Raw genomic sequence first — 144,179 nt, 5'->3', positions numbered from 1 at the left:
TGATTGAGCCAAGAGGTAGTAACAAATCTGACAGAAGTGGATGAATGAGAACTGTGAAATAAATGTGGTGTGAGCAGTGCAGTCAGGAAATGATGTTAAAACACAGCAGTGATTAAAGTGGAATCTGTTAACAGGCAGTACTTTACTGTTGGCACCTTTTATCCTGTTGAAAACCTGACAGGAACTTTAGATCAGGGTGAGGGGATTGACGTGGAATTAACTCACGATTATTTTGTCCACGTTTTTTCTTCAGATCTTGCCCTCTCTTCAATTTCTCTTGCTACCTTTCTTTTCCCCAACAAAATGTAGTTCACCTATTACCCCCATTTAGTAAAGACTGAAGCTTTGGTTAGTTAACAGGTTGTATTCTATATATGGTGCTTCAATTTATTAGTCCCAACATTCTTTGCGAGTTATCTAACTCAGGTTGCTGTTAATCTATAAACCCAAGCATGTAAACCTTTTTTTTTTGCAGACACATCTACTTACAGTGACTGCTTTTTTCTTGCACAGACAGCTTGAGCCTGCCAAACATCTCCCCGAAAAGAAAGAAGAGGCTTGCTAGACCGCAGACAGAATTCTGCTTGCTGAAAACACGGCTGTAACTTCTAAACTGGGCCCCGCGCCAGATAAGGGAGAAGGGATAAAGTTATATAAAGTTTCACCTCCTGAAAGGGTTGGCTGTTCTCGGCCGAGAAACAAAAGCTACAGCAGTATAGCATGGTGTGGGGGAGGGGGGGTTGGAATCCGGGCAGGTGGGGGGAGATGCACAATGCTGGGGTGAGCAGGCAGACAAGGCTCAAGATTTGAGCTAGCCTTTGCCATCCCAGAATCCCTTAAGTTTCATCAGCTTTAAGTGGATTTTCAAAAGCCCTTTGATAAGGTATCGCATTGTAAACTCATGACTATGGTCAGAGCATGTGGAGTCAGGGGACAGGAGCAGCATGGATAGCAAACTGACTACAAAAAACAGAAAACAGAGAGTAGGAGTTAGGGTTAGCCACTCAGACTGGCAAATGATGGGAAGTGGTGTTCTACAAGGATCGGTGCTGGGGCCACTGTTGTTCACTATTTATATTAACGGTTTGAACTAGGGAATCAGAAGTACAATTTCAAAACTTGCGGACGACGCCAAATTTGGGGGGTGTAGTTAATACAAAGAAAGAATGCGACAAAATACAAAAAAAGACATTAATAAGCTTGCAGAATGGGCATGTAACTAGCAAATGAATTTCAATATGGATAAGTGTGAGGTGGTGCATTTTGGTAGGAAGAATAGGGAGGCCATATAGTACTTGGATAATATGAGTCTAAATGGGGTAGAGGCACAAAGGGATCCCAGGGTACAGATATACAAATCACTAAAAGTAGCAACACAGGTTAATAAGGCCGTTTAAAAAAAAGCAAACCAAGCACTGGAGTTCATTTCTAGTGAGATAGAATTGAAAAGCAGAGAAGTTATGTTAAACTTGTATAGAACCTTGTTTAGACCACACTTGGAGTACTGTGAACAGTTCTGGTCTCCATATAATAAAAAGGATATAAAGGCATTAGAGAAGGTGCAAAAAAGATTCACAAGGATGATACCAGAACTGAGAGGATATACTTATCAGGAAAGGTTGAACAGGCTGGGGTTTTTTTCTCGAGAAAAGAGAAGGCTGAGGGGTGACCTGATAGAGGTCTTTAAGATAATGAAAGGATTTGATAGGGTAGACGTAGAGAAAATATTTCCACTTGTGGGGAGACCAAAACTCGAGGTCATAAATATAAGAAAGTCACTAATAAATCCAATCGGGAATTCAGGAGAAACTTCTTTACCCAAAGAGTGGTTAGAATGTGGAACTCACTGCCACAAGGAGTAGTTGAGGCAAATAGCATAGATGCGTTTAAGGGGAAGCTGGATAAACACATGAGGGAGAAAGGAATAGAAGGATATAATGATTGGGTTAGATGAAGAGGGATGGGAGGAGACTCCTGTGAAGCATAAACTCTGGCATAGACCAGTTGGGCTGAATGGCCTTTGCTGTGCTGTCGACTTGATGTATGTAACTCGATGTATGTCTGAACAAGTCATATTTACAATGAAATTTCTTTTCACTTACTGAACATCAGTGTATAATCATTACTTAAGATCAGCAGTAAGCATTAATTTGACACAAGTTACATAACTCATGTCACTATGCTTATGTCCAAACACGTCATATTGTCCATTAGGATGAGGAATATTAGCTTCTTACATTGGGCTACATAGAGCCTACAGCATAGAAACAGGCTATTCGGCCCAACTGATCTATGCCGGCATTTATGCTCCGCACAAGCCTCTTTCCACCTTACTTCATCTAACCCTATCAGCACAACCTTCTATTCCTTTCTCCCTCATGTGCTTATATAGCTTACCCTTAAATGCATCTTTGCTATTCACCTCAACCACTCCCTGTGATAGCAAGTTCTACATTCTTACCACTGTCTGAGTAAAGAAGCTTCTCCTACAACAACAAAAAAAGGAAAGCTCCAGTAAACAGTATCCTAATAGTGCAGCGACTCTGACGACAGATGATAAATGTCTGATTGCTGGAAGGTTCTTTACATATAGATCTGAACAACGCACGTCACCTAAGGAAAACGCACATTGTCACATTCATCATTGGTGATGTAAGCTAATATCGGACAGTCATGCTACTCTGACACAAGAGATACTTCCTCTTATTGCTTGCCTCTACCCACCCTTATTTTGATGTGGAGATGCCGGTGATGGACTGGGGTTGACAATTGTAAACAATTTTACAACACCAAGTTATAGTCCAGCAATTTTATTTTAAATTCACAAGCTTTCGGAGGCTACCTCCTTCCTCAGGTGAACGATGTGGAAATGAAATCCTCGAAATGAAGTCGCATTTATAATTCACAGAACAATGCTTGGTGATAACAGACAGTTTTTTCAACTGCCCGTTGCCAAGGCAATCAGTGTGCAGACAGACAGGTGTTACCTGCCAGGTCTCAGAATATACAAATCACCAAAAAAAACAACAAACAAAAAAAAACAGAGATAGAGAGGTAGAAACATAGAAAAGACAGCAACTGACCCGTTATATTAAAAACAGATAACATTTGTTCGCTGGTGGGGTAACGTGTAGCGTGACATGAACCCAAGATCCCGGTTGAGGCCGTCCTCATGGGTGCGGAACTTGGCTATCAATTTCTGCTCGACGATTTTGCGTTGTCGTGTGTCTCGAAGGCCGCCTTGGAGTACGCTTACCCGAAGGTCGGTGGCTGAATGTCCTTGACTGCTGAAGTGTTCCCCGACTGGGAGGGAACCCTCCTGTTTGGCGATTGTTGCGCGGTGTCCGTTCATCCGTTGTCGCAGTGTCTGCATGGTCTCGCCAATGTACCATGCTCTGGGGCATCCTTTCCTGCAACGTATGAGGTAGACAACGTTGGCCGAGTCACAGGAGTATGAACCATGCACCTGGTGGGTGGTGCTCAGATGAGGAGGAACGCGATGGACACCTACAGACGCTGAAAGACGCCCTAGTAAGAACGGGATATGACGCTCGACTCATCGATCGACAGTTCTGACGGGCCACAGCAAAAAATCGCATAGACCTCCTCAGGAGACTAACACGGGACGCAACCAACAGAGTACCCTTTGTCGTCCAGTACTTCCCCGGAGCGGAGAAACTACGCCATGTTCTCCGCAGCCTTCAACATGTCATCAATGACGACGAACACCTCGCTATGGCCATCCCCACACCTCCACTACTCGCCTTTAAACAGCCACCCAACCTCAAACAGACCATCGTTCGCAGCAAATTACCTAGCTTTCAAGAGAACAGCGTCCACGACACCACACAACCCTGCCACGGCAACCTCTGCAAGACATGCCAGATCATCGACACAGATACCACCATCACACGAGAGGACACCACCCACCAGGTGCATGGTTCATACTCCTGTGACTCGGCCAACGTTGTCTACCTCATACGTTGCAGGAAAGGATGCCCCAGAGCATGGTACATTGGCGAGACCATGCAGACACTGCGACAACGGATGAACGGACACCGCGCAACAATCGCCAAACAGGAGGGTTCCCTCCCAGTCGGGGAACACTTCAGCAGTCAAGGACATTCAGCCACCGACCTTCGGGTAAGCGTACTCCAAGGCGGCCTTCGAGACACACGACAACGCAAAATCGTCGAGCAGAAATTGATAGCCAAGTTCCGCACCCATGAGGACGGCCTCAACCGGGATCTTGGGTTTATGTCACGCTACACGTTACCCCACCAGCGAACAAATGTTATCTGTTTTTAATATAACGGGTCAGTTGCTGTCTTTTCTATGTTTCTACCTCTCTATCTCTGTTTTTTTTTGTTTGTTGTTTTTTTTGGTGATTTGTATATTCTGAGACCTGGCAGGTAACACCTGTCTGTCTGCACACTGATTGCCTTGGCAACGGGCAGTTGAAAAAACTGTCTGTTATCACCAAGCATTGTTCTGTGAATTATAAATGCGACTTCATTTCGAGGATTTCATTTCCACATCGTTCACCTGAGGAAGGAGGTAGCCTCCGAAAGCTTGTGAATTTAAAATAAAATTGCTGGACTATAACTTGGTGTTGTAAAATTGTTTACAATTGTCACCCTTATTTTGGTGGTGCTTATGGCTGATGTTTACCCAGCTCAGTTTCTGGGTGACAGAGGGGCTGCTTGCTGTAACTGCTGATTCAACCTATTGGCTGGCATGTACTAGGCTTGTATCTGTGATTTCTACTGAACCTTCCCAGTGCACCTTCGGATCATAACAATGTACCTTCATTTGTTGTGAAGAGACGTTAAATTCTCTGAGCAAGCCAACTGGAACAGAATTGAACATGTATTCTATATGTTTATAGTTTGGTTAAGTTATGCCAACTTTTGTGCCATTGTTTCCTGTTAATTAAAAAAAAAATGTGCATGTAGCTTTTCATTACAGTCAGACAGTGATGAGACCCAATTAGATTTAATAATCGCGAATGCTGTGCTTTTGCCAAAAGAAATTTAGTAGAGACTGAGAATTGAGAAGACCGCTTGGTCACTAAGCAAGAAAGAACTTGCATTTCTATAGCGCCTTTCATGACCTCAGGATGTCACAAAACACTTTACAGCCAATTGAAATGTAGGAAGCGCGGCAGCCAATTTGCACGCAGCAAGCTCTCACAAACAGCAATGTGATAATGACCAGATAATCTGTTTTTTGGTGGCGTTGGTTGAGGCATAAATGTTGGCCAGGACATCAGGGAGAACTCCCCTGCCCGCCTTCGAAATAGTGCCATGGGACCTTTTACGCCACGAGTGGGCAGATGGGGCCTCAGTTTAACATCTCATCTGAAAGACAGCACCTCCAACAGTGCAGCACTCCCTCAGTACTGCACTGGAGTGTCAGCCTGGATTATGTACTCAAGTCTCTGGAGTGGGGCTTGAACCTACAACCTTCTGATTCAGTAGAACAAGAGAGCTATCACTGAGCTACAGCTGACACCTAAGCAGACACTGGTATTCAGGGAGAGAAGCACATGACAAAATGTACAGGGAGTGAAACAATACATTGGGGGCTCAGGTGCGGCTGAATCAGGCTGGAGCACCATGCTAGCTTGTTGCAGCCCAGTTTAACCAAAGGAACAAACTCATCGCCCCAGAAAAAAAACTGGGAGTGGTAAAGAACTGTACTAAATATCGTTCAAGAGGCAAGGGGACATTGTGAGCTTCTGTTCCTTTCCATGGTCTTATTGAGCCCCAAAACACTACAGACGCAGTCAATGCAGTCCTTTTTATATTAAACTCTTTATAGCTTTTTTGAAGATTTACGTACAGAAAAAAATGCAAAATGAACAACCACAAACATCTGGTTAACAAGCAAATGCAACATCTAAAATCTTAAAAGGGTAAACACACGGTATGATTTACAGACTAAGGTTACGTCAGCATCCTCTCAATCGAGCAAAGTCATCAGACGGAGAAGAGGACCACCACAGCATCATGGCCTGTGATTGAGGAGACCTCTGAGTACAAGGCCATGTAGGTATTAGATATGCAGCCTATACCGTGGAAGAAATCTACCACATCAGGGTGCACCTTACCTATAAATGGTAGAATAAAACATGAGTATAAGAGAGAAATGAGAATGAAGAAAAAATTTAGTTCATGAAAGAAAAAGAAGATTTTACGTTCAGGCTTATGTAAGTGAGTTTGCGCTGAAACCTGGGTGTAACTTCGCCTCGGTATAACTGACGCAATGTCCAACGCAATCTGGGTGCATTTTCCCAATTGTGCCCCTAGTGGAAACTCCAGGCCATGCACGCTAATGATCAACCAGAGACCAGATTTAGTGACCGTAAGAGAACGGAAGATGAAAACAGTTGTGCTTGGCCTTCAAGAGGAAGTCAGACACAATCTTTTTTGGTCCACGCAAACACAGCTGAAACACAGTGTGGGCACAGCGCCACCTGAACGCACTGCAGTTACAAAGCACTAACAAAGCCACGGGCACAATAATTCCAAAATGGGAACCAAAGCTTTATAAACTTACCCAGAGATGGCCTAAGAGGATACATGATTCTCTCGGAAAGGGTTATTTTCCACAACATCCCTGTTCCGGTAAATCAGGAAGGTGTGCCTCCTGCCAGATTGTTGGGAAATGGTGACCTGCTGCAAAGAAAGGTCAGTGAAATGGCCCACACTGGTATCTAGGAGAACTTCAACAGACAGCCCCAAAGTACAGTGAAGTAGCTTAACTTCAAGAATAATACTGATTATGGACTTGACCTCCTTCAAAATCAGAACCCAGAAAACCCAAACTTTAGGACAGATTCATAGAATTTGTAAGTAGATGCTGACTCCACCACATCCCCTTTAACACACTTCTGAGATCTCATTCTTCCCTTAACCACCAGGATAAACAGATTAACGGCCCATTCATCTTATTGCTGTTTACGTGCCCTTGATTTGCACAGACTGGCTGTTGCACTCACTCACCTACATAGTAATGATGACTGCACTTTAACGCAATTCATTGTGCATGAAAAGCTTTGGGACATGCCGACAGAAGGACCTGTCAATCATTTCTTGGTAGTGTCGGTTGAGGGAAGAATGATGGCCAGGACACCAGAAGAACTCTCTGCTCTTCTTTCAAATAGTGTCATGGGATCATTTACATCCACCTAAACAGGTGGACAGAGCCTTGGTTTAATGTCAATATCGGCATTGATTATGTGCTCAGGTCCTGATGCGAGCCCTAAATCCACAACCTTCTGCCTGTTGGAGGTGCCGTCTTTCGGTTAAACCAAGGCCCCGTCTGCCCTCTCAGGCAAATGTAAAAGATCCCTTGGCACTATTTTGAAGAAGAGCAGGTGAGTTCTCCCCGGTGTACTGGCCAATATTTATGCCTCAACCAATATCACTAACGACCAATCTGGTCATTATCTCATTGCTGTTTGTGGGACCTTGCTGTGCGCAAATTGGCTGCCGCGTTTCCTACATTACAACAGTGACTACACTTCAAATGTATTTCATTGGCTGAGGTTGTGAAAGGCGCTATTTAAATGCAAGGTGTTTCTTTCTTTTTCTTTTTAGCTGCAAGACTACTAACACTGAGCTAAACTGATGCTCTGGTCATTTTGGCTTGGGCCATGGTACTTCCCTAGGGAATTAACATATTCTGTGTAAAAACTAAACAGAAGTTTATTGTTAGCCAGGTGAAACGGCTGCAAGTGGGGCCCTCGCATATAGACTTATTTTCTCCTGTTGAAAACAATGGCAGTTGTGAGTGGGCATGCACAATTCATCGTGCCTGGGGCAAAATGTAGATTTCCTGTCCCTTTACTCTCTGATTGTTTGTCAATGATACTGCATATACAAAACCAGATCTTGCCTGAGGCAGGATGACTTTTACATGCACACTACAGTTTCTCCTGTTTTTCAGCAGGAAAAGAAAGTCCTGTACCACAAAAATCACTAACAGAAAAAATGAAGTTACTATCATAAATGCATCTTAAGTGAAGAAAAATATATCAAATATTTAATTGAATATGAGAATATATACAGGCCTTTGTATCCCGCTTAAACAGTATTATTTTCAGTAAGAGGTTCTTGACCTGTTGGGTATCAATATTAACTGTGTCGTGAAGCTCTCTCCCAGTTACTTGACGTTAAAAAAACAACTTCCACTATGTCATCAAAGAGGATTTCTTCCTGCAATATGTCGCTGATGACAACTAATGCAAAAGCTTTTCCAAAAGATCTTTCCCCATTAACCTGCACAACTATGAAAGGCAACCATATTTCAACACTTGTCTACATATTATAAATAATTTTAAAATGTATAGTCAGCGGTGTGTCTCAAGCTGAAACAGAATATTGAGTTTGGATTGCGGCAGCCAGACATCTTGAGTACATTACAGCTTGATTCTTTATCTTCCACCATCCATAAACTTGAGCTCATCCAAAACTCTGCTGCCCATATCCTAACTCACACCAAGCCCAGTTCACCCATCACTCCTGTGCTCGCTGACTTACATCTTTATAGAAGATTGGGAAACATCACCATTCTGTTCTGGTATGGTCTGTGGGAATACTGCCACAGATCACCCTCTGATCCTGGCTCCATGCTCACTCCCAGTTTCAAATGGAAATGATGAGTCCTTGGAAAGGGTTTCAAACTGAGGAACTCATTGTTCAATCGCCAATGATTTTGCTACTGGCCATGAGTGGTTGCTATATAAATGCAAGTTGTTGATGTGTGGATGGCAAATTCATTTCTTTGCTCAGTTGTGGCAGTGTTTCTGTTACAATTGGATCAGAATGGGCTGTGATGCCCTTGACAGTTGACTATCCTGCCAACACTCACTGTCTAGGCTCACACGTGAGGCGAGGTACAATAGGAGGATTGCTGCCCTTTGGAGGAGTCCACAGGAGGAGGGAGAAATGAAAATAGACACAGCCCATTTACAATCCTATCCATCCAACTCATTTATTATTCTCAGGGAAGCTTCTTCAAAGTCGTTTCCTAGTCCCTCTAACAGTGAATCCAGAGAAACTCTAGAACTTAGATTGTATATTTTACACCTAGATCAGTTACCTTCTTTGGCATGACATTTCCAAGATCCCAGCTATTCGGGAAACATTAAGTTCCACACAGCATCATATTATCTCTATCTGTGCCTATCATTAATTCCATTCATGATCAGATTTCCACCCATCTCTTTCTTTTAATTGACCCAGTAGTTATCAAATATCTACAAGTCAATGGGAAAAACAATTCCTTCTTGTCTAAGTGCTGCTTAAGGCTTGTTCAGTTTATAGTCATGGCCTCTTGTCTGACCTTCTGTTTCTGCTACTTGGTCTGTACAAAATTTTTCTGATTTGTCAAGCTAAACTTGTTTTGAACTAATAGTTTCAAGAACAACTTGCCTGAAGAACTGCTTGTAGGAGGTAGCACATCTGTGATTTTCCGACACGTGCTCTATACAGGCAAAGTTCCTTGCTGCCAGTGTGTACTTAGAACATTTAGGCTGCTCCTATGCGTAAATAGGGAGTTAAAAAATAGACTTTTTTTTTAAACTTGCATTTATGTAACGCTTTATCATGTCACTCAATAAATTAATTTTAAGTGTAGCAAATGTTTTAAATAGAGACACAGCAAGATCCCACAAAAGCAATGAAAGGATGACCAGTTAATCTGCATTTTGTTTTCATGGGGTAATAAAATAAAGGAGCTTTACGTAAACACTACCAGAGGAAATTAATCCTTGAGCGGGATTATCATTATACATTAATGATACGGAGAGCACTAGACATCTCAGACTACACTGTCAGCAGAATCAATGAGCAACAAACTCCTCCAGCCCTACAACCCTCTGAGAACTTTTAACTCTGGCCTCTTGTCCAATCCCCTTTCCTTCACACCAATATTGGCGGCCGTGCCTTCAGCTGCCTAGGCGCTAAGCTCTGGAATTCCCTCCCTAAACCTCTCCGCCTCTCCACCTCTCTCTCCTCCTTTAAGACTCTCCTTAAAACTACCTCTTTGACCAAGCTTTTGGTCACTTGTCCTAATATCTCCTTCTTTGGATTGGTGTCAATTTTGTTTGAGAACGTTCCTGTGAAGTGCCTTGGGACGTCTTACTACGACATCAAAGCAAGTTGTTGTTGTTCACTTGAACTACAATAAATATCCAGCAAGACAATTATAGTGTTCTTCCAAACCGGGATTGAGTCTGGAGAAAGCATTGCCCACCTATTTAATACTAGTAGCAAGTACAGGTAGTTACAGGTCTGCCAATGGTAGGTGTAGTGATGGGAGCATACTGAAATGATTAATAAACAGTGTCAAACAAGGTGTGTATTGCACAATGCTAAAGCGTATTAGTTAAGTGCAATTTTTTCCACATCACGTTGGTACAAATACTCTAAATAAACCCAGTAAAATACTGGATAAGCAGTGAAATTTCAAGGTTGTAACTTCATCTCAAGGCTCAATTGACAATTCTAAACCACACTCACAGTTTCTGATGTCATTCAAACCCCATAGTCAGAGTTTGCTATTTAATCACAGCTAGGTTCCATTCCTCTCTATGGACAAATTAATCATTTCATTTGACATTTTTCTACATTTTAACATGTTTTACACATTTGATGAAGCCAAACTACACACATAGAATGGTGAAGTAACACATCCAAGCTATAGGGACCATACTTCAATCACTGATGTGGCAGCAACCCAGATTTATGTGTACTATTGTTCCGATTAGTTTGTTCAGTAGTTAGAGAGCTAGACAAGGCCAAGCTTCACACCACTTAGTAGTAAGAAAGGTCCTTTCATATCACCAGAACAGCCAGGTAGCTAAGGTTGCACACATTCAGAATTACAAGGGTAGATTTATATGCCTTGCTTATACTCAGGGTTGCAACCGGAATGTGACTGTGAACATTGGAAGCACGAACTCTGATTGGTGAAACCACTTTGCTTTCTAAAAGGAATTCTGGGTAAATATTTGTGGTCATATTTGAAGGGTGTTATCACTGAGAAGTGGAACATTTTCCCATTTTGAACATTCAGTGTTGACATCAAGCACTCACAGGTAAAGATAAAACACAGCTAGATGCAGAGTAAAGCTCCCTCTACTTTGTCAAATAATGTGCCTCAGATATAAATCTCAGAAATGCACACTCTAATGCACTAGTGTGACATTATTTTCCAGTTCCTCACACTGGCTATTCTATGGCTGAAATGTTATGTTGTGACTTAATATCCACAAGGAATAGGGAGGGGTGGGGGTGCATTGAGATTGTGTAAACTCATTTTATGTGGGACCTTTAGAACCACCAGAGATGTATTCATATCATCAGTCTGGGTTGAATTCAAAACCCAAGTCCCAGAGGCAAACAGCCAGTGTATTAACCAATTGTGCTAATCATTTCCCCTTGAAAGTGCCCTGTTTATAGTGCAGACTTGTTCAAACAACAGGAGAGAAAAAAATATGCCTGTCATCGACAAGTCTGGCTCTGTTCCTTCCATTTAGTGGTTTTAAACATTTCTAGCTCAAGTTCTCCTTTTTATCTAGCTATTTTAAAATAAAAATCTGTGCAAGCACCAACACAATGCCAATTTAAAGTGGGAGTCCTGTGTTTGTTCTTTGTCTCCCATCCTCTGCCGGTACCTTACTAATGGAATGGAGAATTGGACAGGGTTTATAACCAGCGGCCGATGCACTACAACCCATTTTGTGTTCCCACCAAAGTTGACTTTTATCCCTCCATTCATCACGTGTGAGATTAGACAGTGGGTGTCAGCGAGCTAATCAACTGTTGGGGGCATCATAACTGACCCCAACCTATTTTCACTTGATGTCCACCCACGGACATCTATTAGCAGAGTACATTCGGTAACATTTTGCCATGGTAATCCTCTCTGACCCCTCCTTAAATCAAGGCACTGAAGTCAATGGCAGCAGCCCTATCACTTTCCTGGCTGAGATCAGCTAACTCAGCTCAGACAAGGGATTGAACCTGGCAACTTCTGGAGGTAAATTTTAACTTCCAGCCCAGAAAGGAGCGGGGGATAAGTTTTCCGGGTGCAAAGCCCGGAAGTTTAGTGGGCGACCTTAATGAGGCCCATCAATTGCACTTCTAGGTTTCGTGCCCGGCAGCCAGGCTGATTGACAGACTGGCTGGCTGTCAGCCAGGAAGGCCTGCTGCAACAGGCCGCAGTCGGGGATCAGAGGGAGGGAGGGAGGGAGGGATCGTAGGCCGGGGAGAAGATAGGTGGGGGGGGGGCCAGGGAGAGGATCGGGTGGGGGGGTTGGGGAGAGGATTGAGTCGGGGGCGGGAAGAGGATCGGGGTGGGGGGACAATGAGAAGATCGGTGGAGGGGCTGGGGATAGGATCGGGTGGGGGGGGGGGGAGGGGAGAGGATCGAAGGGGGCAGTGAGAAGATCAGGTGGGGGGGCGGGGAAGAGGTTCAGGGTGGGGGGGGGGGGGTCCGGGGAGAGGAAGAGATCGGGGGACTGAGACGAAGATCCAAGGTTGCTGGAGGTCAGGTAAAGATTTGGAGGTACGTGGAGTCCACCATTTGGCCGGGGGAGGGGGGGTGGTGTGTGGTGGTGGTCGGCCAGTCGCAGGGTTCCTTTCGGTCAGGTGAGCTTGGGCCTGGATGAAGCACTCCTGCTCCTCCGGATCCACAAGCAGTGTAATAAAGGCCCTCACTCACCTCATGGATCCGGCCCTTCCCGCCTGCTTTCACCAGATGTAAATCAGAAGCAATGGGAAACCCGAACAGAAATTTATTTTATTATTCCAATACACAAAATATTAAGAACCTCAAATATCTTAATGAGGTACATTGCCTTTTTAAGTATCGGCCTGCTGGCTTTAATTGGGGGCGGGACTTCCTGGTGTCTGCTGTCCGCACACAGACAAACCTGCCTGGGTTAAACCTCGAAGCAGGTGTGTTGGAGCCGGGATGCGGTCCCACTCTGAAAATGGAGTATTTTTACTTCCCACCTGCCCCCAACCCACCCGATCTTGGGGGTTAAAATTTATCCCCTGGTCTGTGCAGCTTAGTTACAATCGAGCTATCGGGGAAGCTAAAGTAGCAGCAGTTGAAAGAACCGGGGGGAAGAACAGGATAGTTGCCCCAGGGCTGGCAATGGCCGCCATTTATTTGGCTGTTCCAAGTTTGGTAGGTGGGACCACCAGTCTCTTTACTGTTAGAAACTCCTTAATATAGAATAGACTGAACTCGCCAAAAAGATGAACTTTATTCATTCAACCGAATCCACTGTCACAAATGGTTGTTTGACAAGTTAGCTCCAATTTGTGGCCATAAGCAATTATTAATTCCAGGACAAAATGGGTTAAAGCCTATGTGGAGTTATAAATCACTTTGGTTTCACTTTTTCAGTTTTATAATATCATCAGAACCTCTAAATTAGGTTACAACTTCATAACTCACTCCCAGGTATCTATTATTCTATAAATTATTGTATGGTGTTTTGAGCCCTTGGGCAGATAGTGGCAGAACCTCAGTATACTCACTCCTAATATTTGCAATTCCAGGACAGGAAATAACATATTAGCACTCATCCCAACTGTGACAGAATACTTTTCTACTTTATTAAAGTCTACATGCTGAATATTACATTTAACCCTTTACTGTCACAATATGCAGTGTTCAGTGTGTTCCTGCAATAGTAAGCCAGTACTTGACTTTCACTTTAATTTGCTACTTTATTTTATTATTTATAATAAAATCCTTCTTGAAGTTCGTCCATTTTTATATCTACTTCATTTGCAAAATGACACACAGATGAAATTGCAAAACTACAAAGCTTGCAATGCAAACCAAATTATACTTTAATGCTTCCCTGAGGCATTTTATTTGTACCTAAATACAGTCTGTGATGATAAAGGAGATACATTTGACAGTAAATTGTGTTTGTGCTGTCATTTTACATCTATGTAAGGAATCTTACAACACCAGGTTATAGTCCAACTGTTTTATTTAAAAATCACAAGCTTTCGGAGGCTTTCTCCTTCATCAGGTGAGCGAGTGTAGGATTCCATGGAAGGTTACCGCATTTATATTCAGAGAACAATACCTGGTGATTACAGATAATCTTTCCAACTGCCCGTTGTCAAGGCAATCAAAGTGTTCAGACAGAGAGGTGTTACCGACAGGACCACCGAATATACAAACGGCCAGAACACAAAACAGAGAGAGGGAGAAACATCCGAAAGGAAGAGAAAGACAGAAAATGACCCGTTGTATTAAAAACAGATAACTTTTATTCGCTGGTGGGGTTACGTGTAGCGTGACATGAACCCAAGATCCCGGTTGAGGCCGTCCTCATGGGTGCGGAACTTGGCTATCAATTTCTGCTCGACGATTTTGCATTGTCGTGTGTCTCGAAGGCCGCCTTGGAGAACGCTTACCCGAAGATCGGTGGCTGAACGTCCTTGACTGCTGAAGTGTTCCCCGACTGGGAGGGAACCCTCCTGCCTGGCGATTGTTGCGCGGTGTCCGTTCATCCGTTGTCGCAGTGTCTGCATGGTCTCGCCAATGTACCATGCTCCGGGGCATCCTTTCCTGCAACGTATGAGGTAGACAACGTTGGCCCAGTCACAGGAGTATGAACCATGCACCTGGTGGGTGGTGTCCTCTCGTGTGATGGTGGTATCTGTGTCGATGATCTGGCATGTCTTGCAGAGGTTGCCGTGGCAGGGTTATGTGGTGTCGTGGACGCTGTTCTCCTGAAAGCTGGGTAATTTGCTGCGAACGATGGTCTGTTTGAGGTTGGGTGGCTGTTTGAAGGCGAGTAGTGGAGGTGTGGGGATGGCCTTAGTGAGGTGTTCGTCGTCATCGATGACATGTTGAAGGCTGCGGAGAACTGAATATAAATGCGGTAACCTTCCATGGAATCCCACACTCGCTCACCTGATGAAGGAGAAAGCCTCCGAAAGCTTGTGATTTTTAAATAAAACAGTTGGACTATAACCTGGTGTTGTAAGATTCCTTACATTTGTCAACCCCAGTCCATCACCGGCATCTCCACATCATTTTACATCTAGATAGTGCTGTGTGTATTGCTTAAAGTACTGCTAGATACAGACAATAGGCTATCTGAGATCACCAGCCAAAGTGATCCAACGTTTGCCATTTAAATTTAGTTCACAAATGCCTAAATTTTGCCCTGTTCAAACAATTCTTGGATATGCATTACCCTACGTCAGAGGAAGGCAGCTCATTTACCTCACTAAATGTTTCAGTGCACTACTTGTACCAGTCAACTACCAGACTAGTGTGAGTTGTCAAGACCTCCCCTCTTCCCTAAAATGTTCTATGAACATAAGAACAGGAGTAGGCCATTCAGCCCCTCAAGCCTGTTCCACCATTCAATTACATCCAGTTACATCGAGTCTTCAGCACAGAAACAGGTCATTTGGCCCAACTGGTCTATGCCGCAGTTTATGCTACACATGAGCCTTCTACTTCATCAAACCCTATCAGCCTGCCCTTCTATTCCTTTCTCCATCATGTGTTTATCTAGCTTCCCCTTAAATGCATCAACTCCTCCTTGTGATAGCACATTCCATATTCCTACCACTCATTGGGTAAAGAGGTTTCTCCTGAATTCTTTATTGGATTTATTAGTGACTATTTTATATATATGACCTCTAGTTTTGGAAGCCCCCAGCGGTGGAAAAATTTTCTCCACGTCTACCCTATCGAACCCTTACATTATCTTAAAGACCTTTATCAGGTCACCCCTCAGGCCTTCTATTTTCTAGAGAAAAGAACCCCAGCCTGTTCAGCCTTACCTGATAAGTATATCCTCTCAGTTCTGGCATCATCCTCGCAAATGTTTTTGCACCTTCTCCAATGCCTCTATACCCTTTTTATAATATGGAGACCAGAACTGTTCACAGTACTCCAAGTGTGGTCTAACCAAGATTCGATACAAGTTTAACATAACTTCTCTGCTTTTCAATTCCATCCCTCTAGAAATGAACCCCAGTGCTTGGTTTGCCTTTTTTATGGCCTTATTAACCTACATCGCTACTTTGAGTGATTTGTGCATCTGCACCCCGAGATCCCTTTGCTCCTCTATCCCGTTTAGACTCTTATTATCCAAGCAGTATGTGGCCTCCTTATTCTGCCTACCAAAATACGCCACCTCACACTTATCTATATTGAAAGTCATTTGCCAATTTCACGACCATTCTGCAAGTTTATTACTGTCTTCTTGCATTTTGACACATTTTTCCTTTGTAGTAACTATACCCCCCAATTTGGTGTCGTCCGCAAATTTTGAAATTGTACTTCCAATTAGATCGTAGCTGATCTGTACCTTAACTCCATCTACCCACCTTGGTTCCGTAACCCTTATTAACCTTGTCTAACAGACATGATGTGGAGATGCCGGTGATGGACTGGGGTTGACAATTGTAAACAATTTTACAACACCAAGTTATAGTCCAGCAATTTTATTTTAAATTCACAAGCTTTCGGAGGCTTCCCCCTTCCTCAGGTGAACGATGTGAAAATTTTCACATCGTTCACCTGAGGAAGGGGGAAGCCTCCGAAAGCTTGTGAATTTAAAATAAAATTGCTGGACTATAACTTGGTGTTGTAAAATTGTTTACAATTGTCTAACAGAGAGAGTGTGCCCCAGGGCATGTGAACAGGGCAGACAGTGTTGTTATAATTTCTTTGCTTGTTTGCAAGGCCAGGCTTCACGTAATTTTTTGAAAGCTGGCATGTGGCGCCAAGTTGTGCGGGTTTCTATTCATCAAGCCAGCCTCCGATGAAATTTGTGGCAGCTGTCATGCAGGGAAAAAAATGTCTGTATAGCCATTGAAAAACTAGTGAGGCAAGGGAAATGGCAGTATGCATTTGACGGAGAGAATTTTGTTCATAGATATATTTCCATTTTTTTTTTAAAGGAACAGACTCACGTTGAGGAGAAAGAGTCTAACAATTTTTTTTATGTGTGACCCTGGACGGTGGGGTAGATTTTCGTCTGTAACACTTGGGTGTAAAGTATCTCCTGGGTGGAGTGCAAAAAGGTAGATCAGGCGGGGAGCATTAGACTGAGTAGCGTGTCCTGCCCAGTTTTCTTTCCATTTTAAATGAATGAATTGCATGGTGTTCAATCCTTCCTGCCTGATTTTCCTCTGTGCTCCACTCAAGTACCCCCAGGTGGTAGAGAGGACAATCTACCCCGGTGACTGTAAGTAGGCTGCTCGATCATGTGGGGTATGAGAGCTGCGCCTGAATCTGCCCACACCAGAGGTCCATATACCTGCATTTCCAACGGGCACCAGTGGGCATTGATTGAGTGGGAACCCTGCCCAAATTTTTCCACTCTTGCTCTCCGTTCTAAATCTCTCACATTTAATCTTGTATTTATGGCACCTCATTCTGACCCCTCCACTACTGAAAATAGTCTGCTTCTGTCTATCCTGTCGCATCCTTTCATGATTTCAAACGCTTCTACCATATCGCCCCGTAATCTGCGTTGCTCTAATGAAAACAGCTCCAATTTTCAAGTCTTTCTTCTTATTTTTATTTCCTCATACCAGGCAGCAGCCTAGTGAATCTGTGCATTGTACCCTCTCTAAAGCCTTAATACCCTTCCTGTAGTGTGGAGTCTAAAACTGCACACAGTATTCCAACTGAGGTCTTATTCTTATTGTGATTTGCCATATTAATGGGAGAAGCCGGATTTTGTTTAAAAAATTAACAAGAAATTACTTTTCCCTGTTATCTTTTAGTATGTGGGATGGTTGTTTGGAATGCAAGCCTCCTGCAATGACATTAGGAACCGTATCCTTTAATTGTTAGTATTTGAAGAAGTTTTCCTACACATCAACAGTGACTGGACTTCAAAAGCAACCTATTGATTCTAAGGCACTTTGGAGGACATCCTGAGGACATGATTACGTGATATATAAATGCAAGTTCTTTCCTTCTCTTGCTTTGGAAAGATTAAAGATCTCTCACAGTCTTGTAAATAAAGAGAATTCCTGCTTTTCATACAATTCTGGCAATAAGATCAAGTTTGCTTCTCAATCCATCCAATTTATAAGAGAACTACTGAATACTATTCAACAATTCTTCCATACCAACTCTCCATCATGTAGTTGATCGATCCAGATTTAGATTTAGCAGAAAAATTGAATAAAGATGCAAATAGTCTTCTGTCTCTTATTAAATATTAACCATAAATGGCATTGAAAATCACTGCACTTTTTTGAACTCAGCAAAGCTGTTCTGCACTAAAAATGCCCATCGACGATCTTTCTTTCAGATGGTATAGAGTATCTAAAGTATTTTGGTAATTACAGTTAGACAGGGATTAAACCAGGAAGTAGGGATTTATTTCTGACAGCTGTGAATGTACTGGACAGTTGAAGGATACTTCTTATGATAGAGATAATCCTAAAGCTCCCTCAAGCTTCAGTTGGTAAACAAAAAAGGCTGAACCACACGGTCCAGAGGCTTCAGGTGCAATTCCTACTCTATTCTGGGTTAGCTGATCCCAGCAATTGAGCCCACAGTTGAGCCTCTACATTTCATCTTGGCGCCTTGGGATAGGGAAGGAAAATAAGGCAAGGGATCCTGCTCCCGATCACCATGCACGGTAACTCCTTCTAGAAAGGACCTGTATGGGCATTGGGTGAGGACTGGATTGGTCTCAGCTGTGATGCTACCCATGGTTGAATAGCCTGTGACACTTAAGAGGGTAGATTTCACAAATTAGGATGTAAATTCCCGTGTAGCACACAGGCTCTATGCCCAATTCTCAGTATTCACTTCTGGTGAGCGAAACTCTGTTACCGGGAATGCAAATTCATAAAATCTACCCGTAGTGTCTGGCCTAACATATGAAGAATGGTCACTTGGGCCTGCTAGAGGAGATGAGAGCCATCTGTGGAAACACACGGCTGCAACAATCAGTGGCTACAAGATAGAAGGAGGGGAGAAAAGGGGTCAATAGAGAAAGAGAACGTCAAGGGGCTTGCAACACTATCTGAAAACAAATGGAATTTGGAGTTAACACTATCTAGAAACAAATCACATACGTAGTTGAGGGGTGTCCAAACTATACCCATGGACCATATTCTAATCCACAAAGCCCTTGCAACTCAGTTCTGTTTACTTAGAACATAAAAACATAAGAAATAGGAGCAGGCATAGGCCAATCAGGCCCTCGAGCCTGCTCCGCCATTCAATAAGATCATGGCTGATCTGATCCTAACCTCAAATTTAAATTCATGTCCAATTTCCTGCCCGCTCCCCGTAACCCCTAATTCCCTTTACTTCTAGGAAACTGTCTATTTCTGTTTTAAATTTATTTAATGATGTAGCTTCCACAGCTTCCTGGGGCAGCAAATTCCACAGACCTACCACCCTCTGAGTGAAGAAGTTTCTCCTCATCTCAGTTTTGAAAGAGCAGCCCCTTATTCTAAGATTATGCCCCCTAGTTCTAGTTTCACCCATCCTTGGGAACATCCTTACCGCATCCACCCAATCAAGCCCCTTCACAATCTTATATGTTTCAATAAGATCGCCTCTCATTCTTCTGAACTCCAATGAGTAGAGTCCCAATCCACTCAACCTCTCCTCATATGTCCACCCCCTCATCCCCGGGATTAACCGAGTGAACCTTCTTTGTACTGCCTCGAGAGCAAGTATGTCTTTTCTTAAGTATGGACACCAAAACTGTATGCAGTATTCCAGGTGCAGTCTCACCAATACCTTATATAACTGCAGCAATACCTCCCTGTTTTTATATTCTATCTCCCGAGCAATAAAAGCCAACATTCCGTTGGCCTTCTTGATCACCTGCTGCACCGGCAATAAGGATATTTATCATGGTCCCTATGGGCAGCTGTGCATAAGAAAGTGTGGGTCAGAGAATCATTGCTATAATGCTGAAGCCCTATCTCCCACTTGTACTCCCTTTGAGCTCTGCTCCCTGTTGGAAGTATGGTAATAGTGAATTTACCGATACATCTTGCTCACTGATTTGCCCTGTTTGAGGATTGCAAAGGGCTATTCTTAGAGTTCATGCCTCATTGATGGATAAACCCAGGATTAGAACACCAAGAATCTGCTCGTATCAGCAGCTTGAGATGTGCGCAAAATAATGGGAATAGTTGTTTAAACTTTAGAATGTGTGACTCAAAAAGCTTCGTGGTATGCATCTATCTGCCCCATGATGACCCAAAACTTTGGACATTCTTGAAATATAGACAGACAGACAGATGCTTCCCAAATATAGATCAAACTTCAGGCAAACTTAAGACTTTCCACCATGTAGCCCCTTCCCCTGAAGCAATCTGTCTCACATTACCACCCAGAGTATCAAAACCAATTTACAAAATAGATGGCCTAGCTCCTACAATGTCTTAGTGAGTAAATGCACCCTCTGGTGCGGTACTGAGCTATTGATCCCAGACCCGGCCCCTGGACCCACTTACCCGAGGCCCGCTGCAACACCAGCAGTGTCCCGATATTGCACAACTCTTTGCCGGTGTGCACTGATGTCAGGCTGGCTCCGTTATAATAAGGCCCGAGGCCCAATATCTGGGGAGCCTCAGGCGTCACCATTCAGGTGCAGGGAATGAACCCTGTGCCCTCCGCCCACCCAAAAATGAGGCCACCCAAATTTCTGGGGCAAGTACTTTATAAGAGTACACGGTAAGTAATAGGTACCTTGTAAATGAGGACAAAAGTAAACATTTACTGTGGCCTGTACATATTCCACATGGTTTGCCTAATGGGAACATTTGAACGAAGGACATTTTTTCTCTGTCACAAGAGTGTTCTAATTAAGACACATCTGCTGATTATTTATATATTTTACTTCTGTTTCCACAAATATTTCTCATATATTTCAATTCTCTCTCTCTCTATCTCTCTCTCTCTCTCTCTCTCTCTATCTATCTATCTCTCTCTATCTCTCTCTCTCTATCTATCTATCTCTCTCTATCTATCTATCTCTCTCTCTATCTATCTCTCTCTATCTATCTATCTCTCTCTCTATCTATCTCTCTCTCTATCTATCTCTCTCTCTATCTATCTCTCTCTCTATCTATCTCTCTCTCTATCTATCTCTCTCTCTATCTATCTCTCTCTCTATCTATCTCTCTCTCTATCTATCTCTCTCTCTATCTATCTCTCTCTCTATCTATCTCTCTCTCTATCTATCTCTCTCTCTATCTATCTCTCTCTATCTATCTCATTTGTAAACAATTTTACAACACCAAGTTATAGTCCAACGATTTTATTTTTAATCCCACAAGCTTTCGGGGGCTTTCCCCTTCCACACCGCCTGAGGAAGGGGAAAGCCCCCGAAAGCTTGTGAGATTAAAAATAAAATCGTTGGACTATAACTTGGTGTTGTAAAATTGTTTACAATTGTTAACCCCAGTCCATCACCGGCATCTCCACATCATATCTCTATCATGACAGTGACTGTACTTCAAAAATAATTAATTGTGTGCAGCACTTCAAGATCTTTTGATGTGACAATACAATGTAAAATTCAAGCATTTTTATCCATCAATCTATCTCTCATCTGTACATTTATCTAACTGCTTACCTACTCAGCTCTCTTTTATACTTTGGTTTACATTTATGGATTTAACGTTTTATGATATGAATGAAAGGAATACAAAATGGCAACATTTACAAGCACCTCATCAACAAATGTGTCCAGAAAAATTGCTTGGGGCAATCTGTGGTATAAGGAGGATGACTTATGCAAGTGACTATCATAAAAGCCTTTATGGTATGAGGGGTGGGGCTGATGTAAGGAGAAACAGCAGCTATTTGGCATCTGTTGTGACATTGATGGATCTAGGGTGGTGATCTCCTTAGCAGGGCAATTGTAAATCCATTTGTATCAGATGGCCCAACCTGGTTTTATTGTGTCAATGTTGGCAGCTCTCTGTTAAAGACGAGCCCTCTGGCTTCCAAATCATCAGGTGGCATGTCTAAATCTGGAAGGGTTCCAACACCTGTGAGAGCATGTCTGAGATTGAAAAGTATATTTTACACATCAGCAGATGCTTGCTTTGTAAATAATACCCTGCACTGCTCTGAAAGTGAGATTACATGTCTTTAGAGCACAACCAAACACAATGATTGTGACTCACGACTCAATATAGCCTAGCATGCACTTCATGGGAAAGTTTTTAGTATGACTTTCTGTACATCAAATTAATGGGTTTCATTTGTTCTGTGATTGTGAATAGTGGCTTATAAGGTTCAGAAAAAGAATGGGACACAAGATGTAAATTAGGAAGAAAATAGGACCTCAGGGTCTCCGCTCAAAGTGTAATAAAGGGCAAGGGTAGTTGAGGAGTGTGTAGTACACAATCCCAAATGGCAGATATTGTTAACCATCTTTGTAAAGATAGGTGATTTCACAAGGCAAAATTACAAACTGCATGTGGTCTTAAAACATGGACTTTGGAATCAGATCTAAAATGAGACTGTCCACAAGCTTCACTTTACAAAATCTCAATAACTAAATAAATGTTCACACTTGCCATTTTACAGATAATTGTTTCATAAGGTGTTTTCAAACAGCACAGAATTGTGTGTGAATTTCTCTCTTCTCTCTCTCCTACTTCATAAATGACTGTTCCCTCCACCAAGAAATGAAGTATGGGATAAGGGGTAACTTTTTGTCTTCAACACTTACACACAGAGCTTCACAAACCATCGGGATATCGGGAATTCATGCACTTGCCGCCCATGATTAGCCATGCATGATTTTAATGGACAGAAATTCATGCAAACATGAATCAAATAAAGAAAGACTTGCATTTATATAGCACCTTTCACAATCTCTGACTGTCCCAAAGCACTTTACAGCCAATTAAGTATTTTTCTTTTAAGTGTAGTCACTGTTGTAATGTGCAAAATGCAGCAGCCAATTTGCACACAGCAAGGTCCCAGAAACAGCAATGTGATAATGACCAGATAATCTGATTCTTTAGTAGTGTTGGTTGAGGGATAAATATTCACCAGGACAGTGGGGAGAAATCCCCTTCTCTTCTTTGAATAGTGTCATAGGATCTTTTATATCCACCTGAGAGGGCAGACAGGGCCTCAGGTTATCGTCTCATCCAAAGAGTGTAGCATTCCCTCAGTACTGCACTGAAGTATCAGCCTAGATTTTGTGCTCAAGTTTCTGGAGTGGGGCTTAAACCCACAGCCTTTTGACTCTAGAGGCAAGAGTGCTACCAACTGAGCCACAGCTGACAGAACGTGCACTCTTGGCATACAAAGCTCCCTCTCCCTTCTTTGAATCTAACATGGCGATTGTCACGCCTGATGGAATGCCACAGTTAACAATTGTAAACAATTTTACAACACCAAGTTATAGTCCAGCAATTTTATTTTAAATTCACAAGCTTTCGGAGGCTTCCTCCTTCCTCAGGTGAACGAAATGAAATTGTTCACCTGAGGAAGGAGGAAGTCTCCGAAAGCTTGTGAATTTAAAATAAAATTGCTGGACTATAACTTGGTGTTGTAAAATTGTTTACAATTGTCAACCCCAGTCCATCACCGGCATCTCCACATCACAGTTAACAATGTTTGTGGCTACGCAGGTGAATTGGTAGCAGCAGGAATGCTGCTGTGGAAAGGTGTGCACCAAAAAAGCGCTGAATTAAACCAGCAGAAAAACAATACTGGCCTTGAAACACTACAAGGGTTCGCCCCAGTCTCCTGCTGTAACTTTATGTATATCGTTTCTCCTTAGGGTTCTGCCAATGTCCTGCCAAAGTCACAGTGGGAAATCGGGAGAACTACTGCAGAATTTCAGGGCCGCTGGCTCTCATGCCCAGTAAACCCCGTTAAAAACAGCAGTCAGAATGCAACTCTCACTAAAGCGGTAACCTCGTTTTAAATGATGGAATTCTTCAACAAACAGTTTTACAGGCCTGACAGTGCCTATTTTACATAGGCACACAGCAAATCAAGAGCTGTACTGAAAAGAAAGAGCACGGAAATCCGGATAGGGACTAACTTACATTCATTTACATAATGTGGTAGCGTGAAATGAGGCCAGTGACCTGAAAATCGCTGTCTCCAGAACTTCCAAAAAACTTTTTCTTCCGCAGAAGCGAGATTTCAGCCCCAAGTTATACAAAAGCCTACCTTCCCAATTCTGGAGCCCGGCATGATGTGTGAGAGGGAGTACATCTCAAACCACTCTTATGCTTAGTAGTAAATCATAGCCTAGAAACTATTGTTGATGATGCAGGTGTACAAAAGCCAAATGGGTTTGTATGGGAATCCATTATTTTAACAGAAGCATTAGTCCATTTCTTTTAAATGGGTTAATGCCTCCATTAAAACCACAGAGAACAGCAGTGCAGTATGCCTGGCAGCAGCTGGTAGCCTGGGTCAACACTGTGTTCAGTACCTGCTGGTAAATGGAAGAAGATGGCACACTTTAAGGAAACTGCCCACACAGTACTCCGCATTCAGGTAGATGATCCACAACATGCTGCCATTCAACTTTCTATATAGCCATGACAAAACCTGACAACCCTAAAGCTCTTTAATTTTTACAATGCATACCCATTCTCCAACAGGGTACACATTAAGATGTAACTTTCAACTGAAATCAATGGCACATCGATCTCCTCAAAGAGCTTCATACAGCAAATCATTCCAATTCAATCTAGCTGCACGATGCATGGTCAGCTCCTGACACAGGATGGGCTGTAGGCTGAGCACATCTGTTCCTGCACATGCTGTCCAATTTACGACATCTTCAGACTATTTCTCTGCTTGCAGGGATGAGAGATTACATTTATGAAGAGAAACTTGAGAAGTAAAAAAGATTCTTAACACCAAAAGATGGTTAGGTTGTGGCTTCTCTACCAGAAATCGTTGAAGCAGAACCTATAATGCCTTTTCAAGAGAATGAAATAGTTGATTAGAAAAGAGGAGCATTAAAGGAGAGTGGTCTTAGACTGGGCCGCTCATGTGGAGAAAACCATCAGCACAGACTTGATGGGACAAATGGCCTATATCTGTGCTGTAACATTCTATGATTGCAAGACCAAGATTGCACTCAATAAAATAGAACTGACCAAACTCAAGATGGTCTCAAAAATTATGAACCTGAAACTCCTTTAGAGGAGCCCTCCTGGTTATCCTTGCTTATAATAACACAGTGAGAGTCAGGGATGGTGAAGTCAGAGGTCTCTCCCAAGCTCAGGGCTAGTACCAAACGGTTCTTGTTATGTCTTGTCTCCCTTCTCACTCACTCCCACACAGAAGTACACGTAACCACAAAAACATCATACTGCTTTCCAATGTTTGAATATCTCTCTTGTAGCCAGCATTTACATTCCTCTTCTGTCATTATAGTCCTGGACTTTCAGCACTGGATTTGATCAGAGACAAGACAAGGCTTCATAGCACATTGTAACCCTCTCACTAATGCTTGCAAGCCCTGGCACAATTACACACACCCTGGAGGATGCAATTAGTGAACTTGAGGAGGTTGATCTGGATGAGTCACAACCTACAGGCGAGGAACAGCAAGTGATTGAGCCAGGGGAGGAGAAGAAACCTGCTGCCTGGATGGCCACATGGATGCCGTCAATGACTTCTATATTTTAATAAAATGTACACAGTGTAGTGAAAATCAGCAGTCATGTCATACCCCTGTCACTATTCAGTGGGAATGAGGCTGAAAATGCTTGCTTTCCTCAATAATAGTGGTTATTTCTCTGATACATCTGTGGCATCAAATTAGCTGTTACTGCAAATTAATTCAATCTTAGCTTGGAAGGAGGCACAGAGAGAAAGGTTGAGGGAGGAGGTAACCTTGTCATCTCTATGGCAGAGGTTGACTGCTGGTCACCTTGCAGCAGATGGCACAGCCTGCAGAGCTTTCCTCAGTCACGACCAGGAAGGTGTGCCAGGGAGCTCGAATTTCTAGGCCATTGTCTCCTAAGTGAAGCACCTTGGGATCTTTATTGCGTTAAAGGCACCTATAAATGCAAGATGTTATTGTACAGTAAAAGATATAATCACAGTATTGGAAATCATCACATCTTTCACCAAAATTCAATACAGCACAATATATTGTTTGACTATCTCACTGTACTGTGAACAGTTCTGTCAATACTCGGTTTAACTCATCCCGCTTTGCAATTCTGGTGTACTGCAAAATGTTTCTGAGTTGGAGCAGTCATACAGGCTCAACTGGTTGGGATTCTAGCCAGAGGAATGCTTTCTCCAATGCCAAACAGCTTTGTTTTTTTTGTTGACTTCTCCTTCTCAAGCTCAATTTCAGATTCCTCTTGGTTCATCATCAGTTGTGTGTCAGAACCACCGAACCCGAGGCCACAATTTTATTTTCTGCCGTCGTTTTGGAGATCAGACAATTGTCATCAGAACGTATCAGGGCATGCATGCCCTTTTGTGAGACAGTTTATTAGGGCAGCAACCCCTAAGCGATACCATCAGTCCCTAGTTCAGCATCAGATGTACTGTCCACAACTCCATGTGCTGGCCCTTGTCCTTCATCCAGTATTTACCCGTTGAAGCAATTCCTACCCTTTTACAATAGATTACAGTCTTGTAAGCCATTTCCTTTTTGTTCAGATTTTGCATAATAAATGTGGTATTCTTAGCCACTACACTAGCAACTAACTCATCTGCTTTGAGAGGCAATATACCCTGCTCTATTGACTATAGAAACAATGTGGTGTTTTTTTGATGGGAACATTACCAGCAGCAATGACTCAGCAGCAACAGAGCATTCCATTTTATTCTCTTCCTTTGCTGGACCTGTTGTACTTCTTGGACAAATATGTGACCAAACCATGATTAAAAAATGTTGCAGACCATGTGTGCATTCCTACTGTTTATACTGCACTGGTAGTGTCATTTCATTTTTCAGATGAGACGTTAAACCGAGGCCCCATTCTGCCCTCTCAGGTGGACGTATAAGATTCCATGGCACTATTTCGAAGAGGAGCAGGGGAATTCTCCCTGGTGTCCTGGTCAATATTTATCTCTCAACCAACGTCACTAAAACAGATTATCTGGCCATTATCACATTGCTGTTTGTGGGACCTTGCTGTGCACAAATTGGCTGCCGCGTTTCCTACATTACAGCAATTACTGCACTTCAAAAAGTACTTCATTGTCTGTAAAGCACTTTGGAACGTCCTATTGTAATGGAAGCCACTATATAAATGCAAGTCTTTCTTTCATTATTGACTTGGTGAGAACAGTGAGCTTACCTTGATTTCTCAGTGAAAAAGTGACAACTTTTATGTGAGCTATCAACATTACGTCAGGAATGCAGCCTCAGTCTGTCCTTGCTTTGCTCGCAACCTCCAGTATGTATGTCATTCTGTGCAGTCAGGCTTTTTTTGTTGAACAGAGATTTCTAAAATTAGCTTACTTAATCACAATTGTAGGTTTGTTACTCTGAATTGCAGCTTTCTGCGATGACCTGTCACAACTTGGCCGGATAAATCTTTTCATGGCCGGAAAATAAACTCTTCAGTGCAGCAGGAAGACACTGTGGAGGTGCAGGCCATCTGGCTACTGATTCCGACAGCTGCCAGCAGGCCAAGAAGAGAAAAAACCTGCCAGGAATTTGTGCTTCATCAGGCCATTTAAATGAGATGAAGCCTGGGAGCACAGCCAGCTCAGCTGAGGTCAAGTCGGGTGCTTGCGAAAAATGGACCAGCCGACTTACGCTGGGGTGCGGGAAGGGGGGATGAATAACGGGACTGAGGATTTTAGATGATGAGGACAATTTGCGAGACAGATCTGTTACGTGTGACCTCCCCCCCTTCACTGACTCTTACAGCTATGGTTACAAATAATTGTAGATAGTAGTAAATTAATTCAGATCTTGAGCCAAACTGACAGTTCACAAGTTTCTAAGGGGGATAGCAAGATATAATGCTCCCGTGAAGCGCCTTGGGATGTTTTACTACGTTAAAGGTGCTATATAAATGCAAGTTATTGTTATTGTAAGGAGTCGTACAACACCAGGTTATAGTCCAACAGCTTTATTTGTAATCACAAGCTTTCGGAGCTTGTGACCTGGTGTTGTACGACTCCTTACATTTGTCCACCCCAGTCCATCACCGGCATCTCCACATCATTGTTATTGCAGGTTGATCATGAATTAAAGATGGCCTCTATTAATGACCGTGTTAAATAAATGACATTAAAGGAAATTAGGCAGGAAAATAAGACCATTTTACAACCCACATTGTTGACAGGGAGCTCTGTCTGCTGAGAGCGCAAATCGGAAATGCTGGGTGGATGGGAGGGGGCCCTGCCCAAGATTTTCCAACAATTCAAATGAATGGCTGGAAAATCGTGGGCAGTGCCCAGCAGAATTTCTGAAATGTGCTGCCGATGGACTAGGCACCTCATGCCAGCATAAAGTTGCCGACCATATGTTCAAAAACGAGACTGTCTAATCAGGAAGCTACAAAACAAAATGTAAGTTGCAAGGGAAATAACAAGAGACCTGTTCTGACGAAGGGTCATCGACCCGAAACGTTAACTCTGTTTTATTCTCCACAGATGCTGCCTGACTTGCTGAGTATTTCCAGCATTTTCTGTTTTCATTTCAGATTTCCAGCATCCGCAGTATTTTGCTTTTAACAAGAGGTTTGTTGATTGGGGAATCCCATTGTTATCCCATTGAGTACAGATAAAGGGCAGAGCAGAGGTGAGAAATTCAGTAAGGCATTTATGTGTTTGCTTGAGGCTAGAGTTAAGGATATTAATAATAGAATGAAGGGGAGAGCAAAGGAACTTCAGTTGTGTTGCATGTGGGCGTTATGATATTATGGACCGGAAGTTTGGAATCCTAAGGAAATAATATTGGGTTGTAATACATACATTTAAGGTAGAGGGAGCGAGGGTGCTTTCTTTAGGATTGCTAGCAGTCATCAATGGTTCCTCTGAAAAATAATAGAATTATTGCAAAAGTAGAAAAAAAAGAAAATCTTGTTTATAGATAATGTGGGGAGGGGGACATTTATGGGGAAGGGAAACTTATTTCTGAGAGATGGGTTACTTTTAAATAAGGTAGGGGTTAAGAGATTGGCACAGAAGATTGGAGTTGCAATTATGATGTATTTAAATTTAATGGTGGATTTGCTGGCTCCACTTCACGCCTCGGATCCAACTGAGGACAGCACCTATTGGGAATGTAAAGAGGGGAGAGCACCTCTGAAAGATTGGTATGGCTGTCCCAAAATTGAAACTGCAAAGTAAAAGCACCTACAAGATTAGGCATCAGCTCACAGGCTCTTGCTATGAGAATGTAGAACTGCACTGAAAACGATATCCAGTGCCCAAATAACATCAACATAACAGAAAAGTTAGCACCTTTTTATCCACTTCCTCACCACACCTGCAATATTAACACCTTTCTTTCAACGTGTCTAGCTGCCCAATCAACAATGCTTAACACCACATCACTGCAGACTCTTAAGCAATTGTAAACAATTTTACAACACCAAGTTATAGTCCAGCAATTTTATTTTAAATTCACAAGCTTTCGGAGATTTTCTCCTTCCTCAGGCAAATGTTTCAAGATCTCCTTGAAGCCTACGCATTTATACATATTGAACAATAATAAATGGTGTTTACAGACTGCCCCTGCAACTGCCCGTTGCCAAGGCAATCACCGTGTTCAGACAGAGAGGTGTTACCTGCAGAACCTCCGAATACACATTCAATAAAAAAACAAACAGGGAAAAAAAAACAGAGAAAAAAAAAACACAGAGAGAGGCAGAAACATCCGGAAGGCAGAGAGAGCCAGCAAATGACCCATTATATTAAAAACAGATAACATTTGTTCGCTGGTGGGGTAACGTGTAGCGTGACATGAACCCAAGATCCCGGTTGAGGCCGTCCTCATGGGTGCGGAACTTGGCTATCAATTTCTGCTCGACGATTTTGCGTTGTCGTGTGTCTCGAAGGCCGCCTTGGAGTACGCTTACCCGAAGGTCGGTGGATGAATGTCCATGACTGCTGAAGTGTTCCCCGACTGGGAGGGAACCCTCCTGTTTGGCGATTGTTGCGCGGTGTCCGTTCATCCGTTGTCGCAGCGTCTGCATGGTCTCGCCAATGTACCATGCTCTGGGGCATCCTTTCCTGCAACGTATGAGGTAGACAACGTTGGCTGAGTCACAGGAGTATGAACCATGCACCTGGTGGGTGGTGTCATCTCGTGTGATGGTGGTATCTGTGTCGATGATCTGGCATGTCTTGCAGAGGTTACCGTGGCAGGGTTGTGTGGCGTCGTGGACGCTGTTCTCTTGAAAGCTAGGTAGTTTGCTGCGAACGATGGTCTGTTTGAGGTTGGGTGGCTGTTTAAAGGCAAGTAGTGGAGGTGTGGGGATGGCCATAGCGAGGTGTTTGTCCTCATTGATGACATGTTGAAGGCTGCGGAGAACATGGCGTAGTTTCTCCGCTCCGGGGAAGTACTGGACGACAAAGGGTACTCTGTTGGTTGCGTCCCGTGTTAGTCTCCTGAGGAGGTCTATGCGATTTTTTGCTGTGGCCCGTCGGAACTGTCGATCGATGAGTCGAGCGTCATATCCCGTTCTTACTAGGGCGTCTTTCAGCGTCTGTAGGTGTCCATCGCGTTCCTCCTCGTCTGAGCAGACCCTGTGTATTCGCAGGGCCTGTCCATAGGGGATGGCCTCTTTGACGTGGTTAGGGTGGAAGCTGGAAAAGTGGAGCATCGTGAGGTTGTCCGTGGGCTTGCGGTAGAGTGAGGTGCTGAGGTGCCCGTCTTTGATGGAGATTCGTGTGTCCAAGAAAGAAACTGATTCTGAGGAGTAGTCCATGGTGAGCTTGATGGTGGGATGGAACTTGTTGATGTTATCGTGTAGTCTCTTTAGTGATTCCTTGCCGTGGGTCCATAGAAAGAAAATGTCGTCGATGTATCTGGTGTATAGTGTTGGTTGGAGGTCTTGTGCAGTGAAGAAGTCCTGCTCGAACTTGTGCATGAAAATGTTGGCGTATTGGGGTGCGAATTTGGTCCCCATGGCTGTTCCGTGTGTTTGGGTAAAGAACTGGTTATCGAAGGTGAAGACATTGTGATCCAGGATGAAGCGGATGAGTTGTAGGATGGCTTCCGGAGATTGGCTGTTGTTGGTGTTGAGTATTGATGCTGTCGCAGCGATGCCGTCATCGTGGGGGATACTGGTGTATAGTGCCGAGACGTCCATCGTGGTGAGAAGTGTTCCTGGTTCAACTGGTCCGTGGGTACTGAGTTTTTGTAGGAAGTCTGTAGTGTCACGACAGAAGCTGGGGGTTCCCTGTACGATGGGTTTCAGGATGTCCTCGATGTATCCAGAGAGGTTCTCACACAGGGTTCCGTTGCCTGATACGATGGGACGTCCGGGTGTGTTGGCTTTGTGTATCTTTGGGAGGCAGTAGAAGTCTCCCACGCGGGGATTACGTGGGATGAGAATGCGTAGGATGCTTTGAAGGTCTGGATCGAAGGTCTTGATCAGTTTGTTGAGCTGGTGGGTGTGTTCTTTGGTCGGATCTGCGGGTAACCGTCTGTAGTGTTCCTGGTTGTCCAGTTGTCGGTATGCTTCTTTGCAATAGTCTGTTCTGTTCTGTATGACTATGGCTCCTCCTTTGTCCGCTGGTTTGATGACGATGTTGCGGTTGGTCTTGAGAGCGTTGATGGCGTTGCGTTGTGCTCGGGTGACATTCTGGACTGTCTTCTGAGTGCGGCTGATGAATCTGGCATTGACGCATTTCCTGACAGCTTGAGCATACATGTCCAGCTGAGGGCAGCGACCCTCCGGAGGAGTCCAGTTTGACTCTTTCCTCTTCGGTTGCTGTACCGCGGATCCCTCTGTCTGCTGTTCCGGATCGTCGATTGTCTCATTGGGTTCGCTGCTGAAATCTTGGGGTTTGTGGTAGAATTCCCGGAGCCTCATTCTCCTGATGAATTCCTCTGTGTCCGCCGCGAGACTAGTGGGGTCCATTTTGGTAGTGGGGCAGAAATTGAGCCCTCGGCTGAGAACTTCGATTTCGTCTGGTTGAAGGGTGTGGTCGGATAAATTGACAATAGACTTCCCTGTGGTTGCAACCGTGGTACCAGGGGAAGCTTGGTCGTTGCTGGTGGTGATGCCGAGTTTCTCAAGCTTCCTGCTCTTGGTTTTCATGTAGGCAGCGTAGTTCCGTTGCCTCGTCTGTTTGGCGGTATAACGTAGCTGGTCTGCTGTGTCCTGAGTACAGGTTGAGAGTATGGACTCTATCTTGGTTTCGAGGTTGTGGCGTCTGCTGTAGAGTTGGTGTATGAGATGGTTGCGGAGTGTGCGAGAGGTACGGCGGCAGAGTCTCTCAGCGTAATCCGAGTTGTATGTGGACTTGAGTGGGTTCGTGATCTGGAGTCCTTTCGGGATCTTGTCTGCTTTCTTGCAGCTCTGTAAAAACTTGATGTCTGTGTCTAAATGCGCGATCTTCTTGGATATCCTTTCCACTGTGAGCCGGCAGTTTGTGGTGTCGATGGTAGTCATGATGTGGAGATGCCGGTGATGGACTGGGGTTGACAATTGTAAACAATTTTACAACACCAAGTTATAGTCCAGCAATTTTATTTTAAATTCACAAGCTTTCGGAGATTTTCTCCTTCCTCAGGCAAATGTTTCAAGATCTCCTTGAAGCCTACGCATTTATACATATTGAACAATAATAAATGGTGTTTACAGACTGCCCCTGCAACTGCCCGTTGCCAAGGCAATCACCGTGTTCAGACAGAGAGGTGTTACCTGCAGAACCTCCGAATACACATTCAATAAAAAAACAAACAGGGAAAAAAAAACAGAGAAAAAAAAAACACAGAGAGAGGCAGAAACATCCGGAAGGCAGAGAGAGCCAGCAAATGACCCATTATATTAAAAACAGATAACATTTGTTCGCTGGTGGGGTAACGTGTAGCGTGACATGAACCCAAGTCTGTAAACACCATTTATTATTGTTCAATATGTATAAATGCGTAGGCTTCAAGGAGATCTTGAAACATTTGCCTGAGGAAGGAGAAAATCTCCGAAAGCTTGTGAATTTAAAATAAAATTGCTGGACTATAACTTGGTGTTGTAAAATTGTTTACAATTGTCAACCCCAGTCCATCACCGGCATCTCCACATCATGACTCTTAAGCAAGCGAACCATTGCAACCATCACTCTTGCATTGAAAACACCGGGAACTCAGGCATACATGAATATGTAGCCTTATAAGTAGAAACACATTATTCCAAGGTACATTATAACCAGGGACATTGACAAATGGTGACTGTACATGACAGATTCTACATTTATTACATGGGATTCTGAGAATTTTGCAGTTTTGTGTAGGATTGAATTTCACAATCCCATCCATTTTTACATGAAAATTATAAATCAGTTGTGTCGAATATAACAAGGCTGTACTGTAGTATTTTTGCTCAGTTAATTCCTTGAGACAATTCATTCCAAAAATAATACAAGTTTAGCATTTTCGAAAAAAGTAAATGGATGATCTACAGATTGTCGTCGATTATAAATCATTCTTTTTTACGAGGAATATGTGGATTCAGAAGTGAAAACAAAACACAAATAGAAACTTTGCAGTACTGAAAGGTTGAATTCTGAGGGTATCCTAAATCACTAAAAGGCACATATTCTGACATAGAATATGTGATGGAGGTGACTCAGTATTAATGACTGGCCCTAAAAGAACATTACAGTAGACAGTATAGTGTTATTTTAATACTGTTTTACAATCCCCCTCTAATTCTAAGCACACATACCCAAAATTAATTTGTTGAAACAGTTGAAAAATTTCCTACCATAAAGACAGGCTCTAATCGCTGACAATCCTAACTGGAGTTACTGTGTTACTCATAAATATAAATATAGATAGATCCTTGTTTTTATTTAACTATTTCCTCATTTTCCTCTGTTGTGTTCCTTTCCATTTCAGATTTACTTATTTCCATGAAAGATATGATAATTTCACAATACAGTTTATTTGCCAGTAATGTGCTGTTATTTATATACATTTTTTAATACAAGTCATGTGTCGTCGGTGCCTTCAGGTCCTATGTCATTACAATCTTTATTCAATCATGCTTTCACTTAAGTCATACCTCTTCCGCTGTATTTTTTAAATTCATTCATGGGATGTGGGCGTCGCTGGCGAGGCCGGCATTTATTGCCCATCCCTAATTGCCCTTGAGAAAGTGGTGGTGAGCCGCCTTCTTGAACCGCTGCAGTCCGTGTGGTGAAACAATGTTTTTGAGGAGGAGGGGGAGAACCCGGGAGGGGCTGGAGGGGGGTGGGGTGATATGTGATGCTGTTGCTGTTACAAGACGGGTGCACTGAATACACTGTGGCTGCAGTGTGTACCATCCACAGGATGCACTGCAGCAACTCGCCAAGGCTTCTTCGACAGCACCTCCCAAACCCGCGACCTCTACCACCTAGAAGGACAAGGGCAGCAGGCACATGGGAACAACACCACCTGCACGTTCCCCTCCAAGTCACACACCATTCCGCCTTGGAAATATATCGCCGTTCCTTCATCGTCGCTGGGTCAAAATCCTGGAACTCCCTTCCTAACAGCACTGTGGGAGAACCTTCATCACACGGACTGCAGCGGTTCAAGAAGGCGGCCTTGAGCCTGCGCCGCCATTCAATAAGATCATGGCTGATCTTCTACCTCAACTCCACTTTCTCGTCCTATCCCCATATCCCTTGATACCCTTAGTGTCCAAATATCAATTGATCTTAGTCTTGAAGATACTCAATGACTGAGCATCCACAACCCTCTGGGGTACAGAATTCCAAGGATTCACAAGCCTTTGAATGAAGAAATGTTTTCTCATCTCGGTCCTAAATGGCCGACCCCTTACCTTCAGACTATGATCTCAAGCTTAGATTTGTTCTGACTGAAAATGGGCAGAAAAGCAGCAAATGGAATTCAATCTGGAGAAGTGTGAGGTAATGCATTTGGGGAGGGCAATCAAGGTAAGGGAATATGCAATAAATGGGAGGATACTGAAAGGAGTAGGGGAAGTGAGGGATCTCGGAGTGCATGTCCACAGATCCCTGAAGGTAGCAGGACAGGTAGATAAGGTGGTTAAGAAGGCATATGGAATACTTTCCTTTATTAGACAAGGCATAGAATATAAGAGCAGGAAGGTCATGCTGGAACTGTATAAAACACTGGTTAGGCCACAGCTTGAGTACTGTGTACAGTTCTGGTCACCACATTACAGGAAGGATGTAATTGCACTAGAGAGGGTGCAGAGGAGATTTACGAGGATGTTGCCAGGACTGGAGAATTTTAGCTATGAGGAAAGACTGGGGTTGTTCTCTTTGGAACAGAGGAGGCTCAGCGGAGATTTAATTGAGGTGTACAAAATTATGAGGCGCCTAGATAGAGTGGATAGAAAGGACCTATTTCCTTTAGCAGAGAGTCAATAACCAGGGGGCATAGACTTAAAGTGATTGGTAGAAGGATTAGAGGGGAGCTGAGGAAAAAAAATTTCACCCTGAGAGTGGTGGGGGTCTGGAACTCACTGCCTGGAAGGGTGGTAGAGGCAGAAACCCTCAACTCATTTAAAAAGTACTTGGATGTGCACCTGAAGTGCCGTGGCCTACAAGGCTACGGACCAAGTGCTGGAAAATGGGATTAGGCTGGGTGGCTCATTTTCAGCTGGCATGGACACGATGGGATGAATGGCCTCATTCTGTGCTGTAAGTTTTCTATGATTCTATGAAACCTTAGTTAATGTGGGCACACCTGTCAATCTAAAGAGTGCTGTTCACTGAGGAATACATATAAACTGAAAACTGAAATAACAAGAGCGATTACCAAAATAAAACTTGATCTGAATTTTAACCAAATAGGAACTACATGACTGGCAATTGGAAAATGTCCAGGATAGCTGTTCACTAATGCAAGTTCGTCATTATTTTGAAAAGGTCACCGCTGTTCATTTCTATTTTCAAAAATCACTGGCATTATTAGTTCATACGCAAAAACTAAGAACTTGGCTTGTTTGACGCCTAATCACATTCAGGTAACGAGTAAGCAGAAGTCCATGCTGTATTCTGCAATTACTTTTGATCTAATGCCTCAATCCACTCCATCCCTGGGGTAGGAGGGGTCGGGGTGGGGGAGATCGGAAGGACCAATTGTCTGAATGCATGAACCCAGTGTGGAACCTGAGCCGCTGGGAGTGTGCGTTCAGAAAATCGGCCTTCATCCCGAGATGCCTGAGGATCATTTAGGTCAGATCCTACAATCTATGTCATTAAACCTCTTGTGTTTAATGCACATTCATCACAATTGAGACGTCATGCTTCAGATGTCACATTTCAACCGGGGCTAATTTTAACCTAACCTGCCCGGCAGGAAGCTGAGGGGCCACCCATGTTGCACCCCGCCCAATTTTCCATTGACTTCAATGGAAAGCAAAATCGGGTGGAGGGTAAAATGGACAGTCGATCCGATCCCCTCAGTTTCCCGTTGAGCAGCATAGGTTAAAATTAGTCCCAAATGTCAAAAATACAGAAAAAAAAGAGAGAAAAAGGCAGTCAACGTTTGCAGTTTTTTCTGACTTTGAATGGGAAGGACTCAGGGATTTACAAGCAACTGCCAAGCTGCAGAAACTTCCCTAGACAGTTAGCCTCTACTTGGCCTCATTATGTTACTGGTTAGACCTCTTCCCCACAGGCAGTTGCTGAGAAGTGGTCTTAAAGTGATAGGCAAGATCAACCACAGCTCCATCTTGGCAGCTAAACATCACCACTGTACTCCAGACCCCAGGCTACCTATGAGCAATGCCACAAGAGATCAGCTGGTACAGTTTAAACCAGCTTGGCACACAGGCCCACTCAGGATCCGAATCTGTGTGCCAGTTGATTGATAACTTGCAGCTTGGGGCTGTGCTCAGGTTTCCAACTTTTGTTTGTTCTCTTGGTGCCCACTGCTTACATCCAAGCATGTAATCGCTTCACGCTTCAGTGGGAAAGCACAATTTTCTAATGTCTACTGCTGTTACCTCCATGCACTCTACGAGGGAGGCACCTCTTGTGCTTTGAGAACTCTTAGCCTAGAGAAACTGGTTTAGGATACAGAAACAACAGACTTGCAGTGTCAATTGTTGGGAGACTTGAGGTTGAAATCATAATGAATCTGACCTGGCAGCTGTATGATAATGTCATTTTGCCCTGTAGCACAGACCTGCTTCTTCCTGGATAGAATCTGCAATGTTGCAATATTCTATCTGATTAATTAAAACATTCATAGTAAATTCCTTCTAGACAAGAGCGGTGAATCACTACAGATTAAGTTGCGTGCTTTTGTCAGTTACAAGGACATAGCTTAATTTGACAAAACTAAAGGAACACTGAAACATATATGTAATTTTCATGTAGGACGTGCCCAGGATGTCTCAAAGCACTTCACAGCCAAAGAAGTACTATTGAAGTGCAGCCACTGTTCTAATGTAGGCAAACAGGATAGCCAATTTGTGCACAGCAAAGTCTCACAAACAGTAATAAAATAAACGACCAGATAATCTGTTTTTAATGATATTGGTTGAGGGACAAATGTTGGCCAGGACACCAGGAGAATTCCCCTGCTCTTTGAATAGTGCCATGGGGTATATTACATCCACCTGAGGGGGAAAACAGGGTCTCAGTTTAAATGTCTCATCCAAAACACAGCACATCTGATATTGCAGCACTCCCTCAGTGCTGCACAGGAGTGTCAGTCTAGATTACATGCTCAAGTGATGCCTAGATGAGTGCAGTTCCAACAACACTCAAGAAGCTCGACACCATCCAGGACAAAGTAGCCCGCTTGATTGGCACCCCATCTACCACCCTAAACATTCACTCCCTTCACCACAGGATAGTACACACTGTGGCTGCAGTGTGTACTATCCACAGGATGCACTGCAGCAACTCGCCAAGGCTTCTTCGACAGCACCTCCCAAACCCACGACCTCTACCACCTAGAAGGACAAGGGCAGCAGGCACATGGGGACAACACCATCTGCACATTCCCCTCCAAGTCACACACCATCCCGACTTGGAAATATATCGCCGTTCCTTCATCGTCGCTGGGTCAAAATCCTGGAACTCCCTTCCTGACAGCACTGTGGGAGAACCTTCACCACACGGACTGCAGCAGTTCAAGGAGGCGGCTCACCACCACCTTCTCAAGGGAAATTAGGGATGGGCAATAAATGCTGGACCTGCCAGCGACGCCCACATCCCATGAACAACTAAAAAAAAAAGTCTCTAGAGTGGGGCTTGAACCCACAACCTTATTCATACAGCTCTGGTAATCTTTTTGCTTAAACTGATAATTTAGTTTTCATCATGAAATTCTGGGCTAAAATAAGTGAAACATTGAAAGAGCTGTTTAACATTATGAATGGACTTTTTAGGCTGTTCTAAGCTATCTCTCCCTTCCCATTTCGATTAGCAAAATGAACCTTTACACAACCGAGACACTCAGACTAGCACCGTAATAGTGCACGCAGACTAGCACCGTAATAGTGCACGCAGACTAGCACCGTAATAGTGCACTCAGACTAGCACTGTAATAGTGCACGCAGACTTCACATCCTCACGAGTCTCATCTTCATATAATCACATGGTTACATCTGGTCGTTGTCCACATTTGTGTTTTTTTCTCTCTCGCTAGATCTCTTTGTCTGAGAGAAACAAATGTTTTCCTCATGTGCACTCAACTGGCAGAATAAGGCTTTCTGATGAAATACAAAACATTAGGGATATGGAGCCAAGTCATAGAAGTCACTTGGGAAATTACTTTACCACATTGCTATAAATTCAATGCTGGCAAACGTTTGAATTTCTGTATAGACATGTCTCCAGACTGTCTTACTTGGTTTCATGTCAGGCATATGCTCTCCAAAGTCTCCACAGTCCAGCTCTGCCTCATCTGGTTTTGACTCTTTTCAGCTTTTGAAACTACTTCTAACGGTGAAAACAGCTGTTGGCACAGTTCCGTAAACTGTACATGGAAAAAATTACCCAAGTATTTCAGCAAGGATGCTGCTCTATTCTCAATAGAAATCACCCTAAATGGGTTTTGCAATGCAGTAAAATTGGTCGGGCGCCAAAAGGTTTTCCGGGCAGGCCTGTGAACAGGTTTTCCAGGCCTGTGGAAAACAAAACAGCTGGTGTTTTATTTTCTTTGGGTCTGCAGTTAGAAAAAAAAATATTTATGGTAATATACATTTGCACACCACTACAAGAGTTACATTTTATTTGAATCTAGATATTTTCAACTGTTACAGAAATGCGATTATGCTACTGGACTAATATTCCAGAGAATGTGAGTTCAAATCCCACCATGGCTGGGGTTGCCAACCCTCCAAGATCGCACTGGAGTCTCCAGGAATTGAAGATTAACCTCCAGGACACTACTGCGGGAGAAACTTCACAGGGGCATAAAAGAAATTACGTTCGTTTTCAAATTCTTTGAACACTTTCATTTATTAGTCATAAAAATATTGGTGATGGGGAAAAAAGGTTGTTTTACTAGATGGGGCACTTGGAGGCAGGGGGTCATGTGATAGAACCTCCAGGAATATGTCCAACCAGAGTTGGTAACCCTAACCATGGCAGTTTGAGAATTTGAATTCAGTCTAAAATTTCTGGAAATAAAAAGCTGGTATCAGTAAAAGTGACCATGAAGCTGTCGGATTGTCTTTGAAAACCCAACTGGTTCACTAATGTCCGGTAGGGAAGAAAACCTGCTGTCCTTATCCGGTCTGGCCTATATGTGACTCCAGTCCCACACTGACCTCTGAAGTGGCCGAACAAGCCACTCAGTTATATCAAATTGATACACTACAGCGGTTCAAGACGAAGACCCACCACCATCTTCTCAGGTCCCCAAGAGAGGGACAATAAATGCCGGCCTTACCAATGGTGCCCACATCCTGGGATTGAATTTGAAAAAAATATATATTTATATCAAACTACTCTTTGATGTCTATTGACTTGAAAATTATTTCACAACTAAGCCATACAAACTAGGAAAATCTCTGGGCCAATTCCTGATCAATGCTGAGTTACCCCTCGGGGTAGTCTAGTGGTGCTACAATAGACCACAGTGCCCCTGGCCAAGAGAAGGGAAAAACCTCTAAACTCAGGGGTCTTAAAATTCACAATAAAAGCAGAAGGTCAGCACAAATTCACAATAAAAGCAGAGGGGCAGCCTGGGTGAGTGCAGCTCCAACAATACCCAAGAAGTTCGACACCAACCAGGACAAAGCAGCCCATTTAATTGGCACCCCATCCACCACCTTAAACATTCACTCCCACTACCACCGGCACACTGTGGCTGCAGTGTGTACCATTTACAAGATATATTGCAGCAATTTGCCAAGGCTTATTTGACAGCACCTCCCAAACCCGCGACCACTACCACCTAGAAGGACAAGGGCAGCAAGCGTATGGGAATGCCACCAGCTGCACATTCCCCTTCAAGTCACACACCATCCTGACTTGGAAATATATCGCTGCTCTTTCATCGTCGCTGGGTCAAAATCCTGGAACTCCCTACCTGACAGCACTGTGGGAGAACCTTCACCACATGGACTGCAGCGGTTCAAGAAGGCGGCTCACCACCACCTTCTCAAGGAAAATTAGGGTTGGGCAATAAATGCTGGCCTTGCCAGCGACGCCCACATCCCATGAATGAATAGAAAAAATCCAATATGTATACCATCAAATACATTATATACGATATTCCCTGCAAATAGCACCTATCCTAAATTGTGAGGCAATTATTCCTCGCACACATAATATCATTAAAGATTGTCATTAACAGGGGAGACAAATGTTACATTTTCATTTTGTTATTGGTCCCAAGAAGACAGACAACCACCAACAGTCCTCAATTACAAGCATTAATTGTTGTCACTAACCAAGGAGCTGGCTTGCCCTTGGAACAGTTTCCCAAAGGCAAATGCACGACTTCATTGTCAGATAACATCCAGAAATTGGTGGAATACGTCACATATGATTTGTTTTGAAAGCGGAATGGAAGAAAATTGAGTAAGTTTAGAAATAATAGCAAGGGGATTCTGCAAAGATGACGAACTCTCCTCCCCCAAACCTTCTGATCGGCCAACAGATATTTTGCAGAAAGAAATATCCTCAAAGCAAGTGCTCCTATTCACCAAGATATGAATATCCCTGTTCTAACCCAAGTGTCCAAGAATCTCTCAGAAAAGGTTCAACAGTATTGAACACTGTTGCCCATGTGCGGCGATGCCTTGGCTTCACCTGGGCTAATGCCTGAAAATTGAATTTAGAGAAGACACATGCAACTGAAAGAGATAATAACTGATGTGTAGAATCAAGGTCATGTGTTATTTTCTTCATTTCAAAGGTCATACCTCAAATTCAATGGGATTTTTAAAAATTCATTCGTAGGATGTGGGCGTCGCTGGCAAGGCAAGCACTTATTGCCCATCCCTATTTGCCCTTGAGAAGGTGATGATGAGCCAACTTCTTGAACCGCTGCTGTCCGTGTGGTGAAGGTTCTCACACAGTGCTGTTGGGTGGGGAGTTCCAGGATTTTGACCCAGCGACAATGAAGGAACGGCAATATATTTCCAAGTCGGGATGGTGTGTGACTTGGAGGGGAATGTGAAGGCGGTGGTGTTCCCTTGTGCCTGCTGCCCTTGTCCTTCTAGGTGGTAGAGGTCGCAGGTTTGGGAGGTGCTGTTGAAGAAGCCTTGGCGAGTTGCCGCAGTGCATCCTGTAGATGGTACACACTGCAGCCACGGCGCGCCTGTGGTGGAGAGAGTGAATCTTTAAGGTGGTGGATGGGGTGCCAATCAAGCGGGCTGCTTTGTCCTGGATGGTGTCGGCTTCTTGAGTGTTGTTGGAGCTGCACTCGTCCAGGCAAGTGTAGAGTATTCCATCACACTCCTGACTTGTGCCTTGTGGATGGTGGAAAGGCTTTGGGGAGTCAGGAGGGATGGTTAATTCAAAGGGCAGCACAGGGATGTGAAAACACAAGAAGTGGGAAATGTGTTACAAGTTCGCTACTAAGCAGGTTTTTCAAAATCAGAAGAGACTCAAGTTATATTTCCAATTTTCATAGTCCCCCAAGTAGACAGGACTTTTCAGGCCCATATTTCACATCAGGAATCTGAACAACTTCCTCCCAAGGGAATCACATAGGATGCCTTCGTAATTGATCTATTCTGCATATCTTCAGTACAACTCACGCACAATTAGTTCTTTATCTGTATAAGCCTACCAAATACAGTTTACGCCATATAATTCTGTCAATTTTACATTAAAATAATTGATTATTCAATAATTCAAATTAAACAGTATTAATAACACAACACAGGAGGCCATTTTAGCCTAAAAAAATTCAAATTATCCAGTAATTTGAATTAAGTGACTGGAGTAGACTGCAGTGAGTTACCAATCTAAAAACATTTTGGGGTAGGTTTTTGTCTTCACATCCTGGGCAGCAATCTGGCGGAGCGGATTGCTTGTCCTTTATAGAATCTGCCTGATTTTCATTCCGTCCATTTCCAACCCTTTGTGCTTAGCCTATGTACAGAGGCAGCTGTTCAGACTATTAAAAATGTTTTCTGCTACTCAAAGGAGTAAAACTTACTCTCCTTAAACTTTTCTGCTGTGACCTCTGCCTTAGTTTCTCTAACTGTGAAGTTAGGAAGTCTGGGAGACATACTACTGGCAGTCTCCAAAGTAGGCATGCATGTGTGCTGCTTGGAACCAGGCCCTTAGTTCTGGATCAAGGCGAAGCCACATAAATTCTCTACAAAATTCCATGCTTAAGTATTATAAAATATTACAGTATATTTTAGAAAACATTTTCCAAAAACAGAACTGATTTACTTATTAGCTTGATTAGGAATGGAATTAGATCAGGTGGTGGGGTTACTGGGGCTGCACTGACATCACAAGCAGTAGGCCCCTGAGATTGTGCTGTAGCCCATAACTAAATCCATCCTTAATGTTGTGGAATATAAGTTTTTATAGTTATTGTGATGTTAGAAAAACTTGTTTAAAAGACATGCAGATAAGCAAACAATATTTTAAAAATGTTTTTATTGATTTTTTTTAAAAACACAAAACAGGGTTCTTCATTTTCATATTCTTGAATTTTCTTAGATTTCTCCCAGTTCTTAAAATAAATTAAGTCCAGGAGAAAATCAATGTTACCAAAATGGAGCAGTTTGCAGGTGGATATATCATTCTGTATGGGAGTTCCAAACGTGCTGAGAAGTTCCAAAGGGACATCTCTTGTCTCAAGGTTAGAACAGTTTCGCTGCATTCTTTCCAGCAGCTCCAGGAATATTAGTATTAACAGTTTACATTTATACAGCACTTTATACAACATGTTAAATTGTCCTTTCATTCTATAACGGAGGTAGTATGACTAGTTCTCTACAACACCTCCCACTCTTTATCATTAAAAAAAAGGTCCATTGTATGTCCTTTTCCTAAGCCTACTTATTAGATGTCTTCTAAAATAGAAATAAAATAAAAATGATGTTCAGTAATAATACTGTCTTCCTGTGTGGTTTCCGTTTTGTTGTCCAAAGACTGGAGAACATAACTTTTGTTTTGGATGAAGTGCTGAATCAGGAGTTATTTAAAGAATTCTTTTCTTTTCCCCGAAGACAACGGTCCATAGACCAGTGAAATGTTTTTTAAGGTAACTTCTGCAACAGCTCTCCAAATTCCCTAACAATTATCCGATGCCAAGTTTAAAATCTATTCCACTAACATGGAATAGGCAGGTCTGAGTGTAGCCAAAGGAAGAAAATGCATTTTTTTTTACCAATAGCATGGGTTAACCTGGCAGTTTTTGGGAACTTAGTAATCTTCGTGTATGGAACTTGTCCAATGGGTATATAATACATGCCATCACATCATGTTCTCCATATCCTACGGAGCAGCAACTGGAGAAGCAATGTTCCAACTTACGATGGTTTTCAGCTGCGTAGCCCAATAGTAATAAATTGGTAACAACAAAATGATTCCTCATCTATCTTTAAGCGGATGTATTGAAAATAAATCCTCTCCCAGTATTTCAGTGGATAAATGCACTGTGATGTGGTACAAAGCTGAAGATCCAAGTTAGGTCGTCTTAACCAGGGCATCAACAAGGACAATACAACTTCCTTTCTTGTACCCTGGCCAGGGAAAAGGAAATATCAACTAGGAAGAGGAAAAAATCACTTCAGTTTACTATTGAGTGACCTCTGCGAAAGGTGTGCATGTGTGGACTCAAAGCAAAGACAGAATTGGGCACAGCTTTGATCACTTCCATGGTTATATGGCCTACCTGTATTGGCTATCCAGGCTCACACATGAAGAATCATCACTTAGACAGAATACTGGAGGGCTGATGAATCATTGCCTTCAGAAGAAGAGGAGCAAGTGGAAAAAAATAGAAGGAAACATTTGGAAGGAAATAATAAATGGATTTCCATTCCGCAAAAAGTTAGAGATCCACTTGTTCATTTGGAGAAATATTTTGTTTGAAACCCTGTGTAGTAATCTCTGAAATAGGTGTGAGTATGGGACGTAAATCTTTGTGCAAAAGGTGAATTTCCTGGTTAATCACAGATGGGGTTGAAGTGACTGAGCTGCCCACTCCCTTAATGGAGAAGATTAAGCAGCTTTCAAATTGTTAATAGAAAGTTAAGGTGAGATATTTGTCATGCTTATTCCCAATTACATAGCAGTCAGTTTCGTAAAATGCAGTTTTTTTTTAGTCTGGCAGAAAGGAGGGTGTCCAGATATGTCTGAGTATTAATCAAAGATCTCTGATTCTGAAATGTATGTTGGGTCTTTGAGGGAAAGTACAGCACATTTAAATTGCCATAATTGTTTTGCCATAATTTCCTGTTCATAACAGTGCACTACACAAAATTATATACTCTACATATGGCTTTGGAGCTTGTTCCTAACGTGAGGGGAGAGACATCTGCCTTCTGTTTATTCCTAAGGAGAGTAAGATTTTATTCTATAACAATGGAATATCAGGGATCCTCTAATGGCACAGTGAGTTAGCTGATCTCAGTCACAGTAGGGCTAGCTACAATTGGACTCAGTGTCCCTGGGTTAGGGAAAGGGAAATAGACCAGAATTTCCACTCGAGTTCATTCTCCAGTGACCCCTGATGAAACTACATGTGTGCAGACACCAGTGAGGACAGGATCTAGTGAAAGCTTCACAGCAAGACAACTAAAAACACCTAGAGGTTGAATTTCCACGGGAGTTCTCCCCAATGTCCACTGTAACTTTGGTGGAAGATCCACAGAAATGGCATAAACAGACTGTTTCTCTGGGGTTTCCACTGAAGTTATGGCAGATGATCGGGCGAACCTCCGTGGAAATTCAACCCCCAACTGTTTAAGCAGGATTGGCTGTGATGCTCTCACAGTTGAATAGTCTGCCAGCGCTTGTAATCAAGACACCTACATGAATAATGGTTACTTGCTACTAGTAATAGCTAGGGTTCCTGGTTTTCATGAGGGGAATTTTGGTGTTTATTTTTTGCTGATTTTTAAATTATTTATACAAAATTTGGTGGTTGTGTTGCTGTTCTTTGTTGTCTTGCAGAGAGGCTTGCAGTAAACCTGGATTAATCATACTATTTTGTGTTTATCCCTCACCTATGTGCTCTTCAGCTGGCGAGATCTAGGTCCACTCCTCAGATATTGTATTGTTCATAAACCTCACCCTTTACGCTTGATTTAAGTGATCTCTTAATACATGCAGATCGCTTGATCCCCACCTGCTCCTCTCAATTCAAATTTTTGTCGCTGAAAATATGGGCGCCTTGAATAGTTGAACTAAGGGAAGGATTCAAATGGAAGGAGGGGTTATTGTCATTGAAGAAAAAAAGTTCCATTGAGACCCACTGCAGTACCTTCTTAGCAGTGCAGAGAAACACAGCTTTATTAGTAATGAGCTTTATTAGTTCTACCAAATTAAAAATTGAATCCAAATATTACTGTCTGTTGATATTTCATCTGTTAACCTGAAAACTGGGAACCGTAGTTGTAACCCAGTGTCAATCTTGGCTCAGTGGCAACAATCTCACCTCTAGGTTAGAAGATTGTGGGTTCTAAACCCCATTATAGCATTAAGCACATCATCTAGGCTGACACTTCAGTACAGTAAGGAGGGAATACTGCAGTGTCAGAGGTGCTGTCTTTTAGATGATGTGTTAAACTGAAGTACTCTCTTGGGTGGATGCAAAAGATCCCGTGACACTATTTAAAGAAGAGCAGAGGAAATCTCCTGGACAACATTTGTCCCATAACTAAAACCACTGACAAAACATTACCTCATTGCTGTTTGTGGGACCTTGCTCTTTGCAATTTTGGCTGCTGTGTTTCCCTACATTATAACAGTGACGGCACCTCAAAAATAATTCACTGCCTGTGAAGTGCTTTGGGATGTCCTGAGGTTATGAAAAGTGCTATATAAATGCAAGTTCTTTCTTTCTTTCTATATTCTGTGATTGGTGGGACAACACAAAACAGAAATAAATATTATTTGCACATATAGTTAAAGATCTGAATCTTAGCCAGAAATATGTTCTTGCCTGTCGTTGGGTGTGAATAGAGTGTTGCGCACATTGTACGCGCAAGAAGGGGTCAGCCCGAGGACCACCGAAAATTGTTCCTCGGGCATCACCGTAATAATTCCTGCGAGTTCCTGTCGCACCTCCAAAGACAACATGCCGTTTTGCTGCCCTCAAATTTGGGCCAGTTGCCTCACTGGCAGCAGCCCTAAGGTAAGTCCTGGGGGGGAAGTAGAACAGGAGGGGGGGCAAAAGTGTGGGCCAACAATGGCCCACAGTAGTGCTGATGAGCCAGAGGAGCACCCATGCTCCTCCCAGCTCCACATTAAGGTAAGTATATAAAAAAAAACTTACCTTTTTAGTTGTGGCCTCCTGTGGTCCCTGTTTAGGCCTCATGTAGACCTGGCATGCTCCTCTCTGCGTCGATGCATTTCTGAAATGAGCCTTGAATCAGGTGTTAGCCCCTTCATTAATATATGCATAGGACCTAATGCCTGTTTGAAGGTGGCCGCTATGAATGCCTGAAAACGCACCCGACCCAATATGGGGTCGGAAGTCTTTCAGGCGTCTTTGGGGTGCTGGATATAGCGTCACAAAATTGGTCCTTTTTGCCCTAGTTTTCCGTCCAGAAAACAGGTGCAACATGATCCAATTTCTGCCCCTTGATGTTTCTGCCAGACTGGATCACATTGCTATTGAGATTAATCGTAAGAAATTTTTTAAACTTTCTAAACGTTAATAAAAATGTACCTTGAGAAATACCATGGCTTTAGTACAATACGCCCTCCTGAAATCACTTATTGTTTCTGTATGTAAGCTGCATGACATTTATTCAAAGGCTAAAGCCAATTTCATAACATATTTATGAATTTGGCGCTTGTATGTTATTCAGCTGGGTCTATCCATTGAATAAATATCATTTAACAGATCCCCTCTATTCATGATACTTGGTTACATGGACACTGTTAGAGAATACGTGACTCATCTCTAGTTGCTACTTGGAGGAGAATAAATCTTTTTCCAGGTAAAGCAATACATGGCAGATATCTGAGTCTTACTATACTGGAGTAGATTTTCAGAATCACACCATTTTTAAAAAAAATCTTAAATTATGCACCATTTTGTTCATTGTGTTCAAATGTTATAGTTTGTGCACTACGGTATATTTTTCAAAATGTCACTAATTTCATTGTAGAATTAATTCAATAAAGTATATAAACTATGATTATTGCATTCGGCTTTTGATGTATTGGGATTCAGATCACCTTGCCCAATAACCGCACTGAAATATTTTCTGCAAATTTTGAAAATATAACTCTACTGATTAAATTATTCCATGCATACCATATATATATATATATTTTAATGTCATCTTGTTCAGAGCAGATACATGCAACTACTGCTGACTTTGACAGATAATAGGGCAAAACTTGCCCACAAATCCTTTGTTCGTTTAAAACTGACAACAATGCAGAAAATTTTTAAAATGTTACCGTGCACAGCATTGTATAGATCATGCTAAATTTTTCTAGCTATGATGTTCATTGTATAGGAACATCACATTATTGGTTTCCAAAGGATATATTTTGGTCTTTAAAAGGAATTACAAGGAGATTGAAAACTTCAGAGGAATTGTATGTAAAGAGATTGCTTAAATCTATTGATTCTGCGTTTTAACATTTTGATCTGCCTAAATCTCTTCACAGCTTTAAGTGATTTGCTTTAATAGCTGAAGCGAGAGAACAGCTGTTACTATAGTTTTGGATAACAGAATAATGGAAATGCAAGTATCATCCTTGACAAATTGCTGCAAACCAACCAGAACAGTTATTTATGACGTTTTGGCGTCTTCTGCTAATATCACAGCACAATGAAAATGGAGACATTTTCTCAATGAAAATAAGTAATTTATTCAAAACTGCAAAAAGTGCATATGAAGGGATTATGTCCGTGCAAAGTTGGCAATGTGAAGTGCTGTAATTGGTTTTGTTATCAGGGAAAAGATGTAAGGTAATTCAGAACTTTTTTTATGCTTTGACAAAATGTTGTTGCTATGAGATGCAGTGAGTACATAATTAACTGATATTTGCCTGAACAAACTTTTATTGTGGGAGCATTCTACTAATCAGGAGCAATCTGAATGATTTTGGCTGCATTGGCTCATTTGAAACTTTTCTTTTAAAAAGCAAACTTTATTATAGCCGTCTCATTTTAACAGTTTCATTTACCACAAGGTTTGATTAGATACTTAGGAGTATAATAGCACTGGAGTCATGTTTTCTTGATTTTTACAAAAGCTCAGCAGCTTTCAAGGACATTTTCAGTGCTAGCCACAAATTACCATCTTTATTGAATGCACTTTTATAACTTGGCATGAAGTGCAAACTCATGGCCTCTGGATTATTACTCCAGTACTAAGATCACCACACTACCATATTTATTGGCCCCTCTAGTCATGGTATCCTCCTTGTTTTGGCAAGGCTCTACCTATGACCACCTCCATTATGTGTCAAACTACCTGAAGATGTATTCAATAGCTGGAGAAAGAGAACAGCAGCCCACAAGCGAGAAAGCCTGAGCGCAAAATGTCAGTCAAAATGAGATGCCGGACTCCACCAATGGTTTAGTGGATAAATGTACTATTTGGAGTGGTGCTTTTCTATACAGACTGGGAAGGTTCCAAGTTCAATTCCTGGTTTCGACGGTCAGCTGGATCAGTGGTTGGAGCAGCTCAATTTAGCCCAAATACTCTTGACAAGGGAGGAGAAAAATCAGCTTAGGATACTTCTTTTTAATGAAACTTATTGGAAAGTGGACATTGGTTGAAAGCAGAAGCTAGCTCAGTTGATTGGATATCCAATACTTGAAGAATGTCCATTTATGTAAAGAACCACAGGGGTGCTAGCAACTGTAGGACAGTACGCATTATGAGTCACTACCTTCAGCAGTAGAGGGGAGTAAACTGGGAATGGGAAAACTGGGATGCAAACTGTAATTTCCTAGGCCCTAAGCTCTGGAATTCCCTCCCTAATCCTCTCTGCCTCTTTACCTGTCCCCTCCTTTGAGACGCTCCTTAAAACCTACCTCTGACCGAGCTTATAATACCTCCTTATATGGCTCAGTGTCAAATTTTGTTTGATAACGCTCCTGTGAAGTGCCTTGGGATGTTTTACCAAATTAAAGGCACTATATAAATGCAAGCTGTTGTTATTGTAGTTGAGTCCAGTTTTCTGATTTTGGCAACCTTAGAATGTTTGCTTAAAGGGAACATTTATTCAGGCACCAACTTACTTCCCAAATATTCTAATAGGAAAATCTGCCAGTTGATGGGAACAGTTTAGGCATCAGTTGCTGTTTTATAGACATGATTCCTAGCCAGGGTTGTAACTCATTTGTTATTGGATTATTATTTGCAAGTATTTTGAATAAAAGTAATGTTTCATGCCATGTAGTTAATTCAATTCTATGATTTTAATGAGGTGTTCCAGAAGCAACTTAGGTCTATGTGGCAACTTCAAGGTAGCAAAACATCCCAAAGCACTCCTTAGTTAGGGTCAGACCTAAGGAGTAGGAGTGAAAGGGGATGACACAAGATTGAAAAGGTAAGTTTGAAGGAGGCATCAAGGTGGAGGGAGTTAAGGAGTTCCAGAATGGGGGGGGGTGCAAGATGGCTGTAGACCAGAGCTGGAAGAGTAGAGACTGCAGGAAGGCTGGAGCAAAGCCATGTAGACAAGAACAAGGTTTTTGAAGTCAATGCTCTGAGCCAATGGAGAGCTGCAAGGACTGGGTGATGTATGAGTAGGACTTTGTGCTAGATCATACATGGGTGGAGAAATTCCAGTTGAGCATGGGAAACTTTAATCTATAATTTGAATAGATTTTGAGAGATCTGATGTTATAAGCATACAAATAACAAGTGGGGACTGGTAATGCACCTTGCAAGCTGAAGGTCACCTCATTTGCATTATTTGCTGATGCTCCAACCATGTTGCTTGTGACACACCAGTAGCACCATACCCAAAAACCAGGTGCTAACAGCCAGCTTGGGTTCTGCCAGGACCACTCGGCTCCAGACCTCATTAAAGCCTTGGTCCAAACATGGACAAAAGAGCTGAATTCCAGAGGTGAGGTGAGATGAGATGAGAATGACTGCCCTTGACATCAAGGCAGCATTTGACCGAGTGTGGCACCAAGGAGCCCTAGTAAAATCGAAGTCAATGGGAATCAGGGGGAAAACTCTCCAGTGGCTCGAGTCATACCTAGCACAAAGGAAAATGGTAGTGGTTGTTGGAGGCCAATCATCTCAGCCCCAGGGCATTGCTGCAGGAGTTCCTCAGGGCAATTATCTTCAGCTGCTTCATCAATGACCTTCCCTCCATAAGGTCAGAAATGAGGATGTTCGCTGATGATGACGACACAGTGTTCAGTTCCATTCGCAACCCCTCAGATAATGAAGCAGTCCGAAGCCCCATGCTGCAAGACCTGGACAACATCCAAGCTTGGGCTGATAAGTGACAAGTAATATTCGTGCCAGACAAGTGCCAGGCAATGACCACCTGCCCATGACATTCAACAGCATTACCATCGCCAAATCCCCCACCAACATCATCCTGGGGGTTACCATTGACCAGAAACTTAACTGGACCAGCCATATAAATACTGTGGTTGCAAGAACAGGTCAGAGGCTAGGTATTCTGCGGCGAGTGACTCATTTCCTGACTCCCCAAAGCCTTTCCACCATCTACAAGTGTAAACAATTTTACAACACCAAGTTATAGTCCAACGATTTTTATTTGAAATCTACAAGCTTTCGGAGGCTTCCTCCTTCCTCAGGTAAATGTCCACACCATCTACAAGGTACAAGTCAGGAGTGTGATAGAATACTCTCGACTTGCCTGGATGAGTGCAGCTCCAACAACACTCAAGAAGCTCGACACCATCCAGGACAAAGCAGCCCGCTTGATTGGTACCCCATCCACCACCTTAAACATTCACTCCCTTCACCACCGGCGCACAGTGGTTGCAGTGTGTACCATCCACAGGATGCACTGCAGCAACTCGCCATGGCTTCTTCAACAGCACCTCCCAAACCAGTGACCTCTACCACCTAGAAGGACAAGAGCAGCAGGCACATGGGAACAACACCACCTGCACGTTCCCCTCCAAGTCACACACCATCCCGACTTGGAAATATATCGCCATTCCTTCATCGTTGCTGGGTCAAAATCCTGGAACTCCCTTCCTAACAGCACTGTGTGAGAACCTTCACCACAAGGACTGCAGCGGTTCAAGAAGGCGGTACATCACCACCTTCTCGAGGGCAATTAGGGATGGGCAATAAATGCCGGCCTCGCCAGCGACACCCACATCCCATGAACGAATAAAAAAAAGCTGGCTGTCCAGTGTGTGCCAGGTGATTTTCCAGCAAGCAGGCGATGAAGGGCAACAGGCAAGGATGCTAGGGGGCAGTGGTGACCAGGATTTTGTTTTTCTTTTTTCAACTTTTCACAACTGCCAGCATTGTATTCAGAGCAGGCTTTTCGTACCTGTTCCATGCCTGTTGAAACTGTCTAATATTGTGACACTGCCCCTTAATAAAAACAACTGGATGAAGAGAACATCCCATTGACCACAGAATGTGGTATTCTAATTAACAGCCTTGTACTATGCCAGCAGTGGAATCCAAAGGAACGATTAAGTGCTTTGCATTTCTAATTGGAATTTTTTTTTAAACTGAAATATTTTTCTTATATATTTGAAGGCACTATTTGAAATAAATATTTCAATATGCAAAACTGGTTTTCCTTATGTACATGTTCTTGATAAAGATAATCTAAGAACTTACCAGTGGCAATTAATAATGAATCTACTTGCTATTAATCTTAGAACCCACTGTAAATTTGAACAGATTTTTGATACATAACTGTTTATGAATTTAAACTTGCATATTTTCAACCTTCTCATTGCAAAACAAATCCCAGCAGTTTTGTCTTGAAAATTAAAGTTAAAAAAATGAAAACTCAAATGGTTACCTAATTAATATTTACTTTATTTTATACAAGGCAGCTTCTTTGATGTGCAACAACTAATTCCATTCATCGCAGCATGCAGTACCTTCACTTTGTGTAGTCTACATGTACTTTCCATGCGTTTGTCCTTGCCTATTTTTCACTAGAAGACCTTGACTTCCTTACACTGTTCTATTGTTTCATGCTGATGCTGTGAATATCAGAGAGAAAATCAATCAATGGTTCACCCAATACACTTTCTCTGCTCCTGTCAATCATTTATCTCACATGTAAGAGCAACTGTTAAACAAGATTGTTAATGGATCCAGTGTGAGGTCAATAACTAAGTAAGAAAAGGAGCAAAATGAGATGAGTGTTCTGTTCCTCTGTATATCAATCATTACGTTTGCTCCGCTGAAACTGTCAGATATGGTAGTGCAGGATTTAACGTTTATCAATCATTTGTGACATATTCCTTGGTTACTTAAAAAGAAACCCTCTCCAATTTCTGCATGTGTAGCTATATTCTAGAAGTAGTGTTTAAAACAGTTGCACAGGAAAATATTTTCGATCAAAGTAACTGGCAGACAATTGAATGCTCACTGTGCTGGTACAGTAAACCCAGACACAAGAAAATTAATCATTCTAGTTCATTTTACTGGATTGCTCACCATGAAAGCCAATTTGTTTTGCAACTGTTATGCAAGAAATATAAATCTTCAACTTATGTTACTTTATTTCTCCCTTTATTTCTGAATAAGTGTTGAAATTTCTGGTGACATTCCCCTCACCAGTTTCCCAAGTTTCATTTTGTATTTAGTATCAGTTGCTTCAAAAGACCAGGCTAGTCACTGTGCATGTTTCACTGTAATTTGAATAATGTTTATGTCAGTGAAATCCTTCATTGTTAACAAGTATATACAGTTATTAGTTTATACACATTATACAGTATATTGTGTTATATTAATATATAGAAATGCTAATTCATTATACATGTGCGTAATGTGTTCTCAATCATCTTAGTCATTCTGGAGCAATAATTTATGGTAAAAATTCAGTATAAATAGAAAAACTGATCAGCCAAAAGATATCTTCTTGCAAATCTTGTTTGATCATACCTTAACTGCATTCCTAGTGTGCCACTTGTTCAAGTGGGGGAGTGAAAAAGAGATAGGACAAAGAAAAAAGGAAAGACACAGAAACTCAGAGAAAAAGAGATAGCAAGAACTTCAGCACTCTTCACACTGGAAAGACATCCCCGTGTGCTTTGTAGATTGGACAATGAAATGAACTTTGAGCAGGAGACAAAATAGGTAGAAAGGAGTAAAGGGGCAAGGCTGAAGAGAAAGATCTTCATTATGCTTTTGAAAACAGGTAAGGGGAGAGAAATTTAGGGAGTTCCAAAGGCCAGGGGCTGCAAGAGTGAGGATGAGGAATGAAAGAGGATGAGGAACATGGACCAGACTAGTGTCAGGAGTAAAAAATGCAAGCAGGTGTGTAGGATTGAAGGATGTCACTAAGATAGGATGGGACAATAACAACTTGCATTTATATAGCGACCTTAACATGGTAAAATGTCCCAAGACGTATCACAGGAGCGTTATTAAACAAAATTTGACACCGAGCTATATAAGGAGATATTAGAACAGGTGACCAAAAGCTTGGTCAGAGGTAGGTTTTAAGATGTGTCTTAAAAGGAGGAGAGGTAGAGAGGTTTAGGGATGTAATTCGAGAGCTTAGGGTCTAGCCAGCCGAAGGCACAGCAGCCAATGGTGGAGCTACAAAAATCGGGGATGCACAAGAGACCAGAATTGGAGGAGCACAGAGATCTCAAAGGATTGTAGGGCTGGAGGAAGTTACAGAGATAAGGAGGGGCGAGGCCGTGGAGGGATTTGAAAACAAGGATGAAAATTGTAAAATTGAGGCATTGCCGGACTAGGAGCCAATGTAGGTCAGCGAGCACAGGGGTGATGGGTGAATGGGACTTGTTGCGAGTTAGGATACGGGCAGCAGAGTTTTGGACGAGCTCAAGATTACAGAGGGTGCAAGGTAGGAGGCCGGCCAGTACAGCATTGGAATAATCAAGCCTAGAGGTAACAAAGGCATAGATGAGGGTTTCAGTAGCAGATGTGCTGAGGCAAAGCGGAGAGGGGTGATGTTACGGAGGTGGAAGTAGGCAGCCTTGGTGATTTGAGAGGATATGGGGTCAGAAGGTCAGCTCAGGATCAAATAGGATGCCAAGGTTGCGAACAATCGGGTTCAATCTCACACAGTGGCCAAGCAGAGTGAGGGAGAAGACTATAGAGGCATTTAAAGTTGAGCATGAATCTTGAAATTGATTCATAAGGATGCTACTAGGATGTAGCAAGGATCCGGTTAATGAAAGCGAGGGGCTTTAAGTGCAAGGATATTGGCAGTGGCATCATGAATAAATTGATTCATGAAAGATGGACTCTTGGCCGTAAGGAAGGGTGGAGGCAGGCAATATTGCAAAGATGGAAGAAGATGGTCTTGGTGGTGGAGCAAATGTGGGGAAAGAAACTTAGCTCAGGATCAAGCAACACGCCCAGGTTTCTCACCACCAGCCTTAACCTGGGATAACTATCGGGAAGATTAATGGGAGTTAAGGACAGAGGCATGTAAGAGCTGATGGGATAGAGAGAGAAAAATACATCTTACTGAACGTTAAAAAGAAATCTGCATAATATAAGTGAGCAACCAGGGTATATTTTATCACTATCCTATTACACATTTTGGAAATCATGACAACTGTTGATCGCATTCTAATGCCAAATTCTCCACAATTTGACAAGTAAATGCAGAACTTGAACCTAAAGATAATCTTGGGCCCTTCAACCATTATGTAGGTGGGACTGTCTGAATTTGCTACACATTTATGAAAAATGTTACATTTATGGCATCATTTATGCTGCATAGCTTCAGACCACTCCTGGGGCAACAGCAATTGAGATAATGGGATTGCAAAGAAATAAAGGGTTTACTTTGTCTTATGTATGACATGCACCTCAACAATGACCAAGGGCCACAAATGGAATGTTTTCTGATTTATTGTAGATCGCTTTTCAATCACAGGAATGCCTTGTGGCTGAAGTACTTGCAGTATATCTGAACGACACTGAATGTGAAAACAAATAGTTGACAGCCTTTGCTGTTTGGAGAATTCTACCTCCAACTGAATGTAAATTGGTGGTATAAATGTAAAGTAATGGGGAAAAAAAAAGTAGGGAGGTGGAGTGGTTCAGGAAGAAAGTTCCAGAGGGCAGGTATGTAGTTTTAATGATTCACTAAGTAATCAAAATACAATTGAACATTTAAGTGGGTTTCCCCCACTGGCTCAACAAATACAGGCACTAAACCTACTGCTTACCAGGGATGAGTTAAATTATGAGAACAGGTTGTGTATACTTGGTTTGTATTCCCTTAAGCTTAGCAACTTGAGTGATGACTTAACAGAAGTGTTTAAACACTAAAAGGATTCAATAGGGTAGATAATCCAGATTAAGGGGCATATCTTAAATCATCCAGCTCTAATTTTAGGAGTGAAACCAGGAAGCACCTCGTCACACAAAGTAATGGAAATCTGGAACTCTACCCAGGCTGTTGATGCTGGGTCAATTGAAACTTTCAAGACTGAGATCGATAGATTTTTGTTAGGTAAGGGTATCAAGGGATATGCAACAAAGGTAGGTAAATGAGGTTGAGGTACAGATCAGCCATGATCTAATAAGAATGGCAGAACAAGTTCAAAGGGCTGAATGGCCTACTCCTGTTCCTTTGCCTGGTGTTAGCCTACGCCTCAAGTTACGAAAATTCTAAATTCAATCCCAGTCTAAGCTGAATTAGCTGATCCCAGTCCAAGTGATTGTGAAAATCTATAGTTAGGCTGCAGTGTCCCTGGGCTGGGGAGGAAGACGTTATAGAATTACATACATATAATGTATAGCACAGAAACAGGCCATTCTACCCAACAGGTCTATACCGGTGCTTATGCGCCACACAAGCCTCTTCCCGCCCCTCTTCATCTAACCCCATCAGCATAAACTTCTATTCCTTTCTCCTTCACATGTTTATCTAGCTTCCCCTTAAATGCATCTATGCTAGTCGCCTCAACTACTCCTTGTGGTAGCGAGTTCCACATTCTAACCACTCTCTGGGTAAAGAAGTTTCTCCTGAAATCCCTATTGGACTTATGAGTGACTATCTTACATTTATAGCCTCTAGTTTTAGACTCCCCCACCTGTTAAAGAAAAATACTTAGCAGGATTCCAGATATCTATTCAGTGACCACTTCTGGAAAGCAGGCATGTCAATCAAATGGAAACTGAATTAGTGCTTAGCTGTGATGGTATCGACAGTTGAATGCCCAGTACTCATTGGTAAGGCTCGCACTTAAAGAATGCCTTTTTGCATGAGGTATCGGAGCATTGTCATTGCTGGTGGAATTGCATTCCAACATAACGTCAGGAGGGGAGGAAAAAGACTGAGATGGGGTAGGCAACAACTGGCTAGTGCAGTGAATTAGCACACTTTCAACAGCTTATATTTATATAGCATACCATAACAACTCAGGGTGCTCAACAATATGAAACCCCTGAGGAGGGATAGGAATAATTAAGGGGGAGGGATTGCAAGCAAAGTCAAAGAAGTTTATAGTAGGTTTTTGAAAGTAGTGAGGTGTAATGGTTTAGGGAGTTCCAGAGGGCAGAGATATAGTTACTGAAGGATTCATCACCAATGATAGAGTGAAGGATAAGCAGCAAGTCAAGAGTCAGAGGAGTGGAGGGTGCATACTAGAGCATGTGGTTGGAACAGATTAGTTGGAGACAGGCAAGGCATGGAATGATTTGAAGACGCCGCCAAGGATCGTGAAACCAATGTTCTGGGAGAGAGCCAGTGGTGCTTAGCAAGGGAAAAGGTACTGGGAATGTACAATATGGTGCACAAAAGCACACAGGCTGCAGTTTTGAATTAATTCGATTTTATGAAGGTCATAGGAGTTTGTCAATGAGCAGGGCATTTAAAAAAAAACCTTAATATAACGAGGGCACGTTTCTTTCATCTGTGGGATCTGGTTTTGAATCCAGATCAGCTGAGATGTAAGTTTTTTTTTCCTTTCTGATATTAGTAAAAGTAGTGAGGAATCAAAATCTCTTCTATGATAGCTACAGGGGTCCTAAACAGAATGGGTTTGGCCAGTTTCAATCCAGTTCTTAGTGAAAGTGGGCCCATAGCACAAAATGAATTCAGATGGCAATGACTGATGTAGGAATTGGGAAAAGTAACAAGACACAATAGAGGGTGCTTCTCAGATAAGATGGCACGTTGAAGTAAAGAGTGCTTTACTTTGCATCGAATCAGGATATGTCTGACCTGAAAGTTTTAAGTATGGACTATGGATGCTCAAAATTGAAATATATTCCATTTCCTGGTTTTGACACATGTTGATGAGAAAAAATTAATTTTAAAATGTTGAATTTCAATGACTTGCTCTCAATCACAATGCTCCAAATCACACAATGTCAAGAAATGCAACTTGTAATTCCTTTTTTTGGGGAAAATGTGAGGGGAGAGAAGGAAGGGTCACTGGTTTCTTTTCATGTAATGCATGTGCAAAGTACAACATGATAATCAGTTGGTGTTCTTTAGCAGTGCGATTCAATAGATTTTATATTACAAATATATAGGTCAAATCTGTCTCAGTCAAAACAGTCACAAGAGTTAACAGTTAACAAAATTAATTTCAAGGTACCTGCACATTGTCCAACTATATAAACCTTACACAACAACCTCTGTGGTACTGTTTTAAACACACATTGGATTTAAGCTTTAAAAATATCTAACAGCTAGATACGCAAGTATATATAAATACAGGATAAGGATGTACATCTGCAATTAGAAATATAGAATGTTTCTGATCTAACCCAGGCTGTCAGACTGTTTTGTTGAAGCAGGAGGGGCATTTTCCTCCTGGAAAGAATGAGAAAAATATATATTTTTTTTGAATAAAAATGTAATTTACTCAAATCTTGTGCACATCCTACTGACTAGGTAGTATAAGTTTATTTTCTGGACAGCACAAGTAGGGACAGAAAATAACAAATGATCTTTAGTGGTATTTTCCTCTGTATACAATTTGAGGAATTAAATAGCAAAGCAAAAATTGTCCTTTAAAAGCCACCTACCACAGTGCTCAGTAAACAAAATCTTACCTGGTAAGGTCCATAAATTACAGTACAAGATGTAGGACCTGAGCAATTATGACTTCCCAAAGCAAAAGCGTTTATCTTTAAAATATATATTTTTTTATAATCGATTATGGTACACTACAGTGTATATTAAAGCTACACAATACAAACTCAATAGAGATGTGGGTGCCTAATGTTCAGATCCCAAAACGTATCCTAATAATGGAGGAATAAAACACAGCAAACTTCGAAAAATTAGGAACTTTCTATACTGCTACAGCTCTGTCACAAGGCACGTATACTGCAGTCCAATGACAATATTCATCTTTTTAGGTTCAACACAATGTATTACATCAGTAAGTGCAAATTTTCATCTTCTGTATGTTATCAAGGTAACTCAATCACCTTTTGCAGAGGCTGTGCTGGGTCTAGAGCAGAATGCAAGTTACAAAGATTGCATATTGAACAAATTCAAATCAGAACACAAAAACAATGCGCTCCTTTAAAAATATAGTTCAAAGCAAAATGCCATTTTATTGTCAATGTAACTGTGCAAAAGAGGCACTAAAATTCTGACCTACAGTCAGACTTAGCACCACATAACTAACATGCTGTACCGCCAATGATAAATTCTAGCTTACCAACAAAAAGTTCATTAAAAAAAGTATCTCCTATTATACAAACATAGGTAAAATACTTGTTAATTATTTACATAATTAATTTACAGGTGAAAAATTTATAATATTCAGTAAAAAAAGTATAAAATAATAAAAAATATAGCAAATTCGTCATACTTCAGAAGCATAGTACTCCCAAAATAAAAGCATACATTGGTAATGCTTCCTCTTGGTCCATCAACCATCAGTTTACACCGATCAACAATCTTTTGAAGATACAAGTTATTCCTAAATAAAAGAATCGCTTTTCTGGAGAACTGAAGCAACAGGGCTTTATGAGGTAGTATGTTCAAGTCTTTCTTTGGTACAATAAATTTCAGTGTGGCAGTTCCTATTGTTAGTGTCTACGTGTTAACTCTGTAAGGTTGAAAAGTTGGAGTCCTACATTTATTAACGGTGTGTTCATAAGTACTATTGTGTTGCCCAGTGACAGAAACTGAGGGACTCTCCGATTCTTCTTCAGCCTCAGAGTCAGTGTCCAATGAGGCTTGAGGATTATTATGAAGCGTTAACGACTGAGATGCATCTGGTTGGGTATAATCAGAATAGGGATCTTGGAGTGTTCTCCACAAAGGCTTTCCAAATGTCCCTGGAAACAAAAAAAGAGATGCAAATGTCAAAGAAGAAGAAATTGTTCAAAGAAGCATGAGATTTTCCAAGCTAGTTGCACAAATTTTCAAACTGCTAATCCACACAATACAGTTTTGCTTTAACGAATAAGTTCTGAATAGTTTCTGAAAAACATTTTTTCCATTATGCAATGTATATAAATAAAAATGTGAGGAAAAGGCATAGGCCGAGAGGCTATTGTAAACAAATCAAAAACATAGTAAAAAAAAAAGAATGAAGTACACAGAAATTCAAAATGGACTGTAAATTTAAAAAGGGTCCAGTTTAAGCACTAGATGCTTGTCTATGTGTGTGTCTTGTACAAATTTAATAACAATTAAAAATATTACAGCAAAAATTTTTGTTGACAAGTGGATTATAACAGAGGCCTGTGAAGGTAATGCACTTAGTGTAATCTGAAAAATAATGAAGCAGTTCAATTTTTGTGGTGACATATCTTACAGATGTATGAATGGGTCACAGTAGTAACAAGTATGCTGGTTTTCAAAAGGAAAATAAAAGTCCACCCATGAAGTTACTTTTAAATTTACTGAAGGATTTTTAAGTTGGCGACATGTTAGTGACCAGTGAAAGATGGAGCCGTAAGATAAATTCCTTCTCCTTCATGTCCAGTGAAGCAGAAAGGATCTGTAAATTTTTAATCTTGAACAAAAGTAGAATTAGGAAGATTCACTGAACCACAAAAATCAGAGTTCTTTGAACATTACTTAAGTTTCCAGTATAATTTTATTTACACAAATCTTTGTCCCATTTCCAACCCAACCTCCCCACAAAACAGTTGATGTGAAACAAGCACAAACATTGACACAGAATTGATGCTGCAACTAAAAGGATCCAATTAAAAAGTAGCACATTCTTTTGCACTTTAGATTAACTATAATTGCGCAATTTTAAGTAGATATGTTTTACCATAGTTTGAATGATACAAGTTTATTCAGTAAGCAGCTGAACCACACAGGTTGCAAAGATTCCAAGTTACATCATCACTAGATGATGAGGTAGCTGATTTTAGTCAGATTGGTAGGAGCACTACATTTTGCTTCAGTGTCCCCGGGTTAGGGAAGGAAATTATTTTAAAAATTGGCCAGAGATCCTGGTTGTGTGTGCATGTGTGCGTGTTTGGACAATGAACGAAGAAAAGTTAGGTGAGATACCACAGTGAGAAAAAAATGCTGCTTGTGCTTTAATTATCAAAGCAAATGAAAATATAAATAAATGAATTCAGTGATCCACAACTATTTAAATATTACCTGGAACAATTCTACTTATGGCAAAATTGACATGTAAGAAAAGAACATTGCAGTGGTCCAAAAAAGGTTCAAATTTAGTCAACCAATGTGTACATCTAGTTTTTTCATAATACTTTCACTGTATGAAATACTTACCACCATACAGGTTGAGGTTTGCTGGTAATTTTTCTAGATTCCTGCTTGAAACTGGAATGTCAACAGCAGTCCCTTTGTGCAGAGTTTGAAAAGAATTGAACAAGTTCACATTTGGGAGCTGCATCATTATATTTGCAATAGCTTGGTCAAAGGGATCTTTTGGAGGCACTTGGGTGTATTGACAATACTCTTTTTTCTTCAAATATATGCTGGAATCATCGTAGACACCTGCACAAACCGCTACCTGATCCGAGCTTCCATCTAGTTTAAATAAAAGATTTTTACAGTGAGAAACTGAGACATGGTTTTGCACGGTCAACAAACCTTGAGAATACTTCGCTTCTGTTCGTTTACGTAATCAGAAGTGTTTGCCGTTGAAAGGATTTTTGAATATTTCCAGGTATTACAGATGATTTGTGGAATAACCACAAAAAAAAACTTTAATAGTCAAGATATCTATTGAGATATGTATAAAGAGCAAAGCTGGGTACTTCCAAAAAATCTTTCACCATGCAAATTTAGAAATGCTTTAACTTGGTTCTATATGAAATGAGTTTAGGCAGTCTCAATCCAATTCTTAGCAGCACAAAACTGTCCCTAATTCAGCACAAATTGGCAATCTCATCGAGAGCCATAGGTTGGCTGGTGTGGAAATTGGAAAAAATGTCACATGTGTGCTGTAGGGGCTGCTCTTGGAGGTTGGAGCTGAGGCACATTGTGGGTGCAAAGCAGAAAGAGCTTTCCTCTGCATCTGGTTGTGCTATACTAGACCTAGGAGTGTTGATATCATCAGTGGATGCCTGAAAGTGTTTGGTTGGCCAGCATTAACATTCCTTAACTTGATGAGCAAAAAAAAAGGGGAAAAAATAAAAATGCTTAAACTCAAAAAGACACTACAATATTGATTTGGGAATATTTCTTAGGCCATTTTGTTTTGCTAGCAAATATCAGTGATCAGTCCGATCACTGATATTTGCTAGCAAAACAAAATGGCCTAAGAAATCTCAACAATGGATGTTGGTTTAGAAAACATTTCTGATCTCACTATAAATATGCATACTGCATACTTCATTCTATTATTGTAATTATTTGGGTTGTGTGTTACTTCTGAGCACATATCCTACACACTTCCTACAATATATTGTTTTCACTACCAGCGACTGTACTGTGCCCTCACTGCTTCAATAAAGAGCTGTTAGTCTCCATTTGCCTGTAATCACTAAGGAAACCTGCCAAAATACCACTTGCAGCAATTAAATCTGTTGTAATGTTATATGAACCAATGTAATAAACTCAAAAAAAGAAAACCACGTTCAATTTCCCAAACCAAAAGAAATGTTAGGAATGGTTAGTGGAAAATAAGAGTAAATATTGCAAATTTTAAAACATCAGCAACATTACATCATGAAAAACATGGTTTACTTAGCATTGCTTAACTTGTGCTAATACCATAGAGGCTGCTAAGGCCCTCTTGTCAATGCAGCTTTCCACATAATTCTTATTTTTATAAAGCTTATTAATAATGCATGAACCCAGCAAACATCAACAGAACAAAGAAGTATTAAAGGATCCAACTTGCACTTGCCTGGATGACAGATTCCTTCCAGCGTTTCAGTATCATACACAATTCCTCCCATATACACTGACCCTGCTCTGTCTTGGTCACGAAAAACTAGTGGGTCCGCCATAGCTTCTATATCGGTGTCGCTTCCATTGTCAATGTGACAAAGATCTTAAACAGAACAAAAAACATATTTTCTAATTAAACTGATCTCTACAAACTGGCTTTGTTTTATTTAAAAAAAACCTTTTCTTGTGTGCATCACCACCTTTAACAAAAACCTCAAGTTACATTTATATAGCACCTATCACATCTTAGAAATGTCTCAAAGCTCCTTCTGCTGCTTGTTATCAAACTGTTAGATTATATCACATTGTAGAATATCTGAATAGTTTCCCCACCTTCTCTCCTTCAGACAGCTAAATGACTCCCTTAGAGATGCTTGTGCATGAATGTCAATACACAGAATATAATTTTGATTTAGTAGTTTGGTTAACAATCAGGGCTGGTGTGCATACAAGTTGTCAAAACTCACCAGAACATGCTCACAGTGCATATGAAGGCAGACAGATTACTGTGGTACTTCAAGGATTTTCCTGTTGCAAATTATTTTTTGAACGCTTACCATCACTTCCTCTGTGCTGAAGTAAATATCCATTCATAGAAGCAGTCATAAGTTGATGGTGACTTCCAGCTTCCGATCGCCCATACCCTTCTTGGTGATCGGATAGCGTTCCCTGGGATGATAAGTAGCTTGGGATATCTGCGGGTAAGTTTGTCTCATCTGTGAAACAACATAAATTACAATAACAGCTTTGACAACCATACAACTGCTTTAATCATTAACTCAGAATTTATAAAAACCTCCGAGTTAACATTCCTTAAAGTTCCTTTTAAGACAGATGTATAGAAAATTATTTTGGTTCGATATATTTATGTCAAATGCAGCCAATTATAGAACACATCAACAGTGATGGATTAGTACTTTGGAAGTCACTATAATCCCATTTCAAACAAAACTCTTGGTGTGTTGTATGCAATTATAATAATCTCCTCTATAGTCCTACTTTTGTACTAACTGTAAAATAACAACTTTGAAAAAGCCATTTTTTTGTAATACACTACTTTAAATTTTGAGAGTCACATGAGTAAGACTATACAAAATCATGTAATTTTTCCATTAAGGAAAATGAAGCAGCAGCAAGTTAAAAGGTTCTAAGATTCAGTATGTAAATGATCCATGCGATGCGGCACTGAGCTCTACAGACACTGGCGACTGCAGGCATGACTCTAGCACCTGCGTTAGGTTAGCTGAACTCGCGGAGGACAATGATGGGTACAAAACGATTGGCCAAAGATTCCCACTGCTGAGGAATTGGGGGAGGGAAGAAAAAGTGGGGGGGGGAGGAGAGTCAAGATTCTTGTTCCTGATCACTACTCAGTGACTCCTGCTGGAGGATGTTATGGACCATCAGTGGTGGCTGTGATTCTCCCCACAGTCAAACAGTGAACTGATACAATAGCGTGGGTCATTGCCTTCAGACGAAGAGAAAAAAAAATAAGCAAAGATGCTGGCTCTATATACTGGCTGTCGATCAGAGAAAATGTTCGGTAATGCTACAATATTACATCATGTTTCAATAAGTCATCCATGATTGACGGTCAATCTGAAAGAACTAATTTTTTTTGATTTTATCAAAAGAATGTTCAACTTCTAAAAATTCCAAAAGGTACTTTTTGTTTTCATTTTTCTTCCAAATTCACCTTTTATTTTTACAATAAAAATTCAGATGGGAAAGAAAGCTACTTTAAAGCCAATAATGTTGCTTAAGGAGCTACTGGAAGAGAAACAATATTCCTTACACTTGGGTATAAATGCTGGACATTTTGTCTCCAATGCATTCAAAATGCTGCAGTGTTGCATAACACAAAAACGAGAATACAGGTGCAAGTGATGAATTAATTACCTTGGGACCACTCATAATTTTTTTTAAAAAAGGGTGGGGGTGGGGAGTGAGAACAGGCTTAAAAAAAAATATAAAAGGGTTTATAGGAAGTTTACTAGGTCCCACGATGGCTCAGAGAAAAAAAAATTAGCCAGGATTCTCGCTCCCTATTGTTACCGGTCAAATACTCATGCCTGGAGGTGAAATGAGGACAGGATTAAGCCAGGCTGTGATCGTCCCCGTAGTTGAATAGCCTGCCATTACTTACAAGCCGAGGCCCAATCAAATGACAACCACTTCGGCGAGAGTGATTGGTATTCATGGAATTGTACTCCAGCAGGAGTCAATGCAATCAGGAAAGGAAAGGAAAGTGGAGGGGGAAGAGGGAGAAAAAGAGTGAGAATTTTAATTTGAAAATGCATATACTCTTCGTTCTATTATTCTTATTTCTACCTTCTCCCCTCAAAAGAGAGGAAGGAGAAAATAAAGATCGAACAATGTGTTTGTGTGTACAATTAGTGTTAAGTAATTGTGAGCTTACAACCACAAAGTATGTTCACACCTGTGTTTGTTACACTGCAGTCCTCACTCTTCCTTCTTGTATGGTAAATAATAACCACCCAGACTAAAGAAGTGCCAACTACACAGCAGACCACTGCTATGATTACAATTCCAATTGTAGACCATCCATCCTCTTCAAATGGTGTAGCGCTCTGTGTAGAGTCGCAGTTTGGTGTAGGAATGACATTTAGACGAATATGGCCCCGCTCAGTTCCAAGGGTATTTGACATTTCACAAGTGTACTTCCCAGCATCCTCAAGGTTGGTGTCGACAATAATCAGCAGCTGGTTTCCAGCAGCAAAAAAGTGTCTTTCTGTCACTGTTAAAGGGCTATCATCTTTGGTCCAGTTCAACCTTGGAGGGGGACTCCCAGCAGCTATGCATTGCAGAACTGCAGTTTCACCTTTTGCTACTGTTCTATCGACCAGAGGACGCACAAATGAAGGGGTTTCTGGATTAAAAGAAGTTGAGATTCTGTAATTTTTTTTTTTACACACCAGTAATTGCACATTTCTTATACAGTCAATGCCTTTTAAAAATTAACTAAATAAGAATGTATCAGCTAAACAGTAATGAAGATCACACAAGACAATCTCCTAATAATATTGAGCTCAATAATTTAAGATAAAGAAAACAAAAGACTTGCCCTGTTTTTACATAAGATAATGAAAACTACACATTTATTTATAAAACGTCTGATTACATTGGTTAAATGCTAACATTTTGTTAGGACTCACCTAGCACAGTTACTGTTGCATTGGCTGAAATGGCCCCAGCACTATTTTGAGCTGTGCAACTATAGACTCCAATGTCCTCTATTTTCACATCTACAATAAAAAATACATCGTCCTCCGGCATAACGTGCATCCTTCTCTCTCGTGCAGCAGGGAAATCGGTGCCACCATCTTTTTGCCAGGCTATCTGTGGTGTTGGATGACCAACCGCAGCACATTCTAAACGGGCCATAGCTCCTGCTCGAATAGTAAGGTCTGTTGGTGATTTTGTAAATGATGGTAACACTGCAAAGCACAAAACAAACAAAAATTATAGAAGATATTGTTTGCGTGTCTAATAAACATCTTAATTCTATACACAATCATTATTCTACTCACATCTTAACTACAAGTGAACTAATGAAATGGAAAATGCTAGAAATACACAGCATCCATAAGGAGAAGACAGGTAATGATGTTTCAGCTGTACACCTTTCAACAGAACAAATGAAATGTCACTACCCATCTTTTCTCCTCACAGATGCTGACTGACCTGTTGGAAATACACAGGTCAGTCAGCATCTGTGATATGAAACACAGGTAGTGATGTTTCATTTCTTCATTGAAAAGTGTACAGCTGAAATGTCATTTACCTGTATTTTCTCCTTATGGATGCTATGTATTTCCTGCATTTGCTATTTCATTAGTTCACTTGTAGTTAAGATGTGAGTATCATTGAGTTCCAACTGTGTATTTCCAGCATTTTCTGCTTTTATTTTAGATTTCCAGCATTTGCTTTTAGTGTGATGTTCTCTCTCAATCCCTCCAGTTCCTCACTCCACTGTGACTCATCCACTTCTGCCACTTATTTCACTAACACTGATTGCAGTATGTGGCATACAGGTAGTAGGATAATAAAGGAATAAACATGGAGCAATGCCAGATAGTTTCTCAGATTAGTGGGCAGAACACAGCACATGTTGCCACAATGGATAAAGCAGAAAATACCATCCAGGCAATTTTATGACTAAGAAAATGGCAATATAATGCAAGAGTACTATATATTAAATAGTTATTTCATTTTACTAAAATAGATAAAAATCTAAATTAACAGATAGGGAAGTTACAACAACGTAACCCAGGACACAGGATTACATCACTGTTAATACAATGATTGCCACCTGTGATGCCATGGTATTTTTAAAGAGAGTTTAGCACATTGTATTTCTACATTAATGCTATTGTTTCTATATTTTCCCTTGTCTTCATGTTCAGGTGTATAATTACATAGTAATATAGTGAAAGGCTTACAGGAATAACAGACAGGAGGAAAAAAACTAGTGATCTGAGAATACTGGTCCATGGGCATAACTGGTCAATCCAATATAAACACAATTATGTTTGGGCACATCATGAATTACTCTTAAAAAAGCACATACAGTGGTTCACAAGAATATCAGGGAAAAATGACATAAGCCAAATGCATTGTTGCCATTGAGGTTTAAAAGAACATGTAGCAATTTCAAAAACATACTGGAAAAGGGAAAAGAGTTTAGAAATAACCATTGCTTGTTGGCAAGGATTTCACTGTTACTACAAGTGTCAGCTTGGCTCAGTTGGTAGCACTCTCACCACAAGAGACAGAAGTTTGTAGATTGAAGCCCCACTCCAAGACTCTAGCACACAATCCCAGCTGACGCTCCAGTGCAGTGGGGAATGCTGCATGGCTGGAGATGTCGTCTCTTCAGATTAGACATTAAAAATGAAGGTGCCATGGTACTATTCAAAGAACCGGTGCCCTGGGCAAAATTCCTCCATCAAACATCACCAAACAGATTAACTGGTCATTCATCTAATATGCTGTTTGTGGCATCTCGTGCACAAAATGACTGCCTTGTTTGTCCACAGTTACCATATTTCAAAGTAATTCATTGCACGAGGTGTTTCAGATGTCAGATGTGCGAAGGAACTTTTCCACACTGGCTTTTGTGCACTATGAAGTGTCCAGGTGGAAAGTTTTAAATTAAATACATTTAAAACAACCAATATCTCAAGATTAACTTTCAGCTGCTCAATCACAGAATAACTTGTTGATACATACTATTCACAGTCAGCTTGGCTTTGTTAGAGTAGGATGAACCAAAGTGGTTGGAAATGACACACTGGTATTTTCCTTCACTGCTGAAATTCACATGTCGAAGACGCAGGATGGTAGTATATTCCATTACTTCGCCACCTTGAGACCGAAGATGTGCGTAGTTCTCAATTTCGGCATCATGAAGCACTTCATTATCCTTCTTCCAGGCAAACGTCATTGGTGAGTCACTACTGCTAGCTGCCGAGCAGATGAAACTCACGTTGGAATCCTTTACTGCTGCTTGGGTTTCAGGCTGTTCAATGATCTCAGGCTTGGGGAAGTCATCTGCGAGGAATCATTTATCAATAAGTTTAACCTCCGCAAAAAAAAAACATGTAACTGATGGATATCCAAGTGTACAGAAGTAATTGCACTAATTCATATATAGAGGGATGCTTTGTGCAAAGTTTGGATTAACAAAACGCTTAAGAATTATTCACATTGGCCATATATTTACCATCTTTGCTCTTAAATGATTTAGAAAATTTTAATTTGCATCATAAAATAAATTCAAAACTTACCACACACAAAGTCTTCTGATTTGATGGCAAATATACTTTTTCCTTTCAGCCACGGGGGATGGGCACAACTAGCATTAATGAATGGCTGAAATCCATTGTCTGTCACCCACTGATGCAGCCATTTTAGCTGGCAATCACAAAGAAGGCTTGTAGTGTTCAAGTGTCTGGGAGAAAGAAATGCTCAATATCATGTAAGTGAAGCAAGTCAAGACCGAAAGGAAAAAATCAAAAGGAAAGCTAAGGTCTGTAACTGAACTACACAAATAGGACTTTAGACATTAAGCTATAATGGCTTCATTGCTTTAATGCTGAATTTATTAAGAGAAATCGAAAATTTAGTTGCATCTCCATGTTATGTAAGTCACAATCATGCCACACTTACAATTCATGAAGTTTCTTCATTTGAGAAAAGGTATTGCTTTGGACAGACATAATTGCGTTATTGCTCAGATCACTGCAAAAAATAAACAGAACAAAAAAGGTATACTAATGAAATACAACACCCATCACAAGTTTTCACTACTAACATTTTTGTACATCAATAACTTTTAACTCTATTACTGTTACAACTTTACAACCAACTTATGTGATAAACAAAAATAATTAAAAGCCACAGGGGTCTTTGGCTCAGTGTTATATCTTCAGTGCTGCATCTATACACAACAATCAATACACGCTCAGTACAAAAATGATCATTTACCACTTTATCAGCAAATAAATATTAATGATTTAACTGGCTGAAGCACTCGGCACCATCGGTGCTGGAATTCCAGGATACTTACAGGTGTTCAAGTGCATCCAGGCCAGAAAATGCTTTTCTTGTGATTGACCTGATTCGGTTTCCCTGTAGTCCCCTAGAGAACAAGCATTTAACTTTGATTACAGAAAAACAGAAATATACACATTTGAATAAAATTAGGAATATTAATGGGGTCAGAAGAGTTTGTAAATTATAGGTAAATCAAGCTTTCACTTCAAGTATAAATCTTTCTATAGCCTAACAATGAGACACTCATGTTTGCAAGCAAGAGATCACAAGAACCCTTTGCAAAATAACCACTGCAGCATCATTTTGCTAACTCTTAATTGAAGATTATCAATTTGAAAACTAAAATCTGCAGTCTCACACAAACCCAATCTATTTAACAAGAAATCCAATTTTGTTGCTATACTTTAGTCTTGTTTTCTTTGCTACATGAGATAGATTTGGTAATTTTTATCTGATTATTCCAGTACAATCCTGAACCTTCAGTTTTAGGTTTTCAAAATACTGTCTGGGGTCCAAAAAAACCCCTTCAGTTCCAATAGCATCTCCAGTTGCACGGCTATGTCGGGCTGCCCTGATCAAAGCATATCCTCAGGCACGTTTACTTCCCTCATCCCAAAACAAAGTAAAGGATCCACATTACTTTCCACACCATAGGGCTCACCGAGACAGAAATGGTTTGCTTCAACATTTGAAGTTGCCTCTGATCTATCTTTGCACCTAAATTCAGGTCACATCCATGAAATATTGCACGGACTAACTAGGATGTTTTCAGTGTTCATTTAATTTAAAAAAAATAAAAGAGCACTTACAATTTCCTAAGTTTGCTCAATTCAGAGAAAGCCCCATTCATATCCTCAATAGTCCATGAGATTTCATTGTTTTTCAGGTCTCTGTTGGAGTTGGGGAAGAGGAATGGAGAGAATAAATAAGCAAATGGTTTGTAAAATATGGATTTTTAATTTCAATCTGAGTCTTGACTCAACACTATACACAGAAACACTGGAGTCTGAGAACTCCTATTTGCTTCAACTAAACCTTTTTAAGCCACCTTTAATATTAGTACAGCTAAATTCAGATCACATGCAGAAAAAATGTTATATTTAAGACCCTTAGCTTGTTCACCTATAAGCCTCTCATATCAACAAGCTATTAAAGACTACTACTGATAAATTCTGTTCTGGTCAGTGATTTATTGTTTAAATTTTAAAAATAAACTGCATAAAAGGTTTTATTGTTAGGAAAGCATTTTGAAAGTCAACAATAATCCATAGCCAGTGGTTAAAGCTACATAATCCATTTTTATTAAAGAACAGCTAGATTGAATAGGGTCTTATTAATTCTTGCAGTACAAAAACAAGTAAAAGGCCCACATGGAATTGCATTGACTTGAATTTCAATTGTCAGTGGGCTCAACTATCCTTTTCATAGCTCTAAAACTATTAGTTTCCTTTTCTGCATGGCTGGCTAGCTGAATGACCTGGGGGCCTTAGTAATCATCACCATCTCCAGCTATGCACCTGCCCTTCAATGGCCCTACGAGCATTATCCATGGGCTTCTTTGGATTTTACACTCACTAGAAGATCCATCAAGCTTTCAGAACAATACTACTTAATTAAGTTTCACTTGGCTCTTTTCAAACCCACTCAGCAACCTTTTTGTTATTTCATTAGCACCCTTGTCACAAGGTGCAGACTTGTGGATAACAATGCGAAATAAGGGCTTCCAACTATTGTACAAGTAGAACAGATGGAAAAAATGATTAGATAAAGCTAGCTGTGCAAAACTCAATCATCCTTTAGAGCAAAGACATTTTCGTGCAGCCATAGACTGAACCTCAAGTAAAAAATTCCAAAGGAACGGGCACGCGATATAACTCATTTTCTTTGCTCCATTTCTACTGTCGGGTGGATTTGACAGCAAAAAAGTCTTGACATTCACCATTGCGCAGTGACACTGTTGGCCTGTACAGTGGACCTGACCCAAGTGCCAGCTGATTATATGTTTCCACTACCAGCATCCAGCAGTTGTAAGCAGCCAGCAACATTTCTTCACAAGGAATGTTTTAGTACCACCACCGCCTAACCCTGAATCTTGGCTGCCCAAGCATAGGGTTGTGTATTTTAGAGTTGCCGACAATGGCAAAAATGCAGTCAGATAAAACCCTGTTAACAGCGTATCAGAAGACAATATAGACATGTTCCCATAAAGAAAAAGGATGGCACTGCCAATTCTAGAGCCCCCTGGATGACAAGGAGCATACAAGATAAGATAAAGCAAAAAAGGGAAGTTTATGTCAGACACCAAGAGCTCAATACTGCAGAAGGCCTAGAGGAGTATAAAAAGTGCAGGGGTGAAATTAAAAAGGAAATTAGGAAAGCAAAGCGAGAGCATGAAAAAATACTGGCAAGTAAAATTAAGGAAAACCCAAAAATGTTTCATAAATACATAAAGATCAAGAGCATAACTAAGGAAAGAATAGGGTCTATTAGAGACCAAAAAGGTAACCTATGCGTGGAGGCAGAAGATGTGGGTACGGTTCTTAATGAATACTTCGCGTCTGTCGTCAAAAAAGAGGGGGACGATGCAGAGATTGTAGTTAAGGAGGTGGAGAGTGAAATGTTGGATGGGATAAACAGTGAGAGAGGAAGTATTAAGGGGTTTAGCATCTTTGAAAGTAAATAAATCACCAGGCCTAGATGAAATGTATCCCAGGCTGCTAAGAGAAGCAAAGGAGGAAATAGCAGAGGCTCTGACCATCATTTTCCAATCCTCCCTGACTACAGGCATGGTGCCGGAGGATTGGAGGACTGCTAACATTATGCCGTTTTTTAAAAAGGGAGAAAGAGATAGACCGAGTAATTATAGGCCAGTCTAACCTCGGTGGTGGGCAAATTATTGGAATCGATTCTGAGGGACAGCTTAAATCGTCACTTAGAAAGGCACGAGTTAATCAAGGACAGTCAGCGTGGATTTGTTAAGGAAAGGTCGTGTCTGACTAACTTGATTGAATTTTTTGGGTAGATAACAAGAAGGGTCGATGAGGGTGACGCGATTGATGTAGTGTACATGGATTTTAGCAAGGCTTTTGACAAAGTCCCATATGGCAGACTGGTCAAAAAAGTAAAAGCCCATGGGATCCAAGGGAAAGTGGCTGGTTGGATCCAAAACTGGCTCAGTGGCAGGAAGCAAAGGGTAATGGTTGACGGGTGTTTTTGCAACTGGAAGGCTGTTTCCAGTGGGGTCCCACAAGGCTCAGCACTAGGTCCCTTGCTTTTTGTGATATATATTAATGATTTGGACTTGAATGTGGGGGGCTTGATCAAGAAGTTGGCAGATGATACAAAAATTGGTCGTGTGGTTGATAGTCAGCAGGAAAGCTGTAGACTGCAGGAAGATATCAATGGACTGGTCAGGTGGGCAGAAAAGTGACAAATGGAATTCAATCCAGAGAACTGTAAGATAATGCATTTGGGAGGGCAAACAAGGCAAGGGAATATACAATAAATGGGAGGATACTGAGAGGTGTAGAGGAAGTGATGGACCTTGGAATACATGTCCTCAGATCCCTGAAGGTAGCAGGACAGGCAGGTAAGGTGGTTAAAAAGGCATGCGGGATATTTTCTTTTATTAGCTGAGGCATAGAATATAAAAGCAGGGAGGTTATGCTAGAACTGTATAAAACATTGGTTAGGCCACAGCTTGAGTACTGTGTACAATTCTGGTCACTACATTACAGGAAAGATATGATTGCACTAGAGAGGGTACAGAGGAGATTTACAAGGATGTTGCCAGGACTGGAGAATTTTAGCTATGAGAAAATATTGGATAGCCTGGGTTTTTCTTCGTTCAAACAAAGGAGGCTGAGGGGAGATTTAATTGAGGTATATAAAATTGTGACAGGACTAGATAGAGTGGATAGGGAGGACCTATTTCCCTTAGCAGAGGGGTCAGTGACCAGGGGGCATAATGTAATTGGTAGAAGGATTAGATGGGAGCTTAGGAGAAATTTTTTCACCCCGAGGGTGGGGGGGGTCTGGAACTCACTGCCTGAAAAGGTGGTAGAGGCAGAAAACCTCCATTCAAGTGCACATCCAAGTACTTTTTAAATGAAGTGCCGTAACCTACAGGGCTACGGACCAAGTGCTGGAAAGTGGGATTAGGCTGGATAACTCTTTTTCGGCCGGCACGGACACGACGGGCCGAATGGCCTCCTTCTGTGCAGTAATTTTCTATGATGGATGCAAACACAATGAAAATATCATGGTTGAAGTTCCAAGTATAACTGTACCACAACATACAAAGTTTATGAACAGAAAGCCTATTTCTTGGCACTGAAGGGTTTTTCTACTTGAAAACAGTTGCTATTAACAAAAAACTGTAAAGATGAACCAGACTTGTAGTATAAATCACCACAAGCAGAAGAAAACAGACTAGCAAATGTAAGTTGAAATAAACACTCGTGTTTAACCCATACACCACTGATTTATTTTAGTTTCCCATAAAAACAAACACACATATATAAAACGTACAAGCTGTGCAAGCTGGGAAGTCCTCCAAAGGCACCATCAGCAATGTAGCTCACTTGGTTGTTTCCTATATACAGCAGTCCAAGGAGGTTCAGGCCAACGAAGCTGGAATCTTCTAGACGGGTTAACTCATTGAATGAAAGATCTCTGTCGATGGGAAAAATAAATTTAGCATTGCAAACAGGAAACACAACTACAAAGATTCATACCTGTTGTATTTAAGTAATTTCAAATCAAGTATTTCCCCAATGGTTCAGCAAGTTTAAATTGTGACCAGCTAGGCCATACAAACCAGGAAGGTATCAGGTTTGATCCCTGGTCTGTTCAGAATGATCAAATCTCACCTGGGGTGGCAGCGGGGTCTTAGAATTGGAAGGGGCAGAGTTATTGCTGATTGCTATTCAGTGGCCCCTGCTGGTAGTGCGTGTCTGGACACCAGGTGAGGACATTTTAAGCTTAGCTACGGAGGCTTCCCTCCTCTCCACCCCATCCCAACTGTCAGCTGGCCTGCAGATATTTACTGTCTAGGATTACACATGATTATGGCCAACTGTGGAATGTTCTCAGGAAAGAACTTGGAGAAAATTGTCAAGAGAAAAAAAAAACTCAAAAATTGAGCTATCCCAGCAGCAATCTAGCAGTGTCTAATTGACAAAATTAAGTACAATTGTTTTCTTTAAATCTCTGCACAGCTACAACTACTCAACTTTAGGTAGTCAACTATACACTTGGGTCTGTTTTGTATTGTAGTAGCAGTGAGCCAGAAAGCTAATAGGAGGCTTTCGCTTCAAGGCTCACTGCTAGAATACATTCTAAATTGCCCCAAGAGAGACCTGAGAGTTTAATTCATTCCAGCTCACAGAGGAATTGGAAAGCTGCTTTTATATTGTTCTTCTGATTCGGAATCCAGGAGCCAGCTCCTGGCATTATACTGTTCAATCAATTTTCCGTAGCATGGCAGCAAACTTGTGGACCCAGTTTTATCAGGTACTGGAATCCAAATTAAAATAATATATAAGCATCTTAAGATGACAGGTGATTTCCAGGCAGAGGTGAGAAGAAACAACCCAAGTATTAACATGAGATTCAGGGTTATTAGAAATGCACCAAGGGAATACTGTGCATAGGTGGGCTAGATAGACTGACGGTCTTTTCCTGCCTGGAACTGTTACTATGGTCTTTGCACTGGCAACAGTCTCCATTTAAATAAAGGCAAATTATACAGGTTATGTGAAACATAGTATAAAGTGTGCTGTAATTTTACACCTACTCCACACACTAGATTACTGTAGGACAAATACCACAATATATCCTGGTTAATGACTGGCGCTCTCATTGGAATGCTTGTTTAAAGTGAACAGCTATGAAATCCCATGGGTGGCGAGTCCTCGTGCTCACAGTACCATCCAACACTGACATCCCCACAGGGGTTTGCAGGGTCAGTGGGAGAGCATCCTATTTACATGGGGCTGGTGAGTGAAAGGATGACTGGGGTGCTACTTTGGCACCCACTTTCCCCATGCCAGCAGTAATTCTGCTCGGCTCCTGTCTGCAAAGGTTTTGGGGGGGCGGGGGCGGGGGCGGGGAGGAGAAAAAAAAAGCGCTGCCCAGGTCTCCTTCCCACCCAATCCCCAGCACTGCTCTAAAAAGTCCCTGACAAAGGGGGTGAATCCAAGAATTTTTTTTTTTAAATCCTTCTTTAGGAGGTCCAAGCCACTTGCTAGTCAATATTCAGCAATAGCCCTGATTCTCCAACCTGTGCTCCCTTTGGGCATGGCTTCCATGCTGGAATGTGGGAGTGCTGAATGTACCATTGAACTACAAGTTAGTGAATTACAGTATGTGGACAATAATAGACAGAAAACCGCTTCCCAAACTGAATATCAAATACAAATGAAATAGATTTGATTTGTTCCATACAAAATTCACAGTAATATTTTCTTCCTTTGGATTTTTGAGCTGCTATTCTATTTGGAGGCTATGTGGAGCAATACAATGTACAAATAGTGCATTGACAGCACCTGTAGGAATACAGACAGGAAAAACAAAACCAGTTCACTGTTACTTCAGTGCCATGTTAACAGAAATCTGCCTGATTCTATTTAAATTGGCAAGGGCAAATGTTGATCAAGCAGGCAATCGCCTTCGAATTCAATCAGATATTTAATATATTGAAGTTACATAGAAATACGTAGAAGTTGCAACACAGAAACAGGCCATCATCAACGTGAAGTGCTGCCTTTAATGTCCTGTGAACCTGTAGCCCCAAATCCCTCTGCTTTTCCACAGGACTGAGCCTACTTCCATTCTAAGTATAGTTACTGCTTTTTTTTTTAAACCAAATGCATCACCTCTCACACTGAATTCCATCTACCACTTTTCAACCCATTTGCCTATCTTATTAACATCCCATTGCAGCTTCCTTTGGCCTTCCAAAGAATTAACTGTACCTCCTATTTTGGTATCTGCATCAACATCACTTCCTTCAGGCCTATATCCCAATCATTTATACACAGGTGAACAGAAGTAGCCCCAGAACTGAACCCCATGAGATACCACTGCCCACTTCCAAATATTCTGGAAAAAATGCCCTTAACTGCTACTCTCCATTTTCTCCCTTCTAATCAATTTTGAGCCCAGTTTGCTATCCTCCCTTTAATTCCATACCCATTAATTTTCTTTAGTAATCTCCCATGTGATACTTTGTCAAAGGCTTTCCTAAAGTCTATATACTGTACATGCACTGCATTTTCCCCATTTACTATGTCTGTTACCTTCTCAAAGAATTTGATGAGGTTTGTCAAGCAAGATCGTCCTTTTGAAATCCGTGGTGGCTACTTCCAACTATTTTCTCTAAATCTAGATATGTGGTAATTTCATCCCTAATTAAAGACCCTAAAATTTCCTCCACCAACAGATGTTAAGCTAATTAGCCCTATAATTGCCTGGATTAGGCCTGTCTCCCCTTTTCTGAATTGGTAAAACATAGCCATGCTCCAGTCCTCCAGCACACACACAAGAGTCCTGAAATTATAATTTTTAGGGCCTCTGCAATTTCCTCCCTCATCTCCCTCAGGATCCTAGGATGTATCCTGTCAGATCCTAGTGCGCTCTCTCCCTTCTGGCACATTGCTGATGAAGAAATCTTTCTTGATCATTTGCAAGAATCAAGGCCAGTTTCCTATGCATTGCAGGAAAGTTATAGCATTGCTCTTATTCCATATGTAATGATGCACATGGAGGGTCTGTATAGTTCGGGTGCAGGAAAGTATTTAACATCAAACCTCCTCTTATAATTCAGATTTGAGAAAACATTCATGCAAAAGCCACAGATCTGGCAAAGCACTAAGGGGCCAGATCAAACCAAAAAGAATCTACTCTTCCCGAATGGCCATATGATTGTGATTAGCATTTTCTCCCACCCGAGAAGTCAGGAAACATTTAAAAAATTGTAACAAAGGCTTCATCTTCTGGGATTGCATGTCACCGAGTTATTGTGGAACCTTCATTTCATGGAATACAATTACAAAAATACTCTTCAGAACCACAATATTCAATTTGCTATTAGGAAGTATTATAAATTCTATCATGGTGGCAATCGGGAAACAGTTTAAGATTGACTTCTTGAAGAAGAAACAGGCCAGTTGACTAGAATGGCTCAGTCTCTGGGCTCAAAGGGTTGTATGATGCTAGGGACACTGCTGAAACTGTTGGAACAACTTAGGGACCCATTTTTCTTCTAAATTGTCATTGTTCTCTTCACAAATTTTTAGAAATGTTGTATTTAGTTACAGATCTTAATATATCAAATATTTTGCACAAGCTGAATAGTGACAGTGATAAAGGTGTTGTAAAGGTGATACATTTCTTACATCATCCCCATTTCTGAAGATTTTGTTCTCTAGTTTCATTAAGCCCCACCACATTTCCTAACTAAAATGATGTGGAGGCTACCCATTCCCAGGCTTTTGCTCATGTTACTTGACTGACTGCTCAACAGTGGTATGGGTTCATTCACTATATCTCCCAAATGATACAACAGAGGCTGGAAACTGCACTGTGGATTGTGAAGAATCCTTTATTTACTGCTCCATGCAGTGTCATTTTAGTTTATCAACACATTGCCTGCTTTGCTACATAATATAAATATTACTATCAACATACTTTTGAGACTCACTGTACCTCAACAATTAGATTGAAGATACTATACAAAGCAGCCAAATCCTGCAACAAAATAGTCAACTGTAACAAACAATGTGCTGGAAAACAGTTGTGTGTCTTCTGTGTATTAGCTGCATCATGGATGAGCAGATGTTAACTGGAAAAGTTGACAATTTTCTAACAGCATATACCTTTCCAAATTATTTCTACTTGAAATTTCAACATTCCACCAGAATTAGTTTTGCAGCATTGTTTTAGTTTCTCTTTATATTTTAAGGAACAGCAGTCTGAAGGTTTTGCAAAATCAAACATAATTAGTTAACTTCCTTGTGATAACAAAATGCAATAATCAAGATATTTAAAGATAAAATGCAAATTCAAACAACAAAATGCAAAAGTGATGTTTGATATTATTTCCTGGTTAGCAACTGCATTTTTTTCCCCCTGTGAATGTGCAACGATTGCATTTTAACATTTAGTGCTTTAGTGGGGAAGGGGTTTGGACAACAGTTACCAAATTGGTTGACCTTTGTTCTCAAGGTTTATCAAGTCATCTGAATCCTTTGATTAGATTGTCACTGCTATTATTCAAAGGGTATCTGTTATCCAAGTAACTCATTTCTAGACACTTCTTACCAAAGGCCACTACAAAATATGTAACTTCACTAAAAAAGAACTTGCCTTTATACACCCCCTCATCACATCTTGGGATGCCCCAAAGTGCTTTAGAACCAATGGCTTACTTTTGAAGTGCAATAACTGTTATTTAGGCAAACGCGGCAGCCAACTGCACAAAGCAAAGTTCCACAAAAAGCAAATGAGATGGATGGCCAGTTAATTTGTTTTTGATGGTGTTAGTTGAGGGAGGAATGTTGCCCATGAAATCAGGAAAACTTCCTGCTTTTCTTCTAACAATGCCAAGGGTCTTTTATATTCATCTGAGCAAGTAGGTGATGCCTTGTTAAATGCAAAATACAAACCATTGCATGATTGGTATAAGTTTTTCAGCTAGATACCTAGTTGTTCATCATATTTTACATATTATAGGGTATTAAGTTACTGCTAATCTGATTTGAATTGACAGCTATAAAATTAAAAGAAAAAAACAAACAAATCTCATCCACAGCACAACAAACAGGTCACTTGAAGTTTTAAAAAGAAATCTCCCATCTTACCTTTCATAAGAAATATTGCTTTGGTCATAGCCATAAAAGCTTTGTTGTGAAAAAAACTCTCAAAACACAAAGCTAACGTTTTGGCATGATGTCTACACTGAAACTGGAATGGAATAAAAGCTACTCACAGCTCACTGAGTTTCTGGCAGAATTCCCAGGCATCTGGGTTGATCCTGTTGATGGCATTCTGGCTGAGGTTGAGTTGCTGCAACATCAGCAAGCCATATAACCATCCTTTGGTTACTTCTGTCAAATTGTTAAAATCGAGTTGTCTGGAGAAAAAACATTTTAAAAACGAAAACATTAGCTTACATTATCCTGAAAAATAGGGTTTAATTACTACTTTTACCGGTTTGTTACAAAGTTAAAAAGCTTGGCAAAGGCAATTTAAAAGATCGAGGCCATGTGGCTGGATTCTCTGGAATGAGTGTCAATTGCCAAAGCTGCGAGGCCAAAAAGGTAGAAAGCAGCTCATTTTATAAACAAGTTTTTACATATTTTGCTGAACAAGTACTTCTTTAAATAAAACTTTTTGGTTAAAACTCGAATGAAGCAGATCCATAACTTATGAACATCTGAACACAAAATCTTTTCTGGAATCGAAGATTCACAAATCAATTCTATTTTGGGCTTACCAACTGTTCATACAAAAACCTTACTAAATAATTAAAAACAGTTCTCACAAGATCTCGATGTTGCTCAGTCCCCAGAAAGCTCCATCCATGAGTTTATTAATGCCATTTCTTTGCAATTTAAGAGATTTCAATGCACCAAGTCCTTGAAATGTAAGGCCATCCACTTTTTTAATCTTGTTGCGGCTGAGTTCCCTGCAACAACAAACAATAAAAGACCGGTTTTGCAGAGCAACAGATTTTTCAATGTTAAACAAAGTTGCAAAAGGTTTGGTGGGGGGGGGAAGAGCAGAATGAGTATTTAAAATCAGAAATACTGATGTATAAATGCAATGGAGAAATTTGCTACTTTTTTTGTAATTTTGTTACAAAATGAACTTACAAGTGCTGAAGATGTGACAGCTTAAACATCTTGGAAGGAATAGCTGAAATTTTGTTCCGGTTTAATTTTAGGACTTGAAGTGTGTTGGAAAGATTATCAAAGCAACCAGGATCCAGAGAAGTTATTTTGTTATTGTTGATGTATCTAAACAATAACACACCAAGGTTAGTTATCTGTAAAACTATTCTGAAGACATTTGTAGAAGTGTTCATTGAGCAAGTCTAATCTGATTTGTCAGGCTAGTCATTGCTTCTCCCCCCCCCACCCCACCCCCCAAAAATGTCAAAAATACAGAAGTCACTTCATTCATAAAATAAACATCCAAAATCTTTGGTTCAATCACCCAGTCTGGGCTGAGTTAACCGATTCCTGCCCAGGTGACAGCAAGGTCACTACAATTGACCTAGGATTAGAGAGGAAAAAAAAATCAGCCAGCGTTCCCACTCCAGCTGGTCTCCATCAAGTGACTCCTGCTGGAAGATGAGAAGACTGAGCTCAGCTGTAATGCACCCCTCCTTCCCCATAAGTTAAAATGCTTGCCAACAATCATGATATGAAGAATGGCCATTTAAGCACGGTAGAGAAGGGCAACCGGCACCCAAAATACGCTCCAGCATGAGCAGTACCCTTGAAAATTGACAGAAAAATTTTAGCTGGGAAAGAAATAAATCATACATCATGTTTACTGGACAAGTGAGCATATTAAACTCAACTCACCGAAAAGGTCTGTTTTATCACCACATTCTACTCAATGGGAAAAATGGAAGTATATACAGCAAGTTACCATCACAATAAAATCTCTCTTCCCTTCATTTACATTAATGCATGAAGTACCATCTATAGTGATATTGTAAACCATCAAGATAGTCTACTCTTGTTAATTTAAAGTCAATTTTTAAATCAAAGAAAATTTGAATTAAGCAACTTAAAATTATGAGATCATGTATCATAACTTGGTTAACAATGCTTCTGTAAAAAAAATCATAATCTGCATTTTAGCAACTCTAATTGTGCATGATCTAGGAAATCATATTTCACTACAATCCAGTATACAAGTCTCATCTTCATAAAGGTACGTGAACCATAAACTCTAGAGAAGTGAGAGAGATTTTAACATCCAGCTGACAGAAAGATCGCAGGCATGACATTTATACTGATGCAATAAATATAATACCAGAGATGCTCTACACTAATTCTCAACTTTGCTAATCCCTTCACCAGCAAACCACAATTTGCTATTTAAACTTGCTTACAATGTAAACTTCAGCCAGGCCTGTGACTCATTTTTCAACCAACTCTTCAAGGATTGTTCAATAACCTATTTATGTCACAGAACTGCTTCCATGTGATTGGATAACTGCGTGGGAAGTTCCCCAAAGTAAGGGGAAGATCATTATGAAATTGCAATGCATTTTCATTTCAGCTCCTCTATTTTCATTGCCCTCCTCTAACTTTACTGCCCTCCTGTCATGCCAAAACCTCTCCCTTCATATACTACCTTATCCATATTCACGGCAACCGCCTTGCCATCTTCTGTGGCCTCTACTAATATGACCCTCCTTAAACCAACCCTTCCTAATATCTCCTTCTTTGGCTTGGCATATATATTTTTTCTGATAATGGCAAAGAGACTTGGGACATTATTCTACGTTAAATGCACAAAATGAGTTCCATTTGTTGTTGTGGCTACTGTTTATATTTACCATTTCTGGCAGTTGTTGCTGGAGGAATCTCGGGAAGCATTCTTCCAAGGGAGATTGGGGGCATGATTTTGACCGAGCTGGGATATGGGGGGGGGGGGGGGGGGGGATGGGAAACCCGAAAGTACGGGTTTTCTGGACGTCCTTACGATTTTGTCGGTTTGCTGGCCGACTGGCCGGCCTGATTGACAGGCTGGCCTCAGTTGGACGGGAGAGCAACCAGGGAGAGAATGTGAAAAGTTAAGTCTTCAGGTAAGTCTTTGATTGTATGGATTGGGGGTTGAGGGGCGCGGTACACAGGACACTGATGGGCATGGGGGGGGGGGGGGGGGGGGGGGAAAGAGAGGAGCCAGTCATGGGTGGAGGGATGAGAATGTCAGGATCAGGGTCATTGTGGGGATCCTCAATCGTTGGGTGCCGGGGGGGTGGTCATCGCGGGGATCCGCGATTGTTTGGGGAAGGGGGGGGGGGGGGGGGGGGGGGCGCTGCGGGTAAGATTGTTGGGCCTGTGGGAAGCACTCCTGCTCCTCTGAGCCCACAAGCTGTGCCAGAAAGGCACTTAGTTGCAGTGTTAGGCCTTCTCGCCTCCTCTCATGCGTCATGAAGGAGGAGGCCAGGGAATCCCGGCCCCCAGGGGTAGAAATCGCAAATACTTTCAAAATGGAGGCCAGCAGACTCCTTGAAAGGTTTTAGTGACCAACCCGCTTCCTGAAAGTGGGTTGGTTACCCGCCCCGGTGAAAACCGGAAATGGGCATGTTGGAGGCAAGTCTGAAATGGTTGCGATTTTCAGTGCCCCCCACTCCCAACCCACCCGTTTTTCAATGTTAAAATCGTGCCCTTGGTGCCTTCAACAGGATTTGTACTTTTAAAGGCAGCCCTGTAAAGTAAATACGGTCCTACATTTTGACAAGTTAGGTAAAAAGGCTCCCTTAATATTTAAAAGTTTTGTCTGCTTAATTTGATGTGCTACCTGTCTGCTAAAGCACAATTCCTTCAACACGACTACCAGAAAACACCTTTCAAACTACCTGAATATACTTACAGATATCGAAGTTGTAGAGGAGGGAATATTTTCAGTTTAAAAATGTGATTGTTACTGAGATCCAGTGTTTCCATGGACTTAAATGGTGCCAGTTGTTCAGGTAGTACCTCAACAATTTTGTTATTAGACCTGCAGAGAAAATAAAATCAGTTAAACAAAAACTACTTTGAAGAGGAAATCTGAGAGGTGTTCAAAATTATGAGATGTTTTAATAGTAAATCATAAAATACTACTTCCATTGGTCAATGAGCCAATAGCTAGATGGCATAACCTCAAATCATCAAAAGATCAAAAGGATAGGTTAGGAGAATTTTTTTTGTTATTTTACAGCACAGGGTTGTTAAGACATGGAATGCCCTATCAGAAGCAGTGGTGTAAATAGCATGCATAATAGCTTTTAAAAAGAGAAACGGTTAATATTTGAAAGACAAATATTTAAAGTTATAAGAGGGTAGGGTAATGAGATTAAGTGAACAGCTCTTTGATAATGCCGGCACAGGCACGGTGGTCCAAATGGCCTCCTCCTGCGTGAGTGTACAAAAGACTTGAGTTTATATTTTTTTTAAATTTGTTCATGGGATGTGGGCATCGCTGGCAAGGCCAGCATTTATTGCCCATCCCTAATTGCCCTTGAGGTGGTAGTGAGCCGCCTTCTTGAACCGCTGCAGTCCGTGTTGTGAAGTTTCTCCCATACTGCAATAAGGTAGGGAGTTCCAGGATTTTAACCCAGCGACGATGAAGGAACGACGATATATTTCCAAGTTGGGATGGTGTGTGACTTGGAGGGGAACGTGCAGGTGGTATTGTTCCCATGTGCCTGCTGCCATTGTCCTTCTAGGTGGTAGAGGTCGCGGGTTTTGGAAATGCTGTCGAAGAAGCCATGACGAGTTGCTGCAGTGCATCCTGTAGATGGTACACACTGCAGCCACGTTGCGCCGGTGGTGAAGGGAGTGAATGTTTAGGGTGGTAGATGGGGTGCCAATCAAGGCGGGCTGCTTTGTCCTGGATGGTGTCGAGCTTCTTGAGTGTTGTTGGAGCTGCACTCATCCAGGCACACTCCTGACTTGTGCCTTGCAGATGGTGTAAAGGCTTTGGGGAGTCAGGAGGTGAGTCACTTGCCGCAGAATACCCAGCTTCTGACCTGCTCTTGTAGCCACAGCATTTATGTGGCTAGCCCAATTAAGTTTCTGGTCAATGGTGACCCCCAGGATGTTGATGGTGGGGATTCGGCGATGGTAATGCCATTGAATGTCAAGGGTAGGTGGTTAGACTCTCTTGTTGGAGATGATCATTGCCTGGCGCAAATGTTACTTGCCACTTATCAGCCCAAGCCTGGATGTTGTCCAAGTCTTGCTGCATACGGGCACGGATTACTTCATTATCTGAGGGGTTGCGAATGGAACTGAATATTGTGCAATCGTCAGCGAACATCCCCATTTCTGACCTTATGATGGAGGGAAGGTCACTGATGAAGCAGCTGAAGATGGGTGGGCCAAGGAAACTGCCTTGAGGAACTGATAGCCGTATCATATCTCAAACTTTCCAAAACAACGATGAACAACTTTGAAGTGTAGGCAATGATGGGAGCCATTTTGTGCACAGAAAAATCCCAACAGCAAATTTAGATGAATGACTAAATTAATCTGTTATTAGATGGTATTGTTTGAGAGAAGAACATTAGCCAGCACATTCTCTGCTCCTCTTCTAATGTTGTCATGAGATCTTTAACGTCCACCTGGGCAGGCTCAATGTCTCATCTGAAGAACAGCAACTCTCACTGCGTAGCAGTTATTCATTATTGCATTGCAGTGTTGACCTAGCTTATGTGTCTGGTTAGAGGCTTGAATCCACAAGAGGTGAGGTGAGACTGCTACCAACGGAGTCAACTTACAAATCTGGAGATGTATAAGCGAGGAAAAGTAAATACTGTCTGCATCTTGGGCTATAACTATCTTTTACCAACTCAAGCATCTCTGGATGAGCATGAAAGCCCGCCCCAAATACTGACTGTGCAGCTTTGTTATTGAAACTTACCCATAACTACAGTTATTGGGAATTATTTTAAAAGTGTGACGCTGAAAGGACATTCAAATAATTTTTATTACAGTTTATACCAAATGCCCAAACTATGGCATTATGGATGATCAGTAAAGGACATCAGCTAGAAAACTGTACTGTTTCCACTACTTAAAATTTACATAACTAAATACTTCTAAAACTTGCACACAGTTTATGGATGTTAAATCTGCGATTTATTTATAGAGGGAGTCTATTTATACTAATATAAGCAAGCAAAGTGCAACACTGACTCAATATATTCAGTACACTCTAAGGGTTATAGTTGGAATTTACTTCCACTTTTTAAATTCAGTTCTACTGGCAAGCATTAGCTTCAGATGTAGTTGTCATTTTTATGAAAATTACATTGTACGCTAAATATGTCCATTAACGATAAGTTAGTTTCAAAATTCTGACATACTAATGTGCTAAAATTATACCTTTCAAAATAAGTGTTTTGATTTAATACCAGCATTTAAGCTTATGAATATCCGCTTTCCCAGTCCTATACACAACACAAATTTCTTCCTCTCTCCTCCAACCTGCTGAGTGTGACAGGTTGATTGTTTACTTTGTATTACCGCTAAACTGAACCATGAAAGACTAACTTTTACACAATACAAATTACACAACCAACAGGTTGACAATACACGGGTGATATAGCCTCTCAAGCAATAATCACAAAATCCTAGCAACGGGGGCTCCTTCCCTTTGATGGTTCAGGAGCTACTGCATCACATGCGCAGCACTGAACTAACGTGAACTAGAAAATTCCCAGGTTCAATCTCTGGTCTACTCAGTAAGCCATCTCAGCTTATGTAGCAGTGGGGATTGCTTCAGAGTCCATGGGCTAGGAAGAGAAGGAAAACATTAGCAGCTTGTTCTTGGTCACTCACCATCAGTACTGCTACAAATGGCTATATGGCTATTGAGTGAAGACAAGGTCACCTTGGCTCTTAAGGCCTCTATGGCTAAATAGGCCTTCAATATTTACTGTCCAGTTTCTTGTGAAGAGTTGTCATAGTCACCCATGGAACTGTATCCCCACACAAGTTACCACCTTTGTGAGAATATAAGAACATAAGAAATAGGAGCAGGAACAGGCCATATGGCCCCTCAAGCCTGTTCTGCCATTCAATGTCATGGCTGATCTTTGACCTCAACTCCACTTTCCAGTTCAATCCCCACATCCCTTGATTCCCCTAGAGTTCAAAAATCTATCCATCTCAGCCTTAAATATACTCAATGACTCAGCATCCACAGACCTCTGGGGTAGAGAATTCCAAAGATTCACAACCCTCAAGTGAGGAAATTCCTCCTCATCTCAATCTTAAATGACGAAGGAGATAATCTCCGAAAGCTTGTGATTTTCAAATAAAATTGTTGGACTATAACCTGGTGTTGTAAGATTCTTTACATTTGTCAATCTTAAATGGCCGATCCCTTAAACTGTGACTATGCCCCCTAGTTCTAGACTCTCCAGCCAGGGGAAACAACCTCTCAGCATCTATCCTGCCAAGCCCCCTCAAAATCTTACATGTTTCTATTAGATCACCTCTCATTCTTCTAAATTCCAGAGTATAGGCCCATTCTACTCAATCTCTTCTCATTGGACAACCCTCCCATCCCAGGAATCAATCTAGTGAACCGCCTCCGAGACAAGTATATTCTTCCTTAGATAAGGAGACCAAAACTGTACACAGTACTCCAGGTGAGGTCTCACTAAAGCACTGTACAACTGCAGTAAGATGTCCAATCTTCTTGTAAGGCCAACATGCCATTTGCCTACCTAATTGCATGCTGTGCCTGCATGCTAACTGTGTGTTTCTTGTATGAGGACACCCAAATCTCTGTACACCAACATTTAATAGTTTCTCATCATTTAAAAAATATTCTGCTTTTGTATTCTTCCAACCAAAATGAATAACCTCACATTTCCCTACATCATACTCCATCTGCCACATTCTTGCCCGTTCACTTAACCTGTATGTCCCTTTGCAGACTCTTTGGCCAGGATTTTGACCCGGAGTCGGGAAGCAGGGGCCGGGGCAGGGGGAGGGGGGGGGCGTGGGTGGGGCGTGGGTGGGGGTGGGTGGGAGGGAGTGGAATCACAGTCGGGAAATCCAGAAGTACGGGTCTCCCAGACATCCTTACGATTTTGATCTATGGATATCTTTAATTTTTTTTTGTTTGTTTACCATCCAACAGGCCAGCCTGTTTGAGAGGCTGGTCTCAGTTGGACGGGAGCAGAACAATGAAGACGACGTCTTCAGCTAAGTCTTAAGTTGTATGGATGGGGGTCAATCATCGGATGTTAGTCTCCAGGGTGTGTGTGTGTGTGGGGGGGGGGGGGGGGGCGGGCGTCATCACAGGAGTCTGTGATCGTTGCAGGTAGACTTGTTGGGCCTGGGTGAAGCACTCCTGCTCCACTGGGCCCACAAGCTGTGCCAGAAAGGCACTTCTTGCCTCCTCTCACGTGGCGTGAAGGAGAAGGCCCAGGAATCCCAGCCCCCAGGGGTTGAAATCGCGAAACCTTTCAAAACGGAGGCCCACAGCCTCCTTGAAAAAGGTTTTCGTGACCAACCCGCCCCGAGAGTGGGCTGGAGGTGGGTCTGAAATTGTTGCAATTTTCAATGCACCCCTGCTCCCAACCCACCCATTTTTCCCAGTTAAAATCCTGCCCTTTGTGTCCTCCTCACAGCTTACTTTCCCACTTAGCTTTGTGAGATACAGACAATAAAATCACAGGAAATGGCAACGGTGGATTGAGGGGGAAAACTGCAAATATTAAGGGAGGGCAACACAATGAACATTTTTCTACTTTTACTGGCTACAGTAGAATATCTTTGGTACAACAAAATATAACCATGCACGAATAGGAGTCAACCCAGGTCATTATGGGTGACCAATACCCAGCTCAGTTCCAAGAGATGATGGGAAATTGGTAGAAACTCAATGTAACATGTAATTCAGGTTTTGCCAGTGGTCCTTTTACAACTGATCCTTATAATTTTGTTCAATTTCTAAAAAAGATATGCACACGGACTTATTCCGCAGGTAAAACTTTACGCTACAGCAGTACAAGAGGACAGCACTTGCATATTTTACAATTTGAATCAAATCTCTTTTCCCCAACAGTGCTCCCTAATGAACTAAAGCTGTTCTTTGGCCACTAGCTCTCATAGCCTAAGTGTCCTGCAGTACAATGAAAGCAAAATGGACATATTTGTTTAGACTGGTGGGCAGGAAAATACACTTCCTCCGCTCCTAAACCCCACCCCTGCCCCCCAAGTTTCAATGTGTAGAGTAAAAGCAGTGTGCTGGCAACAGCACAAATCGCCGCAGGGTACAGGTATGTGCCCATAATTATGTTGCCATAACGTCATCCTGTATACACCCCAAAGTATACATTTTACAAATAATGCCACTGTTTCATAACAATGAAATGCATCACATTGCAAGAGCAAAGCAATCAATTTGTCAGCACCACTCTGTGCGTGAGTTTCTGCTCGAAACATACACGGCCAATGATTCATGGGTGGGGATGGGGGAGGCAGTACAACTTAAAAGGTAAATTTGGAATAGTGGCGCTCTTAGGTCACAGTCTCAAGACCTGGCCTATAATATAAATGGTCGTTGAGACAACAGGGATGGAACGAGTAACAGGAGATACAAAATCAAACTATGAGTTCAAAAATATGACACAGCAACAGTATAGTGTTGGAACTAATCACCTGACACATTCAGTCACTATTCGTTCTATATAACAAACCACAAAATTTAGGGGGGGGGGGGGGGGGGGGGGGGGAAATTCGATAAGGCCTATTATTGGGCGCGGGTAGCATGATCCGCTATTAACCCGCGCCCAATGGCCCCTGCGCAGGCAGGATGAGACGTTTGTGAGGCCTGAGGACTTATCTGCAAGCTGAGTGGGAAATCAGTGCTGACACGAGGAACCAATGCAACTCGCACTTTCCACCAGCAGGAGGACCCCAAATTTCTTAAAGGGGGCTGTCTCTTAAAAGTAGCTGGTACCTGTTATTTGCTAAATAACAGGTACCAGCTGTAAAACAGAGATGCAGGTCCCGTCCCTATGTTTACACACTAATGAGTAATGTTAAAACATTGAATAAAGGTTACGCACAACTAAATCCCACATCCTCCAATCTGCCTGCCAGACCTCACCAATCTGCCGATCTGAGTTGGTACCAGGCCTGCAAGAGTAAGTGCACCAAGGTTCTCAGATGATGTACTAGAGGCCTTGGTGCAAGAGGTGGACAGAAGGAGGGATATCCTATATCTGCTGGGGGAGGGGGCAAGAGGCCCTCCAGACATATGCCCAAAGGGAAGCAGCAAGGGTGGGGGGGGGGGGGGGGGGGGGTGGGCGAAGTCAATGCCAGGCGCACTTCATCATGGACATGGATACAATGCCGGAAGAAGTTCAATGCTTTGACACAAGTGGTCAAGGTGAATGAGATCAATTGTCAAGTGGCCTCTCCTACCAACTGCACCACTAGCTGCATCCACTTACTACACCACCCCCCCCACCCCATCACCCACATACCAACAAACTCTTTCCATCAGTACTCAACTCAGCCAGATGCTTCCTCTCACCGTTGCACATTACTACTGTTGCAAACTGCCCACCCACAACTCACAGGCCACACACACACTGGCAGCTATTCAACCATGACAGGCACATCACCCAGACACACGTCCCACTTTCTTGCAGGAGAACGTGGCGCATATCAGGAGGCAGCAAGCGGCAGAGACATTTAACCCCTCGAGTGAGTTCCGTCATTCAATGGGATCATGGTGGACCTGTGACCTAACTCCATATACCTGCCATAGCCCCATATCCCTTAATATCCTTGGTTCACAGAAGTATATCAATCTCAGATTTAGAATTCACAATTGAGCTAGCATCAGCTGCTGCTTGCAGAAAAGCGTTAAAAACTTCTTCCACCCTTTGCATGTAGCAGCGTTTCCTAACTTCATTCCTGCATGTCCTGGCTCTAAAGGTTAGGCTATGTCCCCTAGTCCTAGTATTCAAATATAGGCAACCTCCAAAAACAATTACAAATGTATCAGCAGCCAGAAGCAATAAACCAGCCGCTAACCTGTAAACCCTGTATGGTGCCTTTAAATAGCGCTGGTGGGGGTCCTCCAGGCACTCAGACAGGTTCAGATGGTTGAGATTGTGCGTTGAGTTTGTGCACGCGCTAATACCTATATCAAGATGGCGTCCTGCGCACATCACTCTGGAAACGTTGGTGCGCAGCCAAGGCGCCATCTTGGATGTGCGGGAGGCCGCATAGCACCAAAACAACGGGTGCTACATGGCCCAATTTCTAGCCCTTAATTATAACTAGTCCCTAAAGGTAGGGGGATCGTTCAATACTTTCACAACATATATTATGTAGCTAGCAATACTTTAGCACAGAAAATTCAATACGGTACCTAACTCAACATAATCCATTTTTGAATTTACTATGGGCACTGTGAACAACTCTTCCTAACATTATTTTCCATGTTTCATGATCATCTGCCCTACAAGCTAAGCAGTTTCTTTTGTCTGCTCCAGAGCGTAATGTTTTAAGCTTTTACCGCTGAACCATCTAATGGTTTTGTACTAATCATTGAACAAAAAGTGGCAAAAAGTATTGGTCCACAATACTGATTGCAAAATGCTGGAATTGGGGGGCAAAAACTGGTAATTATCAAATAATTATTTTACATCTGCCAATAAGGAGGAAGAGGAAAAGGAAAATAAGAGGACCATTCAGATCTCCAGGGAGTCAGACACTACACAACTGAGAACATAGGGGTAGAAAAGACTATTATGGTCCATCTGACCAGTCACACTGTCTAGGAAATTACCTATCCCATGGTACCTTTCAAACCCCTGCATCAAAACTTTCTCCAAGTACTTAGCCATCACCTGAATTTACAGATACAATCAAACTTCACTGCCTCGCTTCATAGTCTATTCCATACATTCATCGTCCTGTGTAAAGTAGATAAATCTAAACTACATTTTCAGAAGACATGGGTGTAAAAAGGTTAGTTGCGCTTAAAAAGGGCATAAGTACCTAGTCCGGACAACATGAAGCTCAGAGTCTTGAAACAAGGGGGACTCAAATTAATGAAACCTTAACTGACATTTTCCAAGTTCACCGAATAAAAGTGGCTCTAGAAGAAGGAACAGTTTTTTTTCCCCCGGCTTTGTGATACTGATCCTAGAAATGGCAGCAGGGGCAGTACAACTGGCCTTGGCACCCCAAAGCAGGGTTTCTGCTACTAGCCAACAAGTCACACTGGTTGTAAAGTGTACGTGTGGGTGCAGATAAAGACAGGACAGCGCTCAGCTGTGAAGTCTCTCGTGAATGTGTCAACGTTTAGGCTCACACAAAAGAAACAAGTTGTCAGGAAAGAGTTGTAGCAAATTTTACAGGAAGGTTGCTCAAACACTTTTATGACTTTGCTACAACTAGTGATCAGAGGAATTCTTTCCCACAGGTAAGTGTCTGAAAAGAGAAATGATCATGCGATGTACGTTGTGATGACAGGTAGATGGGATACAATTGATCGAAAAACGCTCGGTGTGTTGCTCCTAATGGCCTTTTCTAGTTCCTAAAATTTTGAGTGTTTATTTAATTACAAAAAATATAACTTACTACTGAAGCTGAACGATAATGAGAATGTCAAGAGTGAAGATTAACAATAGTTAGAAACAATTTGATGAACTGCCTTTTCAAAACTGCAGTGTGAGCTCAGCTTATTTTACAGTGCTCTTGCATTGTTTGTTGGATGAAACAAATCAGGAGTGCTTCACAGTTCACAGATCAAACTCAAGACCTTCCTGGGCTCAGTGGCTCAACTACTCTCTGAAGCTATTGAGGAAGTTCCCCTTCCCTCACATTTTACTTAACAAAAATACTATTTAGCAGTTTGGATGCAAGTTCCTACCTTTTAATTAACTTTGAAAAAGTTTACAGTAACAAATGCGTCCATGAAGAGATGTCAACAAACCCACTGTGTATTTCTTGCATTTTCTGCTAAACACAGGGAATGCTAACATTATTTATAAAAGAACTGCTCTGTTACATATTTGAACCTCTTTTTCCTCTCCAATTTTCCCTTCCTTACTCTTCATCTCGAAGTCACTGACATGTGGTGTAGTATTGTTCCACAAGCAGTGACAGTCTACCAATATCTCACCCAGTTTTTGCCTTCCCTAGTCTAAGGATGCTGAGGCCAACTGCAATGCCCTCACTGCAAGGCTGTGTAGGATTAGCTAGCTCAGCAAAGACCTCTTTATCTGCATGATTCAGTATTAAACCATAAAGTGCATTTGCCTAGAATAGTCAGGAAATTATTCATTTGTATTTTGATCTTAAGAATCCTTTAAGTTCCTCTGATTGGTTCAACAGTTGTACATCAGTTATGATCCCAAATGCCCAAAACTTTAGTAAAGTTACGGAAGTAGATCACAGAGTACTTCCAATGATGTAATAACCTTATTTAAATAAAAAATAAATAATGCATGGGTACCAAGAGAAAAGATGAGAGCTTTTCGTTTTCCTCCCCACATTTTATTCACAGCCATCATTCTCATTCTTGCCCAGCACTATCTGCTACCTATGTCCCGACAAATTGTTTTTAAGACTGCAATCCTCATTTTCAAATCCCCCACAATTACATTACTTCAGAAATGTTTTTCCAATCATGCATCTCAGCCCGCACCCTTTGCTCTTCCAACTCTGGAATATGGCTTGTTCCCCACTCCACCACTGGAGACCAATATTTCAATCATTTCATTTCTGCTCTCTAGAAATTCTTTTCCAACACAATTATGCCTTACCACTACTCCAATCCTTCAAAAGCCTTCTAAAAAATTCATTACTAAGGGTCCCCACTCATAAATCCCTTCACTTCCTGCTTACTGTCCACCTTTACCCTTGAGATGTTCTTTTACTGGAGGAGTTGTATAAATGCAAGTTGTTGTTTGGCTTTGTTATATCCTCTGCCAGTATAAAGACAAGTCTGATCAGTATAGAGAGATAGTGCCACACATCCAGTCATTTTATTCCACAAAAATACTCCGTAATGACATTAATTTTTAAAATTAAATTTGTAGAGTCAGTTTGCTGTATGAGCTACAAAGGAAAAAAGGAGTAAAAAAAAACTATACAACAATTAGACTAATACATGGATACCAGTACAATTGTTAGTTACTTGCTCATGTCAACTAGCAAGATAACTAGAACAACAAATTCTTACCTGGGTGCTTAATACAAACCACCACAAATAACCTACTATTCGTAATAAAGTACCTTTTGTACTTGGCGTTCCAATGGTCTCGAAGCGGTGATTGGTTAATCTTTCTTAAAACAGCAGAAATGCACATTGCTCGGGTTTCATTTTACAGATACTCAAAATGGAGTGTTTGCAAAGAATAAAACCTGAATATCCAGTTTATTTTTGGATGTGAACCAAATCATTCAAGCTTCGGCCTGCTTGTACGAAATCGTCAGCATGCCCAAACAGCTTCATACTATTTGCATACAATTTAGCCGTAGGATTTTTAGATTAGAACTGTAATGGCCTTCAAAGTCTTTACTCACGAACCATCGGAGGAGCCCAAAATGCATTTTAAGAAGGAAAGTTACTATTTCTATCTGCTTTTATATTGTTGTATTTCTATATTAGTATGTTATACAGTCCTGCTGGAAGTACGTATATGTAGACATTGGTTGAAGACAGTACTGGATTCTGCTTTGATGTGTCCTATTGTCGAACAGCCTTCCAACAGTGGTACTGGAGGATAACTGCCGCCCTGCAACCGTGCATTAGCAAGAAGTCAATAGCTTCAATAAATTTTACCAAAGTAAACTTGCCTCATTTGTTGAGGCCAGCAGCTGGAGAGATCTGATTTTACTGGGTCTTCTCGGCTGCATTAAATCTGTCAAACTGACTTTGGTGCTGTCACATCCTGCGCAAAATCTGCACATCAGGAGCCAGCAACACTAACGAGGAAGAACAGCAATATCAGAGCAGTTTCTGAGTCACACATATCAGGAAGGTCCCAAGTTCAAATCACTAGGTTATGCTGCATTAGCTGACCTCTGCGAGGGCAGTAGTACAGGTAATGAAACTTACTGTGGCACCTATGGGATAACAAGAGCAAGAAACCAGATTGGGTGAAGGTGGATCCTTAGGTGTTATAGTACAGAAACAAGCCATTCAGCCAATCAAGCCTGCACTGGTGTTTTTCTCTAATCCCATTCTTCTATACCATTTCTTCCTCTTTTTTCCGTGCATCTATTTGAATCGAATTTAAAAGAATTTAAGGATGCTGCTTCAACAGCATTTTGTGATAGCAGAAGATGCTAACAACACATTCTAACTAATCACTCTGCAAAGAATTTCTTTTCGTACCTGCCCTTTAATTCTCCTGCTCTACAACAATCCTGACTGCAAGTGTGTATGTCCTAGGTGGACCAGGCTCAGCTTCGATGCCCTTCACATTTGGATAGCCAGTGGACATCCACCGGCAAGGTTCACACGTGAAAAATAGACATTTGGATGAGGCAATAGATGGTAACTGCTACTCATGCAACTATTCCAGTAAGGGAATCAGTGTCTTTAGAAAGGGAGAAAATTAGAGATTCTTTATAAAGCAGTTTCATATTTTCTTCCCCTTTTTCCCTAAACCAGGTTAAATTGTGAAATCATTGACACATTAAAATTGGCTCCACTCTTGATGGTAACACTGGAAAAAAGTAAACTATGTTGGGCGTTTTATTTTGTTTCCGCAAGACATGCCACCTGTTCAATGGCCTCTGACGATGCCACTTCATAGCCTGCTTCTGGGATGTCTGCAATAGCTGACACGGTCAACTTCTGCTCATATTCTTTCTCCACCTCACAATGGAACTGCCTGGCATAGGTTAAGGGGAGTCATTGGGTTGAATCACAGGGAACCATTGGGTTAAACTGGCACTCTTTGGCACAGCACAGTGGAGCAATGAATATGAAATTGTATTTCAGGCACATAATTTCTTTAGAATCTCAGGTCTCACCTACAAATAGAGGAACAAAGTGAGATTTAAACACTCCAGTCCCCATTATGCATGTTTTCTTTTAAAGAAAAATTAATTCCTATACCATGATTTGATTTCTAGAGTTTGGAAATACTGCACAAGGTACAAAAACTCTTAAAAAGTTGTATTTAATGCAACAGTATAATTTTTTATGCAATTGCTGTTTTACTTGCTTGATAAGATAGATAACAAAAGAATGATGGAGAAGGTAGAGACATTACAATCACCTATTCATGAAGTTAGCATCTGACTGAGACAAATGCAGCTGTTTTCTCATCGTGTTCAATTCCTTCTCTGACCTAGCATCCTCAGAATCCAAAGAGGTTAGTACTGTACAAATAAACTCAAATAATCTTCTTACCAATCAGTCAGAGGTCACAGATTGAAGTGAACAATATGGTTTGCCTACCTTTGGGGAAAACACGGAGGACAGAGTGCAGCTCAGATTTATCTTGTACAAGATCTACTTAACACCATTTGAAAGGAATTCCAAGTGCTTTGGATTCAGACACTGCAAATATACAACATCAGATACAGAGTTTCACACATTCCAAGTGTGGAAAAGGTACCTTGAAGGGGCCAACTCAAACTTGGTCTAATACAGATAACACCTACTCCACAGTGTCATGTATCTTCTTGACACATTGAATTGGGATGAGCGGAGGAAAGAGAAAATTGGTTCTGTAATATGTTAGAACCACTGGTGCCTGATGTGCTCCAATTACATTGCTGGGCAGACTCCACAGCACCAATAACCGGTATTGGAATCTTATTTGAAAGTCGCAAATTGCAATTTTCATTTTTGGCCACCGAACCTTCCTCCATGTCTGACAACGGTCCATACGTGCCAGCGAGATATAAACCACAATGCAGGCCTACAGGGACAGGCTGAGCACTCGGTCCACATCAAACAAAGAAAATAAATGGCCAAAAAACACCCATTTACAGCGCTGATCTAGTGTTGCTGCCTCTAGAGGCGCAAGGGAAAGCCACTTCAAACAGGACATGGTACATCTAGACTCAGTAGTGCCAATTCATTTACTTTCCAAAGCTGCTGCCAAAGTAGGGGCTCTTGCCACAGGAACGGCTTTAAAGCTAAATTCAACAAAAAAGACAGCCTTTCTGGATTTACTGATGCACGGTCTCCTACCACCACAAAGTTTAAAAGACTCTATATTTTATGTTGAATTAAATTTTTCCCGAAGTGAAAAGCAACATTTTCACATGAAGCGGTTACTTTTATTTATGTCCTCAATTTACAGGGCTGAATCTACAAAATTGAACTTTTAGTAAATCACCTTTAATCCAATACATTACAGACAGCTGATATTTTAAGTGCTACAATTACTATTCCTCTTTATACCTTAGGCTATATAATAATGAAGATTGATATTGTTATTTCCTACTCCTACCCACACTCAGTGCATTAACTATTTGTCATTTGTTATTGTTAAGACTTAAACCATGGCAGAGACATTTTAAGAATACCAAATACTATTTAAATTCATTTATAAAAGAACTTTACATAGAGCAGTGTGAACCAAAATTTGAGTTCTGACGCGTACATCACAAAAACACAACAGTTCCATTACAATGAAGTTGCCTTTTTTTAAACAATGGGCAACCCCATGCTGGTCCAAAGGTCCTTTGAGAAGATTTTTCAAAAAAAGGTTAAATAAAAACTACAAAACAAGCTTCCCATCCCTTTAAACAAGCTTTATTCTGGGTCACTGCTCAAACCACAGATAGCATTACTTCAGTATCTTTAAACCATTTGTCAGTCTCAATTTGCAAATCTCAGATCAATAAACAGCCATCAATCTCCTGACACATTTAGCTTGAACACAACATCCTTCTCTTATTTCTCACATTTCTACAATCTAAAATCACCTCATTTTACTATGACCCAGCATGTGTTTATACATTTCAAAGCTATGTCCACCCCAACCTACAAAGCTGTATAAGGTTACTCTTTTGTTAGCTTTGTCATTTGTTCATAATTTTAACGTTTACAATTTAAAGCATAAATCGACTTTCTTCTTACAAAAGGCCATTTTGTAATCTTATGTGGCAGATAGAAGAAGGGATTAAAAACTCATACAGCAGTCTGTTAATTCTACCCTTTGCTAAACCAGCAGTCTTTAGCGGCTTTTATTGAGCCCCACGCTAGTTCTACTGGCTCATGACCCACGGGTCTCAACAACAAAGTAAACTTGCCAGGTTTGTTAAGTAAGAAACAGTCAAGTTTTAGTGTTGCTGCTCGCTGTACAAAACTCACACCAGGAGCTGGCTGCATCAACAGAGGTCTCGTGCAATATAAACGCAGCCTTTGGCATGTAGCATGTGTGAATGTTGGATGTCGATTTAACTTTGTTTTGCTGTCAGAATTCCACCGTGGACCACAGACAACCAGATTAATATGAGCATTTTATGCTCCACCTGACAAAATTTTACAAGAAAAATTCTTAAAGTTTCACCCCCTATCCTCAAAAATCAAGACATAAAAAAGTGTGTATCTTAAGTTTAGTGGCATATTTCTGAAGCACCATCTGCTTTTCCCCTTCCCTTCTGGAAAACCCACATTCATATCATGTGTCACTTAGCTCTTATTCAAGCAGTACTGCAGACATGCTGACTGCACCAGCTGACCTGGGCCTAGTAAAAACAAACCCTAATAAATCACCAGATGCAAGTAATTGAGCTGTGATCAGATTAATTAATTGAACAGTTTCCTGGGAATGTGTGTTACATAACCCTCAAAACTCAGCTCATTTTGAAGTAATTATCCTAGATGTTAATTGCAGACTAGAAACTGTGGTAGGTTACTTTCTATATGAATGAAAGTTTGATTGGCTGATGTTGGGAATCTTGCTAAAAATGAACATATGGTGGTGGTATTGTCTTGCCTGAAGAAAGTCTGATTAGCCAGCGCCCCTTGTTTATCTGGTAACATTCTGTACTAATTCCCAAGTTTTATTTCATCTCATGAGTCAAAGTCCTTCAAAGTATAGAATGATTCTGTTTTTCATTAAAAGCACCACAGAATAAAACATTTCATATTATGGCTTACAAATGTGTGTTCCTTCTCCAATAGGAAATGCCACACATGCAGCGTAGGTTGTGCCAAAATTGCAAATAAAGACGTGATTCTGCAGAATACATCTTCAAAATCTTCCAACAGGGACACACGTAGCTGATCACTTTTTCACAAACAAATGAAAGTTTCCCCTTTCTCCCCCTTTCAAACAGTTGAATGGCCTGCCAAGGCTGTCAACACTTACTGTTTAGAATCACATGAACAATGGCTACTTAGCTGAGCTGCCAAAGTACTGTTGGCACTACTGAAACTGCACCCCAGCGGAGTCACCAACTCCAGGAAAGGAGCGAGAACACCAGGATTTTTTTTCCCCACAGCCAACGTTCAACTTATGTATTTATGTAAAAACCTGTGCAAAGAGCCACATATAGGGGTTGTGGACAGTATGGATGCAACAGATGAGTTCAAAAATAATTCAGATCTTAGTTTAATTTTTTTTAATTTACAACGGCTTGACTTACTATGTATGTGACTGAACAAGATACCCAGTTGAAGCCCACAACCACTGGTTTCATGGTCTGTTACACATTTATGAGGTGAAACAATCTTCACCCATCATTGATTTAATTCAAGCACTGTATGCAACGTGGTCTTCTTGCATACTCACCTCTGACACCACTTTGTTTATCTTATGGTCGACTTTTTCTATAATCCATTCTTCTACACGAAACGGTATTTGATGGAAACGGAAGCAAGCTCTCCGGTGGTGCATAGTTTATAGAGTCTATAGCACAGAATGGTCTATGCAGACGTTTATAATGCTCCCCCCCACCACCACCCCTACACCTCCCCGCCTTTCATCAAACTGAATCAGCATATTCTTCTATTCCTTTCTCCCCAAGGTACTTATCTAGCTTCTCCTTAAATGTATCTATGCTATTCAACTCAAATACGCCTTGTGGTAGCACGTTCCACATTCTAACCACTCTCTTGGTAAAGAGGTTTCTCCTGAATTCCCTATTGGATTTATTAGTGACTATCTTATATTTACGACCTCTAGTTTTGGACTCCCCCACAAGTGGAAACATTTTCTCTACATCTACCCTATCAATCCTTTTCATCATCTTAAATACATCGATCAGGTCACCCCTCAGCCTTCTCTTTTCAAGTGAAAAAAGCCCCAGCCTGTCCTGATAAGTATATCCTCTCAGTCCTGGTATCATCCTTGTCAATCTTTTTTGCACCTTCTCCAGTGCCTCTATATCCTTTTTATAATATGGCGACCAGAACTGTGCAGTAGCAAAGGCATTGCACAGCTGAGCTACACAGATTCAATATCTGGTCTCTCAGAGCTTCAAGGACACAAAAATTGAGCCCAGTGTCCCTACTGGAAAGTACCTGTGTGCAAATCTGGGAGGGGGTGGTGGTAAAAGGCAGGATTGAGCTTGGCACTGATGCCCTGCCCTAGCCAACACTCACTGTCTTTGCTCACACAAGAATGACTACTTGAGCGTGGTACTGGAGGATGCTCTGCATTTGTGGAACTGTACTCCAACCATAAAATGATGCTGTCAGAAGAGGATGAAAGGAAAGTTCTTAAAAAAAAACGCACACGGTCAACTAATTCCACTTAGCCAATGGTGTAAGATATGATTATATGGTATATGTCAGCTGTAGCTCAGTGGTAGCACTTTCGCCTCTGAGTCAGAAGGTTGTAGATTCAAGTCCCACTCCAGAGACTTGAGCACAAAATCTAGGCTGACACTCCAGTGCAGTACTGAGGGATTGCTACACTGTTGGAGGTGTCGTCTTTCAGATGAAACGTTAAACCAAGGCCCCATCTGCCCCCTCAGGTGGATGTAAAAGATCCTATGGCACTATTTCGAAGATGATCAGAGGAATTCTCCCCGGTGTACTGGCCAATATTTATCCCTCAACCATCATCACTAAAACAGATTATCTGGTCATTATCTCACTGCTGTTTGTGGGGCCTTGATGTGCGCAGATTGGCTGCTGCGTTTCCTACATTACAAGTGACTACACTTCAAAAGTGCCTAATTGGCTGGAATACTCTTTGGGACGTCCTGAGGTTGTGAAAGGTGCCACATAAATGCAAGTTGGGGCCCGTCGCATGCACATCCTGTGTCATGTGGGAATTCCAGAACACTTCAAATGTCCTGGAAAAACACATGTGCAGAAGTGCCACCGTCTGCTCGAGCTCAGAGTTTGAGCTTGAGAGGCAGCTGGCGTAACTACAGTGCATACGGGAAGCTGAGAGTTTAGTGGATAGCACGTTTCAGGAGGTGGTCACCCCGTAGCTACAGAGAGTTCAGGCGGAGAGGGAGTGAGTCACCACCAGACTAGGATAACAGGCAGACAGTGCAGAAGACCCCTGGGCATGTGGCACTCACAAACCGGTGCTCAGTGTTGAATGCCAGTGAGGGTGTTGACACCTTGGGGGAGTGCAGACAGCAGCAAATCCATGGCACCATACTGCTCAGGGAGGCAAAAGAAATGCAGTTGTTATAGGAAATTCGATAGACAGGGGAATAGACAGGCGTTTCTGGTGGGAAAACTTTTGGAGACAATAATCCTGGACAAAGTTAATTGTGACTTAGAAAAGTATGGGCTAATAAATGAAAGTTAGCAAGGATTTGTTAAAGGAAAATCGTGTTTGACTAACTTGATTGAGTTCTTTGATGAAGTAACGGAGAGGGTTGATGAGGGAAGTGCAGATGATGTTGTGCATATAGACTTTCAAAAGGCATTTGATGACATACCACATAACAGGCATGTTAGCAAAATTAAAACCCATGGCGTTAAAGGGACAGTGACAGTATGGATACCAAATTGGCTAAGGGACAGAAAGCAGAAAGTAATAATGAATGGTTGTTTTTCCAGACTGGAGGGAAGTATACAGTGGTGTTCCCCAGGTCAGTATTAGGACCACTGCTCTTAGATATATTAATGACTTGGACTTGGGTATAGAGGGTATAATTTCAAAGTCTGCAGATGACACAAAACTCAAACATAGTAAACAATGTGGAGGACAGTAACAGACTGGTGAAAAGTGTGAAGTGATACATTTTAGAAGGAGAATGAGAATGAGGAGAGGCAATATAAACTAAATGGTACAATTTTAAAGGGGGTGCAGGAACAGAGAGAACTGGGGGTGCACATACACAAATCTTTTAAATTGGCAAAACAAGTTGAGAAGGCTGTTTAGAAAGCATATGGGATCCTGGGCTTTATTAACAGAGGTATAGCGTACAAAAGCAAGGAAGTTATAAACACTGGTTAGGCCTCAGCTGGAATAGTGCGTCCAATTCTGGGCACCACACTTTAGGAAGGATGTCAAGGCCTTAGAGAGGGTGCAGGAGAGATTTACTGGAATGGTACCAGGGATGAAGAACTTCAGTTATGTGGAGAGACTGGAGAAGTTGGGGTGGTTGTTTTTAGAACAGAGAAGGTTAAGAGGAGATTTGATAGAGGTGTTCAAAATCATGATAGAGCAAGTAAGGAGAAACCGTTTCCAGCGGCAGAAGGGTCAGTAACCAGAGAACACAGATTTAAAGTGAGCGGCAAAAGAGCCAGAGGCAACATGAGGAAACCTTTTTTATTTTAAACGCGGCGAGTTGTAATGATCTGGAATGCACTACCTGCAAGGGTGGTGGAAGCAGATTTAATAGTAATTTTCAAAAGGGAATTGGATAATTACTTGAAGGGAAAAAATTTACAGGGCTATGGAGAAAGAGCAGGGTAATTGGATAGTTCTTTCAAAGTACCAGCACAGGCATGATGGGCCTAATGGCCTCCTCCTGTGGTGTACCTACTAAGATACCAGTGTCAAAACATTACAACATGTAGTACCATCAATCTAGGTTATAATGGTATTGCTCTTCAGCTCAAGCTAGATCGAGCTGGAGCTGTGCTGTTTGGTTCTAGAAAGGTCTCACCATTATCATTCCCTGCTTTTATATGTATAAAATATCCACAAAGACCAAATCTGCAGTTTCCTAAAAAACTTAAAATAAAGAAGTTCCAGCATTCAAAAGGAACATAAATGGAGCGGGACGGTAGAAAGAAAAGATTAAAAATTGATTAGCAACAGAAAATTTGAAAGATTACCAAGTACTTTATTTTGCTGAATTCTATGCTTGAAATCTTTCACGACACTGCATAGTGTTAAATTATAGAGAGAAACATGGTAGGATGTGGAAGGCCCGTGTGTTTTTTTTTAAAAACCCAATGCTGATGGCATGATGCATGGGTGACATACTGTGCTGCATTGCACAAGGAAAGAGGTTCTAATCCCGTGCTTTTTCGCACAAACTTTCTATCTCATAAGCTGCTTGGGGAGCCAGACTTATTTAAGGAGAAAGACATGAGTAAGAGTTAACCTACATTGCTCACGTATACCTTTTCATAAATTACAACAAAATAGCACAATTGGAGGCAAGGGCCTACATCTCACGCCCGTGCTCTAGGCAAGGGACCTTATATGTGCAAGATAAAAATTGAAAAGATGCTTAGATGATAGTTAGGGATGTTTTTATTAAGATTATATTGCTGTCAACAGCAGCATTAACAGGGCTCTACATTTTATAACAAAGTACAGATGTTGCAAACATTGATATTGAAAGCAATTTCAAAATTCGGGATGGAGGGGGGAGTTGGGATGTCACTACCTCGAAAATTAACTCACATTCACAATGTTAGCAGCCTCAACAAGGTTACACACAGTAAACACTAAACTTTCTGGCTGCTTCTAAAGGCTTACAATGCATCTGGAGCTCAGCTCAGCTTACAATACCAAGGGACTCCTTACCTTTCAATGTTGTTGCTTCTTCCATCATCAGAATTTGTTGGGAACTACAGAAATTGGTCCCTGCAGGTATTGGATGGATAAATGAATAGACAGATGGGTTCTGCAGCAGTACTGCTCAGACTTTTCCATGTAATTACTATTACTACAGAGAATCTGAGCTCCAATGGATTTGCACACCTCTCCTTCCCTCCCTCAAACCTCTTGATTCCGACCTTAGAACACTATTTGACTGGCTCACAAATAATGATTCCCTTGTCACACTTGACTGGTCATACCATATTCATGCTGTTACGACTGCAAATGCAGTGCGAAAACTACAGCATGGTGTTACTGAACTCAAACTATTCCACCCATGTCACTTCTGGCAAAACTATCTAAGGTAGTAGTCAGGTAGTGCAGCATTGCTATATCAGCTTCAGTGTCACACACCATCAGCTAATGCACATGGTACACATAAATGCTGTAATTTAAAAGCCACTTTAATATGGACATTTTTAGGTTTGAGCTTGTGAATCCAGCTCATTAAGTATTTAAAATTCCCTCATCCTGGTGGCAGTTCATGGATGCCGATCTCCCAGAATCAAACTTAAAACAAGAGCCAGTATATAACCTGCCAAAGTTTTCCAACACAAGTCCAACTCATAATATTTGCATTTATATAGCACTTCACATAATGTATTACTTTTGACATGCAGTGGCTGTTATGTAAGCAAATGTGGCATCCATTCTGTACCAGCAACATCCTGCAGACATGAGGGGATGATTAACCAGTTAATCTGTTTTTAGTTGTAGGAGAATTGCTCTTCTTCAAATAATGCACAGGACCTTTTCGTCATCTGAACAACCAATACAAGTGGTTGACATCACTGTAACATCTCCAAAGGACAGCACCTCCAACAACGCAGCACCCCTCAGGAGTACATCAGAATGTCATCTTAGATTATGAGCTTAACTGTGGTATAGGTCTCGTTCCCACAATCTTCTGACCCAGAGGCAACAATGCTACCAATGGAGACAAGCTGACACACATTGAATAACAGATAACGCACAAGTGTAAAGTGTGCTGATCTGGTTTATCTGAATTGTCCAGCTTTCGTGGAAATTCAGGACACCACTGCAAAGCATGAACATGATGCATGACGCAATACATATATACCTACCTGATGGTATTCTGAATTTCAAACAAAGCTAGAAATTCCAGTATAAAAGATAAAAATTTGACACTTACAGTGAAAGAAGGGTCATGTTTGTAGCTACAACTCCAAAGCTTGGTACTGCAGTTAATTCATTGTGAGTTATTTTTCTGAAAGTCAGAAAAGGTAGAGTCATAAATGGATAGTGAATTGATCATCAGAATCTCATACAACTTAAATCATATTTATTTCTAACAAAAAAAAGTTTGACTTACACTTCCTGTAGACTGTGAAGATGATTAAATAAGCTGCCATTGATAGAAGTAATTCGATTATGGCTCAAATCCCTGTAAAATATAACACACATTACGTATTAATATGTAATTTCACTTCAATGCTTGTAATTTACAACAGAACAATAGAATAATCTGATAAAACCACTAACACAATCTACAGTATTGAGGTCATGGAGAAATAAGGGATAAATTTGCACCGACATCTCCTGCTGAGTTTTCAAACCAGTTAAATGAATAAACTGTTAAGTTTGAAACTACAAGAAGTAGTTCCCCAACAGCACAGTGGGTAAATTTACTTAGTGGTATGATTCTGAGATATACAAACCATGAAGGTCACAAGTTCAACGCCTGGTCCATACTGAATTAACTGACCTGAACCCGGCCAACAGTGGTGGAACTACAATTGTACTCCGTGCCCCTAAGCTTGGACAGAGGGCAATTCGTCCAGGTTTCCTGCTCTGCTTTCTAGAGATTGTGACTGGAAACTGTGCATGTGCTGCATTGATCCAGTAAGTCATCGGGAAGCTACTTTCTTGTAGTTTATAAAATAGTCGAGGTGTAAACAGGATCAGCTGTGACATCCTTTGGGGTTAAATAGTCTGCCAAATAGTCACTGTCCAGCTCACTTGATGAAATATTATTTAGACGATGTAACTGCCAAAAGAACTGTGGCCCAGTATGCAAGGAGCACTGCCTTCAGAAGAAACGGAGACAAATATTTTTAAAAAACATAAAGCTTCATATACTTAGGATTACACAGTGCAAGATGTTTACACTGTGCTGAATGTTCCCAAACATTCAAATTACATTTTGCAGCCAATAAAGGACAAGTTTTCAAACTGGTACCAGGCTTTAGGGCAGGTTGTGAACAACTAATCAAGTGTGTATAATACTGCAACATGCTTGATCGGCATTAGAGGCATGCTGGAGAGAGGGGGAAAAAAAAGAACACAAATGGAAAAAAAAACCACACATTTTCCTTTTTACAACTCTGAAAATTCTCAAACGTATAATTATAGATGGTGATTCTTGATGTGCATCACTGAATCATATGGCTACTGATTTAACAAGTTTCCAATATTGTACAATGTACAAGTACACAGAAGAGTCAAAGGCTGAAAGGTTTTACTTAAATTTATGCTGTCTGCTGTTCACAGGGGGAAAAAAAATCAGTTCCTGGCTTAATATTTGGTTAAGACAACACATTATAAAAAAGGTTATTCTAGTTGAAATTAAATCAGTTGTCTTGCATCAATGGCGGTGCACAATGTAGTCATGAACTAAGCCAGTGGAGTCCAATAATCAGTAGTTTTTGAATTGCAATCCATACCAGAGAACTTAAAGCTGAAACCCTGCAAATTTTTTTATTTGAAGCATGTTTGCAAAAGGGACCTACCAGACAGCTACAGACACGAGCAGATCTGTTCTGCTGCAGTTGTAACATGTACTGAGCTGGCAATGGCTTTAAACTACAAAATCCTCCAATTACTAATACTGCTGTGCAAGATCGCCACACTGGAGCCAGACACTTTCACTTGGAGCTCATGCTTCATCCCATCTGTAGTCTATCAGTGACTGTGAAAACAGCATTCAATCCATTTTAAGTAAAGTTGCCCCAACTACTTTCTGCAGAGGGTTACAAAATGTCAAAGACTACAGCAAGAATTAGAGACACTAGAGTACAAGTTGGACAAGATTTCTGAGAACCTTGGAACCATACTAGAGCTCAATTTACAGCAATCTTGTGCATATAAGTTTAAGAAACAGACATTTTAAATTATTGATCACATTTTTTTGGAATAATTTAAGCATTTCAACAAGACTGGCACACTACTACATGTGCAAAGAAAAACAATGCAGTTGAATTCTGAAGTAACTTTATCTCCAAAATGCTAGATAGGAAAAAAAAGACTAGGACTCAAACTGCACTTTTTCCATTAGCAAAAAGACTTTCCTTTTACTACTTTTATGCAGTGGGCTTTAGAAAATGCAGACACTATAAGTCTGGAAGCAACATAGGTGCAAGTCTCTACTAGAAGAACAGCTTGTTTTAGTAAAGGATTATTTTCAGCTAAGGAATTTTCTACATATGGCAACTTGCCCTTGAAAAGTCCTGTGTCCCACTTCACATATAAATTTCTTTACACACACAAAAAATCCAGAGCCAAGACAATCACCATTTATGGAATTAGATTTTAGACACAGTTGTTTGAGGGAGCGGGGGTGTGTGTTTGCGGGGTGGGGGAAAAAAAAAAAGAGAACCCGGAGATGCTGGGAACTCAGAGGTCCTGCCGGATATCCTTTTTTTCCTCCATTTCCCAACCGGCAGCCGGCCAGGTTGACAGGCTAGCCAGCTGCCGGGCGGGAAAGCCAGCAGTAGAATGCCACAGCAGGCGAGGAAGGGCAGACCGGGAAACATCCTGGGTTGGGGGGGGGTAATCACCGGGAAATATCGCGGGTTCTTGGTGGGGGGGAAGTCGAACAGCAATTGGGAGGGAAAGGGAACAGGTTCAGGATCGCGAGTTTGGAGAGGGGGCGTCGACCAATCACAGAAGATTTGCTTGGGGGGCCGGGGGCGGGGAAGCACTCCTGCTCCTCCTGGCCCACAAGCAGTGCTCTAAAAAGCACCTACCTGCTGGAACCAGCTGCTCCCGCCTCCCTTTAGCTGCCGAGTTTCCAGAGGCCTGGGAAACCCAGACAGCCAGCATTAAATTTCAATGGCTGCCAAAATAGCAGGAATGGAGCCTCATTTACATATTATACTTACAGGCCTGCCTCTCTAGCGTAGGTTACTTGGACACCCCCAAACCTGCTGAGGTTAAAACAGAAACAGGCGCGTTCAGCTGAGGTCGGAAATTAGCCAATTTAACCCCCCCCCACCTCAACCCTCTCCTGCCCGTTGTTGGGGGTGAGGGGAGGTTAAAACTCCCCCCAAAGTCTCTCAAGTTATTGACTGTTACCTTCTTTTGACTCAAAAATGGCTGAACTAGTTTTGAGCACTACTTTTCCAACTTAAGTTTTAAATGAGATTTGTATTTATTCTGCAGGTCTGTTTAGGACTGCTGCTAGTAAAAAAAGATAATTCACACCTATGTATAAATTAAAACTAATCAGTCCTGCCCCAGTGGCTCAGTAAGTAATTTCACTATGGGAAACGGAACTGAGTCACTTAGGACTTTGGGTAAAGGCAGACCTGAGTTCCTCCACAATGCCCCTCCCTCCCCCCCCAAACGACATACAAAGAATGGCCAATCAGATACCAGAGGTTTGCAAAAATTGTACTCAACCAGTTACCACCATCTTTAGGGGGGGGGGGGGGGGGGGGGGGGAAGACATTTACAAAAAAACATTTAATGTCAAACATTTATGATTTATTGTATACTGAAACCAAAGAAAATATTTGGAAATACCAGTCAATGCCTAACACAACACTAATCTGTACAGATCAGAAAGATTCCATTTTCAATCTCCAGCCTTTGCTAAGTTAGTTGTTTTCAGACAGGGTGCTACAATTGATTGTTGTGATCTTAGGCTAGAGAGGATTAAAAAAGAACAGCTAGAATTCCCACTCCTATTTGCTATCCAGTATCCCACTGCTGAAAAATATGAGTATGTGGATTCAGTTGACAACAGGATTGATAAGCCCAAAAAAGCTGTAATTTTACCAGAGATGCATGGCTGAGAAAAGCAAAATATAAATCAATAGTGAGTTCCTGCCATTCCTTTGCTCATACCAAAGGCTATCATTCACTATACATTTTATTTATACAATTTTCTTTCTTTCTCTTCGGAAAGTGTTGACTCATTACTGTGGTAGTTTCATAGGCACCACGAGACGTCTAGTATCTTACCGAAGTGGGCAATCTTCATGTGCAACAATGAGTACCAGCTCTTTGCTGAAACAATCCAAAACTAAACCCACTTCCCTGCTCTCTCTCCATAACCCTGTAACTTCACCATTTCAAAATGTTTATCTACTCTTCCTATGAAAGATATAATGGTCCCTGCCTCAACTAATCCCTGTGGCAAAGTATTTTATGCTCTTACAGCTCTCTGCATAAAGAAATTTCTCCTAGACTCTCTCCTCATTCACTTAGTGACAATTTTAAATTGATGACCCCTTTTCACTACTCTGCAATCACAGAAAATAGTCTTTCCCTGTTCACTATCAAAATCTTTCACAATTTTGAAAACCTCAATTAAATCTGCTCTTTTAGCCTTCTCTGTTCCAATGGAAACCATCCCTATATCTCAAATTTCTCATGGCTACAATTTCTTATTCCTGGTATCATTCTGATAAATCTATGATGCACATTCTCAAAGGCTTTAATGTTCTTTGTAAATTTCAGCATCCCATTATAGAAAGTACTTTGTGATCTAATCATTTTGTACAAATTTATCATAACTTCTTTGCTCTTCCGTTCTATTCCCCTAATTATAAAACCTAAAATGCTATTGCAAATATAAACAAATTAATGGGAACAGGGATTACAACTTTATACATACTTCCCCTACGTGGCCCATAAAGCTTGGACGCCCCTGGAATAACTTATATACACTCACTAAACCCACATAGGAAGACTGGCCATTTGGGAGAGGTATTTAGGATGGCTGACAACGTGAAACCATGGGTCATTCCCTTTAGACGTAGAGGAGCCATTTGGGGTTTTAAAAAAGTCATTTGTGAGGCAGCTAACAAATAAAACACTTGAATTTATGTAGCACCTTATCACATGTTTAAATATCTCAAAGTATATCACACAATGAATTAGTTAGCATTTGCTCTTCATTTATTTTGCAAGTAGCTTTCTGATTACTGCTCATACCATACAGCTCCTAGATTAATCACCTTGCGAAACAAAACAAAATAGTTAAAACTATTGCTACAAATGAATATACTGACATGACAGAATATTAAAAATAAGTGATTTGACTCCCAAGATATGTTCAATGAATAGCTGAGCTATACAGAAGATTAAGAATCCATGTTTAATCCTTGCTGTGTCAAATTAACTGATCTCAGTCAGGTGCTACAATTGGGTTTGGTCAGGGTTCCCATTACTGGTGACTATCCAGCAGCCTCTGTTAAACGTGTGTGAACATCTGGCAACGATAGGTTCATGCTTAGCTATGTTGCTTTTGTGGCCTAACTGTCTACCAACACTATCAGAGCTTACACATGAATATGATCGGTTGAGGTACCAAAGGGTTATCCTACCCTGGAACTGTACCAGGAGGAAAAGGGAGGGGAGAAAATTAGTGAGAGGAGAAAAATAAATCACTAAGTAATATTTCTTTCTGGCAATCTGGAACATAAATACAAACTAAGGAGGTGGAGTTACTCAATCACAGGATGTGGGCATGGATTAATGGCTTTATCGGTAACTTGTGGATTTAACCCAAATACACTTGGAAACAATTGCCTATTAATAATCAACAACTTACATTTATATAGCACCTTTAACTTGGTAAAATGTCACAAGGCGCTTCACAGGAGCGATTTTCAAACAAAATTTGACACCGAGCCACATAACATATAATTAGGACAGGTGGTCAAAAAGGTAGGTTTTAATGAGCGTCTTAAAAAGGAGAGAGGGGTAGAGAGGTCCAGGCAGCTGAAGGCACGGCCGCCAGTGGTGGAGTGATTGAAAACAAGAATGCGCAAGAGGCAAGAATTGGAGTAGAGCAGAGATCTCGGAGGGTTGTAGGAGGTTACAGAGATAGGGAGGGATGAGGCCGTGGAGGGATCTGAAAACAAGGATGAGAATCCAACAGTAATTTCAGGTATTCTTAAATGTTACTATGAATTTGTGAAGAATCTGCATTAATTAAAAGATTTCTGTTCTATACGCAACCTTCAGATGTTTGTACAAACTACAAGTGCAGCTGACTGCAGACAGACAGGTCTCCTTCCATATTGTGGAGATGCCGGTGATGGACTGGGGTTGACAAATGTAAGGAATCTTACAACACCAGGTTATAGTCCAACTGTTTTATTTGAAAATCACAAGCTTTCGGAGACTTTCTCCTTCGTCAGGTGAGCAAGTGTGGGATTCCATGGAAGGTTGCCGCATTTATATTCAGAGAACAATACCTGGTGATTACAGATAATCTTTCCAACTGCCCGTTGTCAAGGCAATCAAAGTGTTCAGACAGAGTGATGTTACCTACAGGACCACCGAATACACAAACGGCCAGAACAAAAAAGACAGAGAGAGAGAGAGAGAGAGAGAGAAACATCCGAAAGGAAGAGAAAGACAATGACCCGTTGTGTTAAAAACAGATAACTTTTTTACGCTGGTGGGGTTACGTGTAGTGTGACATGAACCCAAGATCCCGGTTGAGGCCGTCCTCATGGGTGCGGAACTTGGCTATCAATTTCTGTTCGACGATTTTGTGTTGTCGTGTGTCTCGAAGGCCGCTTACCCGAAGATCGGTGGCTGAATGTCCTGACTGCTGAAGTGTTCCCCGACTGGGAGGTAACTCTCCTGTCTGGCGATTGTTGCGCGATGTCCGTTCACCCGTTGTCGCAGTGTCTGCATGCTCCCGCCAATGTACCATGCTCCGGGACATCCTTTCCTGCAACGTATGAGGCAGACAACGTTGGCCGAGTCACAGGAGTATGAACCATGCACCTGGTGGGTGGTGTCCTCTCGTGTGATGGTGGTGTCTGTGTCGATGATCTGGCATGTCTTGCAGAGGTTGCCGTGGCATGGTTGTGTGGTGTCGTGGACGCTGTTCTCCTGAAAGCTGGGTAATTTGTTGCGAACGATAGTCTGTTTGAGGTTGGGTGGCTGTTTGAAGGCGAGTAGTGGAGGTGTGGGGATGGCCATAGCGAGGTGTTCGTCGTCATCGATGACATGTTGAAGGCTGCGGAGAACATGGCGTAGTTTCTCCACTCCGGGGAAGTACTGGACGACAAAGGGTACTCTGTTGGTTGCGTCCCGTGTTAGTCTTCTGAGGAGGTCTATGCGATTTTTCGCTGTGGTCCGTCGGAACTGTCGATCGACGAGTCGAGCGTCATATCCAGTTCTTACGAGGGCGTCGTTCAGCATTTGTAGGTGTCCATCGCGTTCCTCCTTGTCTGAGCAGATCCTGTGTATTCGCAGGGCCTGTCCATAGGGGATGGCCTCTTTGACGTGGTTAGGGTGGGAGCTGGAAAAGTGGAGCATCGTGAGGTTGTCCGTGGGCTTGCGGTAGAGTGAGGTGCTGAGGTGCCCGTCTTTGATGGAGATTTGTGTGTCCAAGAAAGAAACCGATTCTGAGGAGTAGTCCGTGGTGAGCTTGATGGTGGGATGGAACTTGTTGATGTTATCGTGTAGTCTCTTCAGTGATTCTTCGCCATGGGTCCATAGGAAGAAAATGTCATCGATGTATCTGGTGTATAGCGTTGGTTGGAGGTCCTGTGCAGTGAAGAAGTCCTGCTCGAACTAGTGCATGAAAATGTTGGCGTATTGGGGTGCGAATTTGGTCCCCATGGCTGTTCCGTGTGTTTGGGTAAAGAACTGGTTGTCGAAGGTGAAGACATTGTGATCCAGGATGAAGCGGGTGAGTTGTAGGATGGCGTCTGGGGATTGGCTGTTTTTGGTGTTGAGTACTGATGCTGTTGCAGCGACGCCGTCATCGTGGGGGATACTGGTGTAGAGTGCAGAGACGTCCATCGTGGTGAGAAGTGTTCCTGGTTCAACTGGTCCGTGGGTGCTGAGTTTTTGTAGGAAGTCTGTAGTGTCGCGACAGAAGCTGGGGATTCCCTGTACAATGAGTTTCAGGATGCCCTCGACGTATCCAGAGAGGTTCTCACACAGGGTTCCGTTGCCTGATACGATAGGACGTCTGTGTGTGTTGGCTTTGTGTATCTTTGGGAGGCAGTAGAAGTCTCCCATGCGGGGAGTACGTGGGATGAGAGCGCGTAGCATGCTTTGAAGGTCTGGATCGAAGGTCTTGATCAGTTTGTTGAGCTGGTGGGTGTGTTCCTTGGTCGGATCTGCGGGTAACTGTCTGTAGTGTTCCTGGTTGTCCAGTTGTCGGTGTGCTTCTTTGCAGGCTCACAGTGGAGAGGATATCCAAGAAGATCGCGCATGTAGACACAGACATCAAGTTTTTTCAGAGCTGCAAGAAAGCAGACAAGATCCCGAAAGGACTACAGATCACGAACCCACTCAAGTCGACACACAACTCAGATTACGCTGAGAGACTCTGCCGTCGTACCTCTCGCACACTCCGCAACCATCTCGTACACCAACTCTACAGCAGACACCGCAACCTCAAAACCAAGATAGAGTCCATACTCTCAACCTGTACTCGGGTCACAGCAGGCCAGCTACGAGACACCGCCAAACAGACGAGGCACTGGAACTACGCCGCCTACATGAAAACCAAGAGCAGGAAGCTTGAGAAACTCGGCATCACCACCAGCATCAACCAAGCCTCCCCCGGCACCACGGTTGCAACCACAGGGAAGTCTATCGTCAATTTATCCGGCCACACCCTTCAACCAGACAAAATCGAAGTTCTCAGCCGAGGGCTCAATTTCTGCCCCACCACCAAAATGGACCCCATTGGTCTCGCGGCGGACACAGAGGAATTCATCAGGAGAATGAGACTCCGGGAATTCTTCCACAAATCCCAAGATTTCAGCAGTGAACCCAATGAGACAATCAACGATCCAGAACAGCAGACAGAGGGATCCGCGGTACGGCAACCGAAGAAGAAAGAGTCAAACTGGACTCCTCCGGAGGGTCGCTGCCCTAAGCTTGACATGTATGCTCAAGCGGTCAGGAAATGCGTCAATGCCAGATTCATCAGCCGCACTCACAAGACAGTCGAGAATGTCACCCGAGCACAACGCAACGCCATCGACGCTCTCAAGACCAACTGCAACATTGTCATCAAACCAGCGGACAAGGAGGAGCCATCGTCATACAGAACAGAACGGACTATTGCAAAGAAGCACACAGACAACTGGACAACCAGGAACACACCCACCAGCTCAACAAACTGATCAAGACCTTCGATCCAGACCTTCAAAGCATCCTACGCACTCTCATCCCACGTACTCCCCGTGTGGGAGACTTCTACTGCCTCCCAAAGATACACAAAGCCAACACACACAGACGTCCTATCGTATCAGGCAACGGAATCCTGTGTCAGAACCTCTCTGGATACGTCGAGGGTATCCTGAAACCCATCGTACAGGGAGCCCCCAGCTTCTGTCGCGACACTACAGACTTCCTACAAAAACTCAGCACCCACGGACCAGTTGAACCAGGAACACTTCTCACCACGATGGACGTCTCTGCACTCTACACCACGATAGACTTCCCTGTGGTTGCAACCGTGGTGCCGGGGGAGGCTTGGTTGATGCTGGTGGTGATGCCGAGTTTCTCAAGCTTCCTGCTCTTGGTTTTCATGTAGGCGGCGTAGTTCCAGTGCCTCGTCTGTTTGGCGGTGTCTCGTAGCTGGCCTGCTGTGACCCGAGTACAGGTTGAGAGTATGGACTCTATCTTGGTTTTGAGGTTGCGGTGTCTGCTGTAGAGTTGGTGTACGAGATGGTTGCGGAGTGTGCGAGAGGTACGACGGCAGAGTCTCTCAGCGTAATCTGAGTTGTGTGTCGACTTGAGTGGGTTCGTGATCTGTAGTCCTTTCGGGATCTTGTCTGCTTTCTTGCAGCTCTGAAAAAACTTGATGTCTGTGTCTACATGCGCGATCTTCTTGGATATCCTCTCCACTGTGAGCCTGCAAAGAAGCACACCGACAACTGGACAACCAGGAACACTACAGACAGTTACCCGCAGATCCGACCAAGGAACACACCCACCAGCTCAACAAACTGATCAAGACCTTCGATCCAGACCTTCAAAGCATGCTACGCGCTCTCATCCCACGTACTCCCCGCATGGGAGACTTCTACTGCCTCCCAAAGATACACAAAGCCAACACACACAGACGTCCTATCGTATCAGGCAACGGAACCCTGTGTGAGAACCTCTCTGGATACGTCGAGGGCATCCTGAAACCCATTGTACAGGGAATCCCCAGCTTCTGTCGCGACACTACAGACTTCCTACAAAAACTCAGCACCCACGGACCAGTTGAACCAGGAACACTTCTCACCACGATGGACGTCTCTGCACTCTACACCAGTATCCCCCACGATGACGGCGTCGCTGCAACAGCATCAGTACTCAACACCAAAAACAGCCAATCCCCAGACGCCATCCTACAACTCACCCGCTTCATCCTGGATCACAATGTCTTCACCTTCGACAACCAGTTCTTTACCCAAACACACGGAACAGCCATGGGGACCAAATTCGCACCCCAATACGCCAACATTTTCATGCACTAGTTCGAGCAGGACTTCTTCACTGCACAGGACCTCCAACCAACGATATACACCAGATACATCGATGACATTTTCTTCCTATGGACCCATGGCGAAGAATCACTGAAGAGACTACACGATAACATCAACAAGTTCCATCCCACCATCAAGCTCACCACGGACTACTCCTCAGAATCGGTTTCTTTCTTGGACACACAAATCTCCATCAAAGACGGGCACCTCAGCACCTCACTCTACCGCAAGCCCACGGACAACCTCACGATGCTCCACTTTTCCAGCTCCCACCCTAACCACGTCAAAGAGGCCATCCCCTATGGACAGGCCCTGCGAATACACAGGATCTGCTCAGACAAGGAGGAACGCGATGGACACCTACAAATGCTGAACGACGCCCTCGTAAGAACTGGATATGACGCTCGACTCGTCGATCGACAGTTCCGACGGACCACAGCGAAAAATCGCATAGACCTCCTCAGAAGACTAACACGGGACGCAACCAACAGAGTACCCTTTGTCGTCCAGTACTTCCCCGGAGTGGAGAAACTACGCCATGTTCTCCGCAGCCTTCAACATGTCATCGATGACGACGAACACCTCGCTATGGCCATCCCCACACCTCCACTACTCGCCTTCAAACAGCCACCCAACCTCAAACAGACTATCGTTCGCAACAAATTACCCAGCTTTCAGGAGAACAGCGTCCACGACACCACACAACCCTGCCATGGTAACCTCTGCAAGACATGCCAGATCATCGACACAGATACCACCATCACACGAGAGGACACCACCCACCAGGTACATGGTTCATACTCCTGTGACTCGGCCAACGTTGTCTGCCTCATACGTTGCAGGAAAGGATGCCCCGGAGCATGGTACATTGGCGAGACCATGCAGACACTGCGACAACAGATGAACGGACACCGCGCAACAATCGCCAGACAGGAGGGTTCCCTCCCAGTCAGGGAACACTTCAGCAGTCAGGGAATTCAGCCACCGATCTTCGGGTAAGCGTTCTCCAAGGCGGCCTTCGAGACACACGACAACGCAAAATCGAACAGAAATTGATAGCCAAGTTCTGCACCCATGAGGACAGCCTTAACTGGGATCTTGGGTTCATGTCACGCTACACGTAACCCCACCAGCGAAAAAAAGTTATTTGTTTTAACACAACGGGTCATTCTCTTCCTTTCGGATGTTTCCCTCTCTCTCTCTCTCTCTCTCTCTCTCTCTGTCTGTGTCTTTTTTGTTCTGGCCATTTGTGTATTCGGTGGTCCTGTAGGTAACATCACTCTGTCTGAACACTTTGATTGCCTTGACAACGGGCAGTTGGAAAGATTATCTGTAATCACCAGGTATTGTTCTCTGAATATAAATGCGGCAACCTTCCATGGAATCCCACACTTGCTCACCTGACGAAGGAGAAAGCCTCCGAAAGCTTGTGATTTTCAAATAAAACAGTTGGACTATAACCTGGTGTTGTAAGATTCCTTACATTTGTCCTTCCATATTAACAGCGGAACCCAGTATGACATATAGAAACATAGAAAATTTATGTTAAAGAAGGAGGTCATTTGGCCCATTGTGCCCGTGCCGGTCGAAAATCGGCTACCCAACCTAATCCCACTTTCCAGCACTTGGTCCGTAGCCTTGTAGGTTATGGCATTTTAAGTGCATATCCAAGTACTTTTTAAATATGATTAGGGTTTCTGCCTCCACCACTTTCAGGTAGTGAGTTCCAGAACCCTACCACCCTCTGGGTAAAAAAGTTTCTCCTCAGCTCCCCTCTGTTCTTTCTACCAATTACTTTAAATCTATGCCCCCTGGTTATTGACCTCTCTGCTAAGGCAAATAAGGTCCTTCCTGTCCATTCTATCTAGGCCGCTCATAATTTTATGCACCTCAATTAAATCACCCCTCAGCCTCCTCTGTTCCAAAGAAAACAACCCCAGCCGATCCAATCTTTCCTCATAGCTAAAATGCTCCAGTCCTGACAACATCCTCATAAATCTTCTCTGTACCCTCTCTAGTGCAATCACATCTTTCCTGGTGACCAGAACTGTAAACAGTACTCAAGCTGTGGCCCAACTAGTGTTTTATACAGTTCTAGCATAACCTCCCTGCTCTTATATTCTAGTATCCTCCCATTTATTATGTATTCCCTTGCCTTGTTTGACCTTCCCAAATGAATTTCCTCACACTTCTCCAGATTGAATTCCACTTGCCACTTTTCTGCCCACCTGACATCTTCTTGCAGTCTACAGCTTTCCTCCTCATTATCAACTAACATTATATGTAGATTCTCTCCCACCGTAGAATGTAAAAGCAAAGAGCGGTGCACAGAACTCAATCACCGAAAACAGGATTCAAGAACCTGGTGTTTAAGTTTAAAAGTGCTTTTTAAGACTTCACAAAAAAAGTACTTTGAGATATTTACATTAAAAAAGGAGTCTGGTGCATTTAAGAACAATGAAGGGTTAAGCCATAGCCAACAGTTCATAGTTTCCCACCTTAATTAGCTACGGCAAATTCTTGTACTCTCCCTTTTCAAAAATCCTATTCTTCATGCCTTTTTGAAAGGTGTTAACAAAGAAAGTAGGGAAATAGCCCCAAACCACACAAGACCAAACAGCTATCACTTGTAAGAAATTAATACCTCCACACCAAGAAAAGATACATATTCTTCGGCCGGGAACAAAGGCATATATAGTGATACACAAAACAACCTGCACCTGGGGTAAATACTGGAGGCCAAAAGACAGTGAGGGACTAACTTCATAAACTTAAGAGAACTGCAAACTACATTTGAGTTAAAGAATAGAGGACTTTTTGCCATTTAGTCACAGGTATCAAGAGCTATTTCTGTATTGTGAAAAGTTTAATCCCACAGTTAAAACTTCTGTATAAGCAAAGCTAAATAGATTTTAATCAATACCATAGTGTGGCGTAGATCAGCTAATTCAGCAGAAAAATAAGTATGCTGGGGTGGGGGGGGGGGGGGGGGAGCAAAGCTTTAACTACTTTAAGACACCAACACTGAGTCACTCATAAATCAACCTGGTATGTTGAAAGTTTTTGGTCTGGATTGTACAGAAAAGCAGCTGTGGAGAACAGCTCATGCCATGTGTTTTCCTGACTGCCACGACAATAAGTCAAGTCTTTTTCTGAATCTTAAGAGCTAATTTCAGCAAAAGGATGACTCTTTGTACCAAACTTTTTCCCATTACATGGTATAGTTTCTTATTGATGTACCCAGAAAAATAGAACTATAGAATTGGCATTCCAAGCAAAATTTACACTCTTTAGGCAGAATTTTGCTGAAGGATTTAATACTGGGCCATGGATTTATCAGCAGAAAAATATATACTACAACACAAATTAATACTAATTGTAAATGTAAATCAAACAACTGGTAAAATATTCTGAAAACAAAGTCAATCCGTTGCTCTGTAAATTAGCAAACACACAGGAGAAATTCTACATACTGCTGACTAAGATGATGATTTTTCTTGATAATGCAGTAAGTGATCTCATAATCATTGGTCGTTTGTTGAGTAACTACATGCATAAAAGGCAGTATCTAAAAAGCCAGGCACCACCAGCCCAGAAGGCAGAATTTTCACTCTCTTCCACATCCCCCCTCCCCAAATTCCAAAAAGTAGTACACAGATTATAAATAATTACTGATAACAGACTGATTCAAGGCTATAATCTAATCTTGGAAATTATCAATGGCTTCAGCTTCGCTCTCACATTTACAATCATCTAACCTCCTGATTAGATTATTGCCTCAATCAGTCCCAGATAACCATTAGTTCCATTTATAACCATGTGTGGTCTGAGAAGTGATTTATTTTTGTTACAACTAATTCTTTTGTCTTAGTGTTTGAACACACTTCTATCACTTCCATTCCATCACTTGTTCCTTCAGCCTTTCCCTCACTATCTTGTGTGAAGCTGCTTTTATGCTGGGTTAAGTGCCATGCTAGTACTGGCTCCCTGACAGGGGTTGCCACTGGGTTGTTGAAGACCCACAAGTAAACTTACCAGATGGACAGTAGGAAGGACCTCTCTTTTTAAACCCATGCAAAACAGGCCTAGTGTGGCATACAGTGCCGCATGATCATTTCACCCAACATGTAGCTCCTCACATTTGATTCCTCCTACCTATTTTCTCCCCAAATAGGGTCATTTTAGAACACTTCATGGAATGTGGATTGTGGATAAATAAGATAATCAGAAAACAAACGGCATGAGGCATTACTACTTTATTGCCTCTCATTTTTAATTATTTATGTATCCATTGGGTTTTAGTAAAGTTGCACAGTACAGGCCCTTATAAATTGTTATTTTCTGGCTACATTATAACAGGCAACAGTCCGAAGAACAACTACTTCACCACAACCCCCCCCCCCCCGCCCCACTCCATAGCCATTAAAATTCTATATCCTTTGCATAAACAAACCTTTATAAAAGATCAGCTAATAACACTTCTACTTTACACGTAAAACCACCATTAAAAAATAACCAATTAACCCTTTGTTTGGTTAGTTAAGGTCATAATTATGGTTTCATTTTGAAGTACTTCTCCAAGCAAAAGTTAATTTTCTTCACGTTTATATTTACACTGCAAATGACAGGTGTTGAAGTATTTAAAGCAATTATGACTGTGACCACAGCTTCAAAGAACAAATAAACGAGTCAGACAGCAATCCACTGACAACAAAGAGCTAATTCAATTCACTGAAAGTTACTCAAATGCCAACGTAAGTTGAACAGCTCAGTCTTAAGAGTATGCTCTGAAAAAAAATTACAACCGAGTGCATTTTTTGACTCTCAAATTAAATTTTTTGCTATTTGCCTTACGGTTTTCTTCCTTTACCTCTCCTTTCCAGAAGGTAGCAATTCACACTGAAGTAGTTCCATGGCTGCCACCAGCTGTCTGATACTGGACATGGCTACCTTTCATATAAACGGCTGGGTAATAGGTTTCTGTGAAGGTTCGCTAGATTAATTCCTGGGATGAAAGGGTTGTCCTATGAGGCGAGGTTGAGAAGAATGGGCCTATGCTTTCTGGAGTTTAGAAGAATGAGAGGTGATCCCATTGAAACATATAAGATTCTGAGGGGGCTTGACAAGGTAGAGGCTGAGAGGTTGTTTCCCCTGGCTGGAGAGTCTAGAACTAGAGGGCATAGTTGCAGGATAAGGGTTGGCCATTTAAGACTAAGATGGGGAGGAATGCCTTCACTCAGAGGGTTGTGAATCTTTGGAATTCTCTACCCCAGAGGGCCGTGGATGCTCAGTCATTGAGTATATTCAAGGCTGAGATAGATAGGTTTTTGTACTCTAGGGGTATTAAGGGATATGGGGATTGGGCAGGAAAGTAGAGTTGAGGTTGAAAATCAGCCATGATCTGATTGAATGGCGGAGCAGGTTTGAGGGGCCGTATGGCCTACTCTTGCTATCACAGCAAACCAGATCCTGCTCTCATCAGATCATGCATTTGCACTTTCCAGCAAGTGTCAATGAATGCCAATCAAGAATTGAATTTACTGATTTTCCCCTTCCCTAGACTAGACACACTGAGCCAACTGCAGACCATCAGCTGAGATCATGTAACTCTTCAGACCACGGCCTTCTCAGTGTGTATGGCTCAGTCCCACACCATCCACAACTCTTACCCTTTGATTCTTTGGAGGAATCTCAAACCATCAAATTAAGTACTCTGTGGGCAATTCAAATAAGAATTCTGTAATTACTGTTAACCAAGCAGCAAATAGCAACCAAAGCAAGTAATTTTTAAAAGAAAATATATATTTTTCCTTCTCATCAAGGACCAAACCCCATGAAGAGGTACAGTTCCAATGATGCTAGTCACCCTCCAGTACCTCACCAAAGTGGTCATTATGATCCTGTTGTCACCCATCTCCCATATTGTGGAGATGCTGGTGATGGACTGGGGTTGACAAATGTAAAGAATCTTACAACACCAGGTTATAGTCCAACAATTTTGTTGGACTATAACCTGGTGTTGTAAGATTCTTTACATCTCCCATATTGATTGATCTCACTTTTAGCAGAAGTCACTGGATAGAAATCAGTAGCAATAACCTTGTGTTGACTTTCTCCTCTCAAGCTAGGGATGCTGCAGCCAACTGTAGCACCTCCCCCCCCCACCTATGGGCCCAGCTGGTCTCTAAGGCCCGCATTAACTGAGTAAACTCATTAAGCCATTGGGGAAGTCTTCTAAATAATATTTAAGTAAATTTTTAAAATTCTAATGTTTATTCTATTGAAACACCTCAATTTGAATGTTCAAACTGGAACCAGTTCAGATCATCATTCATGCTGGCCCAACTGTGATTCATAGGGGCATTTTAACTGTAACTGCCCAGCGTAAACGGGATAGCAGCAGTCAAAATATTGTTGGGTTTGAGGCCTGAGCCCCGTGGCAGCAACAATCAAACTCACTCTGCCAGCCTGTTTCGTGACAAGAGTTAAAATCGGCCCCCTCGGTCTTAACCGTTATAGTAATGTACAGTACAATCCTACATTATCAAAAATACCCAAGATACAAATTTAAATAGAGAACAGATTGTAAGAACATAAGAAACAGGAGCAAGAGTAGGCCATACGGCCCCTCGAACCTACTCCGCCATTCAATCAGATCATGGCTGATTTTCAACCTCAACTCTACTTTCCTGCCCAATCCCCATATCCCTTAATACCCCTAGAGTACAAAAACCTATCTATCTCAGCCTTGAATATACTCAATGACTGAGCATCCACAGCCCTCTGGGGTAGAGAATTCCAAAGATTCACAACCCTCTGAGTGAAGGCATTCCTCCCCATCTTAGTCTTAAATGGCCAACCCTTATCCTGCAACTATGCCCTCTAGTTCTAGACTCTCCAGCCAGGGGAAACAACCTCTCAGCCTCTACCTTGTCAAGCCCCCTCAGAATCTTATATGTTTCAATGGGATCACCTCTCATTCTTCTAAACTCCAGAAAGCATAGGCCCATTCTTCTCAACCTCGCCTCATAGGACAACCCTTTCATCCCAGGAATTAATCTAGCGAACCTTCACTGCACCGCCTCCAAGGTCAGTATATCCTTCCTTAGATAAAAAGAGACCAAAACTGAACGCAGTACTCCAGGTGAGGTCTCAGCAAAGCCCTGTACAACTGTAGTAAGACTTCCTTACTCTTGTACTCCAACCCCCTTGTCTTAGAAAAATACTTTCTTCTATTTAACAAAACAAAATTAAACTTTGTAGGCACACAATTTGAGTGAGATTCCCTCCTCCAGACGGGAGTCTGACTCCACTTCACTCAGGAGTCTGGCATGCCCTGACTCTGGAGTTACACTACAACCACTTAGCATTGGTGTAAAGCACTAGCTGTAGTTTAAGTACCAGCTTAGAACAGTGACCAAACTGAACTAGGCTCTGACATGAAACAGTGTATTAAAAGTTATTTACACACATAACGAAAGTATCAGGTAGGTGCCGAAGGTCCCACAGCCCAGTTTCAACACCTGATTCCCAATCAAAAGTGTTTCTATTTTTAAATTCACACCCGTCATAGAGGTTCATTAATTAAATGTTTTTTTTCCCTCACTCATCGTCTCACACCTTAGTAGGCAATCTGCTCCCAGGGCTATATGTTTGTTAGAAGTTGTGATGTGGAGATGCCGAGATGGACTGGGATGGACAAATGTAAGGAATCTTACAACACCAGGTTATAGTCCAACAGTTTTATTTGAAAATCACAAGCTTTCGGAGCTTACCTCCACATCATGACTACTACTCAATGTCTGTGTCTCCTCTGTGAAGCACCTCGAGATGTTTACTACATAAAAGGAGCTATAGAAATGCAAATTGCTGTTGAAAGAACTAAATAATTGTGCTATTATTCATTTGTGCGACTGCATCAAGCTATTTCTAGGAGCACAATATGATAAAAACATTTGAATTTAAAATGATGAATAATTTCTTTTGGCTAATTGCCTGTCGGCAGTACTACCTTTTTGCCAACTATTTACTTGAACTGTACCTGCTTTTTTTTTAAAAAAAAACAAATATTACTTGGTTCTCACTGAGCACTTAGGTGAAAAATTACAATGCCACAAAGTCTTAACAGTGAATGAGGGAATCTTGGAAATCAAACAATTTTCACGATAGTTCCACAATTACAAGACATCTAGCAAGGTATTGGGCTGGATTGATGCTAGCTAAAAAGTAGACAGTTAAGGATGGCAGTGCATGGGGAGGTGTCAGAGTGGAACTGGTTGCCAGTGTTGATACCATTACAATTTTTATAGGACAGAACACTGTCTAAGGTGTCTGCAGATGACACTAAACTGGGTGAAGTGGCCAGTGATGCTAACCAATGGGTAGTAATCCAATGGAATGTGGATTGGCTAAATAAATCAGTAGAGTAAATCACAAGATTAGATCGAAGAACGGGAATGTGGATTGCTTGAAGTATCGAAGTAGGAAAAAGATTTGAGGCTTTGGTGAATATATTAAAACTGTTGGATCGGTGTTTGCAGGCAGTGAAGCAAACAAATGAAATTTTGTGATGTATTGTTAAGGGTGTGAGAAGTGATGTTGAAGTTGTATATGACCTTGGCAAGGGGGCACCTTTAGTACTGTGGTTTAGTTTCAGTCTTCGTATTACAAGGCATAGAATTATTGGAAGGAGTCCAAAATAAGAGCTCAGGAGCTGACTCCTGAATTGACAGGATTGAGTTATTAAAAAAAGACAATCTACCCTGAGACATCACTCTCTGGAAAGAGGGCAGGGGTGGGGGATACTTGAAAATGATCTATAAGATTTTAATGGGCATGGAGAATTTAGATCTGGGCACATGGATTAAAGTTAAGGGTGTCAAAAGAAAAAGGTTTAAGTGACTTTTTTTTAAAAAAAAGTTAAAGGGTGATAAAGTTGCATAATACATTACCAGCTGGGATGACGGAACAAAAAACCATAGTAGGTTTTAAAGAAAGAACTGGAAGAATTCTGTCTGCCTGTTCAGCTGGACATAAAACAGCCAATGGCACAATCCAAAGAAGAGCAGAGGAGTTCTTCCAGCGTCCAGCCAATATTTATCCCACAGCCAACATCATCAAAATAAATTAACTGGTCATTTACTTCATTTGCTCTTTGTGGGGCCTTGCTGTGTGCAAATTGGCTGCTGTGTTTGTCAACCTAAATACAATGTCCATATTTCAAAAGTAATGTGAAGTACTTTGGGATATCTGAAAGGCACTGTCTAAATGCAAGTTCTTTCTTGGTTGTTATTAGGAAGAGGATACAAAACTATTAGTTCCAGAATCATAATAAGGACACTAATGGAAGATTTGGAACTGTTGGCTAGATAGACTAATGGCTTTCTGCACAAAACGCTGCTATATTACTACAACATGTGCACCTATACAAGGGTAGCTACATGAGGATAGTGAGCAAATTATTTGAAACTTTTCCCCCTAATGTCAATACAACACACTGATTTCTTCAGGAAGGATTTGATTAATAGTGAATATACTTGATAAGTATTTACACACCGATAACATGAACACATGGTTTCGTGTAAACAGAAGAGATGCTCACTGTGACTTTTTCTGAACAACTGGCAGAACTCTCCAATGGGTGATCATACATAGCATGTGCACTAACAGCACAGCTAGTGCTTGTTTACACAACTGGAAACTATTCACAGCTGCTCTTCTCAAACACTTCTCTACTAACCAAGAGGAATGTATGGGTACAGATCGACATCTTTGAAGTGATTGAAATAACGGAATAATTCAAACATAACTGAAGGATAATCCAGCTGCTGCATTAGCTTCATAATTAGTGCATACTTCATACAAAAAAGTATATCCATCATCTTCCAGAAATCATTTTTTTAAGCAGGTTCAATCTCTTACATATTATAAACATGCATTTTTTTTAAACTGTTGACCTCTGATATTATAAAAATGAAATCCTAACCACATATAAATTAGAGTTTCAGCCACTTTACATGCTTAACGAAACATGGAAAAAATCAATTTCATGTTTGGAAGGTGCTGGTATTTTAAGGAAGTTAAAATGTGAGGAGGGGGCCACAATAAAATGCCTTGTTCAATTTCCTAAATAGAGGAAAGTTTCCTGGTTATACTTTATTTGAAGTTTGACACATCTAAACTCCCAAACATAGCTCTCAACAGAAAAGGTCCATAATGTTAGAAGTCACTTTGGGGAAAAGAAAACACAGAACACTGTTGATAAAGTATTTTTTCCCCCAAAAATTAATCTCTTCCAATCTGCCAGATATAATGTACTAAAACCTATTATATAATATGTAACCGATACAAAGATATTTTAGTTTGACAAGGGAAACATTTTCTGCAAACCAATTAACTTATTTTTTTTAATCCATTGCATTTACTACTGTTTAATCCTTGGAACTCATGGACTCCATTGCCACTCAGATGTTAAAGAAATGCATCAAAAGAGCTATTCACGTATCGTGAGTAAGGAAACATGACCTCCAGATGAGCTAATTTGAAGGGAATTAGCCACAACTAATTCTAGGTCTTCCTGCTTTGTTCAACTTTTAGACCCTTCTCTGCACATGTTCAAATATGGATGAAGTATTACAAAAGTTGAGTGTGCCAATCCCTAGATTTCCTTAATAATTTTATTGACAATATTACACTACTACTATTACTACAACTGCTACAAGATCCTTCACTTAATTTTCTCCCTCCTTTTTCTATCAATTTCTCCCCTCTGAGGACCTTTGCTCGTTAGGATAGTTCCACATGTACCGACAGCACGCTGGTACTTCGTCCAAGTGGACATTCTTCGTGTTTGTGCCTATATAGTGAACTATTCCACTCTAGAGAGCATCACAGACCAAGTGCAATTCTATTCTCACCCAACATTCCATATATGCACTTCTAGTTTCCGGATAGTGATCAGAAGCATAAACCCTAGTGGACTTTCCTTCATCTAACCAGGGGCACCAAATAACTATTGCGCTCCACCACGCTGGCTGGGATCAGAGCTCAGATCATATGAAGGATCAAAATGGAGAGCTTCCTGGTCTGTATGGCTGAGATATTCACTACCTTAGTCAACTACACTATTGAGGGAACTACCTTCAATGAACATTAAACTTTAGAAAATCTAAATTGTCACAAATTAAGAGCAAAATCTAATTGGAACACTTTATATTCTGAATATAATATCTGAATTTATCAAATGCAATCAATTAAACACAAACTGTAAACGAATACACATACAATGCAATCTAAAGGTTGTAATAGGCTGCAAGTAATGCAACAGGTTTAAATCGTACAGTGTTGGTTGTATTATAGACACTAGTACCAATTACTTTAACTGAATGGCAAATCAAAAAATGCATTTCTAGATCCAAACGCAGTAAGTTCACTGGCACCACGATCTATTAGCCAGACTTAAATTACCCACAACACCCAAAGCTAACTGAACTGCAGCTACTACGACTCTAACAAATTCATTCTAAATCCATGTAAAATGTTTCCACCGATTTGACGGTACTGTGCAAACTCTGCAAGAGTTTGGAGCGAAGTTTACGCGCCGTGCAAATATGCATCTCAGGATCACAGGCCCACCTTTCTCACTCAGCACAGAAGTTTTTCTGTAGATCCCATCCCAAGAAAGTTGTTCAAAAAAAAATGTTGCTTTCCAAACTTCTAAAAAAAATTGCAATGCGTTTATTAAAATACCACGAGTGCATTTAAATTTCTATTTCTCCCTACACAACATACTTTCCTCGAAACATTTCCCCCCCCCCCCCCCAAAAAAAAAACTTTGCTTTGAATACTCACATGCGAACGATCCAACTGGGCAGTGGATCTGGCATTCGAGCGAGTTTCCTGCGGCTACAGTCCAGCAGCTCACCAACGCACGAGCACCGGGGCGGGCAGGCGCGAGGGTGCTCCAAGCCCAAGGCGTTCGGGATCCGGGCGGAGAGCAGCGCGAGCGGTCCGGTTACCAAGAGGAGCATCGCGCTCAGCAGCCGCCTACCGATCGGAGACATTTTTTTTCTCCCTCCCCTTATATATATATATATATAATCCCCCCTCCTCCTCCTCCTCCTCCGAATTCCCGGACCCAAACGGGGTCTCTGTCCCTCTCTCTCCGTCCGTCCGTCCCACTCAACTCAGCAGCTCTCTCCGTCTCCAGAGCCAACGGTGAGGAAAGAGACGATGGAAGAGGTCGGTGGAAGAAAGTTTGTCGGTTTTCTAAACTCTCGGTAAATCCCGGTCCGTACTCCACTCGCTCGCTCGCTGGCTGGGTCGGTCGTCGCTCCGTTCGCCTCTCTCGATTTACCACAGGTACAAACACAACGACGTGTGTGAGGAGGGAGAGAGAAAAAAAAAATCTCCCCTCAGCTCCCTCCCCGCGGCGGCGGCCCCCGCCCTCATTGGACGCTGTCCCGTCCCACGTGATCAAAACAAGGCAAGCGCCTCGCGTGCAGCCTCGGCTGGCGCGATCGGTTCTGGCCCGTTGTAGTTTTTGTCTTGGGGGCGGGCGTTCTGCGCCGGCAGCGCTCGGGCTCGCGGGACTACAACTCCCAGCCTGCCGCGCGCGCCCTCTTGCATTTTCTTTGCGATGTTTGCTGCATTGGAGTTTGCGAAGCGCTGATAGGCGCGTGTTGGGGTTGCAATGCCCAAAGTACGGACAGGGAGGGTGAGGGGCGTGTAATTATGGTTCCTTTAATCGTTAACAGTTGCGAATTGTGAGTGTATTGCTAAAACCCTGTAGCTTTTATTTTGATGCTTTTGCAAAAAATTAGTGGTTTGGAATATATTTACATTCACAGGATACTTCTTGCTCTTGCTTGGAACTGGAAGGCAGCAGCCGCTTGTGGAACTGGTTACCCAGCGAGAGTTCGCACCTTCAGAAAAGGAGCAGCGGAAATTGGAAATTAAAAGCCAATCAACACAAATTGATCATGATTGTGAGCAGGAAGCAGTTCGCACCTACTTGTTTGCTAAAGGTTGCAAACATGAGAAATAAAGCAAACACTTTGTCTGTATCCTTACAAACTGACTAACAGGTCTTTCATTGTGAAAAATGTAACCGATTTGTACATGATCCACATTTCCATATCTATATCATAGAGCATTTCTGTGGATTTGTGATCTGTTACACTCTACTAATAACACGTCCCTCTTGCTAACTGCACAAAGGTACTGACTTCTAAAAGTGTCACCAGGATTTGCTCAGACATGGGGATAAAAATCCCAGGACAATTAGAAATCCTTCCTCACACCTCCCATAATGACACAGTTGGTAATGGAAGCATGTCACTTAGATATACAGAGCTACAAGAGCAGGTCAGAGACTGGGTATTCTGCGGCGAGTGACTCATCTCCTGACTCCCCAAAGCCTTTCCACCATCTACAGGGCACAAGTCAGGAGTGTGATGGAATACTCTCCACTTGCCTGGACGAGTGTAGCTCCAACAACACTGAAGAAGCTCGACACCATCCAGGACAAAGCAGCCCGCTTGTTTGGCACCCCATCCACCACTCTCAACATTCACTCCCTTCACCACCGGTGCACCGTGGCTGCAGTGTGTACCATCCACTGCAGCAACTCGCCAAGGCTTCTTCGACAGTACCTCCCAAACCTGCGACCTCTACCACCTTGAAGGACAAGGGCAGCAGCACATGGGAGCAACAACACCTGCACGTTCCCCTCCAAGTCACACACCATCCCGACTTGGAAATATATCGCCGTTCCTTCATCGTCGTTGGGTCAAAATCCTGGAACTCCTTTCCTAACAGCACTGTGGGAGAACCTTCACCACACGGACTGCAGCGGTTCAAGAAGACGGCTTACCAGCACCTTCTCAAGGGCAATTAGAGATGGGCAATAAATGCTGGCCTCACCAGCAATGCCCACATCCCATGAACGCATAAAAAAAATACAGACAATGACGTCCAAGTTCAATTCATGGTCTGTGCTGAATTATCTGAGTAGGGGTGCTACAATTGGCTACACTGCTCTTGGGCTAGAGCAATGAAAATCTTCCCACTCTTGATGACTATCCAGTGACCCTGCTGGAAAGTGTGCATGTGCAGATAACAATTAAGGACAGGATCAAGCTGGGTTGTGATGCCCCCCCCCCCCCCCCCCCCCAGTCAAACAGCATGGTAACACTCCAGGCTCACACATGAAGAATGACCACTTTTACAAGGTAAACAGGACTGCGAGTGTAAGAGTTGGTACCGTAAGTAGAGAAAGGGATGAGGGACTTCAGTTATGTGCATAGACTAGAGAAGCTGGGAGCAGAGAAGGTTAAGGGGATATATAATAGAGGTGTTCAATGTTATGAAGGGTTTTGATAGAGTAAATAAGGAGAAACTATTTCCACTGGCAGGAGGGCCGGTAACCAGAGGACACAGCTTTAAGGTAATTGGCAAAAGAACCAGAAGGGAAATGAGGAGAAATCTTTCCACACAGCAAGTTGTCATGATCTGGAATGCACTACCTGAAAAGGTGGTGGAAGCAGATTCAATAGTAACTTTTAAAAGGGAATTGGCTAAATACTTGAAAAGGAAAAAAATTGCAGGGCTATGGGGAAAGAATGGGGGAGTGGGACTAGTTGGATAGCTGTTTCAAAGGGCCCGATTTTACCAGGGGTGCGGGTTCTCGGCGAGTGGGCCAGCGGGCGCGTTTTCAACGCGCCCGGTGAAATTAGTGGGTTGCCCGCGCGATCGTAGCAGGCAACACACTAATTGGATCCACTTACCTGCTCGGGTTCCGCGCTGCTGATCAGCGCGTCGGGCGGGCTGCGCATGCGCAGTAAGATCTGTCAGCTGGAGGCGCTCTATTTAAAGGGGCAGTCCTCCACTGACAGATGCTGCCACAAACAGCAAAAATTACAGCATGGAGCAGCCCAGGGGGAAGGCTGCTCCCAGTTTAATGATGCCTCACCCCAGGTATCATTAGATGGGGTGAGGAGGAGGGGGAGGACAGAGATCTTCCCCCCGGCGGGCGGGAGGAAGCGGCCTGCCTCTGCCACCAAGAAGGCCTGGCTCGAGGTGGCAGAGGGGGTCACCTGCGCCACCAACATATCGCCCACCTGCATACAGTGCAGGAGGCGCTCCAATGTAGGTCAGCCACAGTGAGAACACGTAGTCTTTCCCCTACACTCCGTCTGCCACAACACTGCCCCCACCCCACATCTCCTTCGGCACTGCCAACACTACTCTGTCACATGACCCCTCATACCCACTCAAACCCCATCCTCATCTTACCTGCACCTACTCACCTCGCGAGTACTCACCCCGCCACTACCACGCACCCAATCCTCATATAATCTCATGGCTCTATCCCATACTCACCCTCTCGTGCATCTCTCTCACGGCCAGCCTCACTCAACCTGCCACCACCTGTGCTGCAGCCACAGGGCATGCATCACATATGTGCAGTAGGCAGCATAAGGCAAACGTGTCGTGAGCATGAAGGGGATGCACAAGGGTGTTTGAGGGTTTGTCATGGTCCTTACTTCTATTGAATTAAGGAACAACTCACATCACACATTATATTGCCAACACTACTGCCATGTCTTCGCGAATCCTGTCCGGTTTGTGCAATAATGCCCGCTCCTGGGTATCCCTATGAGGACCCACCACTGATGCCACCCAGTGTGTCACTGCAGAGTGGGTGTAGGTGTATTTGCAGGGCTCTTCTGCGCAGACAACTGAGAGACATCGGCGATGTCCCCGGTTGCAGCCTGGAAGGCTGTGGAGCAGAAGTTCGGGAGGGCAGTGATGACTTTGACAGCGACAGGTAGGAAGATGGTGCACAGTCCAGCCAGGAGCAGCTCGGCATGAAAGAGGCTGCAGATGTCCACGGCTACATGTCGACTGACTCTGAGCCTCCGTGTGCACTGCTGCTCAGAGAGGTCGAGGAGGCTGAGCCTCGGTCTGTGGAACGTGTGGCGAGGGTACTGCCCTCTGCGACGCATCTCTCTCTGCGGTAGCCCTCCCTCCTGCTGTACAGGTGGATGTGTCACAGCACTCTGTTGTGGAGCTCCACGTGTCAGAGGTGGACGGCATGGATGGCGAGGCTGGTGAGGCTGGTGATGCTGTTCCCCCTCCGAGGAGGTCATGACTGCAGCTACGGCGGCCCCCATCCGCAAGATGTACATCTGAGGGGGTCCGCAAGGTAGGTACATGTCTCCGGACCCTGGGGTGAGTGTGCAAGTTGGTGACTTCGACCATCAGGAGGAGGGTGGTGGAGGCCAAACTTTGTCCCAAGTGACAGAGCGGCCTCCTGCAATGGGTGAGGGTCTCTCCCCCCCCCCCCCCCCCCCCCCACCTGTCAAATGGACCTTTGCAGCTGCCACAGGCTGACGGCTGCAACACGTCCATTTCAACTGGGAGTGTTTCCCCCAGTGTGTGAAACAGTCCCATGTTTATCCAAAATCACACACAGTCCCTTAATCAGGTCAGTTAATGATCTGAACAAGCAAAGTAAATACACTCAAGTGGCATCCCGCTGGCTTTAATTGCCTGCGGGATTCCCACCAGCGGGGGCTGCGCACGCACCTCCGCACGTCAGCGCGGAACCCGGAAGTGGGCGGGATCGAGGCGCGATCCGGTCCCGCTCCGGGATTTCGCGATTTTCGGGGCCCCCCCGCCGAGAACGCACCCGATAGTGGGTGCTAAAATCGGGCCCAAAGAGTCGGCACAGGCACGGTGGGCTGAATGGCCTCCTTCTGCACTATAAGATTCTATGAATATGAATAACTGGGAAATATAAGCTTGAAAGAATGTTATGTAACAACATTGGAATCAAGCTCTGGCTTATTGAATCTATGCTGCAAGAAGTGGCTTACCAATGTTGGATTCATTGCTATAGAATCCACTCCATTTATAATGCTGAAAAGTTTAGTCAGCAGCTGTATGAACTCTGAAATATCAGTGCATGCTGGAGAAGGACTGTACGGCCTAGTAATGGCCAAATGCAAAAGTTTCTAGGTCAGTATATTGGCTAAAGCTAGAAATGCTTCCAGGCTTCATTCCATTATGGTTTCACGGCTGCAAATTCAGATTCTCATCACGTGTTGTTATCTACCTTGGCTCAGTGGTAGCACTCTTGCCTCTGAGTCAGAAGGTTGTGGGTTCAAATCCCACTCAAGAGACGTAAACACATCCAGGCTGACACTCTAGCGTCGTACTGACAAGAGTGCTGCATTGTCGGAGGTGTCCTCTTTCGGATGAGTTGTTAGATCGAGGTCTTTTCTGCCCTTTCAGGTTGACATAAAAAATCTCATGGTGCTAGCTGAAGAAGAGAAGGGGAGCTCTCCCACTGCCCTGGCCAACATTTATCCCTCAACCATTGTTTAAAAAAAACAAATGATCTGGTCATTTATCTCTGCTGTTTGCGGGACCTTGCTGTGTGGAAATTGGCTGCTGTGTTTGCCTGCAAAACAATGCCTAGAATTCAAGAGTAATTCATTGCTGGTGAAGTGCTAGGGATGCCCGAAGCACATGTCAGACACTAATGCAAGTTCTTTGTTTCTTTCCACATGAACGGTTTAATGACTCTGCTAAAATTTCAGATAGAGTAATTTCATATGAATGTATTTACTACTAATATATAGAAATCATGATTTGTTCTGTGTACAATGCACATCATCAAATGTATCTCAGTAAGGTAAAATGCTTTGAATAAATATTTTCCTTTTGTTTGCAAAGTATAATTGTAACATACATAATTTTCTTATGAACAAAGTATATAAGTTGCATGGAAAGATCTGTTTACAAAGTCTACATTACATTTCTCCACACCTGGGTGTTTCTCAGCAATTTCATGCGGCAGTGAAGTGCGTTATCGTGCAAGGTCTAATAAAAATGTTTTAAATATGTATTTGCTATATAGGAACATAAGAACAGGAGTAGGGGGTATGATTCTATATTTGCAGGATACACACTACTTTCCCAGAGAATACTTTTACAAGTCCTACCCAAAATGATAACCTTGCTTTCCATTTAGATGCTGACTGATTTGCTGTGCAGCTCCAGCATTATCTGTTGTTACTTAATATTTTTATTTTTATGAGTTAGGCTGACTGGATAATTCATAGGTGACTTATTAATTATAATGGGTTTTTCTTCAATAATTGTGATTTCATATTACCTGGTTCTTATCTCCAAAAGTGACTGCCACCTTCAGATTTTTTCTTTTAGTGGGTATTCGGGTAAGAATGAAATGCTGAATACAGCCCCTAGAACATAATATATTACTCATGTTTATTTTAAATTTCTAGTTCCATTATTGATTGACCTTACATTTTTTTCCAAAATATGATAAAACTTAAGAGTTGCAGGACTGTGTTGTACAAGTGCCACTCGTGCTGTACATCTGTATTTTACAATTCAGTGAAGTTCAGTCTGTGCATGTGCATCTTATATCCTGCATAGAGTGACCTTCCCTGGGCTGATGCGTAAGCAAGTGTTACTGGGAAGATCGTGAGGTTTTTCCCAGTGTTATATCTTTAAAATATTTAGGGTCAAAGAGTCATGGAGCTTGAAATTCAAAACAGTTCTGTGATAAATAGAGAAAAATAAAATGTGATGGTGGGAACAGGAAGTTTCTGAGACTGAGGGACTTATAAAAAGTCGATTCAGTCACTGCAGCTGCTGGTGTCAATCTCCTGTGGAAACGTGGAAAATATTTTCCATGGTTATTGTCTACACCTGTGCTATAAAAGCTGCTATACTATTTAGTGGCTTTGAATCATAAGAACAATACGATGGAAAATATGAAGTCAAAATAAAAATTAAGTTCATAAAATAAATCTCATTAAGATAGTAAACTTTAGGGACACCCTAATTTCCCAGTGAGTTTATCCAAAAGGTAGCTGAGACATAATGACGTTTACGTCCCAAGTTTGATCCCTGGTTTGTGCTGAGTTAACTAATCTCAACCAGAACGGCCGTAAGGGTGTTACAATTAACCTCTGGGGTTTGGGAGGGAAAAATCAGCCTGGGTTTCTGGATCCTGATCGCTATCCAGTGACTTCTGCTGGAAGTGTATGTATGTGGACACTAGTTGAGGATCAGATGATTGTAGGATGGCAGTGATGCCACCCTACAATCAATAATAGCCTGTCAACATTTACTGCCATAGCTCAGATGCGAATAAAGGATACTCAAGCAAAGAACCAGAGAATGCCCATGGAATCATACCCCAGCAAGGAGTCATTGTCTTCTGGTGAGGAGGACAAAATTGGTGACGCGGAAAAAAACTCATGTTTTAAGAAGTCACTAAACTTTATTTATCCAAAATACACTGAATTTTTAAGTTTTGTGAAGATCAGTGGGAAAAGGTATATCATCACTATTTAAATATAATTCTGTAACAATATGTATGTGAAGGCATTTGGATCTTGATCAGGTCTCCATCTCCTAGCATCCTTGTAGATTATTATAATCTGGCATCATTCTTCAAATTGGAATGGGGTGATTTCAAAGGAACATACCAAGACGTAGGCAACAAAAAACTTGGAAATGGTGACTTTTAAGGTGGTAAATAAGGGCAATTCAGATTAATAACATTTTGATAGATAGTGTAAAGACAATGGCAAAAAGAAACAATACATCAAGGGGTTCAGATGGTCTCAAATTGGAAAAGAAACTTGAATGAATTATCAACATAATGTGAACCTTTCAATGAACTATCATTACTGCCTTAAAGTATATTCCCAAATATTTCTCCCAATGTTTTCTCCCCTCCACTGGTTGACAATCTCACCAGGGTTCAGTTCCACAGAAAGCAGTCACTCGCCAGTGCCTTGCCCAGGTGGTAATTATTCATCTATGAGCCTTGATAATTATTCATTTATGAGCCTTGTTAATTATTCATCTATGAGCCTTGGTTATCTGACCAAGGAAGACTTGAAAGCTAAATCCGATCCTATCCCTCACACCCTCAGCTGCCAAACATGTACACTTTCATTAGGGATCACTGTTTAGCAATCAGGAGTGGCAACTTGATTTTGCTTTCCCCGATCTTGAGTAATTGCAACCAATTGTACTACCCCTACTACTGTTCCTGCAAACTCACCATATACTCGGAATAGAAACTTAACACTACATCTTCATCTTGTTCTTTATCTCTGAGTCATTGTGATCCCAGATCACTTCCACCTTGGCCAAAGACCTACAATGGTAATACCTGGAATAATAACCTTCCAAAAAAATTGTGCTAGTTGTTAAAGTTTAAAAATAATCTTTTTTTCTTCTTCTTTTGTTGGAGGGGGGGGAGGTGATGGAGAAAAAGTAGCTCACTGTTTAACCACTTTTACATTGGATTTAATAAATTGGCTGTGGTGCTGGCTCCAAACTCGAGGGTCTTGCATAGCCAGCAGCAGCTCCAGAGTAAACTTGATGGATTCACTAAGGTCGGTGGCCAGAGAAACCCAATATAAAAGTGGCCTCTTGTTTAGGTCAGATTCTGGGACATTGGCATCCTTGAGTCAGCTCCTGGCGATTACAGTGCTAAAATGGAACCCCTTATTCGGTCGACAGAAGCATAGACTCATGAAAAGCTGGAGTTCCAATGATTCTGCCACCAAGTTAAGGGAACCAGATTTAGTAGTGTAAACAAAAGGAATCACCCTACAGATCACGCTATGGTATTCTGGAATCCAATTGAAATGAGGGGCTTTCAATATAGGCTTTTAACTAGTACTCAACATGTGTATTGAAAAAATTAGGGGAAGAAATGCTCAGCTGCTGATAGATTTTCAGCTTGATGTAAATGTTTGTGTTTACTTCTCATCATTGCAGGATGATTTCCACCAAATTTTCTGTCAACACTGTGGATGATTTTTGCAAGAATTGTTCATTTACAGTATGTGGACATAAAATTTATGTTTTTTTTATTAAGCTAGAACAATAAGTCTTCAGATTAAATTTTGTTTACAATGATTGTACAAGAAGACCTTGAGAAGCCTCACTAGCTCGCAAACTTGGTTTATCAATGTTGTACATGTAAAGAATCTTACAACACCAGGTTATAGTCCAACAATTTTTGGACTATAACCTGGTGTTGTAAGATTCTTTACATTTGTCAACCCCAGTCCATCACCGGCATCTCCACATCAATGTTGTACATGATAGATCTCTACATATTTTTAAATATATCTGGTGACTTTTTTTGACAGAGAGCAGGAATTCAAGATTCTTTGTTTTATTCCCATTACCATTTAGGGACAAAAAACAGTATGGGAATATACCTCTGGAATTTTATTGACAAAAGACCAATTAACTGGATATTTGCAAATGTACCACATTATGGTAAATTGTTTCATTTTAAAATTTCCCTAAAACCTGATGATTATTTACAGAAGTTCCTGTTATCATTCATTATGCTTCCATGTGCCTTTTGAAGGAAACAATAAAGTGTACTTAAGTAATTTCCTACTAATTCTGGTCCTTTTCTGGTGTGTTACAAACACATGCTGGATGTCCCAAGGTATATGTAGAGGTTCTCTCGTTGGTAACAATTATGGTTGACTTCATGTGATCCCAGACTGAAACCATGGCAACTAAATTATGCATAATTTGAATGCTGTGATTGCAAACAGCAGAACCACATGAACTTTCAGTGCACGTCCTGCCTAGGGCAAAGAATGTTTAATTCCGTTAATTTCAACTGAAATGCAAAAGAGGGTTTTTTTGAATTAAAAGAAAATAAACGTACAATCTAAGGTATTTCCAGTTTAAAAAATATCTTCAAGATATACCACATGTGTTCTCACCTCGAAACATCGGGTATTTGAGGATAGAGTAATTACAGAATCAACATCCATAAAGGCTAGACTGTGAAGATAAGCTTATTTATAACAACAAAGGCATTGCTTGAAAGGATGTGGTCAATAAAAATGTAATGTTGATTATCTTCATGTTGTAGTATGCATCTCAGTGTTTGGATCGGTGAAGGTAGTGTGCATTGACAGTAAAAACACTGCTTTGAATAATATGTGAAGATAATAAACATCAAAGTCTTATTACTTTTTTTAAAAAGTGGTTAGTTATTGCAGAGCATTCTGCTATCCCCTTGACATTGCCAAGCTACTTCTATTTGAAGTAGTTCTGCAAGATTATGGTGGACTCTTCCCCCTCTCCACCACGGAATGGTTTTCAGAGTATGTGCAGTTGTTTAAAGGTCACAGTTGTGACTTTTATTTTTGGCTGCTCGGCCACCCCCTCCGCCCTCATTGGCCGAGGAAAGTCCATACTGACCAGCGATGGGGAAACTGAATCGTTGGCCTGTACAGGTGAGGTGAACCTGTCGCCAGCACCAAGTGTCAGCGGCTGTATGCATTCACAGCCACTCCACTGCTATTCTAAGGAAAAGCCTCAGAAAATCACACACTGAGATATTTCTTCACTCCTCAGGAGCAGTAGCACCTGCTCACTTATTTTACCTGAGGAAGGAGGAAGCCTCCGAAAGCTTGTAAATTTCAAATAAAATCGTTGGACTATAACTTGGTGTTGTAAAATTGTTTACAATTGTCAACCCCAGTCCATCACCGGCATCTCCACATCATCACTTATTTTACAGCATAGGTTTTGGAGCTGGGATCCTCCAAGAGAACCCTGAAGGTCCCTAAAGTCATCACTTCACCTGCTGTCCGATTTCTGAATTTTTCTGTGTTGTTGACTTACTAGCACATTGTTTCTGTTGCTATACATGACTAAAACATATTTTCTGCAATGTTAGCATTATTTTCCTTTGACTAACTGACACTGTCTTTGAAAAGTTAGGCCTTTTTTGATTGACACCAAGTTGCCCTAGCGTCACCAAACGGAAACATAGGCGCCGATATTTGCGGGAAGGGAGGGGGGTTTGGCAGGCGGTTGTAGCAGCCGGGAAATCTGGACACGTGGGGAAGACGGAGGTCCTGCCGAATTTAACGGCAGGAGCTCATTTAATTTTTTTTCTCCATTCCCAGCCAGCAGCCAGTCAGATTGTCAGGCTTGCCAGCTGTCGGGCAGGAGGGCCACAGCCAGGGACCGGAGAGAGGGGTGGGAGGAAGGGAGAGATCGCAGTGGGGCTGGGGGGAAGATTTCATGGCAGGGGAGATCACCTGTCGGTTTGGAGATCACGGGGAAGGGTGAGGGGCCAGCCTGGAGATCACGGGGGTGGGTGGGGGTGTTGGCGGATCATGGGGAGGGAGGCAGATCACAGCAGGTTAGCTTTGAGGGGAGGCCGGGGAGAAGCACTCCTGCTTCTCCTCGCCCACAGGCAGTGCTGTAAAAGCATTTACCTGCCGAATCCAGCAGTTCTCACCTCCCTTTAGCTGCCGAGTTTCCCGAGTCCCGGGAAACAATGCTCGCAGCCGTTAAATCCAAATGGCTGCTAAAATCTGAAGTATGCAGCCTCATTAACATATTTAAATTACTGACCCACCTCTCGAGAGCAGGTTACTCGCCCGCTTCCCCAACCCGCTCCGGTTAAACCGGAAGTTGGCACGTTCGCTGCAGGCTGGGGTCAGATTTTAAAGAATTTACATCCCCCCCCCCCCCTCACCCCCGTCCCTCTCCCGCCCATCCTGGGGCTTAAAATTGCCCTCATAAAATCAATATAACAAGTGCCCTTGTAGGGAACCATTACTATAAATAAACAAAAAAGAAATCCAATTAAATAATATGCTTGATAAGCAACAGAAAAAAAACACCAATTAAGTTATAATATTGTCATTGGTATCTACAATACTTTCAAAAGTTAAGGCGGGATGGTCTCACGAACAATGTTAATATTTGCAGGAGATCCCTTACACAGAAAGTCACTGTATTGCAGTTCAATTGCAAAAGTTGGGACTGCAGTAAACAATAAATTCTAATTAAACATGGACGGGGAAGTCACAATCTGAACTTTCTGTTTTTGGCTCTCAATGAATCGTTTTTCCCTTGGTTGCATTTCGGAGGTCACATTGAATCTTAAATTGGTTGAAATCTTATCTCTGAAGTTCAGAATATTTAAGCCAATTTATAAGCACTAAATCAGTGACAGTCTAAATCAAACCCATACCAGCGACTGATTTGAAGATGGTACTGCTTCGTACATATGCCAATGAAACTCAGTATTGACCCTGACACCAAATCACTCTTAGTTTTTATACCCACTGTAGCTATCTTATTTCACTCACCATCAGGCAGTGTCTTGCTTCATTTTCAGCAAAACGTTTAAATAAAATAAAGTCTGCATGTCTGTAGTAAGTGTGCATGCATATGGGCTAAAATAATGAAAAACGAAGAGTTCATCAGTGGTGTTCTCACACTCAGACCATTCAGTAAAACTGGGACAGCTTCACTCTGTCTGCCCTTGTAGATCTGATAATGCTTATCCTAAATTATGGCGCTGGGTATCAGTATAATCATGGAATTTAAGTGCTGATTTTCTGAGTCCATGTTACCAGGAGGGACCCTTGCCTGCTTTCTGTGCGTATCAGGAAATCGCAGGCACACTGCCAATGATTTTCCATCCATTAAAATTAATGGACAGAAAATTGTGAACAGTATGCATTTGGAAAATCAACCCTATAATGGCATTTTTTTTTAAAAGGCAGCAAATTGGCACAATAGAGCAATGGCATTCCAGTGAGCCCTTGATTTCAATGCATTACTGTGGGTGGTACAAAGAAGAGATCAAGCGCTTCTCCACAAGGAGGGAAAGAAAAATCTCAGGAGAGTCAGTGAACTGCTCACATGTCACATGTCACCTCTAGCATGACATTGATGGAGCTTTCAGAATAGATCACCCACCTGACCTCCTGGCTGTCGGTATGCCTGACTGAAGTAGGGAAATGGGGAAAGTAGGGTGTAAATACAAGGAACATAGAAGAAAATATAATGCAGGACAAGGGAACTTTCTTTTCTTTCTAAAGTGAGACAAAAAACACTTAGAAAAAGGCCAAGTGAGGTCCTGGAAAGGGGATAATTTTTCATGGTCTTATGCCATGGACTTAAGCTCTTGGAAAAATACTGAAAATTTAATTTTGAGATGCAATCCTTTGTGCTGTACTGACAGGTTGGACAAAGATGCCCCTTTGACTACTTCTGTGCTGTACACTGCCTGTCTGACATCAAATCGTAGGTTAGCCAGAATTTCCTCCAGTCACACGTTGGCCAGGCTGAAACCATTCTGTTCAGTTCCTCCCAGAAGCTCCAGACCTTAGATTGGATTTCTTTCCCCAACCTGGTTGTTTACTCAGGCTGAACCCAATGGTATGCAACTCAGTATTCTGACGAACTCTACGCTCAGCTTCAAATTCCATATCCAATCCATCACTAAGGCCACCTTTTTCCATCTTCCAAATATCACCCAACACGACTTTATCCCTATCACTGTTTTAAGTCCTCATGTGCAACCTTGTCATCTCCAAGCTTAAATTCTCCAAACTACTTGCCAATCTCCTGAACTCCAATTTACACAAACTCTAACTCATCCAGAACTCTGCCATACACATCTTATTCATAAATACCGCTCACCTTTGCATTGATTTTAAAATTCTTGTCTTCATTTACCAATCTATCCATGGCCTCCTGCATCCATTCTCTGCAATTTTCCTGTGGCACCAGGCTCCAACTGTATGATTTCTAATCATTTATTTTGTCATTGTTCCTAATTTGAGTGCTTAGCACAATTACCATCTTCCTGAGAACAGCAATTTATTTACTAAATAGCAAAAATAAATTGGCCAAGATGCAGTTTTTGGATTAAGGGATTGCATGCATGAGAATCCAAGAGAAGCAAATCTGTCTGATATACTAAAACTACATCTTGGTTAATAATTTATTTCTAATACATTCTAATTGATATTTTACATATTACATTGAATTACATAGAATTTTACAGCACAGAAACAGGCCATTCGGCCCAACAGGTCTATGACGGTGTATATGTTCCACACAACCTTACATCATCTCACCCTATTGACATATCTTTCTATTCCTTTCTCCCTCATGTATTTATCTAGCTTCACCTTAAATGCATCTATGCTATTCGCCTCAACCACTCCATGTGGTAGCAAGTTCCGCATTGTCACCACTCTGGGTAAAGAAGTTTCGCCTGAATTCCTTATTTGATTTATTAGTGGCTGTCTTATATTTATGGCTACTAGTTTTGGATTCCCCCACAAGTGGAAACACTCTCTCTACGTCTACCCTATCAAATCCCTTCATAATTTTAAAGACCAGGTCAGGTCTTATATATTATTTTATACATATGTGATTGTAAATTTTACTGAGATTTTTATGTCTGTGCATCTGTGTTAAGTTGTTTATATTGCAGAAATTCAAGCTTACGCACTTTCGTAGGTGCGAAAGTTCAGGTTCTTTGTTAGTGGAAACACATACAAAGATATGCTATCAAAACGCTCTGTATCTTTTATAAAATGGCAAAAAGAAGGGGGGAGGGGGAAGGAGACTTAGAAACAATGGTACTGTAGATTTTTCTCTTAGATGTGGTTTCTGCCTGCATTCACTAATCTCCTTTTGGCATGATTTTAGTATTTCTCGATTGGTCTGACCCAATTTTGGTAACTATAAGCAGATATTATTTGTATCGTGCCAATTTTGTGGGCAGCATGATGCTACAGTGCTCACAGCTTCCTGTTATGACAAGGATGACCAAAGAAGACTACTTTGATCAATGAAATCAAAGGATTTGAAATAATCTCAGTTTCCTTGGCATCAGAGTCATCCCTCTACATAGAAGTGCAAGCATGCTGCATTCCTCACCATATTGCAGTGGCACAATCAGAATGTACTGACATTTTACAACTGACAATCAATTGTGAGATTGCGGGCATTGTCCGAAATGGTGTTCTTCAGTTGGTTCAGTGTGTGACACCACAGAATATTGCAATGCTGAATGGCCGGGGGAGGTGGGAATCAGTGTGACTTCCAAACAGGTACCAGCACTTTTGGTATCATACTGGTAATAGAATATCACTCAGACAGATTCTCTCATGTTTTTGCTATGAGAAGTTACCATTTGTTACAAGGGATTCTTTTTTTGCTGTTGTCCCACAATCAGTTTCTTTTGCAAATTCAATGCCATAACAATATAATACAACCAGAAGCAACTGTACCAAGAACTGGTGTCTCATGACATTGATGCTGATAGCTGCTGCTAGCATAGAAAAGCTTGAAAAAACTTGTTCTTTATATTAGCAGACAAGCCAAGAGCATACTTGTAACTTAATGCATGTTCCAATAACCATGGTTCAGCATTTAAATGTCTGCATATAAAGGACAGAGTATCAGTGAATAACACTGTCTGGAATGGTTCCACAGACTGAAGTGTGTTGATGTGTAAACCTTCTTTGCTGGTTAAAAAGGCATACGGGACACTTTCCTTTATTAGCCGAGGCGTAGAATATAAGAGTGGGGAGGTTATGCTAGAACTGTATAAAACATTGGTTAGGCCACAGTTTGAGTACTGCCTACAGTTCTGGTCACCACATTACAGGAAAGATGTGATTGCAATAGAGAGGGTACAGAGGAGATTTACGAGGATGTTGCCAGGACTGGAGAATTTTAGCTATGAGAAATGATTGGATAGGCTGCGGCGGTTGTTTTCTTTGGAACAGAGGAGGCTGAGGGGAGATTTAATTGAGGTATATAAAATTATGACTGGACTAGATAGAGTGGATAGAGAGGACCTATTTCCCTTAGCAGAGGGGTCAGTGACCAGGGGGCATAGATTTAAAGTAATTGGTAGAAGGATTAGAGGGGAGCTGAGGAGAATTTTTTTCACCCAGAGGGTGGTGGGAGTGTGGAACTCACTGCCTGAGAGGGTGGTAGAGGCAGAAACCCTCAACTCATTTAAAAAGTACTTGGATGTGCATTTGAAGTGCCGTAACCTACAGGGCTACGGACCAAGTGCCAGAAAGTGTGATTAAGCTGGATAGCTCTTTTTCGGCCAGCACGGACACGATGGGCCGAATGTCCTCCTTCTGTGCCGTAACTTTCTATGATTCCATGATTCATTATAGACCTTTTGGATTCATACAGAATTAAGATCTCCAGCTGCAGCAGCTCTTGCGTGCCTGGTGTAAACAAGGATGTCTGACTTAACCACCCTTGTGATGCAGCTCTAGTCATGATCTTGTAAAGTTTTACTACGTTAAAGGCACTATATAAATGCAAGTTGTTGTTGTTGTAGAATTAGCCTGATCCCAATTTCTTGAGGATGGACTTCATCACAGAGTAGGCCATTCTTATCTAGTCCATTAATCCTAATGACTTTGAACTAGCTGCAAAGAACACTCAAATTGCCAACAGTAGGAGCCATTTGGGCCGTTGTCCAAATGGCCACTCTTCCACGATGCAAGGCACTGCTGACAACCTCAATCCTGTTTTCACTTGATGTCCACAAACACATACTTTACAGCAGGAGCTGCTGGAAAGATGAGAAGTGGGCGCCCCGGCTGATTTTTTTCCCTTCCTAGTGTAGGGATGTTGAGGCCAATTTTATTACCCACACCCCTGCCCCAAGTGAGATCAGCTAACACAGCACAGACTAGGGATCAAAGCTGGATCTTCCTGTTCTATATAGGTTAGTAGCACACCATGTGGTATCTTTGCCTACTAATCCCATAAAGGAGCTTCAACCTTGATTTATAATACTGTCATTGTTGCTATTTGGAATATTCGCCACTGCTTCAATTTTCCTGTGGCAACAGTTTGCTTACTCGACTGCAAGCACAGAATCACAGAGATGCTACAACAAGTCTTTGCACCTAATATATAAATTTTCAGATACAGGTTGCTACATGCATGGTGGAGACTTGAAGGACAACTGTAATAAAGATCTTTCACTCAAGCCTGCTTTTTGATACTTTTAGATTGGG

General features: G+C 41.9%; 1 protein-coding gene across 2 annotated transcripts; it reads right to left on the bottom strand.

Annotated features, from left to right (window-relative positions):
- Positions 1-59,437: 59,437 nt before the first annotated feature.
- lrig3 (leucine-rich repeats and immunoglobulin-like domains 3) lies at positions 59,438-127,664 on the bottom strand. 2 transcript variants are annotated; one of them, XM_067999397.1, is made up of 19 exons: positions 127,114-127,664; positions 104,886-104,957; positions 104,706-104,780; positions 83,449-83,577; positions 80,706-80,849; positions 80,375-80,518; positions 79,820-79,963; positions 74,359-74,502; positions 70,638-70,718; positions 69,842-69,913; positions 69,442-69,513; positions 69,060-69,223; positions 68,503-68,823; positions 66,426-66,707; positions 65,690-66,139; positions 63,807-63,965; positions 63,206-63,352; positions 61,621-61,881; positions 59,438-60,194 (listed from the first exon to the last, which is right to left on the bottom strand). In XM_067999397.1, the coding sequence occupies exons 1-19, from the start codon at positions 127,323-127,325 to the stop codon at positions 59,950-59,952; spliced, it is 3,318 nt and encodes a 1,105-aa protein (XP_067855498.1). In that variant the 5' UTR covers positions 127,326-127,664; the 3' UTR covers positions 59,438-59,949. The 2 variants fall into 2 exon arrangements, with proteins under 2 accessions (XP_067855498.1, XP_067855499.1); XM_067999398.1 differs by lacking the exons at positions 104,886-104,957; positions 127,114-127,664 and adding an exon at positions 103,478-103,537 and having other exon boundaries at positions 104,706-104,757.
- Between the last annotated feature and the right edge of the window lie 16,515 nt (positions 127,665-144,179).

The sequence above is a fragment of the Heptranchias perlo genome, chromosome 18 (genome assembly GCF_035084215.1).
Source record: "Heptranchias perlo isolate sHepPer1 chromosome 18, sHepPer1.hap1, whole genome shotgun sequence".
NCBI classification, from domain to species: domain Eukaryota; kingdom Metazoa; phylum Chordata; class Chondrichthyes; order Hexanchiformes; family Hexanchidae; genus Heptranchias; species Heptranchias perlo.
This window is presented reverse-complemented; position numbering and strand designations above follow the sequence as displayed.

Coding starts and splice junctions, on each gene's coding strand:
- lrig3 (XM_067999397.1), bottom strand. CDS start 127,325: ATGTCTCCGATCGGTAGGCGGCTGCTGAGCGCGATGCTCCTCTTGGTA. Junction 80,519..80,705: donor CTGTCACATCTTCAGCACTT/GTAAGTTCATTT, acceptor TTGTTGTTGCAG/GGAACTCAGCCGCAACAAGA. Junction 69,224..69,441: donor ATGAAGAAACTTCATGAATT/GTAAGTGTGGCA, acceptor TCTTTCTCCCAG/ACACTTGAACACTACAAGCC.